General features: G+C 36.2%; 10 protein-coding genes and 1 non-coding gene across 19 annotated transcripts; 8 read left to right on the top strand and 3 right to left on the bottom strand.

Annotated features, from left to right (window-relative positions):
* Positions 1-12,940: 12,940 nt before the first annotated feature.
* On the top strand, positions 12,941-18,657 carry LOC114353437 (pro-resilin). The gene is made up of 8 exons (XM_028305457.1): positions 12,941-13,004; positions 13,383-13,422; positions 13,691-13,749; positions 14,215-14,331; positions 15,100-15,650; positions 15,897-16,021; positions 16,611-16,745; positions 17,371-18,657. The coding sequence occupies exons 2-8, from the start codon at positions 13,417-13,419 to the stop codon at positions 17,497-17,499; spliced, it is 1,122 nt and encodes a 373-aa protein (XP_028161258.1). The 5' UTR covers positions 12,941-13,004; positions 13,383-13,416; the 3' UTR covers positions 17,500-18,657.
* A 4,017-nt stretch (positions 18,658-22,674) lies between these two features.
* LOC114353432 (uncharacterized) lies at positions 22,675-53,455 on the bottom strand. 4 transcript variants are annotated; one of them, XM_028305446.1, is made up of 17 exons: positions 53,234-53,455; positions 50,903-51,042; positions 46,170-46,241; positions 42,960-42,974; positions 42,229-42,382; positions 40,910-41,103; positions 39,087-39,284; positions 36,472-36,627; positions 35,824-35,853; positions 35,479-35,638; positions 34,480-34,655; positions 33,091-33,343; positions 25,943-26,094; positions 25,347-25,431; positions 24,468-24,542; positions 23,443-23,546; positions 22,675-22,939 (listed from the first exon to the last, which is right to left on the bottom strand). In XM_028305446.1, the coding sequence occupies exons 2-17, from the start codon at positions 51,040-51,042 to the stop codon at positions 22,852-22,854; spliced, it is 2,052 nt and encodes a 683-aa protein (XP_028161247.1). In that variant the 5' UTR covers positions 53,234-53,455; the 3' UTR covers positions 22,675-22,851. The 4 variants fall into 4 exon arrangements, with proteins under 4 accessions (XP_028161247.1, XP_028161246.1, XP_028161248.1 ...); XM_028305445.1 differs by lacking the exon at positions 35,824-35,853 and having other exon boundaries at positions 35,479-35,668; XM_028305447.1 differs by lacking the exons at positions 35,824-35,853; positions 46,170-46,241 and having other exon boundaries at positions 35,479-35,668.
* A 755-nt stretch (positions 53,456-54,210) lies between these two features.
* On the top strand, positions 54,211-56,537 carry LOC114353461 (ommochrome-binding protein). 2 transcript variants are annotated; one of them, XM_028305489.1, is made up of 2 exons: positions 54,211-54,297; positions 55,609-56,537. In XM_028305489.1, the coding sequence occupies exon 2, from the start codon at positions 55,614-55,616 to the stop codon at positions 56,430-56,432; it is 819 nt and encodes a 272-aa protein (XP_028161290.1). In that variant the 5' UTR covers positions 54,211-54,297; positions 55,609-55,613; the 3' UTR covers positions 56,433-56,537. The 2 variants fall into 2 exon arrangements, with proteins under 2 accessions (XP_028161290.1, XP_028161289.1); XM_028305488.1 differs by lacking the exon at positions 54,211-54,297 and adding an exon at positions 55,001-55,142.
* Positions 56,538-56,802: 265 nt separating this feature from the next.
* LOC114353442 (pro-resilin) lies at positions 56,803-78,393 on the bottom strand. Its single transcript, XM_028305466.1, has 7 exons — positions 78,279-78,393; positions 77,205-77,250; positions 66,307-66,436; positions 65,463-65,638; positions 59,271-59,406; positions 58,031-58,129; positions 56,803-57,721 (listed from the first exon to the last, which is right to left on the bottom strand). The coding sequence occupies exons 2-7, from the start codon at positions 77,217-77,219 to the stop codon at positions 57,600-57,602; spliced, it is 678 nt and encodes a 225-aa protein (XP_028161267.1). The 5' UTR covers positions 77,220-77,250; positions 78,279-78,393; the 3' UTR covers positions 56,803-57,599.
* Positions 60,826-62,270, top strand: LOC114353441 (ommochrome-binding protein-like). Of its 3 annotated transcripts, none has more exons than XM_028305462.1 (2): positions 60,826-60,886; positions 61,388-62,270. In XM_028305462.1, exon 2 carries the CDS (start codon positions 61,394-61,396, stop codon positions 62,234-62,236), a length of 843 nt encoding a protein of 280 aa, XP_028161263.1. In that variant the 5' UTR covers positions 60,826-60,886; positions 61,388-61,393; the 3' UTR covers positions 62,237-62,270. The 3 variants fall into 3 exon arrangements, with proteins under 3 accessions (XP_028161263.1, XP_028161264.1, XP_028161265.1); XM_028305463.1 differs by lacking the exon at positions 60,826-60,886 and adding an exon at positions 61,036-61,083; XM_028305464.1 differs by lacking the exon at positions 60,826-60,886 and adding an exon at positions 61,057-61,079.
* Positions 62,725-64,267, top strand: LOC114353440 (uncharacterized). The gene has a single exon (XM_028305461.1). The coding sequence runs from the start codon at positions 63,101-63,103 to the stop codon at positions 64,070-64,072; it is 972 nt and encodes a 323-aa protein (XP_028161262.1). The 5' UTR covers positions 62,725-63,100; the 3' UTR covers positions 64,073-64,267.
* A 19,243-nt stretch (positions 78,394-97,636) lies between the features above and the next one.
* LOC114353447 (uncharacterized) lies at positions 97,637-99,948 on the top strand. The gene is made up of 4 exons (XM_028305471.1): positions 97,637-97,713; positions 98,249-98,328; positions 98,551-99,343; positions 99,719-99,948. Exons 2-4 carry the CDS (start codon positions 98,256-98,258, stop codon positions 99,825-99,827), a joined length of 975 nt encoding a protein of 324 aa, XP_028161272.1. The 5' UTR covers positions 97,637-97,713; positions 98,249-98,255; the 3' UTR covers positions 99,828-99,948.
* Positions 99,949-102,936: 2,988 nt separating this feature from the next.
* On the top strand, positions 102,937-122,835 carry LOC114353445 (protein-glutamate O-methyltransferase). Of its 2 annotated transcripts, none has more exons than XM_028305470.1 (14): positions 102,937-103,132; positions 105,015-105,120; positions 105,767-105,984; positions 108,289-108,445; positions 109,829-109,996; positions 111,371-111,448; positions 113,445-113,562; positions 115,797-115,882; positions 117,360-117,421; positions 117,506-117,570; positions 118,233-118,354; positions 119,235-119,412; positions 120,073-120,199; positions 121,918-122,835. In XM_028305470.1, exons 1-14 carry the CDS (start codon positions 103,038-103,040, stop codon positions 122,027-122,029), a joined length of 1,692 nt encoding a protein of 563 aa, XP_028161271.1. In that variant the 5' UTR covers positions 102,937-103,037; the 3' UTR covers positions 122,030-122,835. The 2 variants fall into 2 exon arrangements, with proteins under 2 accessions (XP_028161271.1, XP_028161270.1); XM_028305469.1 differs by lacking the exon at positions 102,937-103,132 and adding an exon at positions 103,499-103,792.
* TRNAK-UUU (transfer RNA lysine (anticodon UUU)) lies at positions 104,851-104,923 on the top strand. The gene has a single exon. It is a non-coding gene; the product is annotated as a tRNA-Lys (tRNA).
* Positions 122,836-123,233: 398 nt separating the features above from the next.
* Fdx1 (Adrenodoxin-like protein 1, mitochondrial Ferredoxin 1) lies at positions 123,234-126,462 on the top strand. 2 transcript variants are annotated; one of them, XM_028305482.1, is made up of 6 exons: positions 123,234-123,431; positions 123,502-123,553; positions 123,627-123,733; positions 123,825-123,965; positions 124,703-124,877; positions 125,613-126,462. In XM_028305482.1, the coding sequence occupies exons 1-5, from the start codon at positions 123,332-123,334 to the stop codon at positions 124,804-124,806; spliced, it is 504 nt and encodes a 167-aa protein (XP_028161283.1). In that variant the 5' UTR covers positions 123,234-123,331; the 3' UTR covers positions 124,807-124,877; positions 125,613-126,462. The 2 variants fall into 2 exon arrangements, with proteins under 2 accessions (XP_028161283.1, XP_028161284.1); XM_028305483.1 differs by having other exon boundaries at positions 123,491-123,553; positions 125,613-126,047.
* On the bottom strand, positions 126,037-128,177 carry LOC114353456 (zinc finger protein 708-like). Its single transcript, XM_028305481.1, has 4 exons — positions 128,021-128,177; positions 127,507-127,635; positions 127,358-127,420; positions 126,037-126,830 (listed from the first exon to the last, which is right to left on the bottom strand). The coding sequence occupies exons 1-4, from the start codon at positions 128,108-128,110 to the stop codon at positions 126,096-126,098; spliced, it is 1,017 nt and encodes a 338-aa protein (XP_028161282.1). The 5' UTR covers positions 128,111-128,177; the 3' UTR covers positions 126,037-126,095.
* Between the last annotated feature and the right edge of the window lie 16,002 nt (positions 128,178-144,179).

Here is a 144,179-nt window from a genome sequence, read left to right on the forward strand (position 1 = left end):
TTTATACTCCGCTGAAACCATACTGAAACAAACATACAGTGTGAGTCACGTTAAAGTGTACATATGAAAATAGATGAAACTAAACCTATATTTATCGACAAAAAAGAGGTCAAAAAATTTTTGAGATATTTTTTTAATTTTTTATAGAATTTTTTTTCTTCCAATTACTTATTGTAAAGAAAACGTAATAACTTTTAAACTAAGCGGTATATCCTGATAAAATAAAAACAGTAATAATGCTAAATAACAGGCGATACTAAAAAAATACATAAAATACACAAAAAAGGCCAACAAATAATAAAAAATGATACTTTTTGAAAAAAATCTGCTTAAAAATTAGTGTTTTTTTGGTTATTTGATAAATTTCTCCAAAAAATGCCCCTATAACCGGTAGTTTTTATTACTTTGTATTATTCTCTATCGTATTACCTTCGTAAAACCAAAAATCGCATGTCTCTATCCCTATCACAACGTTTGCAATGATCGTTTGAACTAAGCCTCTCCGGGCGCGCCATTCAACGCTTCGTTAACAACAAAACTGAAAATGGCTCTAGATTTGTAATTTTGATAAAGACAAGTTAGATTTCAAATAAAAACAAAAGATTTCGAAGTAAAATAAGCATTTTAGTTAAAATTAAAATTGTCTCTACCTGTAGCGGAGAATAATGTTGTGGCAGGCCTTTGTTCAAACGATCATAGCAAATGTTGTGATAGGGATAGAGACATGCGATTTTTGGTTTTACAAAGATAATACGATAGAGAATAATAGAAAGTAATAAAAACCACCGGTTATAGGGGCATTTTTTGGAGAAATTTATCAAATAACCAAAAAAACACGAATTTTTAAGGAGATTTTTTTTCAAAAAGTTTCATTTTTTATTATTTGTTGGCATTTTTTGTGTATTTTATGTATTATTTTAGTATTGCCTGTTATTTAGCATTATTACTGTTTTTATTTTATCAGGATATACCGCTTAGTTTAAAAGTTATTACGTTTTCTTTACAACAAGTAATTGGAAGAAAAAAAATTCTATAAAAAATTAAAATAAAATCTCAAAAATTTTTTGACCTCTTTTTTGTCGATAAAAATAGGTCTAGTTTCATCTATTTTCATATGTACACTTTAACGTGACTCACACTGTATATTTTGAGTAAAAATTAACTTACTAAAGGAAAGTTCTTGAGTAGTAACCACGAGCCGGACGTGGCGTGGGCAGGCCTCCCACTAGGTGGACCGACGATCTGGTGAAGGTCGCGGGAGGTACCTGAATGCGAGCGGCGCTGGACCGGTCTTTGTGGAAATCCTTGGGGGAGACCTTTGTCCAGCAGTGGACGTCTTTCGGCTGGAACGAACGAACGAACGATCGAAAAAATTAACTATTACAACTAACAAAATAAATTTTAATCTTTACGTGAATTCAATTATCCCAAAAAATGGTCTGATTTCTCTGAATCCTACTTCTTTCTGCTTCTCTTTTGAATGATGTCCTGTGTTGTCAAATATCTTGGTCGCCCTACCCAAAGGTGCATGTCACACATCAGTGTCAGCTTGAGATCGGATTCTGAACCGTCTATTATTTTATTTTATTTTTTTATTTTTTTTTTATTTGTGGCAATTAAACCTCTCTGGGAGGTTTATTTCTGCCAATGTCGAGTGAAAAATATTGACATAGTTATCAATAGAACGTGGGTGTTTCAGTTCTATTGATTTTTCATGGATTCCGTGGGGTTAAGTATGCCCGTAAGCAGGTTTCGAGACGCCACCGGGTCCAAAGCGGGTTGTTCATACGACAACCCACTCGACACTCGATGCGCGCTCAAATTCGAAGTATTTCAATGTTTTTTATAATTTATCACTTCACTGCACTTTAGAACACAAAATAACACCAAATTTGTACACTAAAGTCCATTAAATAATAAATTGAAACCATTAAAACAGATCGACCATGCTTCCCGTTCAACTACCCTCCACGGAATCCAACCGTCTATTAACTGGATCCCAACCAATTTGGCATTAATTAATATGTGGTAACCTGGTAACTGACTTAGTTTCGGTTCAAAACGTGACTTGTAAAAAATATTGGCTCTTGAACTGTTGTAGATATTGTGGCATCTGTCTTGTAAAAGGTGATACTTTACCACAAAATGTCTGTAAAATAGGCTGATGTACCTACTGTACCTAAATATTTATTGACAAGACGTAAAGTACTTGTCTTAAATAGGGATGATGACTGGGTAATTAAATCGAAATTATATTTAGTCCGTCAGATAATTAGAAAATATTAGACTCATTTTTTTAATTTTTTCCATAATCCAATAATTACAGTATTATATTGAGTTGAAATGTCGCGTGACGTCACTTTTGAGTAAAAATTCTACTCAAGCTCATCAATTTGGTTACAAACAAATAGATATGTATTTTTTTTAATATTATGTTTTTATACGAGGTCTGTCTGCTTTTTGCTTTGGCGATCTGTCGACATATTCTCTCCTTTGTTTTTTTGTGAAGTTTCGTGATCAATAACCGATTGATTTGTGTTGACCCGTGCTAGTAATTGGACTGTTTGATTGCCTTTTTATTGACCTCCGCTCGATTACTGAACCATGCCTCTCAAAATAATTCTTATATTTACTTACAAACTTATCTACATTGTTAACTGTTTAAGTATTATTTAGTTTGAAGTTTAATTGTTATTGATTTAAGACCTTGTGTAAAGACACTTAATGTGCAATAAAAAATTGAATTTGAAATAAAACTAACTGAATATTATAATATTTACGATAACCAATTACCTGGATGTGAGATGTTCCGTTTTAAAGATAAGTTTTTCTTTAAAACGGAAAACAAAATATGCATTAAAAATAAATAGAAACCTATNATAAATTGAAACCATTAAAACAGATCGACCATGCTTCCCGTTCAACTACCCTCCACGGAATCCAACCGTCTATTAACTGGATCCCAACCAATTTGGCATTAATTAATATGTGGTAACCTGGTAACTGACTTAGTTTCGGTTCAAAACGTGACTTGTAAAAAATATTGGCTCTTGAACTGTTGTAGATATTGTGGCATCTGTCTTGTAAAAGGTGATACTTTACCACAAAATGTCTGTAAAATAGGCTGATGTACCTACTGTACCTAAATATTTATTGACAAGACGTAAAGTACTTGTCTTAAATAGGGATGATGACTGGGTAATTAAATCGAAATTATATTTAGTCCGTCAGATAATTAGAAAATATTAGACTCATTTTTTTAATTTTTTCCATAATCCAATAATTACAGTATTATATTGAGTTGAAATGTCGCGTGACGTCACTTTTGAGTAAAAATTCTACTCAAGCTCATCAATTTGGTTACAAACAAATAGATATGTATTTTTTTTAATATTATGTTTTTATACGAGGTCTGTCTGCTTTTTGCTTTGGCGATCTGTCGACATATTCTCTCCTTTGTTTTTTTGTGAAGTTTCGTGATCAATAACCGATTGATTTGTGTTGACCCGTGCTAGTAATTGGACTGTTTGATTGCCTTTTTATTGACCTCCGCTCGATTACTGAACCATGCCTCTCAAAATAATTCTTATATTTACTTACAAACTTATCTACATTGTTAACTGTTTAAGTATTATTTAGTTTGAAGTTTAATTGTTATTGATTTAAGACCTTGTGTAAAGACACTTAATGTGCAATAAAAAATTGAATTTGAAATAAAACTAACTGAATATTATAATATTTACGATAACCAATTACCTGGATGTGAGATGTTCCGTTTTAAAGATAAGTTTTTCTTTAAAACGGAAAACAAAATATGCATTAAAAATAAATAGAAACCTATTTTCTTTAAAACGGAAAACAAAATATGCATTAAAAATAAATAGAAACCTATTATAAGTTTTTATTTACATTCAAGGATTAAAGAAAGTTATAGCCAGATCTTACAATAATTGTTTTAAGCCACAAATATTCCTTAACTCTTTGCTAATTAATTCAATAACATATTGTTTAAATAAGTTCCGAATAAATTAAATACCTATTAAATAAGTAAAATTCGAAAGCAACTGTATGATTTTGTATTTCTCGCCCTAACTAGCTAAACTAATATCATGAGATTTACACTCATAATATCAACAATAATTGTAGAAAGGGCTACTTTTTTCTCGGGAAATTGCATAGTTACCTCGGAATGTGCGATAGCAATTTTGTTACCCGAGCGGGCAATCGCTAGTTCAAATTTTACACGAAGCCTCATATAATATTTTGTAGCGATTCTTTAGTGGGTTTCAAATTGACTAAAATGCGACGTTGCCAAACGAGCGCTACGAATGCTGGTAATAAGCAATACTCAATCCTAATTGCTTTACATAGAGCTTGGTTTGCTAGGGCAAACATCTACAGTGGTGCGCCGACGCTGCTTAGACCCGAAATATGAATGAACGGGGGCGGAGCAAAATCGAGCGTGTGTGTGCAAACAATTTAGGCCCTTAAGGTGTCAAGGCGTTCGAGTCCCCGATAGTACATACTATTAATATTTCATCATATGTAGGTATAGATCGTTTCATCCACGAAGACGCGCCCCACCATTCTTCCGCTAATGTTTGAGTGTTATCGGTAAACGCTAAATCATCCATGAGTGCACACGCACACTACAATAATGACGCTCGGATTGCTCGGATCAAATCAAACTCCCCGCACCCCGCGCTTTCCTCGACTAAAAAATTGGTGGGGCGCGTCTTCGTGGATGAAACGATCTATATCATCATCATCATTTCAGCCATATGACATTCAATGCTGAATATATGCCTCGTCCGATGATTTCCAGACTGTAAGTAATGTTGCATCGAAGAAATTCTTTATCGTTTAATTTGGCTCAGCTGAATTATTAGCATCATAGAGTCATCGAGTCATCATCATGTCTGTCTACTAGACAAAAAACTGATTTTACATTTTTAGATTAGAGAAATGAGCTACAGGTAAAAAAACTGAAGGAAGAGGGAGTTGATATAGAGAGTGAAAAAATCGTTGGCATCCTTTATAATAAAACTTTACTGAATGATACTTTCTCAAAATATGAGACAAAATATCCAATGAGTTATCAATACTAATACCAGCTCGCACTAAGCGTTTCGATGACTCTTTTATTATTCGAACAGCTAGGGACTGGAATTCGCTGCTTGCTGGTGTCTTTCTCGAAGACTATAATCCGGGCCTTTTCAAGGCGAGAGTGAATAGGCACTTACAGGGCAGACATACCATCCTAGACTGCATCCCACTTAACACCAGGTGCGTTTGTGGTCAAATACCTGCCTTTTATGTATAAAAAAGATTAAAACCTTGTACAAACGACAGCACATCAAGCAACACTGCGTCCATTTTCGATCCACATAAGCTTGCTATGGCGCCAAATATGTAGCAAACATAGTAATATAATCGTGACCCGCGGTCAGAACCGCCAATTCATTAAAGCCCATGGATTAAAGAGTAAAATTGCATGACCTCGTGATCATAACCTTGATTACTTAATTATTTGGATTACATACGGCTTTATCAATAACATAATTGGATGCTTTCAACTGCGCATCGTAAAGGTGCTGTTTAACTTGAGCATTTGGAGCGAACGTATCTAATACGTGGATGCCGTAAAAAACATGGCGCGGGTGAAAATCGCTCCGTGAGTTAAAATAAAATGTGAATGCAGATGTGAATGACATTAGTCAGACTTATGAAGTTTTCAATAAAATTAATCTGGGGGCACGGCAGTGCCCCCGCCAAGTCGAGCGCGAAGCAAACACTGCCGTACCATCCTTTACTGGAACCATTTCGCCGCATTTTCAGGCCCCTATTTGAGAACCTCTGGATAAGACCAGAACGCAGAAATTTTCGTCATCTAGTAAGCTATAATCACATACTTAAAATCCAAAATTTCAAGTCTGTAGGTCATTTAGTTACAAAGTTAAGCGAAAGCAAAGTTTCGCATTTACGACACTCACTCACTCACTGATGATCATCAAAATAGAACTAGTACTTCCCATAAACTCAGAGAGCTGAAATTTGGTACAGAGTTAGGGTTTAATGGCCACATAAAGGGAAAACTATAAAAACTAGGAAAATCGAAGATTTATTATATTGTAAGGTTCGCTAAGGTTATGTTATTAAAACAATTCTGATTCGTTGTCCATTTTAAAGGTCGTTGAGTTTATTTGTGTTTAATATCGTAAAAAAATGTCGATAAAACGACGACGTTAAATAATTTTGCCACGTTCTACAAAAAGAAGTGAAATCCCACTAAAAACATTCTGTAAAAATCTAGCCAAGTCTCGATGGATCTGGAAAAAGTAATGAAATCTAGACAAAGTCGTGCCAAGTCTATGGTTCCTTACTGCGATTTCTTTATTATTATAGTGAATGTTGTGTGACTTGGCCGTTGAACAATCTTTATTAAGATAATCATACATAAGTATTATAAATACGCAGCTTTACTGAACCTACAATTGAATGGTTATTGTTGAATCAACGTTTTCCAAGTGGCAATTTTCCATCGTCAATGGGTAGCGGTTCTGGCGACAGATTGGTGCAATGGTGTCATGGAGCACCTGGTTTTGTCACCCTTCAACGGCCAAGTCACACAACATTAACTATAATAATAAAGAAATCGCAGTAAGGAACCATAGACTTGGCACGACTTTGTCTAGATTTCATTACTTTTTCCAGATCCATCGAGACTTGGCTAGATTTTTACAGAATGTTTTTAGTGGGATGCAGATTGTGGCTACGTAGTTCATTTTTGAATAAAATTACAACTATCATACTAATTTATCATAAAATACGGTAAGTTATAGGAAACATTATCCATACTTTTTGACTTCTTTCAATAAGATAGGTACTATGCCACCTCCACAAGGTATGCCACACTCTAACCTAGTATATGGGCAGGTTTATTTCTATCATAAAGATTCTCCAAAGATCCTCAGGTCATAATTAGTAGGTAGTTAACCATTTTGCAATCGCAAACGAAATTATAACATTTAAATTATTGGATCATCTCATGGACGCTATGGATTAGTGGTAATAATTTACAATAAAGTAGTTCAATACCTTGTTAGGGTAATGAATTGATGAATTTGTAGTACAAAATGAAATGTGTAAATAAAATGCTAATAAGTAATTTACCTAAAACCTATCAATGTAGAGTTGTGTTAATTTCTAAGCATATCTTTCTCTATCAACCTGAAAATTATTAGGGGAGGCCTATGTTCAGCAGTGGACGTCCTATGGCTAAAATACATAGACCTATCCTGCTAAAATTATAAAAGTTTGTGATGATGCAAGAGATAGATGGTGACTTGTATGCCACTCTTTCACACTTAAACCACTGAACAGATTCAAATTAAATTTAGAATAGAAATAGCTTGAGATCCAGGGAAAAACATGGGACAGTTTTTATCCCGGTTATTTTAAAAGACGCGTTGTAACAACGTGTATTCGTAACGTGTGTTCAAGCGGGTGAATCCGCGGGTAAAAGCAAATTAAAGATTTAGTTTGTCTAACTCAATCAAACTAATTCAAACTAAACCAGACCTTGGCCTTGCCTTTCAACACTTTTGTTAAAGCATAATAGCCGACTGGAGGCTGCGTGGAGTCTTCAAGACAGACAACTCATTTATTCATTGTTACGAGTACATTGAAGAAAGTCGTGCTCTAGCAATATTTGTCTACTAAGATGACTGTAGAGTGTAGAGCCAATGGTTGATCGAATTTTGGCGGCCGCCAGACTTTTTTTTATGCAGGACAAAGCAGGTATTTGACCGTAATCGCATCTGGTATTTAGAAAGATGCAGTCTAGGATGGTACATATCTGCCCTGTAAGTGCCTATTCACTCTCGCCTTGAAAAGGCCCGGATTATAGTGTCCAGGAAAGACAACAGCAGGCAGTGAATTCCAGTCTCTAGCTGTTCGCATTATAAAAAAGTCACTTTGTTATAGTATTAACCATAGAGGTCCTGAGATTCCTAAATTGTCTATTTCCCCATCATATAAAATTCCCATCTTATTCCTAACCAATGTATAAGAATTTGGTCGCTTATTACGGGCCTCATAAGAAGGCCCAAGGTCACTCAAAGGGCGATGGAGCGGGCTATGCTTGGAGTTTCCCTTCGTGACCGCATCAGAAATGAGGAGATCTGCAGGAAAACCAAATTGACTGATAAAGCCCGCAGTTCTTAAAATAAAGTGGCAGTGGGCGGGGCACATAGCTCGTAGAGCTGATGGCCGTTGGGGCAGAAAAGTTCTCGAGTGGCGACCACGGGTATAGCGTGGGCAGGGTGGACCTACACTAGGTGAACCAACGATCTGGTGAAGATCGCTAGAAGAACCTGGATACGGGCAGCGCAGGGCCGGTCGTTATAGAAATGCTTACGGGAAGCCTTTATCCAGCAGTGGACGTCATTTAGCTGAAACGAACGAACGTATACAGGGTGTTAGGTAAATGGGTATATGAGCCGACACTAGCCCATGTTAACATGGTCATATAAATGGTATGGCGAAGTCAGAAAATTTATAACTTCGTTTTAATTATTTTATTTTTCATACAAATCGGATTTTATAAAATTAATTTTGTATGAAAATTAAAAAAATTAAAATGATGATATCAAGTTTCTTTACCATTTATATGACCATGTTAACATGGGCTAGTGTCGGCTCATATACCCATTTACCTAACACCCTGTATAATTTGACTATTGATGAATTTTAGCATCAAATCTTGTCTTTTTTACGTTGATTTATATGACAATCAGTGCGTTGTCTGCCTCCAATTTGTTAGTACATCACATTGTTGATGCAATTTCACTTCTATTCCGACTACATAACGTGCTTGTAAAATATACATGATCCTGTAGCTGGATTTATAAGTTAGTAAGGCCCGTTTTCCACCAAGGCGCAGCGGAGAAGTGTTTTGAAGATCCAATCAGATTTCATTACTTTCACATCTCCACTCCGCTCCGCTTCGATGGAAATGGATCTAGCGGAGAAGTGTCAGGCGGACGCTCCGCTTTGTTTTTTTGTTCCGGCGTTTCTTCTTAGCACTTGCCATATGTTTGTCTCGAAGCGCTGGTAGGGCTCAAAAGATAAGGAGACATGTAAAGTGCCCCTTAAGGGCTATTTTTTTTTTACTGTATTTTGACGTTCATAGGTGCCACATTGGACATTTGTCGGCCGTTTGGTGTTGGTTCGGAACGGACTACTATGCCGAGAGGTCCCTGGTTCGATTCCCGGGTGGGTAAAAATTTAAATGATGAATTTTAATTTCTGTGGTGGGTCTGGGTGTTACTAGGTATGTATAATATGTATGTATTTATAAAAAAAAAGTATTTAAGTATGTTTATATCCGTTGTCTAGTACACATAGTACAAGCTTTGCTTAGTTTGGGACTAGAAGCGTAGTGTAAAATGTTCAAGGATATTTATTATTATTTATTATTACTATAGTCGTGTAAATTGAATAAAATATGTTTGATTTTGATTTGATTTTGGTGGAAACAGGGCCTAATAAGCGCGTGCGCTGGCTGCGTGTAGATTGTGACGGTGGATGTTCTACTTTGGATCCTTTCTAGTATCACGGATTAAATACTACATTATGTATACAAGATAGGTGACAGGTTGATAGACGTTTGATTTTGCGTGTACCTTTAAAATATGGTGGAAGATGAGGGTAATGTGCTAATCTTGAGAAAATTGTTTTGTATTACTTAACACTGTTTTTATTAAATTATACTCGTTTTAAGTACGGATGTAGAGTTCTACAGTTTCTAAAAGAAATTACTTTTCACAACATTTATTTAGAATCACTGTCTCTTTCAGACTAATGTCACAATACCACATTTTAAAATCAAAATCAAAAATATTTATTCAGTTTAGATCACAAGTGGCACTTATGAATATGTCAAAATATAGTCAATAATAAAAAAGAAAAGGTAGCCCTTATGGGGCACTTTACATGTCTTAACTAAACTTAGTATAGTGAGTAAACCTTATTAAAATTTATATTATTAGGTTCCTTAAATACCTTGAGTTCTATGGAGTTAATTTTTATTACTTGCGTCTTTTTTTTAAATTATCCTTCATTTGCCTTCGGGTCATGGTCTTGCAATAGAGACTAAATGATGATGATGATGAAATTAAATTATTAGAACTGCGAAAACTACTATACAATATTTGAAATGTATATCTTCTAAATATATAACTCAAAGATGACTGACTGACTGACTGACTGACATAGTGATCTATCAACACACAGCCCAAACCACTGGGCGGATCGGGCTGAAATTTGGCATGCAGGTAGATATTATGACGTAGGCATCCGCTAAGAAAGGATTTTACGAAACTCCACCCCTAAAGGGGTAAAACGGGATCCACGCGTACGAAGTCGCGGGCGGTCGCTAGTCCGTTAGTCTAGTATTAATAGAAGGGTGACTCAACAGTAGCATTTGTGGTTTTAGCAAACCCAATTTATTTTACTGTCATTTTAATTGCTTTTGATTTGTGTGTTAACTTGTTTATTTATATAATGGCGCCGCCTTTCATTTGCCTACAATAGATTAGCGCCATCAATTAACTTATATTAGTCATCAACTCTAATTATATTGTAAAGATTTACGGAGTAGTAAACAGTTACAAAATGCATCTTTACTGAATCCTATCCTCTTCTATTATTACTACTACAGAAATAATATGATTGTGAGAATGGATACGGGACTATTCCCACCTCTCGTTCCCACCGCTGCAACTCCTGTGTAGCCAGGATCTACAGCTTGACCGCCAATAAAAACCCAACCAGTGAAGGTCAAGTTTGTCATTGTGAGAATGGATGTAAGTATGTCATACTCTTTCAGGTCTTTACTTCATGTTTTACACTTTTCAGAACTGAAATTTACGAAGAAAGTCGTGGGCAAAAGCTACAGCTATATAAATAAGATATTTAAATGTTTTCTACTTTACAATTTTAATTGTTTATGAATCTTAGAGGCGACGGAGCGGGTTAGGCGGGAATGCGGTTACATACAAAAGGGGAATTTTATTTGTGTAGTTAGTTTATTAGTGCTATTTTTTAATAAAAAAAGAAGCTTGATGTGCTCGCGCTGTAATAGATAATTAATTTAAATTTCAGCTGATACGGCTATCAAAACATTTTTTAATTAATGTCGGTGAACTGCGTAATTGGATATGACGTATAAGAACCATTGTTAACATCCAGACCCGTCACAGAAATTAAAATTCATCATTTCAATTTCTGCCCGGCCGGGAATCGAACCCGTGTCCTCTCGGCATAGCAGTCCGTTTCGAACCACCAAACGGCCTACAAACTCATATTTTATTACAACCACCAGGCACGAGGGCAGATGGTCCGTTATGTGGGACTCTCCTTGTCAAACGGGCAGGGCCTATTCACTAGAACCCTGATCGTATTCTATAAAAGCCATAGAATGAGTCGGAAACTTCGAACTCCTCCTATGTTCTTCTGATGAATTTCGTTGCGGGTCTAATGACAGTTTGACTTTCCCCCGGGACAAACTTGACTTTATCTGGTTGGGTTTCTGGCGGTCAAGCTGTAGATCCTGGCTATAGAGGAGTTGCAGCGGTGAGAACGAGAGGTGGGAATAATCCCGTGTGAGTCGGAAATGGGAGATGACTGAATTTTTTTATAGTTTTCCCTACACTGAAAGGTTATGTTTTACAAAAGACTGATGATATTTTTAGTTAAAATCAAAGACTCAAGCACAGTATATTTTATTTATTTTTAAAATCAACTGTAATTGTAACACTTTTACCGAAAATCTTCGCATCTAAGTAGCCGAATTTGATCGTGACTCAGATGCCCATTACTCACTTATTTTAATACGGATTATCGAAACCACCAATTACTAATAAATTAGTGTTATCAATGAAAGGAAAGAGGGCAAAAACTGCAACGGATTACAGTTATCAAAAGATTTTTGACTAACCCAAACATTACAGCCAGTATGGGCAATAAAATAGGTTGAGCATTAATACGTAACTATAGCAACTACGTGTAACGAATTATAATACTAGCTTTCCGCCCGCGGCTTCGCCCGCGTGGAATTTTGTCTGTCACAGAAAAACTTTATCGCGCGCGTCCCTGTTTCAAAAACCGGGATAAAAACTATCCTATGTCCTTTCTCGGGACTCAAACTATATCTATGCCAAATTTCATCAAAATCGGTTCAGTGGCTTAAGCGTGAAAGAAAAACAGACAGACAGACAGAGGTACCTACTTTCGCATTTATAATATTAGTATAGATAGTATAGATTCGGATATTAATTTTCGGATCCAGTTTATTCTGTAATATATTATTGATACCGTTTCATAGAGCACTATTTATTAGTCTAAACAAATAAAGAAATTTTGACTTTTTTTGACTTTGACTTTGAGCTCATGAAGCACTTTCAGGATCAGTAACAATATTTTTGATAACTTGTATGTTTAGAAATAATCGAGTGACATCACTTATCGTTTCCTGTATAGGTTCAAAAAGACGAGCCAGAAGATTTATAGGTATAAAACATGCATATTTTAGAAGAGAAAAGCCGCTAGTTTATAAAAAAAAAACAAATACATTAGTAGATTTCTTGTTAGACTCTAAAAAGGTTTATTCATAACTCTTTAGCCCTCAGCAGGGCAGAAGCCCTATTTAGTAAACACGGGTATTAGTTTTACTTAGCAAATTCAACAAACTTGAAATCCATTTTATTATAATATCATTTAAATCGTGTTTCATCCCATAAATCGATTTGTCACAAACCAAACACCTCACGAGCGATTCGCCCCATGCTCCTTTCTCAAGGTAGTAACTCTACGAGGATGAGCAAATACTGCACTACATACACACACAGACAGACCGTTAATCGTTCAGCTATATAAAGTAAGGGCAATGGGAAGTCATCACAGTCGAACCATCTTCTTTGGAGATAGGTCTTGTAAATAAGGTACACGTGCGAATTTTAGCGCTTCAATTTAAATATTAATTTTGAGACGAAACTAAATTAAAAATGTTACGTTTAGTGATAGACATATTCTGAAAATAGGATGTAAACATTGTTTCAGAATTTCATAGTTTTCAAAAGTTTTTATTAACTGTCCTGTCCCTAAGTTTCTGAATCGCTTTCTGGCGATAAGACCGCCTAAATTGTGCCGTTTTGTAAATAAATGTTTGTTTTGTGTGGTTTACAATAAAGTATCTACGAGTACTTATATTAAGTTAAATGTCTAAATTTTTTAAATGTCTAAATTGTGTTAAAAACTTGAGTGACTTAATTTTAATTAGAACATTTCGATAAAGTTAATAAGTGAGTGGTTATTTACAGGTTTAAAATAATTTAACAAGAAAAAGACATCACAATGAAGGTAAGAATTTAATTGTATAATTTAAGTAAAAAAGTAAACTTGATTTAAGAATTTTTGACGCTATACTAAAAATCCGAACCCTAGACCACTAACTTTACATACATTCTATACCGTAAATTATTTTATTAAAAAAGCTATTTACTACGCGAATTAAACTTCATTAACCGCAAAAGATAGACTTAACGCCTTGTGGCAGTCTCTACCAGGCAACATCGTCCAACTTGAAAATGTAGTTTTTCTCAAGTTTACATACTTATTGTATTTTCAGATCCTCATACTATGCACAGCGGTGATCGCAGCGCTCGCAGAACCTCCCGTAAATAACAGGTTGGTACATAAAAACACACTGGCATCTTATACATAGATTTTTTATCGAACTTCAAAAAAAGGGAGAAGGTTTTCAATTCGAGTGTATGTTTGTTTATATATTAAGTGGTTCTGTCAGCTGTAGTACCTACTTACGTAAATGCGATGATTTTGCAAAAAAATGTGTAGTCTGCTATATTATGTGTGTATTAATGTTTCTGTGATTCTGTGTGTAGTACTTACAAGAGTGGTTCTTAGGTAAGAGGTCTAACATATTTCACACAAACTGTTTACTCTATACTTCTTTTGAAGAGATTTTAGCGATAAATCCCGTGTCTAGAATTCTATGGCTTTTTAACCTCTCAGGCCGACATGGTAATGACCAAATCCTCCATTTTCATCTGGTACATAAATTGGAGAGTCATGTTCCAGCACAAACAAAATAACCTTGATGACTGATTTTATCTATTAATTTGTCCTTTTCAGATACCTACCTCCGCAGCAAGGGTTTGGAGGTAACAGCTTTGGGGCACCCTCTAACACGTACGGACCCCCTGGGGGCTCAGGGTTTGGACCTCAGAGACAGACTGATGCTGTCTTCACGTGAGTTGGAAACCACTTTCAGTACCTATCAATAGTTAAAATAAATAGATGTTAGTTACACCAATTTTATTAAAATCAAACATTTTTCCAACTTACCGGCGGCATAACTAAATTACATTAAAGATCTGAAATAACGAATTTTCTGAAACCACAGGATTAAACGTCAAAAAATGTCTAAGGCTGAGTTGCTTGCACTACCAACTAACTTTAACCGTAAGCCTAGGCGCAATTCACCGATTTTTAGTCGGCCGATAGTTAGACCTGATTCTAATTTGTACGAAGAATCAATCGGTGTAATGCGCGCACTTCCATACATGCCCATACTGATTAACTGCCCGACTAAACTATCGGCCGATAAAAAATCGGTGGTTTGCGCCTAGGCTAAATATAACAGTAGGTAACCGATGCTTTTGTTCGGAGTTTGACAGATTTTTGACGTTTGTTAGAGTAGGCGCACACCGTTGATTTTTAGTTGGCCGATAGTTGTGCCCGATTTTAAATTGTATGAAGAATCGGTCAAATCGAATCGGCGTAGTGTGCGCACTCCCATACATGCCCATACTGATCAACTGCCCGACTAAACTATCGGCCGACGAAAAATCAACGGTGTGCGCCTACTCTTAAAGTTAAAGTAAGATGCAAGTCAGCCTTAGGTTTACCAAAACAGAATAGCTGTCGGCATAACCGCCACGGTTCTCTGAAACTATAATTTTGTTGCAAGCCCATTATTTTTAATATCAAGGTCTAATATTCAAACGTCTTTTTCAGAAGCCGTCCCTCATCCTCCTACGGGGCCCCCTCATTCAACTCAGGAAGCAACCGCCCCTCGTCCCAATACGGGGCTCCCAACGCCTTCAGAGCCCAAACTCCCTCCTCCCAATACCTCCCCGCTAACCAAGGCCAGGGCAGGCTTGGTGCCCCTTCCTCTCAGTACGGCGCCCCAGCACAGACCCGAATTAATTCTCCATCGACCCAATATGGCGCCCCTGGTGCCCAAGGTCTTAACGCTCCATCGTCGCAGTACGGTGCCCCTGGTGCCCAAAACCTTAATGCCCCATCATCCCAATACGGCGCTCCTAACTCTCAATCTGGATTCGGTGCCCCATCTTCTCAATACGGGGCCCCTAACGCTCAAGGTCTTAACGCCCCATCATCTCGTTACGGCGCGCCCGGTGCCCAGAACGTCCCTTCGACCCAATATGGCGCCCCTGGAGCCCAGGGTAGTTTTGGCGCTCCATCGACGCAGTACGGCGCCCCTAATGGATTCGCTCGTCAGCCTTCTCAGCAGTATGGAGCTCCAGGATTTGGTGGTCTTGGAGGTGAGTCAATGAGTTTTATTAAGTTAAAAATTAACGATCATATTCACAAACAACGCTTGCTTAAGTGAAGCAGCAAATCGAACGCGAACAGTGTTGAATAGAGCTCTGTGATTGGTTTGTGTGTTACCCTGCGCACTGTGTAGGTACTGTAATGTAGCAAAAGTCCAGCTTCCACTGCGTAGACTGACACGGGACTATTCCCACCTCTCGTTCCCACCGTACCGTACCTTGTTCCCTTTTTTCCAGGTGGTCAGCAATACTCCCAGAACGGTTTCAACTCCAACGGCTTCAGGGGTGAACAGAGCAGGCAGTACCTTCCCCCAGGCGGCAGAGGCGCTGGAGGATACAATGGAGATGATGGTAGCAATGGAGTGAGTACTGTTCCTACTTCTCATTTCAGAAGTCTTATGGTAATTTTCCTGAAGAGGTTGTGTAGCATACCAGGACAAACTTGGCCTTCACTTGTTGAGTTTTTATTGGCTACACAGGAGTTGCGGCAGTGGGAACAAGAGTTCGGTTTAGCTTACCGTATATCAAAGCTTAGTGTAAATTGGTAGACTAAAAATATGATAAAGAGGTCATTGCTTCAGTAATATTCTTCTCTGACCCACACACTGATAAGCACAACCGTCTATAAGTAACCAGATGTGAATGGAGCTGGCCAGACAGGCCTGTTAGGCTAGTGCTGCTTTTACACTGCGCGGCAATTAGCCAAGTCAAGTCAATGTGAACACACACCGAACAGTGGGGTGGGGATGAAAAATGAATGACTTGCAAAAGCAAGCAGCATAGGATGCGCGTCATTTCAACGTTTAACTGAGGCATTTTATCTATTTTAGACGATAAACATACATTTGTCGTTTAAAATCATCGATAAAATTATATCATGGCGTGAGTCCTAGACCAGCTAATGTTCAATTGTTAGATGCCCAAGCTATATGTATTCTATTTTTTTTCCAGGAGCCAGCGAACTACAGCTTCGAATACATGGTGAAGGATGAGCCTTCTGGCAACGACTTCGGGCACCGCGAGTCGAGGCAAGGCGACCGCGCTGAAGGCCAGTACTACGTGCTGTTGCCTGATGGTAGGAAACAGGTGAGAATACCTACTGGTAGTAGATTCGTTTGTTCGTTCGTTCGTTTCAGCCGAAAGACGTCCACTGCTGGACAAATCTAACTCGGCTGGGCAGCGTTCGGGAAGCTTCGCGATATTCTCACGTACGAAATACCGCAGTGTCTCAAGTCAAAAGTATTTGACCAGTGTGTGTTGCCAGTGATGGTATACGGATCTGAGACGTGATCGCTTAGTAGGTAGTACATGATAATATACTACTGCTAACACACTCCCATATCTTCGGGAACTTCTGGAAAATCTAAGAAAACACCAACTGGCAGTTTCCCCGTTTCCACTTGCTCCTACTCTGTTCTCCTACTGGTAGGAGTACGAGGACCAATATGTCCTTATGCTCCTATCGGAACCTTAAAATACGCAATAGTACACTTAAGCACATAATAAAAAATGTTGTACAATCAAAATTTTATATTAAATGTATTTAATTGTATGTAAAATTTTATACCTACTTTTGTTGGCTGTGCTGTAGCATTTCGAAGAATGTTCAGCACACGAAGCAAAGTAACATTTCTTTGGACTTTTTTGTTCAGGGCTGAGCTCCAGCTTTCGGATACGTTGTTGGTTATTTAAATATTAATATCCCTTTCAGACCGTGGAATACGAAGCTGACCAAGACGGCTACAAGCCCAGGATATCCTACGAAGACACCGGCCTCGGCCTCGGAGGCTACGACAGAAACGGCCAAGGCCAAGGCTACAACCAGAGCGGGCCTTACTAGACGACTGACAAACTGACAAATGCCTGGTGTGTTCAAGTCAACGGATTGGTCCAGCAATTGCTTGTAATATCATAGTTTAGAGACTTTTCAGTAAGTTAATCAAAGGCTGAGTTTATTCCGCCACTTCTACATTTGCACAAGTACTCGAAGGCAATTAAGTTCACAACTTTTCAAGCCAGCTAAGGAAGACTTAGGAGTGCCGGGACAGTAGGTCGAAGATCCGATGAGTCCTCTTTACTAGCCGGCTATCGGGTTTTTCGCATCCCGCATTCCCATTTTATGGTCCTTCGAGCCAGATGTTCTGTCGAAGTGGTGGTAGATCAAGCTATATTGGGACGTGTCTAAGTGCCCTGAAAAGGGTCTACAACTCATAAATAATTGTAAAGAATTGATCTGTATTTGAAAACTGAACATGGCAGATAGAGGCTATTTTTCTGTCACTACAAGCGATCGTTGAATTGATATGTTTTATGTAATTTTGTATTGTAAATTATTTTTAAGGTGTTTCAAACGACGACATACAGCAATATCAAGGATTTTGGCCATATATTATGTATTTAGCAAATGTAACGCTTATGTAGTTAAGTATTTCCATATTTAAGGTCAATCTGTCAAGTTTATACTTAAATAACTACTACTATAATATCTTAGAAATGATGATGATGACCTATATCTATTTTTTATCTAATTATTCTTATGTACCATATTTATTATATTACTCGTATATTTCATGTCACACAACCCACCTATTAATAGTGTAAGGTGTGATGCTATATTATTATTTATTATTATTTTATTGTATTATTTTTGTATTACAACTCTCATTTATTTTTAGTTAGGTCAAAAATTGTAAATAAAGGACTTTTTTTATGAAATAATTCTTATTTCTCAAAGACAGACTAAAATATTTCAGATTTATAAGTTTCAGGGGTTCTCAAATAATCGTATTATACAAATAATAATACTCTAAAGATAATAATTATGATTTAAAGATGTATGAATGAAAAACAGAATTATTCTTTACAATATCATTTATTTTAATATCACGCACCAAACTTATCATATACAGACAAATAACTCGGCTTCATTCAAACGTATCTTATCACAAAAACAAAAGTACACTCGCTAGCTTATCAACCTACCACAAATAGGCAATTTCAACTTTAAACCTTAAACCAAACACACGTTCAAAGTCCATAGAACTATTTGTGGCTAGTTAAATGTACTATTAGGTACAGTCAGCGTTAAATAATTCGTGACACCCAAAGTAGCCAAAAAGTTCGCAATACGTCTTTGTTACAATTGGAATAAGGTTGTGTTAAATTTTTTTGGCCACTTTGGGTGTCACGAATTATTTGACGCCGACTGTACTGACCATATTAAAAATAAAGTCCTTAAATTAATAAATAAACATAAAATGTCGAGCACACAAGAGATTCGTCAATATAAAAATAAAAAATCAACACCTACAATTTAAGCCAATAATAGGCTAGTTGCCTAAAAAAATTTTTTTTGTCCGTAATGTTTAATATCAAAAAATATTGGACACATATATTTTTATTTGTCAATCTAACAAATAATTACATAGTTATGGTGCGTTGAAGTTGCGCACGACGTCACAACGTGCGGCATTTTTAAGCAAGCGTTGACGTCACGGGCCTCTTCTTATGAACTTTGGGGCGCTTTATCTCTCTTTAAATTTTCATTAGTTTGAAAAAGTGAAAAATACGTGTAGAGTATTTTTTGATAAGTTAACTGACGGACTAATTAAAACTCTTGCAACTTTTTTTATTTAACAGTACAAGAAATAAAACTATAGCAAATAAGTATTAAGTAATTTAAAAATAACTTTTTAGTCGCAAGTGGACCCAAATCAGTTTTCAATATTTATTAGAAAGCATATTATTATTATTACCATCTCTTTCTATCTTCACTCGACAGAAAGAGAAAAGTATGTCATTTAACGAAATATAACATCTATTACATATTTATTTATTTTAACTAGAATTTGGAGTAACTTATTTACACATTTGTTGTACCTTTAAAATAGCTAATGACTGTTTAAATATATGAAATAAACATAAAACCTCAACTGATACCTAAATGCTACACATCAACTTTTAAATGACTTGTCTGTTTACACAATAACTAATCCTTCGATGGAAAAGTTAGATTTTCTATAATATCTGGACCTTAAGACAATGGAATGAGGTAAAAAAAATATGGTGGCAAAAATATTACCTCTACCTTATAAAAGGTTTAAATTAAAATTGACTGATAGACGGCCCACATTTTCTCTTTAAGTACCAAAATTTGGCAAACAATTTAGTAAATATTACAAAGAAGTATTCTATCTTATTCATTTGTTTATGCTACTAAAGCCTGGTCCGTGAGCACGTCGAATTTTGTCCAATGACCCCAAGCTACCCATCCTTATCGCTCGCGCGTAATTATATTGCTGTCGCGACTGTGCGACGGGCGCCCGCAGTGAGTGTGCGAGCGCGACAGCAATATAATTACGGGCGTGCGATAAGGATGGGTAGCTTGGGGTCAAAATTCTACGTGCTCACGGACCAGGCTTTACAAGAATTTAGAAAAAAATATTTCTGTAATATTAATCAAGGCAAACTTAAAAAAAGTACAAAATTAAATTTATTTTATGCAGCCACTAAAAGTCGATTTAATTCTTCTTTAACGATTTTAAAGTATAAATAATACATATTTTATATTTACCTACTAAGTATCATAGAAGACTTCTTTGTGCGTCATATTAAGTACAGTATATTTATTAAAATGTATTTGTTTATGTATACGAGTATAATATTAACAGAACCGGATTCTATGCACCATGAACTATTATTTTTATTAGTTTTACTTACATTTATCAAACGTAAGAGATCATAAATTCCCTATATCAACAAAAATACTTAATACACATTATAATTACAAAGTAATTATCATGGAATATGAAAATATATATTATTATCTCCACAACATACAATTGTACCTAACCTATTTGAATTATAAATAAAATATTTACATATTTAGTTATAGTATTTAATTAATATTAAATAATAGAACCTTTAGTTATGTAATAACTTATAACAATAAAAATGCTATGGTTTAAGGTATTTCTATAGGGTATTTCTAAATTTGATCATTTGAATACAGCAAAGATAGCTCAACGTATTTTTTAAAGTACGTTTATTTTTTATCGTCTATAGATAAAAACTGCTTGCATTAAAAACTTTACTAGGATAAGTAATTTTCATATTATGTATTCACTGGAATTCCATAAATGCTTTAACTTTATTATAATAACGCAAAACCTAAAATACTTTTACATAATCATGAGTATAATCGATTACAATATTAGTAGCTACTACTTTAATACTAAATAATATAGCTTTTTGCCGAAAATATATTTTTTATATCATGCCAAGTTATATGAAGCGCTCAGCGCAAAGCAGAAAATACACATTCACTTACATAAAATGAATGAACTACTAATCTATGACAATAGACACGAAAATAAATAAGATATTATATCTTTAACGATCATAGGGCTCTTTCAAATAAGACGTTTTGAGCCGTAAGTTAGTCGTCCGTTTGGACCGCACACTGAATACTGTGACAACTGCGTTTTAATTAAAAAAAATCAATTACTAATTAATAGTAATTGCAAACACAAAACCTCTAATTTAAAAGAGCACGTAATCTAATCTAATATAATACAAATTATTTAAGGTATCGAGTTTTTGAATGCAAAAAATATCAATTAAAATTTGTAACGTTAACATTATTTTAGATCTATTGGAATAAATAAACTTACCATACATTGTGAGTGTATCTAATATGAGGTTTTGGAATTGACTATCACCGAATGTTAGTTGCTAGACTTTAAAGCCCTTAACACTTTTAAAACTAGAGAAGAAATTTCTTATCCACCATAAATTAAAAATATAAAATGCCCTTTTTACCAAGAAGCCACGAAATAAACGGGATCGTAACCACGATCGTTGTAAGCCGGTCGTAACTGCTATTAAAAGTCAACATAATCTATTAAGCACTGTCGTGCAATTTGTTGTCTGCAAAACCATATTAGACTTTATTATCTATAATGCAAATGAAACATCAGTTTCAACCAACATTTTCTTTGGTCATTCTCTTCCCTTCCTTTCCAATATTTTTCAGTCAATCAAATCTTACTCCCTTTTCTTATCACCTCTTAATCCCATTGTAAGATAATTAGGATTTTAGTTACCACTTTTTGAGTATTTTTATAATTTTGAGTTGTTGCATTATTACATTAAAAGTGTAACTTTTACCAGCACAAACACAATTTGGCAGATAAAAATAAATTTTGTGATGAGTGAGTATTGAACTTTAGTGTTTACATCATTTATTTTGACGATGTAATTTTAATAAAGTAATAATATGGCTATTAACTATTTTGCTGACCACAGTAAAATTAGCGTCACGAATCACATGTGACTCATTTTTTTTCTCCATAAAATCCTTTCATTTACAATATACAAGACTTTGGAAACATTTAAATGCTATACGTAAGACTGGGATGAACGTTTATTCAAAAATACAATTTAGCACTAAGTGGAAACCACTTACCATAACGTCTCAAAATCTTTATAAATTGTTTTTCTTACGTCATTTTAATCGTTTGACAAATAGTTTTGGTAAATTTTATGACGTAGGAAACCATTCAAGCAATAATATTTAATGCTGGTGCCTGGTTCAAACATGACCTTCAGTTTGGGTTTTTATTGGCGGTCAAGCTGTAGATCCTGGCTACACAGGAGTTGCAGCGGTGGGAACGAGAGGTGGGAATAGTCCCGTTTTAGTGCCTGATTGGATGACACAAATAAAATCTACTTTTACAAGTCACCTTTAAAATGGGAAATTGTAGATCTCTTCAAAAAAGAGATCTCTCGAGATTAAATCCCCGCTATTTGAGAAATCCTCAAAAATTTCACGTCGAAAATAATAAATTTTGGAGGCAACAATATTGTTATCTAAAGCCCGGTCTGTGAGCACGTAGACTTTTGTCCAATGACCCCAAGCTACCCATCCTTATCGCTCGCGCGTAATTATATTGCTGTCGCGCTCGCACACTCACTGCGGGCGCGCGTCGCACAGTCGCGACAGCAATATAATTACGCGCGAGCGATAAGGATGGGTAGCTTGGGGTCATTGGACCAAATACTACGTGCTTACAGACCAGACTATACTTACAACAAATATCTTCGCTTGGAGACTGCTATATTGCTCCAATATTGTATCCACTTAAAACACATATTATCTTCATTTTGCTTTGAATTAATTGCACGGTTAAAGTTAATGGCTTTTCACTTGATTTTTGCAATAACAGAACATGTTGAGATGCGGATGTGTGAGATGTATGCAGTCGGGCTCGTGGTGATACCTGAAAATAACAGTGAAATATGTTGTTACTTGTTAGTAACGTTTCTCGCTACACATAAGCATTATAGCTATGTTACATGTTTTGTTCCACACACTACTTAATTTTAATAAAATACTACTAGAAAAACAAATTTTAATACATCTCATGGTACCCATCCATAGGAACATAAAACATCAGGGTTCGAAATTATCAAGATAATTACGTTTCATGATAATTATCGGATAAAATTACCAACATTATGATACATTTGTCATATTGTTTCATAAGAAATTCTGATTGCGAATGTTGCTTTATGTTTTTGGTTGCTAATTGTAGTCAATACTCGTATTAAACATTAGTATGAGGTCTCACAGTCCGCGTGGACGCACAGGGACACACGCAAACTAATCACAGAGCTCTATTCAACGCTGTGCGTTCGATTTGCTGCTTCACATAAGCAAGTATCGTTTGTGAATACGGGCTTTATTCTCGAGTGTATTCCTGAATTATATTTTTATACTTACATATTAGTTCTGGATATATCTCGAACGTCAACAGTAAACTTTTCCTCAGCCGTTCTATGTGTCAGCGTGGCTTCATACACACCAGTTCCAGGGCCCACTGTTATCTGTAATCGAAGAAACAATCATCAATATTAGGTCATTTTCTACACAACATACGTGTTACACACACTAGGAACCGATTTGAAAAATAACGTTATTATTATGTTCTTTAACGGTTTTTGTATTTTCGTTTCAAGCGAAAACGATACTCATTTCATTTTTGAACACAAAAAAAACCAGTTAATTGTGGTAAAGTACGATAACGTAAGCGAAAACTTGGTTCTGAAAAATAACGTTATGAATACCGGTTTCGAGTCACCGGGAGTAGATGTTTTTGATTTTTTTTAAATGCCTATTATTTTTAAAATATGTCACATAGATTTTTTTTTATATTTTTCTGACTAGCGGCCGCCCGCGACTTCGTACGCGTAGACCCCTTTTTACCCCCTTCATCTATCTTACACGGTTAAGATTTTTTCATACAAATGTTTTTTCCCGCTAACTCCCGTTCCCGTGGGAATTTTGCAATATCCTGTTGTAACTAAGCTTTAAGTTTACTAAAGTACCTGCATGCCAAATTTCAAGCGTCTAACTTAAGCAGTTTAGATTTTTCATACAAAAAGATTTTCCCGCTAATTCCCGGTCCCGTGGGAATTCCTAAGTATCCTATAACCTGCCCAGGAGTATGAAGAATAATTGTACCAAGTTTCGTTAAAATCCGTCGAGTAGTTTTTGTTTCTATAAGGAACATACAGACAGACAGACAGACAGAGAGACAAAAATTTTACTGATTGCATTTTTGGCATCAGTATCGATCACTAATCACCCCCTGATAGTTATTTTGAAAATATATTTCATGTACAGAATTGACCTCTCTACAGATTTATTATAAGTATAGATAGATAACCAACACAACTTGCCTCAACACCCAGTTTCGGCTTGACGTTGATTTACGGGACACCCTGTATAAACCTCTTCGCACTCACCTTGACTTGGTAATTCTCCGTTATTGGTTTTATCGAAGGCCCAAATGCACCTACGTAGCCATCGGCATCTTTCGACTGGAACGAAATAAAAAAATTATTGACTTTAGTTATTAACTAGCAAATCCTTACTTTTTTATTGAATATGATTCTTTTTGCTTTTTTTTTAGTAAAATAATCCACCGTATTTGATTTTTTAGCAAAATGACCATGGTTTTTAGTAAAATATTGTTTGAGTCATAATATTATACATAATATATGATTCATGGCGCCGTAAAAAAACATCAATAATAAATAAAATAAATATATAAATCATTTATTTGCTCAGAAACATGGTAACAAAATGGTCGATAGAAAATGTCAAGTCAATACTCAATATGTTTATTGCTTCCTTAATAGTACAAGAGTACTTATTATTATTCTGTGGTACAAGTCCAACATGTTTTGTCCGGGATAGGCATGCCACAAACAATGACACAAAATTTGAATCTATTAATAACAATAATAAATTAATTAAGAAATAAAATCAATGTCATTATAGGTACATAAATCAATCAGTCAGAAATTCTTTGACAGTATAAAAACATTTGTCAACTAGCCATTCATAAAAACATTTTTTAAATTGGTTTACATGCAAGTCAGTGATAGAGTCTGGAATTTTATTAAATACTTTAATGGCCATTATAAAACAGTTCTTACTGTAAAAAGTAGACTTTATAGCCGGCAATTTAAGCCTGTTAGGATGTCTTCTACTTTACTGGTTATTATGTCTATATTATGTCGTGAAAAATATGAATATTTTTTCACAAAATAAATAATCCCAATTCATAAATGTATAGGCATGGCAAAGTTAAAAGGTTCAGCTTTCTGATTTCAATTTACCTCTTTAAACTCCATGACGCCCTTGTTAGGTTGTTGCTTCATAACCCACGATATGCTCGTCAAAGTTCGAGGAACACATTGATCTCTGAAATTAATAAATCATTTAAATAAAATAGATATAAAAAAGAGCGATAAATCAATCAACAAACTAAATTAGTGGTGAAACAGGGCTAAAGCCCGGTTTCTGAGCACGTAGAATTTTGTCCAATGACCCGAATGATATTGCTGTCGCGAATGTGCGACTGGCACCCGCAGTGAGTGTGCGAGCGCGACAGCAACATAATTACGCGCGAGCGATAAGGATGGGTAGCTTGGGGTCATTGGACAAAATTCTACGTGCTCGGCGACCAGACTATGGTAAATAACACAATATGTAGGTATCCAAGTACACCAATAATAATTCAACTTTTCCTTGGTATAAGCTTGGCCTTCACTGGTTGGGTTTTTAGTGACGGTCAAGCTGTAGATCCTGGCTACACAGGAGTTGCAGCTGTGGGAATTTTTTCGTAAGGCAGGACAAAAAGAAGAAGAGGAATTTTGATAAAAAGAAAAAGAAAAGAAAAAGAAAAAAAAAGAAAAACAAAAAGTTATATTACCTGACTGGCAGAGTAAGTTCGTTGATGAAGTCGACCAACGCGTTGGCCACTCGGTCGTGCATGGGGTCGCCGACGGTCACGTTTTTCCACGAGACGCACGCGCACCAATGCGGTTCAATACCTGCCTCGCTGCAGGAACGGTTCTTGGGTATCTGGAACAGAGATATGATAGTTTAATTATAGGTCAGTCAGGGGAATGGGAGTGGCACGGGAGGGTGTTTTTGTAACGTCCAACATTAGCAAAACTTCAAATGGGCTTCAGTAGCCTTATTCACGTAACAAAACTTCAACAACAAAACACTTAGTCCAGTCAATAAAGCATTATAGATGGAAAACTGTAGAACACAATTTCTGACTTCAGGACTTTATTTAGACTAGTTAGGAGGTGAACATAGCAAAAGTCCCCGCCCTTAGCCCTTGAGCCGGCGGGGAGAGGGGGGTTTAAAGTTGCCACTTTTCGGTTTTTCGCTTAATCCTCGGAAACTATGCGTCCTAGTGACATGACTACTTTGAACCAAAAAAAGCATATTCAATTTGCTACAGATGAGATAGACAAGTTTTTCTATAAATTGTATAGTTTTCGCGGCATCTGCTCTAGAAGGTCTGTAATATTGGAAATTTTATTTTTGTCTTACATGTTCCCATCAGGAGAAAATCGACTAAATCAACATTGAGCAATCATTCTAGACATGCGGGAGCATGTTAAGCCTAGTTCCAGCGAGGGGACTACACCGTGCGTATATTTAGACGAATCACTTTGAGCCACTTTTGACTCCTCATCACTCAAAAACTACTGTGCATTAACACTTCAAATTTGGCTCATGTGTTGAGACTTGCAAGATATACATCAGTTTCAAATTTCATAAATATGCCTCAAACGGTTCTTTAGATATTGACGTCCAAAAATCTACATGTCTGACCTATAGACCAAATTCTAACCACTTCCAGATGACCTCGAAGGTTCAAATTTGGCATCCAGAAAGGTAGTTATGTAAATACAAAGGAACAAATAAAAAACCAGTAAATTTTAACATTTCACATGTGATAGATAGATTTTAGTGCTCTAAATATCGATTTTTGAACGTCAATACCTAAATAACCGTTTGAGGTATATTTATGAAATTTGAAGCTGATGTATATCTTGCAAGTCTCAATACATGAGCCAAATTTGAAGTGTTAATGCACAGTAGTTTTTGAATGATGAGGAGTCAATGGTGGCTCTAATTGGTTCGTCTAAATATACGCACGGTGCAGTCCCCTCCATGGAACTAGGCTTAACATGCTCCCGCATGTCTATAGTGTTTGCTCAATGTTGATTTAGTCGATTTTCTCCTGAAAGGAACATGTAAGACAACAATAAAATTTCCAATTTTACAGACCTTCTAGAGCAGATGCCGCAAAAACTATACAAGATATAGAAAAACTTGACGGTCTCACCTGTAGCAAATTGAATAAGCTTTTTTTGGTTCATAGTAGTCATGTCACTAGGACGCATAGTTTCCGAGGATTAAGCGAAAAACCGAAAAGTGGTACCTTTAAACCCCCCTCTCCCCGCCGGCTCAAGGGCTAAGGGCGGGGACTTTTGCTATGTTCACCACCTAACTAGGCTAAATAAAGTTCCGAGGTCAGAAATTGTGTTCCACGGATTTCTCTCTACACCGTCGTTAAGGCATTCATTGACTGGACTAACTGAGTTGCGATCCTATCGAGTAATCGTTCTATTAAAATGACCCTTGTGAATACTGATTTAGAACTGTTTTTCAATGGGACGACTTCTGAACGTCAGCGAGATCTTGACTGTCAAAATACGTGAATTAGGCCACAGATTTGTATGGTCTGTCACGTCATATTATGACAATGTCACCCAACGCTCCCATACCCCAGGCGCTGACTGAGTTACACGTTATGAGTTTACGTTATTTTTGACAAAAAATATCACATACAAAATAAACAGATAGCTAAGAAACTTTTCTAGAAATATAGTGGGACCAATTTGACCCAGCTAATTATAATAACTCAAAGGTGACTGACTGACTGACATAGTGATCTATCAACGCACAGCCCAAACCACTGGACGAATCGGGCTGAAAGGACAATGGGCAAAATGGTACCCGGCTCCAATAGATATGCTTCTAGTGTCATTTGAAAGGTCTTACCAAGACGAACAACTTTTACTATGACCACCAGCCTCAGATCTGGTTGTGTTCGAAGATAAACATACTTTTTTGCAGAATGGTACCCGGCTCCAATAGTTATGTTTGTAGTGTCATTTGAAAGGTCTTACCAAGACGAACAACATTTACTATGGCCACCAGCCTCAGATCTGGTTGCGTTCGAAGATAAACATACTTTTTGTGTAGTCGAAGTATCACACGTGTCTATCGTATGGTACTTAGGTTATGCGAGGCATGAAGGGTTTACTGCTCCAGCATCCTTCCTTAACTCTGTAATTATTTATAGGGATAATTGTGAAATAAATATTTTTATTTGAAGAACTACTACCCCTTATTAATAAAAAGTTATACCTAGGATGAACCAAGGATTAAAATGACATTTCCATACCAAGCCAGAGTTCAACTAGGGTGTAACTTAATTTTATTAATAAAGGGGTTAGAATTTTATTACTTCTTAAGGATTTAATTATGGGTTGCTGTTAGCTATACTAAATTTTCAAACAAACGGCGAACAAACCTCTTTTCCACAGTGCCAGCCGCGTGCTCAGCCGGGCCCGGCGTATCTCCGAAATGCAGTTTGCTTGTGAAGTATTAGCACATATTGATGAAAAAGACCATAGTTCCATAGGGGCTGGATCCCGCACTCATTAGATTCACTTGATTTTGGAAATTGACAAACGCTTAGGTGGTTGCCGAATTAAAGAACACACCGCTGTTGCGCACGGGCGTCCTTCCGAACTCAAAACTCTTGCGTCACTGGGGGGCGTCGCAATCGCAATCGCGAGCCTCGCTCCATAGGATTGGAAAGAATGTTGCCAGTTTGTGATTAAAAAATGCAATTAAGAAAAGAGCAAATTCCTTCCAGTTTGTGTTGTTTTATCTTAAACTAAAATTAAGAAACTAATAAATTTATTTCGGTACGAAACATACCGCTCACCTTAAAAGTACCGAGTATCTTTTAACAAGACAAAACCTACGATAAGAAACTTACAAGTATCTAAGCTATTTGTAGAGTGAAACCTAACTATAAACCTAAAACTACTCTAGCTTTACTTAGATGCAAAACGTACCTACTCCCTACTCAACAGGAAGAGGACAAATCTTAACAACAGCTCGTTTGAAGAACGACTGTCCAATTTGTAAAGTAACGACCCGACAGATCCCGTCAGGACCTGGGTGTAAGGCGTGAACACGCGCAAGTCTCCACTGCAAGGGAGGAACGTTGTCTTCGCGTAACACCACAATCATGCCCTCACGAATCGGGGCACCGCGATTACTAAACCACTTGGTTGCTTGTTGAATATGATGTAAATACTCAAGACTCCATCTCTTCCAAAAATGTTGAGTGGACTGTTGGATGAGACGCCATCTTGCTAAGCGGCTAGGATTCTCATCCACTAAAGAAATGTCAGGAATTGACGTTAAGGGCTCACCTATTAAAAAATGTGATGGAGTCAAAGGGAGAGGATCCCTTGAGTCTGCACTTAAAACACAAAGTGGGCGCGAATTGAGAATCGCCTCTATTTGACATAAGAGCGTATGCATCTCGTCATATGTCAAAGTTCGTGTGCCGACCACACGATGAAAATGATGCTTAAAGCTTTTAACACCCGCTTCGAATAGTCCACCAAAATGACTAGCGTATGGGGGTTGAAAATGCCAAGTGATGCCTGTTAGCTATACTAAATTTTCAAACAAACGGCGAACAAACCTCTTTTCCACAGTGCCAGCCGCGTGCTCAGCCGGGCCCGGCGTATCTCCGAAATGCAGTTTGCTTGTGAAGTATTAGCACATATTGATGAAAAAGACCATAGTTCCATAGGGGCTGGATCCCGCACTCATTAGATTCACTTGATTTTGGAAATTGACAAACGCTTAGGTGGTTGCCGAATTAAAGAACACACCGCTGTTGCGCACGGGCGTCCTTCCGAACTCAAAACTCTTGCGTCACTGGGGGGCGTCGCAATCGCAATCGCGAGCCTCGCTCCATAGGATTGGAAAGAATGTTGCCAGTTTGTGATTAAAAAATGCAATTAAGAAAAGAGCAAATTCCTTCCAGTTTGTGTTGTTTTATCTTAAACTAAAATTAAGAAACTAATAAATTTATTTCGGTACGAAACAGTTGCTAAAGGACCGACGACCTCATAAAGGTAACGGGAATACGCTGGATGCAGGCTGCAACCAACCGGCCATTGTGGAAATCATTGGGGGAGGCCTATGTTCAACTGGATGTGCTATGGCTAAAATGATCATGATGATGATGATGAAAGAGAATCAAGGGCTAATAGCTTGGGTAGTTCGTCGTAGGTATAATCCTTTCCCTTTCAATGCTTCTTTTAGTTATATTAATAGATTGTAGTCATAGTACATACTCGTATACATGGATGATTGTGTTATACTTTCTTATAATACTTAGTGGAATTACTGCTTTCAAAACGTGAATTAGAACTGGCCCCATAGCAGATATTTTCCTACATCTAAAGGCCTTTTGAAATATATATTGGTTATGGCTATTGGAGCGGGTACTACTTTCCATACATTTGTGCCCATCATCCTTTGGCATGCAGGTAGATGCTATGACGTAGGGATCCGCTAAGAAAGAATTTTACGAAACTCCACCCCTAAGGGGGTAAAACGGGATCCACGCGTACGAAGACGCGGGCGGCCGCTAGTAAAAGATTATAGTGTTTAGAGTTATTTTCATGTAATATATTATTGATTGCCTTATTTTTTATCAATATTATTCAATCTCCCGTCGTTTTTAATGAAGTATCTTTTTCAAGTCGACAATCCACCTAACAGGGGGTCTTGATTGTAACTAATCAGTTAATTTAAGTGCTACTTAAACCGCTACCTTATCAGTCAATCGAGTAAGCATCATTATGAGTGAGTGGCCACTCGCAGTTCAATGATACATTAACAATAATCAAGATAAGATTCTACTTCCTTCCTGCTAATATTCTACTAATGATATAAATGTAAACGTTGTAGGAATGGATGGATATTTGTTACTTTTTCACGCAAAAACTACTAAACGGATTTTGGTGAAACTAATCCCGAAGTAGTGGCAGGGTAAGCCATATTTGGGACTGAAATGGGCCTACATAATAAATGAGTGCGTGATGAGTGAGTGAGTGATTGATGAGTGAGTGAGTGAATGATGACTGTGCAAGTGAGTGAAAAAGTGATGAATGGGTGAATAAGTGAGTGATGAGTGCATGAGTGGATGAGTGAGTGAAGTGATGAGTGACTGAGTGTTAATGAGTGAGTGAGGACTACGTGAGTGAGTGAGGAGTGATTGATGAATGAGTGAGGAGTGATTGAGTGATGAATGAGTGAGTGAATGATGAGTGAGTGAAGAGTAAGTGATGAGTGAGTGAATGAGTAAGTGAGTGATGTTTTCGTGCGTGTATGGGACGGTGTTTTTGTGACAGTCAAACTTCACTGAAACTTCAGATACCTATAATTAAACAAATCATAGTAACTCTTACCGGCTCCAGCAGCGACATGGCCCGCGGCAAGTCCGCGCCCGCCACTCTATAGTCGCGCGTCTGCTCGCTCAGCCCCAAAGCGTCCAGTGATAAGTGAATGAATGAAGAGTGACTGAATGAATGATCAGTGAGTGAGTAAATGTTGAGTGAGTGAATGTTGAGTGAGTGAATGATGAAGGAGTGAATGACGAGGGGGGAGTGATAAGTGTGTAAATGATAAGTGAGTGATGAGTGAAGTGAGTGAGTGATGAGTGAAGTGAGTGAGTGAGTGAGTGAGTGATTAAGTAATGATTGAGTGAGTGAGTGAATGATAAGTAAGTGAAAGAGTGAGTGCTGTGTGTGAGTGATAGTGACGAGTGAGTGAGGTGAGTAAGTAAAGAGTGAGTGAGTGAAGAGTGAGTGAGTGAGTAAAGAGTGAGTAAATGAATGATGAGGGAGTGAGTGATTAGTGAGTGAGTCAGTGAATGAGTGATGAGTGAGGAGTGAATGAGTGATTGATGAATATGTGAGTGATGAATGAGTGAAGTGAGTGAGTGTGTGATGAGTGAGTAAGAGATGAGTGAGTGAGTAAAGAGTGAGTGAGTGAGTAAAGAGTGAGTGAGTGACGAGTGAATGAATGACGAGTGAGTGCAAGACGAATGAATGACGAGTGAGTGAATGTCGACTGAGTGAATGACGAGTGAGTTAATGACGACTGAGTGAATGACACGTGAGTGAATGACGAGTGAGTGAAAGACAAGTGAGTGAATGACGAGTGAGTCAGCGAAGCTTCAGATCCCTATAATGAAACAAATCCTATCTTCTCACCGGCTCCAGCAGCGACATGGCCCGCGGCAAGTCCGCGCCCGCCACTCTATAGTCGCGCGTCTGCTCGCTCAGCCCCAAAGCGTCCAGGATCATGGCGTGCACGTCGTGCGGGGTCGTCAGTACACCAGCGTTGTGTTCCAAGGCTTTCGAAGCTGAAGGCCGCTTCTTAACTACGTTCTCAGCGATGAACGACTTGTAGTGAGGCGAGTGAGTGATGAGTGAGTGAATGACAAGTGAATGAATGATGAGTGAGTGAATGGTGAAAGAGTGAATGACAAGTGGGGAGTGATAAGTGAGTGGATGATGAGTGAGTAAGTGAGTGAGTGATAGTGACGAGTGAGTGAGGTGAGTAAGTAAAGAGTGAGTGAGTGAAGAGTGAGTGAGTGAGTGAGTAAAGAGTGAGTGAATGAGTGAAGAGGGAGTGAGTGAGTGAGTGAATTAAAATGGAGTGAGTGATAAATGAGTAATGAGTGAGAGATGAGGGAGTGAGTGAGTGATGAGTAAGTGACGAGTAAGTGACGAGTGAGTGAATGATGAGTGAATGAGTGATGAGTGAGTGAGTGATGTTTTCGTGCATGTATGGGATGGTGTTTTTGTGACAGTCAAACGTTAGTAAAACCATAGATCTCCGTAAGATACCTATAATAAAAACCATGAACAAATCCTATCTTCTCACCGGCTCCAGCAGCGACATGGCCCGCGGCAAGTCCGCGCCCGCCACTCTATAGTCGCGCGTCTGCTCGCTCAGCCCCAAAGCGTCCAGGATCATGGCGTGCACGTCGTGCGGGGTCGTCAGTACACCAGCGTTGTGTTCCAAGGCTTTCGAAGCTGAAGGACGCTTCTTAACTAAGTTCTCGGGGAGTAGGATGGCCATAACTGGTAACCGTTCTTCTAGACGCCCTTGGAGGGTCTTTCTGACGTTGGCGTATCTGCGAAAGAATTTTGGAATTCGTTTAATAATTATTTATTTGGATAATAGTAAAAAAATATTAGACACGTTATTTTCACTTTTACAAACTAATGAAAATTTAAAGAGATAAAGCGCGCCAAAGTTCAAAAGAAGAGGCCGGTGACGTCAAGGAGTGCTTAAAAATGTAGCACTCTGTGACGTCACATGGAACTTTAATGCACCATAAGTTTATAATTACTTGTTTGATTGACAAATAAAAATATACGTGTCCAATATTTTTGATAATATAATTGAAGAACTATTTTGTTGTTAGAAAACTATCCAATAGAATGATTTACTTAAAAATTCTCCTCTTTCTGTCTGTCTCTCTCTTATACTCTTAAGATGTCTTGTTCAAGTCTCATTTTTGTGGCCAACCAGTGCTTCGAGACAAACATGGGAATTGCTGAGAAGAAGCGGCGCAACAAATGAAGGCACCACTAAAATTGTGGTCACGAATTTGTGTGCATAGTGAATTAGTGAGTGAGTTAGTGCTGAGTGAATAAGTTAGTGAGTGAGTGGGTGAGTGAGTGAGTTTTCTCACCTAGTCCCATGGTCTCCCATGAACAATAACAGCGTGTCCTTATGGCGACCCATTCTTTTGAAATTAGTTAAGAAGTCCACAGTCGCGTCTTCAGCCCAGAATATACAGAATAAAGTGAGTGAGAGAGTGAGTTAGTGTGAGAGAGAGAGAGAAAGAGTGAGTGGATGAACTTGAATGATGAGTGACTTGAGTGCCAATGAGTGACTGAGTGAGTTTTATCTCACCTAGTCCCATGGTCTCCCATGAACAACAGCAGCGTGTCCTTATGACGGCCCATTCTTTTGAAGTTGGTTAAGAAGTCCACAGTCGCGTCATCAGCCCAGGATATCATGTTGATGTTGTCATGCGACACGTGTGTAGAGTGAGTGAGTGAGTGAATAAGAGAGAGAGAGAGAGAGTGAGACAATTAGTGAGTGAGTGACAGGGTTAGGAAGTGAGTGATGATTGAGTGACTGACTGACAGTGAGTGATGAGTGAATAATGTGTAAATGAATGAGTTAGTGAGCGAGTGATGAGTGTGTGATGATTGAGTGACTTGAATCCAATGAGTGAGCGAGTGAGTGTTTTCTCACCTAGTCCCATGGTCTCCCATGAACAATAACAGCGTGTCCTTATGGCGGCCCATTCTTTTGAAGTTGGTTAAGAAGTCCACAGTCGCGTCATCAGCCCAGGATATCATATTGATGTTGTCATGCGTGACGTCAGCAATGAACGTGAATATGAACTTTGGATCCGGTTGGTGAAGAAACTAGAAGAAAACGGGTTAATTTATTTATTTCTTGAGCATATACAGTACGGGAGACCGAGGTAAATTGTAACAGAGGAGAGTTGTGACATTGACGATTTCTGGAAACTTATTAAAAACTATCTAGCTCGCAACAGCGCGTATTTGTTAGCTCGAGACTTTTAACTAAAAAACGAGCACTGTTACGAGCTCGCTGGTAGTTAAAAAAAACCGGCCAAGTGCGTGTCGGACTCACGCACAAAGGGTTCCGTACCATTGATTTATGAAATTAATATTTTTTTTTAATTTAAGTTATTTGTATGAACGATTACGCGGTAATAAGCGGTTTACGATTTACGAGGTATTAAAAAAAAACTACTTACTAGATCTCGTTCAAAACAATTTTCGTTGGTAATTTTTATAGTAATGTACATCATAATGTTTTTTTAGATTTTTCATTTTCTTATTTTAGAAGTTAGAGGGGGGGGGACCAACTTTTTTCCACTTTGGAAGCATCTGTCACGCAAACTATTCGGGTTAGAAAAAAAGTATTTTAGAAACCTCGATATCATTTTTGAAGACCTGTCCATAGATACCCCACGGAATTTTTTGTATGGTCGAAAGGGGGCGCGTCTCAAACCCGATTTGGGAACCAATACTTTAGATAGATAGACTAACTAACCCGGCGAACTTCGCACCACCTATATTCATCAGAAATAATGTAAGATTCTAATGCAGAATGAGTTTTTCAAATCGATCCTAGTTTCAGAGCCCTTAGTGTATAACAAAAAGAAAATGAAATAATGAAAGAAAAGACAACAAAGTTAATTTTAAAGACCATAAATACCTGTTCAGTAATGTTCATCATTATTCTATGCCTAGGCGTGTCCCCCACACAGTACGTCTGGAATGACGTCTTAGCGTCCTCCTGGAAGAACGCGCGGAGATAATGATCCGCCGGCTGCCCGTTGAAGCCGTTGAAACGGTACTGAAACGTGCCGATCCAGGGACTGTCCTCGTAGTAGGCCGTACGGTAACTGTGTAAGGAAATAGTTTATTAATAACGCTTTTAAAAGCCTATTTGCAAAAAAAATCTTTGGACAATTTCACACAGTGCCATCTAGCCCCAAAGTAAGCAATTAATATGCTTGTGTTGAAGCCATTGAAACGGTACTGAAACGTGCCGATCCAGGGACTGTCCTCGTAGTAGGCTGTGCGGTAACTGTGTAAGGAAATAGTTTATTGTAAGCGCTTTTAAAAGCCAATTCTCAAAAAAAATCTTTATAAATATCTTTGGACAGTTTCACACAGTGCCATCTAGCCCCAAAGTAAGCAACTTATATGCTTGTGTTATGGGTGCTAGCTTAACGGATATACTACTTATATACTTTTTAAATACCTCGTACATAATATACATAGTAATACCCAGACCCGTCACAGAAATTAAAATAGTCGGCCGTTCGGTGTAATGGTTCGAAACGGACTACTATTCCGGAGGTAGCGGGTTCGATTCCCGCACAGTACAAACATTTGTGTGCATGAACATATTTGTTTGTATTGGACTGGGTGTTTTCTATGTATAATATGTATATGTATTTACAAAAAAAAAAGTATTTAAGTATGTTTATATCCGTTGTCTAGTACCCATATAGTACAAGCTTTGCTTAGTTTAGGACTAGAAGCGCAGTATAAAATGTTGAAAGATATTTTATTTATTTACTTATAACACAAGCATATAAGTTGCTTACTTTGGGGCTAGCTGGCGCTTTGTGAAATTGACCAGATTGTTTATTTATTTAATGAACTGATGATGATGAAATAAATAGAAAATACTTCTCACCCATGCTGCTTCACTCTGTGGAAGATAAACTTTTTGATGTCCAAGGTATGGTTGTTGTTCTTCACCTTCTTCCTTACATCTGGCATCTCCAGCTCCGTATAACCACTAAGGATTGGGAAAAGTGCCGCCGGGGTACCGTCTCCTACGATGTTATAGCTGGTGAAGGTAAACGCTTGTTAGGTCGGCAATACACGGACCGCTTGAAGCAGTCAGGGTCGACAGCTTCAAGCTGCGACTGCACAGTCCCCCTGTCATTGAGTTTGGTGGGACAGTTCAGCGTGGGTCAACTATACGTGGCTGGTGGACGTGGCAAAACTGGCAAATGTTAACTTGACAAGTGTCATTTTTTTTTTTAGTTGTATTTTTTTTTTCTCTCTGTCTGTAGCATTGGTTTTTGTTTTTGACATGTGTATGTATGTATTATTAATAATATTGTTATGTTTTAATTTAATGAATGATGTATTTTGTTATTATTTAATTTTAATTTTTTGAATGATTAATTTATGGTTTTTATTATTTTTTTTTTTCTTCTAATTTCTTTTTTTTTTTTTGTATAGCGCTGCAAAAGGCACCCACTGAAAATCAGTGTCTTGGCAGTCACACTGTCAAGATATTACTGAGTGGGTGACCTTTTTTGGCAACTTAGTTATTATTTTTTTGCGTATGTCTATGTTGCCTGAATTTGTTGTTGCCAAAATAAAGTTATTTTCTTTCTTTCTTTCTTCTTTCACAGTGAACTGCAGAGTTCTATGGACGCACATACACGAACCGCTCGAGCAGTTGCAACTGATTCGGGCGGTCGACAGCAATTACGGTGAATTTTCATCGTGCGGTCAAGCAGTCGCCAGCCACACACTGACTGCTCGAGCTGTCGACAGCTCTCGCGCAGTTACCTCCGCCCACTTTCTTCATTCCACGGCGCGCGCGCTTGTGATTTGTTGAGCAGTTCATACCAACTGCTCGAGCAGTTACCACTGGCAGCTTCAAGCTGTTGACTCTTGACTATAAGAGTGGTCCGTGTATGTTGATCACTGACTAACTGCTCGAGCTGTCCGTGTTTGGCGGGCCTTAGTGTGATATTTTTAAGCATTATAACCACAGATCACAGACACTAAAGGGAGATGTGACAAGGGGGCGGGGCCGGTGTCGCAGCAATATGCCCAAAAACAGAACACATTGCTCGCGACAGCAATGATGACAGCAGCGATGTCATACAGCGTGTTAGGTAAATGGGTATATGAGCCGACACTAGCCCATGTTAACATAATATGCATATAAATGGTATGGTGAAGTCAGAAAACTGATATCATCATTTTATTATTTTACTTTTCATACATATCTGATTTTATAAATTTTATTTTTCTCTAGATCTGTATATTGACGGATTCGTTAATTACCCTAAAATTTAAAGTTACCCATGTTGACCGTCGGTAAATCCCATAACAAAGTTTTTACCAACTTGTAACCTACATTATCCTCTCATGTTTAATACATTTGTATACAAATACTCGAATATTTGCGTATAAAATTACGATTATTATGATTCACCAAATAATAATTTCCTGTGGTAATACTTCTGATAACAGTAAATTAACGGATTTAGTACTTGATTGATATTAAAGAATAGATACAAGTCATATCAGTTTGACAAGATTAACTGGTTAAATTGAATTGTGTCGTAATCTTTGTGATAAGGAATTGATGTATCTATTCTACTAATATTATAAGGCAAAAGTTTGGCTGTCTGGATGTTTGTTGTTACTCTTTCACGCAAAAACCACTGAACGGATTTTGTTAAAACTTTACAGTATTATTGTTTATAACCCAGAATAACATATTCATATAGGCTATAATTTATGACGATATCATTTCAGCCACAGGACGTCCACTGCTGAACATAGGTAACCTCCCCCAATGACTTCCACATCGCACATATGACGATATGTGACAAATAAACTTCAATAAATAAAAAAGACGTGTCTAAAAAGCGCCATCTATCGTCATTGGTTAAAATCTACAGCGCTGGACAAACTACTGTTTTTGACGTTCGTAAATATTCATGCGGGGGAAGCCGTGAAACGCCATCTATCAACATGATATCTAACGGGGGTAAAACGAGGTCCACGCGTACGAAGTCGCGGGCAGCCGCTAGTACTAATATAGTACCTTTTTCCTGTAACTGATATTTTTGTTTTTATTTATTTGTTTCCGAAATTTGATCTAAAAATTGCTAAACTTTTTTTTCTTGCATTATTTCCACCGATTTTTTTATTTAGTATTAATATCGATTAATGTCTTTAGTCTAATGAAATAAATTTCAGATCCAGATAATGTTTAGATAGCTAGTTACGAGCCGCCAAAGTTTAACAAGTCACGATAAAAATTCAACTTAGAATTCGATTTATATAAAATAGTGGTAATAATGGATTGCCAATGATCTTAAAAACATCTATAGCTTCTCTTTTTCCCAATGATATATCACATGTAGTAATGAGATATTGAAATTCGTCAAAAATTCAAAGTTTAGAGAACAAAAGGGAATAATAATACAAAAATATCCTTTCTAGATTAATGGTCCTTCGAGCCGGATAACATTGAAGAAAATTATGACTTACCCGTGCAATATCGTAGCCTCCATCTGCTCCACGATATACTTGTGTGTCTTCGGCATTCGACGAATGAACCCGTTCTTCGACAACGAATCGTAGCCGAAGATCAGCACACTTATGGGATCTGGATTCTTTGGAGGCGGGATAGATGGGAGGTCTTTTCTGTAACCCACTGCGACTCCGTTCCATTTTGAGGGTAGTATTCTGAGAAAAAAAAATCAACTACACTCGGCATCAAATAAATCGCACCTCCCGCGACAAGCACTTATCAAACGTATGCATCCCCACTTCCCACCAACATTGGTACCATTTGAAAGCCTAGTTCTAAACTTCATTTCATTAAAGGAAAGGTTTTTACCCCAAAAATGTGTCTTTACAAGGATCCAGAGTCCCTTCTTCAAAAAATAGGTAGTTACGCTATAGCCATTTTTTATGACTATAAAACTGTTAAGTTGGGATTCATCGCTATCCATCTGTTAAAGAGGACACGTGAGATCTTTATTTGGTTTTATAACCATTAAAATTGGTCTAATTGATCCCAGAGGTGAGCCTAAAGTGGGGTCTATTTTCAAGTTACATTTATGGTAAATGTTAATCATTTATTTAGAAATGAATTGTATTTTTCTTTAAGGAGATTTATTGGGCTTACTTAACACCAATATTGTTGGGGTACCATGATTGTGTCAGAAGAAAATCTTTAAAGTTCGCGTCGCGGCAGGTGCGGTTTATTTGATGTTGAGTGTATATTTCTAACAGGACTTTCTGGTAGAAAAAAGTATTGTGAGTACATCGAGAAAGTTTGTAAGGATGGATATTTATCCATTTATATGGACCACCATACATTTGTATGGTGCTCTTTCAGGGAATAGGTAATTTCATTGGACGGATTTCGATGAAACTTGACAATGTTGTAGCTCATACATCGAAATTATATAGGGTGGAATTTTGTTTAATTTTTTTTTCTATCTGCAGTATTAAGAGTACTTCCCCTCCAGGTGGCATTACAAAAATTCCACCCTGAATATACTTGGCGTCACGTAAAAAGAGCGGTGTTCTTTTGAACTATCATTTTCTGTTTTGTGTTTTCTCTCTGTCTCTTTTTATTTGTCAAATATTATAGTTGAAACTTAAGAGAACGAAGATACAAACAGAAGCTAGTAACTATTGAAGTGCCCTATGTCGTGTAACTAGCTAACATTTTCGTCTTGTTTCTGTATTTGATTTCAAATCAATATTCATTTAGTCAGTTGACAGAGAACAAACTCTATGGCGAAACACCGTTTTGACAACTCATACTAATTTCACTGGTAGTGACCGACCTCATGTTTTTCAAAATAGGATCAACATGCAAAAAAGGTGTAAAAACGGTATATGTAGTGTGAATACTTTCATGCGACTGTCAGTTTATCGAACTTACGGAGACCGATGAGCTACTGTGTCCTTTTTATCAGTAGATAAGATAAATATGATAGTAATTCACGGAATCCACGATTCTTTTATCGTTATCAATGTTCCAATTTAATGTATTTTGTCTTTTTCAATCTTTATTGTACGTAGGTCTCTCACTCGGTGGACCGACGACCTGATTGAAGGTCGCGGGAAGCGCCTGGATGGGGAAGCGTAGAACCGGACCTTGTGGAAATCCTTAGAGCAATTTTTTGTTCCAGTTTTACCAACTCAGCGGTTTTCCCCACAAAGGGGGAAAAAATTAATGGGTTGGGATTTTTCTCACAATCTGGGGGTAAATAAGTGGGATGAAATACTTTTGGACAAAAATTGACCAGCAATGGACATCTTTTAGTTGGAAGGAATATACAAAATACACTTACGAGTTCAAATGTGTACCCACACACTTGATCTTGACATGGTCACTCTTGGTCAGGGTGTATGGATCGGTCATATACACGTCGACTGGAGAACCCAAGTAGTACTTCTGATCGCTCTCATATATTATGTCCCTGTACGTGCACACTATATCTCGCGTCGTGTCCAAGATTTCTTGCACTACCCTGCATTCTGAGAACTGAAAAAAAAATACGATTTTTTAATTTGATGTGCTCTGGGTTCAAGCCGTTTTAACGCCCGTTTCCCATATTCAATCCTTGTCCAAATCCGGATTTCAACTACATACCTACTGCCCTGGATTATAAATAGCATGCCACCTGAGTTCGTGAAAGAAATCACTGAGAATCCTAATGTAACCGTCTCTTAGTTCTTTGTTAAAATAAATGAAAAAAAACTGTCAATTTTAATTCAGTTTTAGATGGAATATCCACAATTTTCAATGCGTTTCATGCAATATTGTTTGAATAGTCTTAATATAAACATTATAAAAATGTATAAACATCGTAACCGCAGATATTTTGACCAACAACATAACCTATAGAAAAGCATTAGGCCATAGAAAGGTAAAGACAGATATTATCACAGATAAGGAATTAGTTATTTAGGGAAAGTACATACTATCAGTTGCGTTTTCACGATGAAACCGCAAAATATGTAGATAATCTTTGGAATTTGAAGATTAATCGTTTCGTATTAAATAATTTAATCGTGACAGGTAGATAATTAATTATGACTTGATTACTCATACCCTTAGATAAGTCATTGGAATCTTTTTTTAGAACTAGCTTTCGGCCCGCGGCTTCGACCGCGTGGAATTTTGTCTGTCACAGTAAAACTTTATCGCGCGCGTCCCTGTTTCAAAAACCGGGATAAAAACTATCCTATATCCTTTCCCGGGACTCAAACTATCTCTGTGAAGCACCAAATCGAACGCACAGCGTTGAATAGAGCTCTGTGATTGGTTCGTGTGTCACCCTGTGCGTCCGCGCGCACTGGGAGACCTCATAGTAATGTTAGACAGTGACGCCAACTGATGAGCGCTGAAGCGGTAGGAGGGCGCCACTGTGGCACACCAGTGGTGCCAACTGTTAGTATAAAATGATAATCATTTTTTGGGCTGGAAGACGTAGCTTGGGCAGGCCTCCTACTAGGCGGACCGACGATCTGGTGAAGGTCGCGGGAAGAGCCCGGATGCGGGCAGCGCAGGACCATTCATTGTGGAAAACCTTGGAGGAGGCCTTTGTCCAGCAGCGGACGTCATTTGGCTGAAACGAACGAACGAAGCATTTTTTATCAGACTTACATAGCATTTCACCCAATCTTGGCCTTTGCATGTCACCTTCTTTGGTTCCTTAAGGAACTGGGTCACCTCCTTGTTGAAAGGGTCTAGAACTGGTATCTCACAGCCCGTACCTTTATCGTACTTTAATGCCTCTTGTAGTTTCTTTTCTATGAACCTGCCACCAAAAAAATAATAATTTAAACCTTTTTTAATAAAAAAAATAGTTTAAATAAAAAGTAGTGTTTTTAACATGCGTTTCAAAAATTATAGCTAGGTAAATATATAAGCGATTAACAATCAAAATGGTCGATTCACACATATCAGAGAAGCCACAGTTCCGTCCAACATGTTCGATCAGTTCAAATGGGACCATTCCCACCTCTCGTTCCCACCGCTGGAACTCCTGTGTAGCCAGGATCTACAGCTTGATCGCTAATAACCCAACCAGTGAAGGTCAAGTTTCTTCCGGAGGAATGTTAAATTTTCGCTAAATTCCGTATCAGTGCTTTAGTGTTGCATCAGTGATTCGCATTTGCGTACTACTGACACTCAGTTCACGGAGCTTCAGTGATACGTCCGTGATTGCCGATGTCAGAAGTGACACTGAGAGCATTGTGTCGTCACTGACACTGGTGTGAATGGAATGTATAAAGGAATTAAAAAATATTTCGCATTGTGCCAGAGACCAGAACTGAGACTTTACGGAATATGGAATCGACCCTAAAAACTAATAAAGTATCAAGACTACTTACTCAACAATAGAACTTCTGCAATAAAAAAAGCAAAAAATACTTTAATTTCATTCAACATGCTTAAATCAATCAACACAAAAAAACAATCAGAAAAAAATATGCAAGAAAAATTAAAAATTAATGGCCAAAAATATAGAATACCCTAAATACAGATTTTTAACTGGGTAGCCAGCTAAATAATTTTATGCGTACATACATACTATAGATTTAGATAGATAATAATGGTACTTAATTAACATAAGAGATAATTATTAATAATAAAACTATCTAACTACTACCACCGCAACTACTTTCTAATTACACTACTACTACTACTAATGTAAATCAAATTTTAATGGCAAAAAGTAATTTTATTTTACGATCTGAAAAATATATAGAGTTGTCAAGCAAGCGGTCCTTGAAAAAGTCTTGCTAGACATACAATACCATAGAGTAGATAGATAATCGAACAAGAAGGGCTATTTATGGGTTATTTTTTCCATTTCATAATATGTATAGAAACCCTAAAAATGGAATCATAAAGCTTTTAAGTGTAATTTTTTCTCGGCGATAAAATTAGCAATAAAGTATATAATTAAGAAGAATCATTAAGATTGTTATGGGCTCTTAGTTCATTAAATCTCACTACTATAAACTTTATCAACCGTTAAATGAACTATAGGGTTTAAAAAAATGCATTAAAACCGAAGGATAGGCTATCTGTAAAATCAAATACGTTGTGAAGTTGAATCATTTTTTTAATCATCTATATTAAATGACTATAATTATAACATAACTCCATGTTTATTTTAGAAACATTAAAACTTATTTTTATGCAAAATTATTTAAAAAATGTAGTTCGAAAAAGGTTGCAAAAAAAAGAAGAAAATTTTCTATCACAGATTTCTAGAAGCTTTAGGCTTTCAGAGCACTTATTAACGCGCAAAATACAGTTGACTCTACGCAATTTTTATAAAACATTCCCTAGTGTTTAAATGGTTATAAAATAATAACCTACAACACGCAATCAGTGGGTACTATAACCGTATTCCTGTTGGTTTACGTTATGATAACGCGTTACAACTGCTAAAAGGCTATAAAAACTCTTATCAGAGCAAAATACAACGTTATAGGGCTTTCCTCATTTGTAATGCAGAATCTTTAGCATGATTTTAAGATATCTTTCCCTGCAGCCACTCTTTTTTCTTCTTCAGTCATTCTGAGAATAAATAGTGTTTAAATTCCTTTCAATTATTCATCTTGACCTATGTTACTGTCTCCTGAAGTACGAGACCTGTATGACTGCTTTTTAAGTATAAATCGGAATAAAATATTTTATGATCTATATTCCCACCAATGCAATCCCTATATACTTAGGTAGTCTACTACATATTTGCTGGTCAATAATACATAATTACCTAACTATTTAGCTAAGACTAAGTTAATCCCTGAAAAGTTTAGAAAACATGGTTTGTTATAATACTCTTAACGGAGACTGAAATAAGAATTATCTAACTCCATTTCTTGATACATTAGAAATGTTTAATAAACTAACGCGCTATATGAAATCATAAAGTATCAACAACAATAAACTTCTGCATTTACAGCTGCGTATGACAATACTAATGCAGCATAAGACCTTGAAACTGCAATAAACTAACACAATAATTAATTAAGAAATCTTTTGGTATTCAAAATGTGGTGTTATATTGACCATTACATCAAGGTTAAAAGCCTACAAGGATTTAGCGACAGATATAGCAAAGGAGTGCTACAAGGATCAATACTGGGTACACTACTATTTAATATGGTAGAATTTAATAATAAGCTTGATATTATTATGAAACTTGGAAAAAAGTATGACGGCATATAAAGAAAAAGCGCCACAGAGTAAAGAAAGAGGATAAATGTTAAATAGCCTACAATTCATTAGTATTATCAACTTCCAACCAAAAAAGTAAACACGTTAAGTGTTAGTAGGTTAGTCTCAAGGTGATTGTGATTCTGACACACTCCGACTCTGTGACTAATTTAATTTGCGTGTAGACTGTGACGCTTTGTTCAACAAAACGTACTAGAGTCGGAGTTCATAGCTCGATTTTTTCAACCGACGAACTAAAATGGCTTATGGACGAATAGTCGCCTACGATAATAAGTCATTTTTTTAGTAGGGTATTTGACGAACTTTTTAAGAACTGTCAAAAAGAGACTTTCCCATAGATTTTGTCGGGCAATACACGCCGATGACGTCACTATTTTACCAACTCAATTGGCTAACTTTAATCAATTACAAAGCCACCATCTTCATTTAAAGTTAATTTAAAATTAATTAAGACCAGAATTAAGTGTTTTAAAGAAGTTGTGCTTTAGAATTACTTTGAATGGAGTTAAATACCAAATTGAAATGTCTAACTCAAACTTAAGTTAATATTAAAACTCTTGATAAAAAGTAAAAACAGGAAAAAATACCGATATAATAAAATATAAACCACGCGATCGCCTGACGGTAAACAATAAACAAATATCGATCGTGAGCATAGTCTGCATTTTAATTAATTAATTTGCTTGTTACTAGCTAGAATCATCTATGGTATATAAATAAATGGCTTTTGTTCCATATACATTTTGGGACAAATAAATCGAACCACTGTGTTCTCTACGTTTTGTCTATTAGTGAAAACCGTATGAAAATCATTTCAATAATTTTTGAGCTTATCGCGTATAAAAAACAGACAGATGCTACAAATGACTTTGTTAATTAATATCGGGACTATTCCCACCTCTAGTTCCCAGCACCGCTGCAACTCCTGTATAGCCAGGATCTACAGCTTGACCGCCAATAACCCAACCAGTGAAGGTCAAGTTTGTCCCGGGGGAAAGTTAAACTGTCATTGGACTCGCAACGAATTTAATCAGAAGACCATAGGAGGAGTTGGAAGTTAAGGTTCGACTTATATAATAATGTTTTGTAAAATAATGGTTGCGTTAGACTAAATGTATCTTAGGCTCGAACAGACGGTGAAACGCAACTGCAACGAAACTGCAACTTCTAGTTACTTTTGAGTTGCATCTAAGTTTGAAAGATTCAAACTGGTCGCGTCATGTGTGGTCTCTCAACGGACGCTATGGCAGAAACTTAGATGCAACTCAAAAGTAACTAGAAGTTGCAGTTTCGTTGCAGTTGCGTTTCACCGTCTGTTCTGGGCCTTAAAGTTATTAATAATGCATTACCTTTTTAGGCCAGCCAAAACCACAGTGCCATTGTAGTCGGCAACTATTCTACCATGAAACTTCTCTACGGTACTAAAAACAAAAGGTGCGAGTGAAAGATGTAGCACAAGTCCTTGTTATTTAAGAGTTCTTGGCATGTCCATGCATGAAAGCCATGCGTTCATGCAAAATCAAATATTGCATGATCATGCAAACATAAATACATTCGCAAACAAAATACATCTTCTGCAAATAGGTTTCAAAAAGCGCGTACGAGTGTACGCAAAGGTGCCAACACATTATAGCATTTACTTGTAACAGAACATCGAATCGCATTTTAAAGGTAGACGTAAAAACTCCTGTGTTAAAGAGTCATTGGTATTAATTTTAGTTCTCAAGCTGTTTGTGTGGGACCAGCACTGAAATCTCAAAAAAATCCGTGTGATCGGACTAAGAAGTACTTTCTTTTTGGCCCTATACAAAAGTTATTGAGCTTTAGGAACAGACCTTTTTACAGCTTATAAAAGTTTTAAAATGACGTCACTTTTTATGAAGAACCTATTTATTTTGATGTTGATAACACTAATCCTGTAATGAATTATATCATTTGTCATAAAGTACCGAATTTTTTGCAAAATTGATAAGCAGATAACCCCCGGATAATAACGGTGCTTCGGTGCATTCTTATCGTTATGTTTGATTATTTAAAGTGTGCCACTTTTGGGACTTTAACAGAAAAAAGTATGCGGATCACATATTATAAACATAATAGATAAAGAATATTTTATCTGAGAGTGAACGTTGTAACCGTTAACTGATTTTAACGGACTTTGATTTTTATATTAAATAAACAATTTACCCAAGCTTGTACAGATAACAGATAGCTAAAGTACGGCCATCGAGAAACGATACCAAATGTAAACAAACCCAATATCATGGTCATTTGAAATAGCAGGGGTGCATAATTTTTTAATAGTTAGATTACATATTTTTGTAGACAATAATATAGTTTTAAAAAATATCTGTCAAAATGTCTGAATTATTGTATAATGTAGATTTAAATTAATAACAAGAATAATAATAACATTTCTGCCTCACAATATGCCCGGTGTATGGCAACAGGCCTACCCCTTTTTCATAGAGACTTAAATATATCGGAACTAGCTTTCCGCCCGCGGCTTCGCCCGCGTGGAATTTTGTCTGTCACAGAAAAACTTTATCGCGCGCGTCCCTGTTTCAAAAACCGGGATAAAAACTATCCTATGTTCTTTCCCGGGACTCAAACTATCTCTATGCCAAATTTCATCAAAATCGGTTGCGAGGTTTAAGCGGGAAAGCGTAACAGACAGACAGACAGACAGACAGACAGACAGACAGACAGACAGAGTTACTTTCGCATTTATAATATTAGTTGGGATAATAAAATAAGAACCGACAAGTAACAGTTTCACCCTCGTGAATTGCAACAACTATGTATACTAAAATGGATGTCCGAATGTTGACGAACCCGTCTAACTTTGACATATTTTGGCGGGAGAACGAGACATTACGACAAATACACAAGATGGGAAGAGACAGAATAGATTGTCAATTCGAAAGTCGAATCGACCTTTTGTATCGCTTCTCGTTGGCCGTACTTTAGGAGTCGAACTGTTCGCCAGTAATCGGCCGTAATCGGTCGGATTTTTCATTATCATTATCATCACAGACGATAGCAATAACATTATATATTTTTGTTCCAAAATCGGCCTTATCAGAAGAACATAAGATAGTACGGTGATTTAACGGATAAACAAACTTAACGTTTGAACTAATTGATCTCTTAAGCTAGTCATCATTACGCTAATATTTGTCTCTGGAGGGATTCGAATGCGCTTTAGACGTAGTAATCGTGGTCTGGATTAAATTATTAACGGGGCGTGCGACATTCCCATACAAAAATGTCACGCCCCGTGCACGCCCCGTAGTTGTGTGAATGCACCTTTAAATGTTGAAAAGAGCACTGTTTGAATGTTGCTAGAATTCATTATGATTATAATGCTGTCCAAAAACGTATTGTTTGGTACAGCAAACAAGGATACCCATTGTTATTATACGAACCTTGAAATGTATGCAAACACGTTGATATTATGATTATGAAAGAATTTCATCAGTGTTAAGTTTGACGAAGTTGTTCTTAAAATTACGTATTTTTAAACATTATGGGCCTTATTACAAAAAGTTAAACGCGCGTTGAACACTTGTTTAAATTGAGCTTTAGTATGGAAGTGTCATTTCACTGTCACTAAGACAGTGGCGCCGACTGTGACCGCTGAACCATATGCAATCACCAGTTTGGCGCCACTTTATTAGGGCTGTCGACAAGGGAGGATATTGTAATACTGTAATAATAGAGTGGGCCAACTGTTTACTGGCAATTAGTGGTGACTGAGTTTGTTCCGGCGTTTCTTTTCAGCACTTGCCATATGTTTGTCTCGAAGCGCTGGTAGGGCCCAAAAGATAAGGAGACATGTAAAGTGCCCCATAAGGGCTACCTTTTCTTTTTTTATTATTTACTATATTTTGACGTTCATAAGAGCCACTTGCGGTCTAAACTGAATAAATATTTTTGATTTATATTGATTTTGATTTTTAAAACTAAATAGATGCGAGCCATTCAGCCATCTAAGGAGTGCCTAAGAGCCTCCTACCACCACGTATGTTGTAACGAATGTGCGTCAGAAATGATATGAATATCACGAACACACTTTATCATAATTAAAATAGCCATGAAGTTAACGGCGTTATGGCAGCAAGGCCAATTATTAAATGGATGCCTACACCAATTCAATTGACTTTAAATTGAATTAATTTCGTTGCGAATTAGGTACCGACCAAATGAACATTTATGTGAAAGCAAAATAGTTTGTTTTGATCGCCATTAATTAACGAATAGTGTATAAAAACGATTGAATAAAATTATGAAAGCAAACTTAAAGGCGATTTGTACTATACTGTACTATTCGCTCTCATGCGGCATTTTCATAGACATGCGAGCATTCACAAACGCTTCAAAATATACTAAAAAAATAAACATGCTGTCTGTACAGTCACAGATTTTGATACAGCAGGAATAAAGCTCAAGTCAGCATCCTCCTTTACACTAAAGCCTTGTATTCACTAGGACAAATGTCCCGCAGTGTTACGAAAATACGCAAGAAAGAAGAAACGGGGACGTCCATTAATTACGTTAAGACAATTTTTGCAATTTTTTAACATTCCCGCTCCCTTGGTGAGATTTTTCCAATTTTTCTCGCAATTTTACCCTGTTATTTACAGAAAAAAATTACGTGATATTTATCGAGACCCCCCCTACTCCCCTACATGAGATTTAGTAAGGTTTTTCTTAAACCCCTCTCCCCCCTAAACATCTAACATAGTAATTAATGGACGCCCCCAAAATGACTAGCGGCGATTCGCCCGTCTTTGCTTGACATTCTGAACGACACACGTGCAGGATGTTTGTCTCTTATTGATAACCTTATTATTTCTTTTTGATAACAGTCAGCATTTTAAACTTGATTCCTTAACCATTTGCATACAATTTTTAGCCATAATATCTTGGCATAATTTAATTACGCATAATATTTTGTATTTAAAAAAATAATATACCACCGCTTAGGGATGGCCCAAGACACCTTAGCCTATTTGTCACTATATCAACAGAGTTAGTTAGATAGATAGATATCAGTTAATTTAATATTATGCGAAAAAAAATGCCAGTCTTTATGCCACATTATAGTAGTAGTAAAAACATGCGAATGGAAGGGATCCCTTTAAGCTTGTAGGCTTTAACAGGGGTTCCCAAAGGGAAGGCCCCAGGGGAGGCGCAAAGACCTTCAAAGGGGGCCGCAGGCCATCTGTGTAGTTAAGTATTATAAAACCCGCGACCGCTGAGAAAATGCATTCCAGACTGCTCGATACGACCAATAAATAATCTGAACTGGAGGATGGGGGCGCGGATAGGGTTGCCAGGTGTCCAGCTTAGCCGGACATGTTTGGCTTTTCACGGTTTTGTCCGGCCAAATATTGGCTTGTCCGGCTTTTGTTAGGCTTTTATGTGGCTGCCGCGCCAGGCGAAAGTCGAGCTACAGAATAATATCAAACTCACGCATCAGGATGTTAGGCAACCGATGATAGTAGATATGATATAGTTGATAACCGATGATAGTAGGTAGATAGTACTCACTAATTGCACAGGGGGCCCCCGTGACATGTCCGGCTTTTTGGGTAAATAAATCTTTGGACAATCTTTGGACAATTTCACACAGCGCCAGCTAGCCCCAAAGTAAGCAACTTAATGCTTGTGTTATGGGTGCTAGCTTAACGGATATACTACTTATATACTTTTTTTTTTTAAATACATAAATATTATACATAGTCACACCCAGACCCGTCACATTAATTAAAATTCATCATTTGAATTTCTGCCCGGCCGGGAATCGAACCCGGGACCTCTCGGCATAGTAGTCCGTTCTGAACCACTACACCAAATGTCCGGTCAAATGATGCACAGAGTCCGGTTTTTGTGTTTTTGGACCTGGCAACCCTAGGCGCGGATTGCTGTATTTTGAAAGGGGGCGCGTATCAAATAAGTTTGGGAACCCCTGCTTTAAACAAACGCTTTTGGAATTTAGCCAAAGAAGTTTTTAAAATATAGAGAGTAAAAACAACATAAAAGGCACAAAAACATAATCAAAATCTGCTTAACTTACCTTCTTGTGAGATCAAGGTTTGGTTCCTGAGGCAGACTGTTGCTGATCATTACGTAGTAAATCAAACAACCCATGAGTATGATGAACATCACGACTTGGTTTCTCCGTGAACGGTACCATCGTTTAATCATCACTGTCATCTACAAATATTAAAAAGGAATAGAATAGGTTTATTAACACCATAAAAAAGACACAATATAGAAGAAAAAAACAACAAAAAACACAATATGTATGTAGGCTATTAAAACTGTTGATGAGCACCTTCATGCTGTATAACGTAGAGCTGGCTAGCTGGAACCGCTATGATAGAACTGTCATTTATATTCAAATGTGATGTTGTCTTTAGCTGTGTAATGGCTGTGCCGAACTCTCTATTGTAAATATTCTACGTGTGCTTTGATACCAATATATTTATTATGTTACTACCAACCACTGTGTTTATTGCTCTGTAGCGGACTTAATATATCCCTAACAAAAACAAAGAGGTAAAGGTGAGAAAAAACTGTGCCAATAGGCACCCACTCAGCATTTATCATGACATGCTCAAAAGGGCAAGTCATGAAGCTGGTCTTCCGTGGACAACCTTAATTACTGCTAAATTCAAAACTATATGTAGCCTACTTTAGGAAATTGTTGGAGAGACAACTGTAGTGGAGTGTGTAATATTTTTTTCTTACAAGATAGGTATTATTTTAGAATCACAACTGTAGTGTTTTTTCTTTGAATATTTTCTTTCTTTTGAGGAGTGTAGAGTGCCAAATTGTAATCTTGACTACAAATATTTCATGCATTTAATAATTCTTCACAATAATCTTTTTATGTCCAATTTATCACAAACTAGATAATACTGCAAGAAACCTGGGCTATCAAATTATGCAAATATACCTACTGCATGTTAAAAAAAACATATTATCTGCTGATGCTTCATTAGGTACATGTGCTTAATTAATGAAAGTTTTATTTGCTGATACTATGTTGATACAAATTTTTATGATATTCATAATGAACATAATAATATCTGGACTCAAACAGGAACTGGGCTGATAGTATTCGCCATAGAAAACTATACTCTATTGAAATACTTTTAAATAAAGGGTCATTGATAAATAATGAACGATAAAGCTGGAACTAGTGGATTGTTTAACTATTATTTCAAATAGTAACTACAAAAAATACATTCAAATTGGGACAGGCAGTATTAACATAACATAACAGTTAAATATTAAGTTATTGGTGCATTAAGATACCGTTTATTGAGTTATAGGTAGTTGTAGCAGAGCTGTTCGATTTCAACAAAGGTTCACATTTACAAAAATTTCTCGTTGTATTTGCAAAACCTGGTCACTGTTTACGAGCCTACAGCCTGAGTAAACGCTGCAATCTTATCAAGTTCGTCTACATCTCTCTGGTACATTTATCTTATGCTCACAAACCTAAGTTTGTTTACGCAATGATTCTGTTAGCTATATAGCTACTGCTAAAAGTAGGTCTATAAATTTTGCAGGAGGAAAACTACTATTTCTTTACTAATGAGGGTTTTCGCGAATAAAAGATTCGCTAGATGGCGGGACGTGGATGTGGGGTCTTACTGCTGCGTGATTAGTGGATTTTGACATATCTGTCAATGTCATGTCAAAAATAACCAATCATGCAGCATTTGGACCTCTTGTCTACGTATTGCCATCTGGCGGGTTTTTCATTCGCGAAAACCCTCATTAAAATACTGTTATGTCTAAAAACCCAAGATTACGTTCATTTTGCCTACTTCTCTCTGTTATAATACATGTTTAATTTCAAATTGTAAAGTCCTAAAGGAATACAATGATTGTAATGTAATGTTAATAATACGTAATGTGACTGTGAGAAAATAATTAATTTTATTCTAGGCTTAGATTTCTTAGTGAGCAAAATAATGACTGTTGACTGTTGCTATATCTGAATACATGAATGCAATTAAAATTAATATTATTTAATTTTCTGACTGTATAAACTCCGATCCACTTACAATTTTATAAAAATAAAAAGGCAGCAACTTTAAAATTGCGAGTAGCTCCATATTTATGGAAAAATAACACCAATCACAAATAAATATTAATATTTTTTCACAAGTAGACTGCTGCATTATTCTGTAAACCATGTTATAATAATAATATTACGAAACGATCAAATCTCGCACCAGTTATTGCAGATTACGCCTAAACAATTTATGAAAACTAGTTATACACCACGGTTTTTTTGAAAATTATTTATATAAAATTGTTCCTTTAAATAGTAAAATATGTAATTATATTTAATAGGCTAAATATGGACAAATAATAATATAAAGCTTACCAGTAAATTAGCTAAACAGGAAAATCACTGGACAAATCTGCACCAGTGATATTTTTGCAAAAAGTATCGATTTTTTACGAACCAGTGCGCTACGAAAAGTTCACGAGCTTCACACAAAACACACGAGCACTCCTACGCCCACTAACGCCTAATAATACACTCAAAATGATATTAATGCGATAAAAACTGATAAAAACACGAAAATCATCTGCTCACTTGCAGGCTGACAGACAGTTTGACAAATGACATTAATGACAAATGAAATGAACAGTGCATAGTTCACTCATTCAGTCGTTCTTTTCGTGTGCTTACCTAAAAAAAACTGAATAACGTTAGTTATTATTAATAACATTTGAAAATATTGATTATTTTTTTATCATTATGCTAAAGATAACGACGCAACGGGTGTCTGTTTATATGCCATGTGTTTCAATCATGCGTCCTGCTATCAAACTTTTTTTCTCTAACTTATTTATTTACGCCACATAAAGCTTGGTCGAAAAGAATAAAATAACATAATCTACTGTGTAATCATTACAAAGTAGGTAATGCAGGGGAAACCCCCTTTTTAAACTAATAAAGGTCAAAAATTGAGAACAAAGTAAAGTTTATTTATGATAACTGTAAATATTCTTAAAGCTTACCAAGCGATCTCTTTGTTTGTCGACGATGGATTTGTAACAGCTGCGAGTAGCGGGTGGAGTCCCAGGTTCTGGGTCAGATCAATTTAATAATATTATTATATTAATTATACTTATATACCTACTTTACTGATGAGAGGCTGGGAACTTTATTGTAACATCAGAATGTATTTTTATTTCAAGATTATGCATGGCAATTGACGTGCATTTAGTCTCAGTAAACCCATACCTTGTTCCTTGTACCTAGAGCAAACTATTTTAGATATCTATCTACAACTAAAAGTAAGTCTCGAAAAGTAGATTCGTTGCAAAGTTTCATCAATACTGCCATGACGACGGTAACGCGAAACAGCTGTCTCTAAATTTAGTTCAATTTGATTCATTTTTTAATCGATCTCGGTCACAACTGGATTTGATTTTAAGGTATGTACTAGTTTGTTTTATTCATGCACTTAAGCCCATCGTACGCTCATTTTTTTGTATTAAATATTATTTTACGGTTGGAAATGCTTGGTTCTGTTTGCTTTAACCATATTAAGCACCTAGATGAGTTTAGCGACATAGTTATCTCCATAAGTAAGTATTTACAGTGTCCGCGTTTGTGTTTGGAATGATGGTCATCATCATTATCAGTCTTAGTCTTAGAACGTCCATTGCCTAATCATAGACTTCCAGTTTGACTGGTTCCAAGTGAACAGTCTATTAGAGTAAGTAAACGTCTCGTTTGATACAAAGAACTAAATGTAGACAGCCCAGAGTAAAATAAAATGGCAAGACTGTGTCCAGCAGTGAACTTCTAGAGTCCTTCCGATGATGACGAACTTTAGGGCTACCTTTTTGCTTAAAATAGAATAGAACAAGCCCAGCCAATGAAAATGCTTCACTTTCACTCATGTGTGCTCTAACTCCGTCTGTAGTTAGAAGGGGGGCATGACCGCAAATTAAGCTTCTTCGGCTAACTAACGCGTTAAACTTTATCAAAATACAAATATGGGCCAAATCAGACACATCTTTGAAGACCAGGATTGTGGTCCAGAAACAAATGACGACAAAAACACTATGACCGAATAACCGCCATTCCTCAAATGTTTCGCAACTCGAAAGTCACGTCACTACCTCCATACTAATCACTATGAGATAACTATTGTATAATAAACCAGTACCCTTCACTGACTCACCGGTGAACGATGTGTTGTGGCTGTGTATTATTGATTCACAAAATAAACACGCAGTTGTTTGTGAAAACATTGCCAAAGTGGTAGACTATGGTGAGTCTTTTGTTTAGTTTTAAGAAAAGTAATTCATCATTGTCTGATTGTCAGTCTGTTACTTATCCATTATTTCATTGCTTTTTGTGAATCACTAGGGGAATATTTACCAAAGTAATCATTATACTGGGTGACCTTGGATTGAACTATGAGTAGGTACACTGCTGCCTGCTCAACAAAAAATATGTTTACTTCTCGAATGAAAACTTATAAAAATAAACGCTGTGCTTTATGTATAAATCCTTGGGATTATCTATTAAAAGTAGTTATTATGGGGTATTAGGGACTTTCCACCTACTAAATTTGTAGCATGACTGTATCTCTTAGATAATAATATTGTATAATAAAGTATACATATAAGCATAGTAACTATTTTGAGAAACTATTCACACATCCCTAATCCTTATGTCCTTAGTTTCCTTCAGTATTGCCAGTGCCAATAACATATTTCTTTTTTTAATTCCAGAAAAAATGAAGCTGCTATACCCTTTTCTGCTCTCCATCATTCTCACTCTGTCAACTGCCGATAGAAGATGTCGAGGAGTGAACTTCAATGGCAAATACTACGATATAGAGATGATAAAAGAAGGAATCAACAAAATCCACCAAATGGCTCTGAACCGAAACGATAATACTGTCTACTTCACTTACGATCAACTCACAGACGTTCCTATGAGAAGCCTAGGGTATGTCAAGTTGGATACGCGAGAGGCTGGTCTCATCGGTGGTATAAGAAATGCTTCTGGTGTAGCCATAGACCATGTTAGGAATAAGGTCTACGTCGGCGGAATGGATGGTCTATACGTCCTCAACAAGGAAGGTATGCCTGAGAAGTATCCAGTATATGACAGCATAGAGAAGCTGTTCTTTAAAGATGTACTGTTCTTCGTCAATTCCAAAAAGGAGGCCCATGTTTTCGATAACGGTATTTTGAAACCGATGATTGAGTTGCAGCATGAGGATGTCGATGATCTGATTATTGATGATGATGACAACGTGTTCTTCTTACAAAATGGTACACTATTCCGAGTTCGCCTAGGTACCAGAGCTATCAATATACATGAAAGGTATAAAGTTAATGTGCTCTCTGTAGACCCATATTATAGGGCATTTATAGGCACAAGTGAAGGTGTATTTGTGTATAATAAGTATAAGTTTGCTTTGGACAAAGTGTCAAATATAAGAGACTTGAGATCACTCACGTTCAACAAAAATCTCGAACCAGTGTACGCAGTTGTAGACGTATTAATAAAACTTAATGTAAATCCATTGAAATGTGTAGAGTTTTAATCGTTTCTAATTAATGTGATGTAAAGTAGTAATTTATTTTTTATTGTTAGTAATTCTCTGGCTGTTTATTATTGTGTTTAAAACAAGTGGAAGATAACAAGTAAACTGTGTTTTATTGACACCTTATTTACTTCTAGCAATTAAGAACTGGCCAGTGCATACAAAACTGATTTAATTAAAAATACACTTTCGATTATTTAATTAAGTAGGTGGATTTTTCAGAGTCAAAGTTAATTAAGATTACATTATTAACATTGCTATAAAAAAACAACATCGTCATTAAATGATACTTTTATTTAGTAAAAAATAATAATACTGGTAAAAAACTTACAACTAAACAGTTAACTTAGCATTAAGTTTTTACATTTCGGTAACTTCTTAACAAAAAATAATCTCTATTTTGTCATGACCTGCTTTCCTTTGATCAATATCAACAATGGTAACCTTTTCTTTTTTATAAACTAAGTCATTGGTTATTAAATACAAAAAAAGACGTGTGAAATCACGAAACTTCCTAAATTAAAATGTTGTACATAAAAAGTAAAAATATTTTCGTTCTGACGGTTAATACAGTTAATGAATTTATTTTTGTCAATTATATTTCAAATTCAAAACATTGGATCTCAAAAAATAGAGATCAACCAAAACTATTTGCACATCAACCTTTAGAAGCACCCCTATTTTATAGTGCATTAGCGCCATCTAGAATCAAGTTTCTGTACTAAACATATCGTAGAATTAACAACGCCATCTATATTTTAGAATTTGAAAAAGGTTTATAATAGTTTAGGAGCGAAATTCAATTATTTACAGAGATGGATGTTAAATATTAAGCTAATATTGTTGCAACTTATAAATTATATGATCATAAAATAATGTTAGACCGTGTATTTACTTTGTTAATACAAAAAATATACATAATAACCGTAATAATTTGCTATAGGTAGGTGTAGTAGTAGGTGGAAGGTAACAAATGCGCTCGTAAGATAGAGTAGCGAGTAAAAATATTAATACAAATTGTAATTAGTAAATAAAGCATTAGGCAATACCTATTTTAAAATATTACAGCGTTGGCTACAATCATCAGGGTATCTATACTATATAAAGCTCGTTTCTTTCTAAAGGTTGATGTAGGTATGTATCTTTAACTACCATCAATGGAATGCTTCAGTGGTATCCAGGGGGTCCGTAGGCAGTTGAGGGTTTGTATCCTGAATTCCTGTTGCCATGGAAACCAGTAAGGGACCCTTGGAAGTCGTTAGAAGATGGAGCATTGTAGTTGTAACCGCCTGGAAGAATGGTATTATGATTTATGAGGTTGTGAGATTTTGCTATTATTTTCTTGCAGGTTGCTAAGAAAACAATAAAAACACACTTGGCTTGCACGGCCAGACATAGATAGAACTCCGTCCCACTCTTCCCATGGATATCATTAGAGATGACAAAGGGAGAAATACGCGAACATCAGGCCTCATTAACCCGTTTGGGCAGCTTGGGGAGTGTAGGTCAAATCCTCCAATTTTCTCTGGTAAATTAGAGTGTGTTGTACTCCTGCATTGGAAACTAAATGACCTGATAATGGAATTAAAGAACGTTACCTTGCTGGTGCACATTCTGGGTAGGCTCAGGGTATCTCGCTTCACCTTCGTACCTCACGTCAGCATGGAAACCGGTCTTCCAGTCAGCGTGGTAAGTCACTGAAAGAAAATAAGTAGGTAAGTGCATCTTCATCTATATGACATAGCCATAGCTTACACAACTAACACTGTATTATTGTTATATGTAAAGTTATATGTCGTTGGTGTATCTTTTTCAATAAATAAATAAATAGCTTGAGAGGAAGAGGTGTGCTGTACCCCAGTTCCTAATGATGAAGGTATTGTCTTTTTTACACTAACAGTTGGCACCACTGGCGATTGATATCCCCATACTATACAATGTCACCATACTGCTACTACTGCTTCAGCGCTCACCAGCTGAAGCTACTATCTCCGCCACTAGTTAGGTGACAGTGATCTTACTCTCGAGAAAGAGGTCAATCGTCGAATCCAACTCGGATGGGCAGCGTTCGGGAAGCTTCGCCATATACTCATGTCCGAAATACCGCAGTGTCTCAAGACGAAAGTCTTCGAGCAGTGTGTGTTGCCAGTGTTGACATATGGATCCGAAACGTGGTCGCTTACTATGGGCCTCATAAGAAGGCTCAAGGTCACCCAAAGGGCGATGGAGCGGGCTATGCTCGGAGTTTCCCTGCGTGATCGAATCAGAAATGAGGAGATCCGTAGGAGAACCAAAGTAACCGACATAGCTCGCAGAATTGCTAAAATCAAGTGGCAGTGGGCGGGGCACATAGCTCGTAGAGACGATGGCCGTTGGGGCAGGAAAGTTCTCGAGTGGCGACCACGGGCTGGAAAACGTAGCGTGGGCAGGCCTCCTACTAGGTGGACCGACGATCTGGTAAAGGTCGCGGGAAGAGCCTGGATGCGGGCAGCGCAGGACCGTTCATTGTGGAAAACCTTGGGGGAGGCCTTTGTCCAGCAGTGGACGTCATTTGGCTGAAACGAACGATCTTACTCTATATGAGCGCTAAAACGATAATTCCTTCATAATAACAGAAAATACCATAATTGCAAATAACACATTTTACCATTGTTTCTTTAGTTTTTACTAAGATCTGTAGATAAACGACATCACAAAACAACGCCAAGAGCTAATGATGATGAAGCGAGGGACAGATCGTACTTCATGACTTTTCTATAAAGCAGTGGACCCATAGGCTTAAATGAGACGATGATAATGATTTCCAATAATAAAATTATCAATAGGATAGATTCTTACCGATCTGCGTGCGTCCATCGGGCAGCTGTACCCTGTATTCTCCCCGCACCACGTTGCCGTCCGAAGTCTCTCGCCTGTCGTAGTCGTTGCCAGATTCTGCATCCTTCACTGCGTATCCGAACTCGTACGACTTTGGCTGTTGGAAGAGAATACACACTTATTATATTACTTTAGATACATCTGAGTACACTAGCAATATCATTAGCAGAAACCTTGTACCCAGTGAAGATACGTGATAGCCGTTGGAACAGAAACCTTATTTAAATAAAAGAAATCTAAAAATTATAACTCAAAGGTGACTGACTGACTGACTGACATAGTAATCTATCAACGCACAGCCCAAACCACTGGACGGATCGGGCTGTTTGGTATGCAGGTAGATGTTATGACGTAGGCATCAGCTAAGAAAGGATTTTACGAAACTCCACCCCTAAGGGGGTAAAACGGGGTTCACGCGTACGAAGTCGCGGGCGGCCGCTAGTTACTTTTAATATTAGCCATGCTAGGTACAGAATCATTTGAGTTTAGATATAAAAGACCTAAAAGATTTGAGTGTCACTGAAATTGCACTTCCAAGAGTTTGCGTTTCACTTTCATTCAGGCGTTAACAACACGTTGAATCGAAAATGTTTGAAAATTCCATTTAATTTGAGAAGAACTAGCAAAAAGGTTCTTATTTAAATATATTTTAACTATCTGTAGTGTATTTTTTGGTGAAATTAAGAGTTGAAGACTAGTTTGCTTTATAAAATTTATAAGATTTAGAACCCGGAATCAAACACACAAGGATAAATCCACACATATTTTTTTACTTAATATCAAATCTGTAACTATAATTAACATTGACTTATTGTTTTAATAAAACATCTTCTCGTGATACGAGATAACCCGCGACCTGACATTGCATAATCAGTGGAACAGGGACTGCCAGGAGTCGACTTTGAAGGTCTCCTTCAAGGCAATTTAAAATGGATTAGATGGACAAATTCATCATCATCATTTCAGCCATAGGACGTCCGCTGCTGAACATAGGCCTCCCCGAATGATTTGCATGTTGCTCGATTGGTAGCGGCCTGCATCCAGCGCCTTCCTGCCACCTTTATGATGTCGTCGGTACACCTTGTGCGTGGACGTCCTACGTCTATTCCAGACCTTGCTGCCCCATGGACCGTCAGTTCTGCGTATTATGTGCCCTGCCTATTGCCACTTCAGCGTGCTAATCCGTCGGGCTATGTCAGCGACTTGATCGTTTACGGATCTCCTCATTTATGATTCGATCTCGTAAAGAAACACCGAACATAGGCCTCTCCATAGCATGCTGTGCTGTGCAATTTTAAGCTTCTTTAAGTATAAGGCCTATATTGAGAGGCCATGTTTCCGAGACAAATTGTAATAGAAGAATCACCCATTTCCAGAATATGATATGATTATAGTACATGTAAGTACGTTTTCTTAAGACATACTTACAAAGGAGATTCAATTAAACATGTTTTCGGGATTATAAAGAAAATTTATTGTTTTGCGACTCTACAGTTTTTTAGTCTGAAAAATATTATAAACATCTCGCCTAAGGTTTGTTCGTTTCGCCAGTTATCTGTGGGCTATCAGTAGACTCGGTGAGCGAATTATTTATTCAATTACACTAATTTAATTCTAGAAAACAAGTAAAAACTCTGCTAAGTTACCTACCCCTATTTAAAAATAAAATATTTATAGTGCAATTTAACTGGTGAAGTGTCTACAATTAGGTACCTACTCTGCTGTCAGAATGTTTTAACTGAACGTATATAAAAAATCCCGTTATTCAGAGTAGGTAATTAATTTAACGTTAACATTTCGCGATTTAAATGTAATTTTGATAAGAGAGGTTAACTATAGATGACATTTTTTACACAAGTCTTAGGCTGAGTGATCCACCTAACTTTAACCGTAACTATAGCGATAACCGGTGTATTTTGTATGAAGTTTGAGTTATGACGTTTGTTATAGTTAAGGTAAGATGGTGAAACTCAGCCTTATTCTAAACACTACTCATAATGATTTAATTTACTTAGTAGCTTTATACCGCAAAAAAACTTGTAACCTGCCATACTATAATCATACCTTTTATTTTCCAGATCAGCATGAAACTGGCACTAGTTCTAGCCATACTAACCATCGCAAAAGCAGGAGTCATCAAAGAAGAAACCACAGAAAAACCATGCGATGGTGTTCTGGTCAACGGTGTTTACCATGAAAAAGACGTCATCAAGGAAGACCTGGATAGACCCTACATGCTGGCTATAGACAACAAAACCGGTACTCTGTACTTCAGTTACAGTGTAAAAGAAAACGACGATGTTTTCAAATCCGCAAGAATCAACCTTGAAACCAAAGAATTCAACGATATAGACATTGTCAACGGTTTTGCCCAGACCATAGATGCAGCGAATCACATTGTTTACATTGGCTCTAACAATGGCATATACCAGTACTATCCCAACACAGACACTGCTGAGTATTTTGGACAGAGAGGAGCTGATATTTGGGCAATATACTTCAAAGACGCTCTATACTTCTCGGAGTTCCCATCGCAGTTTTTGTACACTTTCATCAACGGAACTGCTGTAAGATTTAGAGATTTAGAAGACACTAAAGTGGACCACTTCATTATAGATAAAGATGATGATATGTTCTACACTAATGCTACAGGATTGTATGCTCAGAAGAAAGGAACCAAAGATGCTGTGTTATATGAAGAATTTCCTCACGTTGGGCCTAGAGGCGTAGCAACAGATGTGAATGGAAATGTCTATGTTTGTTTACGTGACGGCATTTTTGCTGTAGATAAGACAGAACACAGTTTGAAGAAAGCTGTTGATGTGCACGAATGTTTTGGAATCGCTTTCGATGTTGACAATAACATAGTTTACGCCGATTATAGAAGCATTGTCAGACTGAAACCTAATAAAGAGAAATCTTGTTGATGTGGTCTTGTTAATGGTTGCTAGTCAATTATTTGCGTTTTTTTGTAAACTGCATGAAACTTATTAGAAAGGCGCGAGCTGAGGTTTGGTGGTTTGACCTGATTATTATAGTGTTTAAATTTTAAAACTGTCTTTTTATCCCTCTTTATTTTTATTCTGATTCGTAATAGCTGCTCTAATATCGAATGCTTCCAGTTGTTTATATTTTATACGTTTATCTTCAAAGTAAGTTATACAAGGTTATTTTTAGTATATACGAAACCTTAAAACTATTTGTTCAGAATCAGTAATAGAATCCATCGCAATATTTTATATCATGTTACATTTTGACTTAATAATATTTACAAATCCATAATTTACGGACACCTTACTAAAATGCTCTGCGCGTATGGAAATTGCGTTGTCAACAACGAAAGTGCCGCGCGCTGTACGATGTCTACACTCGCGTGCAGATAATGGGACAACAAATAAAGCTTGGAACTTCGTTAGTTTTTAAGGTATCATTTTTTAATACTGATTCTAAAGATTAAAATACGTGACACGTGTTTCGGCTTTCGTATATACAAAAAATAACCTTGTAGATTTGGTAAAGTACCTTTTTAATTAAAAAGGGTTATAAGGTTACATCAATACAAAACATTTGTGTAGATTAAACGGAGCTTATCAACAAATAGCAGTTTATGGAAACCCCTGTTTCGTATAACGACGCGCACTAAACGACCTTTGAAGCTATTTATTACAATTTCTCGTTAGTCAGTCTCATTCCCAGCGTTTTAGTGAATCAACGCGAGTTGCATCCTATTACGAGCAGAGTTTAACCTCTAATCCCAGATAATACGGTGCAAAGTGCAACAATAACACCAAATGTGCCTGAAAAAAAACAAAATTGTAGAGATAAACGATCAAAACATTGACAATAATAACAAAGCCAACAGTTTAAAGAGTGCAACAGTGCGAAACGGACGCTTCTTCGGAAATATGACGAATTACATAAAATACATTGTGTTTCTGTTGATCAGTGTCAAAGCAGAGTTACGGATATACATATCCGACTCTCCGATACAACGGATAGGCGCCAGGATTTATAAGAAAGAACTGCTAACCGATAAATATTCGAGCCCCAAAGAATTGGCGTACGATTCGTCCAGCAGAAATCTCTTCTTCATGTACATGGATGATGTCATACAAGACTCTGGAAGAGCTTATGTGAATGTAGTAACAAAACAGACAGGAAAAATCAAAGGCATCACTAAGAATAAAGCGACAGCAGTCGACCTAGATTCTGGTGATGTGTACTTCGGATCTGAAGATGGCCTTTACAAGTATGATGCAATTAATAAAGAAGCTAACAGCATTGGGCTATATAACTTAAATATAATGAAACTTGTAGTGAAAAACAACGAAATGTATCTCCTAGATGGGAATGACCATATGATTTACAAAGTCTTCAATCAAGGGACGACCGCAGTTAAGATTGGAGGTGTGACAACAGTGATGGAGTTCGATGTAGATTATCAAAGAAATGTTCATTTTGTGACCATGTGTGGACTGTTTTGTGCGGTAAAGGGACAAGAAGTTGTTAAGAACACTGTTTTATCATTGGTTTATAATTTCATTATAGATGAGGGGAAGACTTTTGGCTTGAACGATGAGGGGCTACATGAAATTAATTGTGTGAATGGAACAGCTAGAAAGGTAGCTGAATTGGATTTTGTGCCTCGAAGCATTGTTTTTGGTGATTATGGAGACATATTTTACGCAGTTGACGATAGTATCTATAGGTTAAGGCCAGTACACTCTTATCAAGTGTACAAGTTACATCGAAAAACAACGTAGGTAACTGTGATTTTAGTGCTATTTAAATTCAAAACAAAAGCTAAGCGGTGTTGCCCTTGTGGAATGTGTAGTGTGATTATTGTATCAGGGTTGTCAAGCGTCCGGATCAACTAAACCTGGAATTATTTCTCCAAATGGTTTTAAATAATAAACAGAAATTTTTAAAACTAACGCAAACTTAACTCTAAAAATAAATAGTTTATTTCAATCTGTTACCCTGTATACTCAAATAATTTCTCTTCAATATAATTGTTTTCATCGTTGTTTCGATTAGATTTTTCCAATTAATAGAAATCCTTTTATAACTTCTTTCCAAAATACAATTAGTTTCATCTAAATTCCCAAAGATAGGGATTTGGCTATTGGAAAAGTTACCAGGTTTACTCCAAAGACGTTGTCGATCCAGTAAAAAAGAAGATGTGGCACTGGGTTCGTGGGTTCAATTCCCGCCTTAGACAGTTCCATTTTTTCAAGTTATTTATAATTTTCAAAAAAAGATGTGGAACTATTTTTAATAAATTTACGCATTTTATCTAGCTGTTAGACTCTACAGATTCTGATAATGCCTTCGATTACCGAGGTGTATACTAAAGAGCGATATTTTTTATGTGAATTAGACTGGCCAGAATACTAGAGGAATGATTTTAATAAACGTTTTTCCATTATTATATTGTTTTCAAGTATTTAATTCCATATAAACATCAGCTTCTTACAATCCTGTTGCTCATTAAGCTATCGCAAATATCTAGGTTCATAATTTAGCTCTAACCACAGACCACACGGAGACATTTATGAAGATTATAATCTCATAATCTCAGCGTCCGGACCGGACATAGCGTGTCCGGGAACGTCGACAACCCTAATTACAATTGAGACCAATTTCGTTCTAATGAAGTATAATGAGAAGTCATGAGACCCTGTTGCTGTCTCACTGACGCATGCGCGAGGATTTTCCTTACTTTTTAACCGACTTCAAAAAGAAGGAGGTTCTCAATCCGGTTGGTATGATTTTCGAATCATTTAATTTGCGAGCATGAAAAAGATTTTGATTTAAAAAATAGTAGTATTTAGAAATGATTTGTTATTGTTACTTAAATTACATAATTATTTAAGTTCGTTAGTTTTTTTTTATTATGGACAAATAAATTCAAGAACTTTAGTTCCATCAAATTAATGTGATACTGGATTCTCAGATTAGTATACTCAAGTGGTTATGTAGAGTTTAATATTTCTTGGTTATTTTAAATGCAGAATTATGTAGAAAGTTGGTCGATCTATTCTTGTAAAGGAATTGGCAGGGCTTATTTATTAAAAAAAACACACAAATCACCAGAAATCACCATGTTATGAATAATAAACTTAATAAGGAAACCATAAATATAAGACTCACCACTTCATGCTCATCCCCATGGCCATGGCCATGACCATGACCATCGTCATGACCATGATCATGACCTCCAGAGTACCCGCCAGAGCCGGAGTAGCCAGTTCCAGCGTAGTTCGACCCTGAAGAGTAGGAGCCGAAGTTCGAGGGAGGCAGGTAGTTGTTGCTGGGTGCTGTGTAGCCTGGAATATGGTTTAAAACAATGTTTTAGGGTGAGTGTTACACCTTGTAATATTTGACTTGACCCAGACTCATGCTAGACCCCGCATTCTGATTGTCAAAATGTCAAATCTACGACCAACCACCCGAAGTTTCACAAGTCACAACAACGCCCTAAGAGTAAAAGTAAACAATAATAGCAAACAAGTCATTTTGAAAGAAACTAAACATCTACATATTTAATTCAAATTCGATTAAACGAGCGGGACAGTTTTAATTTCGAAAATCACTTTACACATAGAAAACTTGTATGTGTTTTAAGCGATTTTAAATTATTTCAAATTTAACTTACGTAAAATAACGCCAACGGTACTTTGTCTAGGGGAGCTGATGAAGTCAATGTAGGTACTTTCTCTCAGAATAGTTCCAAATCGAAAGTCTATTAATGTTAATAAAATCCCTCCCCCTGTTTCTTCACAATAATTCTATGTAGGAACGCGAAGATACTGAAAAACTAGTGGACCCCACCACAACACATAAATTTTTGAGAGCTCCACACCCAATACATGTCTTTTTTCTGTATACGTTCTGTCCTTAACTAAGTGATTTTCATCGTAATAAATGTTTCTTTCTTTGTTTGTTTCTTTCTTTCCTTTTTTTTATTTCTTTCTAAATAAACTTAAATATTCACCTGTGCTAGGAGGTAAGTAGCTATTGCTAGCAGCGTAGTTGTTGTAGTTATTCTTAGGGGCCTGGTAGTTGTAGCCGGGCGCTGGCGGCTCGCAGCTGGCGAAGGCAGCTAGGAGCGTGATGGAGAGGACCTGGAATGAAGAAGAGGTAGTGATTTATCTACGAGTATATCTATAAAAGCGATAGGTCACTGACTGACTCATTCACTCATCACGAAATCTCAAAAACTAGAATATACTACCTAGAATAGTAGTCTCACATTTTGCATGGGGGTTCTTTTTAGAACGTAGGTGCTCACTAAGACGGGATTTTGCAAAATTCAACTCCTAAGGGAGTAAAACGGACTCCATGCGTACGAAATCGCGGACGGCCGCTAGTAATAACTAAAGGTTTTACACACAACATCAATAAAATCAAACTGAACAAAGGCCTTTATGTAGATTTAACGGCTAATTAACAGTGTATTATCCGGGCCGGGACCTTATCATTGGGAGAGGCTTATGTTCAGCAGTGGACGTCCTATGGCTGAAATGATGATGATAATGATGATTCGAAAGAAAGATGTTAGATATCTCTATTCTGAATCATAATCATTATTTCAGCTAAAGAACGTCCACGGCTGGGCTGAAAAAAGGCGTCCCCCAAGATCTCCATAATGATCGGTCTTGCACTGTCCACTCCAAGTGCTTTTCATGCATGACTAGATCAACTGGTTGTTTCAATCTTATTTGTCAAATTCAAAGGAGTTCAATGATAGAAACTGCTGTAATTTTCTCAAAAGAGACTCATACGACATGCGTCCATACTCTAACCCATTATTTCCTTATCTACGACAATCTAGACCTCATTGCGACAGTCCAGCCTATATGGCCTACCGTGAGAACGGCTATACACGTACTGACTTCAGAACAAGAGTTTAAAACTGTTCTTTAAATCTATCAGCTTAGAGACTAAAAAAGGCTCGTTTACTCTGCTGATGACGTGCGTACAGTTAGCAGAAAAAGTTGTGTAAAGATAAATCTCTATGTAAATGATTATAGACACTAAAATTGCATCTTATTCTGAGTCCGAGATTGCATCAAAATAAATCTATTAACGTAAATGGTAATGGATGTTAGTAATTTAGATCTATTGTGCGATTAAAATATCGTTTTCACATAGAAAAATCTATGGGTTTTTATTGCCTTTGGAATATTATTCCCACACACAAATCCACCAATGCCTCTGGCATTATGATTACATAGAAAATCTGAGTATGAAGAATCTCACATAGCATTGGTCCGTTGGTCCATTACACTACCGTCACATGGGCGTATGGTAAAAACTTGTTCCATGTTCCTTACAAAATAGTTCTTGTACTCGTAGTAATGAAACGCTCAAGCCACATATTTTGATTAACATAGAATTTACCGGTACTCCAGAACCTTGCTGCCCCATCGGCCGTAGGAAAGACTGGATGCAGACCGCTACTAACCGGGCAACTTGGAAAGCATTGGGGGAGGCCTATGTTCAGCAGTGGACGTACCTACGTCCTATGGCTGAGATGATGATGATGATGTATAGAGTTTGTGAGGTTAGGCCTTCAAGAGTTAGAGCGAGTAGAGACCTGAGAATAACTTTTTAACATTTCTAGCCAAATGATCTCATTTTTTGGCAACATTTTTCATGAGAAAACCTTTTTCGTGAGAGTCACAATAAATTCGAACTGTCTTCGAAATTTGAATTTGAATTTGAATCGTTTGCGTATTCGATAAAAATTGATATTCAGCCTTTGAATTCAACGATAACGTAACAATTTTGACTGTCAAAATTAGTTACATGCTACCATTTCTCGTACTGAGTTCACTTTACGTCACTTTCAGAGGGGCTCTGTTTTAGTTTTCATAGTAAATTTTTTGATGGCGATTCGAATACGCAAACGATTCAAAGTCAAAAGTTTTTCGTCCTAGAGGCACTGAACTAAACTACGGCCAACGAGAAGCGATACCAAATGTAAACAAACCCAATGTCATGGGTGAACCCGTCTGACTTTGACATATTTTGGTGGGAGAACGAAACTTTACGACAAATACACAAGATGGGAAGAGACAGAATATATTGTCAACTCGACAGTCGTATCGACCTTTTGTATCGCTGCTAGTTGGCCGTACTTTAGGTAGGAACGAGGATGTTTGTTGCGGCGCTTCTTCTCAGCACTTGCCAAATGTTGGTCTCGAAGCGCTGGTAGGGTAAAAAGATTATGAGACATGTAGAGGCTCCTTAAGAGCAAAATGACGATTTGTAAGAACTATTTATTAGTCCAAACAAATAAAGAAATTTTGACTTTTTTTTTTTTTTGATGGAAGAACTTTTTCTTCCGACTGTACTCAATTAAAATTCAGCCAATTTATTTTAAAGCATTATCTAAAACAAATAAAATTAACTTTCACTTATTTTAATTGTTACCCGCAGCTTTGTTCGTGCTCACCCACAGTGATCATAGTTTAATTCAATTAATGCATCTTTTGTACTCCCATTTGGTAATGCCTTTTATTATGGTAATTTGTGTAATAGATTTAGGCATCCGTTTCCGTGGTTGTTATGAAATCATAAAGGTATTTCACGTATCTCTACTCTATCGCCCTTAATAATAAAAGTTACACCCTAGTTGAATTCTGGTTTTGTGTGGAAATGTCATTATGATCCAGTGTTCATCCCTGGTGTAACTTTTTATTATTTATTTTTATTTTTATTATTAATAAAAAGTTACACACAGGTAGGTACCTGCTTACTTACATTAAAATTTTAGCTATATCGGGACTATTCTCACCTCTCTTTCCCACCACTGCAACTTCTGTGTAGCCAGGATCTACAGCTTGACCGCCAATAAAAACCCAACCAATCAAGGTCAACTTTGTCCCGGGAGAAACTGTCATTGGACCCGCAACGAAATTAATCAGAAGAACATAGGAGGAGTTCGTTCGAAGTTATGGTTCGACTTCCCTCCGTTGCAAAGCGGATGATAGGTGACAAACAATTTTAGCTATGTAGGTATATGTTATTTATTTTTATTTTACAAAACAATGCTTATTCTTTCAGAATACAACGTTGTATTCTGGGTTGTACCTTATAGAAGAAAACACACGCTAGCTAATGGTTGCCATTTTAGTTCTAACGCTAGTAATATTTTTTCCTAATTAATACAAAACTGTGCGATTGTGTGTACCAAAACAAATTTTCTTTCTTTCTAGATTTTTGATACAAGCACGAACTTAACTTAAGCCTTAATACAGTGTGAGTCACGTTAAAGTGTACATATGAAAATAGATGAAAATAGATCTATTTATTTATCGACAAAAAAGAGGTCAAATTTTTTTATAGATTTTTATTTTTTATTTTTTATAGATTTTTTTTTCTTCCAATTACTTATTGTAAAGAAAACGTAATAACTTTTAAACTAAGCGGTATATCCTGATAAAATAAAAACAGTAATAATGCTAAATAACAGGTGATACTAAAAATATACATAAAATATACAAAAAATGCCAAAAAATAATAAAAAAATACACTTTTTGAAAAAAATCTGCTTTTAAATTCGTGTTTTTTTGGTTATTTGATAAAGGACAGTGCCAATCCATGTATGGAAGTTGGACCAAGTGCTGCCCAGAATGAAACTATAGTGCATTTTGTTCCTCAGGCCAATACTAATTTGTAAACCGGAGCGCACTGAAATCTATCCCTGGAGTTAAGAGAAAAAAAGAGTTTTGTTTGGAATTATTTACGGGTCATTCCATAAAAATCTGTATATTTTCGACGTCATTTTGTCCGTAACTTTTTTAAGATGCTTTTGAATACTTTATTAGTGTAAATTATAGTTTATTAATTAATTATGTTATGTCTAAAAGGGCCAGTCATTTTATGCTTTATTTTAGGAGAAATTATAATTTTCAATTTTTTCATACTACATTACTCCTATATGACTTCTAATAAAGTATAAAACTTATAACCTTAACATTTATAGATAAGTTAATATACATAATGTAGTTGTTTTGTTATTATCACTATATAAAAAACATCATTCCCTAACTAGTAATATAGTCCCAAGTGCCGTTTAAAGCTAGGGCCTGACGCTCTAGGGACTGACGATTTGGAGTAAAACTTAACACAAATGCAGATTAACTTTATATTATAAGATGCTTAATACGATGTGCCGAAAATAGCCAAAAAACCACACGTAAATACTAATTAAATTATATACAATTTCTTATTGTAATCAATAAAGCTACTCAACTAGGGACTGACGAAGTGACTGGATTAACACATGTTTCCGCAACAACTGGCACGTTTGCACTAATTCAAAAAACGGCTACCGCAAAGCAAGTATGGTCTGAAGATAACTTCGTATCGTACTTTAAACTCAACTAAATGGCATTCACTCTAAATACATAATAAAGCGCAAAATTATAAAACCAGTGCGTGGCGAGGGAATGACGCTAAAAGCTGTAGACTCTTTTTCAACTAAAGAAAATCAAATTATTGTTTATTGCAACCGCAAAATATTAATAGAATTTGGTGTAATATACATTTATATAGAATATTCGTTAATTAAAACAAAGGATAAAGTTGATGTTTTTATAACTGTGGGTCCCAAAACACAAACTTTTGGAGTACGGACATGCCTAGGGAATGACGTTTTGGGTCATTCAAAAGGAATTTAAGATGTTTTAAAAATAGTTTCAAAAAATATAAATGGGTGATGAATAAAGCATATTGCGAGCTGTTATTTAACAATTTTGGAATAAAATATTAACAAATATTTCATGTGAAATGTGGCGCGGACTAAGAGTTGACATATTTTTGTGGAATGACCCTTACATACAAAATATCATCGATGTATACCTACTACGCATAAGATTTCGCGTTTTTGGCATTAAATAACACTCGCTATGTTGAACTTAACCATACTGCATCCGTACACCTTACTTTAGTACGACTCCGACATTATTTATAAGCGATCAAGCGCTGTTGCAGTAGTTTGGTTAGTTGACCGAAATTAATTATTTCCAAAATAGAGCAAGAAGTTTTAGCTTACAATAACTTCAATAATCGATTGTAATACACCAATAAATTGATTTTTCCCAAGGATAGATAACTAAAACTTTAAATTTCTCTATCCCTATCACAACATTTGCATGATCGTTTGAACTAAGCCTCTCCGGGCGCGCCATTCAAGAGTAATCTTAAAGCAGCTCTTAACAAAAAAGGGCCCTTATCTTTTGCAATATTAAATTAAAAAGACATTTATAGTAAAGCCGACCTTGACCACAATCTGAGATGCTGTGGTTGATGGTTGACAAAAAAAAATTACTCTTGCTTGTGGTTTAGGGACTTTTACCTTGACTTGACCATAGTTTGAAAGGGTTACAGAACTAGTAGTATAAAAAGATTTCGTTGCAATAAATCCCGTGAAGTGATAATTTTATAGTAGTATGAGATTACTAGTTTTCGAAGGAGTCTATTCGCACGCGATTTTAAAGCATCCGGGCGAAACGCCTACTAAAACTTATTATTATTGAAAGGGGGACGATGTTTCACACATTCGTGCGAACGAATTTCGTACGAAACGACTACGTTTGAAAAAGTCTTTCGACTCTACATTGACACAATGATTTTTTTAATGTTATTTTTTATTAATAGTAACAAATTACACCCTGTATAAACTAGCTCGTCTAGAACGCGGAATCATTATGTATTCTGTGAAATTACGATATTATAGTAATTAAGGCTAACTCGTTATACGATAGAGATGGATCAAGCCGGTCTGGTTGATAGAGGCATTAGAAATCTAAATGTTTTCAATAGAGTAAGAAGTTTTAATCATACGGAAGATGGCCACTTTCTTCTCATCTCATTACTAAATGCAGGTAGAGCATGGTGATACCTTATTTTTGTTAGGAATGCTAGGATAAGCATATACAATACATTTCATCATCAGCTCATTCACACCCGTATTCTCGCTTAAGTGAAGCAGCAAATCGAACGCACAGCGTTGAAAAGAGCTCTGTGATTGGTTCGTGTGTGACCCAGTGCGTCCACGCGTACTGTGAGACATCCATGTGAATACGGGCTAATATCTCCTGTAGGAGCCCAATCCTCTATAATTTACCTTTTTTTTTAATTTTATATATTATTTATATTTATAGGTAAATGGAAAATTTGGCCTACACTCCCCACGCTGACGAGACCTGATTTTCTCCTACTTATTTGCCCCCTAGTCGCCTCGGGAAGAGTGGGATCCTATTCTACTCTTTCGGAACCACAGGCTTTTAACCTTAAGAGGCTCTATTACGTTATACAAACAATAAGAATTAAGGAAAACATTAATAAATATGTAATTGATTTTATTATGTGATGAATTATTTTTGACAGTTCGCATTTTATTGAAAGGCCTTTGATGGGTTTCCATCTGACCAACGTGGAGTGTAGATAAACCCTCTATTTGGCTCGGGTTTATCTGTCAAACTCCATACAAAATAAAATAAAATAACTATTATTATTACAACTTTAACATTAAATTACATTGCATTGTACATAATAATCGATTGGTAGCGGCCTGCGTCCAGCGCTTCCCCGCTACCTTTACGATGTCGTCGGTCCACCTTGTAGGTGGACGTCCCACACTGCGTTTTCCGGTACGCGGCCTCCATTCCAGAACCTTTCTGCCCCATCGGCCGTCAGTTCTGCGCAGGCTACCAATCGATCAACATGGAAAGCATTGGGGGAGGCCTATGTTCAGCACTGGACGTCCTATGGCTGAAATGATGATGATGATGTACATAATAATATATTTCTTTACTTAAAAAAGTATTGGTTATCGTTATAGTTACCGTTAAAGTTAGGTGGTACAACCTGATTATTTTATTTTATTTTACATTGACATTTTCATAATTATTTGACATTTATATTATTGAATCCTGTAATTTTTGCACGTCTGCGAGCAGACTAAACACATGATCCTATTTTAATATTGTCACACTGTATTACTATGTTTTTGGCAAATAAACGTTTTGAATTTGAATTTGAAGATGATAATTTAAAGTGACACCCTATTGGTATGCAAGTACGCAAACCCTATCCATTTGTTACACACGTGAGAAGTCTGACACCAAGGTAGTAATTAGGCACCCTAGCGCCCTAGTTATGAAGCAACAAATTTACATACACACGGACAATTGTATTTTAATGTAACCATACATAACCACAGCATAGAGTTGTTCTCAGTAGGTTTGCAAAGCACACTGTGAAACTATGATTTGTATAGTAGCAAATAGAAGACGTAGCGTGGGCTTGCCTCTCACTAGGTGGACCGACGACCTGGTGAAGGTCGCGGGAAGAGCCTAAATGAGGGGAGGCCTTTGTCCAGCAGTGGACGTCATTTGATTGAAACGAACGAACGAAATTGTTTATAGAGCCAATGCCTTTATTAAGAACCGGCCAGTATACGACTTGTTGTACTTGGGAACCTTCTGATTAATTTATATTTGCGGATCCGATGACGGTTTATATCTTCTTCTTATAAAGGCAAACTTTGATTTCAAGAAAGTTCAATTTAAAAGAAAGAAAGAAAAATATTGATTTGGTACTAAATGATACACATTGACACTTTCACTGCTGGATTTTATATTTGCGGTCAAGCTGTAGATCCTGGCTACATAAGAGTTGTAGCAGTGGGAACTAGCGGGCGTATAGTCCATTCAGCATTTATCCAATCCAACACACAAAAGTGTTACCTTTCAACACTTCTTACTTCATAGCACCTTTCAACACTTCTTGTTGATTTGGAACGTATTAGTCCACTTATAGCACTCGCCTTAGTCCCAGTCCCAAGTTGCTGTTCGTGGACTCGGCCAGGTGCTATTCGTGCAGGTGCTCTAGGTGGTCTACATCTTTTATTTGGAATTGATCTACCATTTGTGTGTGCTCATTTGCATACCACCTTCCAACACTTAAATGAGACATATTCCACTTATAGCACCCACCCTAGTCCAGTCCCAGGTGCTATTCGTGGACTAGTCTAGGCCAGGTGCGTTTCATGCAGGTCCTATTCGGGTGCTAGGTGGTTTACATCTTTTCTTTGGACTTGATCTACTGCTTGTTTTTACACTGTGCCATTCATAAGCGTACATCAAGGGGCATTGTGTGTTGTCACAGATGAGCAGGCAAGGGGTTATGCTTCTGTGGCCACTGAGGATATGTGGGCCATCTACCATCGGAGGTCGTGTGGATTAATTAGAGAAATCATTAATGGTGGCAATAAGAAGTCATAGTCGAGAGACGATCTTAAAGGTGGTTAAGTTTTAAAGTGAGTTTTTTGCTTATATTTTTCTACAACTCATTTGTCGTTAGACTAAGTCCTCCATTTTATTTTCGGTGTCATTTTTAAAAGACCTTAGATTTTTTTTTTCGTATTTTCTACTTCAACTCAACAATGGTAGAATCGAGAGGTAGTAAATAGTCGATCATCTACGTCGTCAAATCATTCATTATTTGTAGACAACAGATATCTGACTAATATTATAGTTATTGGACAGATTTGAAAAATTCTTTCACCATTACAATCCTACATTATTTCTAATGAACATAGGCGGTACGAAGTTCGCCGGGTCAGCTAGTATTTAGAAAAAATATAACAATATTTGACACTGGCTATGCACGTATTATGAAAATCACACAAAGCCACAGTAAAAATGTGGTACTTGGCTCCAAAATAAAAAAACGCATTCCTTTCGAATATTGCATGGTGTATCAAAGTTCCTATGTGTCACATGACATTGATAGTATTACCCAACTATTACAAGCCATCATTATTATGTTGGTACACATATAATTGGATGTTGGTAGAAATGGGAGCAGTTGGGTAATAAAATACCACCGATTTTGGATTTGATACGGTAATCAGCTCTTTATTTATGGTATTATGTAGGGTAATTTTAGCCATATGAAAAATATTCACGTTTTAAGTCCTACATTTAAAAGGAACAGCAGTGAACGGCCTATGACTGAAATGATGATGATGATGATGTGGACTAGGCCTCCAAGGGACACCACGAAAAAAACACGCCACAAACTTACTCTGCCTCTAGGTGGTGTGGAAATGAGTTCTTTGTGAAAACGCATATTAAAGCATACTTTGTGGCGCTCCCACGACAAATATTGATAAATAAAATAATTACGTAAAATAGGAATTTTTCTCTAGTTTTAGTTTCTCTAAGCATGTTTTAACATAAAATAATCCGAAAGGAAATATTTAAAAAAATGGTACTAGGCAACATTTTCGCAAAGTTGAATTTCGAAATCTATATAAATATAAATTTTCATTACTCCCGGAAAACTTTCCAGGTAAGCCCGTTATTTTGTACCAAATGACTGGACTATTATAAGTGGAAATTACGAACTGTTTAGAACAGATATAGATAAGTTAGAAGATAGACTAACTTTTAACTTGGTTATATTCAATTTATAAAAAGTACTAGCTGTGCCCGCGACTTCGTACACGTGAAAACCTTTTTCATTGTTGCTCTGCACCTATTACTCGTAGCGTGATGGTATATAGCCTTCCTCGATAAATGGGCTATATAACACTGAAATAATTTTTCAAATCGGACCGGTAGTTCCTGAGATTAGCGCGTCCAAGTAAACAAACAAACTCTTCAGCTTTATAATATTAGTATAGATTTAAATCGTAAAATATGCCCATTGACATAGGTAACAAATTAGGAGTATTTTAGGTTACTAGTTACCTTCAAAGTAAATTAAAGTATCCCTTGGTTATTTGATTACTATAATGACCAAATAATTTTCAAATAGGACTACCTGCACGTAAATTAGTGTATGTACTCTCTAATGTTTCTCTGTGGGTATCAATTACTTACCTTGTTACCATTACGAGTAAATATACAGGGTGACTTTGTAATCAGTATCCAAACTTTTAGGAATGACTCAGAATCAGTAACTTAATCGATTTACGTAAAGAAAACATTTTGTTTTTCCTATTTCATTATTTTTATCCTCTACGCGCGGTTTCAAAATTGGCACAAGTGGATAATTAGCTTTGTACATAGAAAAATACGTACACAGCTAGCTACAAAGCTTAATAGACATAATGGTACGCGAAAATAAGCCTTAACCTTTAAAAATTAAAAAATGGGAATTCGATTTTCAATATTTTTTCGCGAAAAATACCACGACTAAAAACGATTTAGATAAAGTTTATTGTTAAATTTTATTAAAAAATTTTGGATACTGATTACAAAATCACCCTGTATAGTAACTTACTGTTGTGAACAGACAATTTGACAGTATTTTATGTAATTCTGTTATTTCTAAAAGTGACTCAATTTGTACCACATTACGTGTCATCAAATACGAATCTTTTTCAAATAAGACTCTTTACTGGACCGAGACAAATGATTTTGTAGTCATCATTTTTGTTGCAAGACAGCTCATATTAAAACTGAATACACATAGTACTTAGCTATATGTGCAGTCGTCATTAGAATTTAAATATGTAAACTTTTTGAATACTACGTCAAAAGCAGTATCAACATAACGTTCTTTAACGTTTAACGATTTTAAAAATATTCAGATCGAGAGGAGACTCTTAACGCTAGATTTTTTTAAATAACTAACGTTCTTAATATTAAAGAATTCTCTATTTTATTACGAAGAAATTTGAAAGTCATAAAGAAGAAAATATTTTAGTAAGCATTGGGGTCCTTTAGAAGTAGATATACCTACTTCAATTGTTTCTTGCAATTCAACCCTGTATATTTTAATCAAGGACAAAGAAACGAAATCAATAATCTTTAATGGACCTAAAGTTATTAAAAAGGGAATTTTAAGCGTGCATTTTATATTTACCTTATAGTGCGACATTATTTTGTGTTGATATAGACAGCTAGATAACCTGTAACAAAAAGACAAAGTGTAAATCATGTAAGATAAGTAAATCATCACGGTGATTTAAATTTTAATATTTTTGGGCTACAGTTATAATAACTTTTCAAGTTTTTTCAAAAATATTTTTCATTAAACATCATTAAGGAAAGTTTTGGAAGTCATTTTTTTCTACAAATATAGGCTTTTTTGAAAGCGCTTTTACACGTGTATTACTTTAAATAACCCTACCACTGCTTCGGGCAATAAACGGGCCAGAACTAAGAAGAAGCAGTAAAATCTAGTTTCTAGAGATTTATTTAATCTGAAACTAGAATACGAACAATTCTAAACAAGGAAAAGCCGTTATCTATGTCCACATCTTTGTCTTTGGTCTACAATGACCATAGAGCTTCCCACGAGAGGAAAGTAAGATAGCATCTGTGTTGCAAGATAGGAAAATTATGCGATACATTTAATTAATTTGTTGAATTTTCATGGGTAATTTTGTGTTTCAAAAGGTTGTGAGTTGCGACAGTTCAATATAAAATACAAAAAACTATAGCTTCGTAAATGCACAAAATTAAATAAACTTGCAAAATACTTAGTATTAATTAAATGAGAATCGTTAAAAAGGTGCATTGAGGATCGAGAAAAGTTTAGTAGTTGATCACTGGATTTAAACTACCCTTAATGGGTTAGAATAAGGGGAGGATCCATGTTTTTATTTCTAGTAACAGTTTCATTTTGTTTACTATAAGGATATTTTATTTAAATAGATTTGAACATTACCAAAAAATTTACGCCTTGAATACGTGATTAATACCTACACCACGTTAAAATTGCAAAACTTTTACCCGTAACAAATATTTAATATTTTAGAAAGTTATGTCATTTAGGTATATTTTTATATTTGAAAACACAATTAAATCTTTTGATTCCAAAAATACTAAAACACTGAATAATTAAAACAAAATCATCTAAACTAAATAATATTTTTAATCTGAAACCTTATTAAACTAAACTTTAAAAACAAATCCACATAGGTATTATACCAACCTCCTTCTCGAAAAATCACTCAAAACAGAAAAAAAAAAAACAAAAAAACACACTGTCAAAACTGACGTAAGTTTTGGCGCGAAAACTTCGTTCAGAAACGTACGCACTGCTCCAGTTTTCGTGACGCACTGTGTTACAATTTAGAGAAATGATGTTTTTATACCGCAATCATGTGGGGCTTCTTCTATCGGCTTTGTTGATTTTTAAGCCGATAGTGACCTTAGCTTACAAAATGTTTTTAACTTTTTATGCTTAATGACCTGTAGGATCATAGCTTAATAATACGTTTTTTACGGATTACAAATTGGAGGTCTAATTTAAACTAATCACGCAATCTTTGACCGCGTATGAAAGAAAAAGAAAATAGATAATTATATATAGTTGAAATAACTTATCAGTAAACTGTGGTTGAATTGATTTTTTTCTCTTACTTATTTATTTACATTCCTACTAGTCATTTCATTTTAATCGATCACATAAAACTTATCGCAAATCGAGAATATTAGATGTTTTGCGATTACACCTTTTTTAATTTCTAAAATATGTTGAAAGAAAATGTATTTTGGAAATTTACTTCGTTTCTCGGTCAATCAATGAAGTCAATTTAGAAAACTATGTTCTCTAGTATTTCTGTTCTAGAGCACAACTAGCAAAGAATACCAACTGTTTGTTTCGTGCACTGTTTCTTTAGCACTTTCTTTCATCTAAAATAAAATCTTAAGGTTACATAATGTAAAATAACAATTTTTTCTCGAAATTCTAAAGTGCCCATCAAAAGACTTCAACGCGCTAGAAACAAGAGCATTCGAAAATTTTCGTACGAAGTCGTGGGCCCAGCTAGTATTCAAGTTGTAAGATATTTATAACGAGAGCTTCCCTCTATTTGAATAAATTAAGCTTTTAGAAGATAGTAAGGATGAGTTGCACCACCTAATTTTAACCGTAGCTATAAAGATGGTGTGTTTTTTTTAAATCATTTATTCAGTTTAGACCACAAGTGGCACTTCTTTCTTTTCAGCCAAATGACGTCCACTGCTGGACAAAGGCCTCCCCCAAAAGTGGCACTTATGAAGTCAAAAAATAAAACGTAGCCCTTATAGGGCACTTTACATGTCTCCTTATCTTTTGGGCCCTACCAGCGCTTCGAGACAAACATAATGGCAAGTGCTGAGAAGAAACGCCGGAACAAACTCAGTCACCACACACCACCACAGTGTTTTGTATGGAGTTTGACAGATTTCCGACGTTTGTTAAAGTTAAAGTAAGATGGTGCAACCCAGCCTAAGTTTTTTAACCTAATCAACCTCATAAAGAAAACACACTCTTTCTCCTCTAAAAACACCTATAACTTGTTACCGCTAACAAACAACAAACAGTGTCATATCATCAGTACAATGACCTTAAACTTCTCAAAAGCAATTACATAAGTATTGTCACGTTATGTTCACTGTCATGAGGTTATTGTCTCCGGGTCATAATGGATCATGATGGATCCAGTTTGCATCCGTATTTTGAAGGCTTCCTTTGAAGACTGGTTTTCAGATACAATGAGTTCAAAAAGTACCGCAATGTAGGGTTCCGTAGGCAATCACTGGTAAAAGTGTTGTTTCGACAGTTGGAGGTAAGATAGCCAGTTTGAAGTTTCTCTGTGGTTGAGGATTTCGGATGAAGCTCGCTTCCACCTTCGGCCTGATCATCTTTTCCATCTGGTGAGATACAGGCCAAGGATTTCACTGATAAGAGTTAAAAATGTATCACTCCCAGGAAAATTCGAATTTGAAGGCCTATTTAGTAGTAATACTAAGATGTTACTAATAATGTACTAGAATACTATAAAATATGACGTTCTGGCTGAGTTTTTGATGGACGATAAGTGACCCAATATTTGATTTGTTTTTAAATAATTAGTAATTTAAAAGAAAGAATATTAATTAGTAAGCACAAGTTCAAGTTCCTGAAACTCCCGTTAACCTCTCGTAGTATACTTGTTATAAGTTGGATCATCGCAATAATCCAGCGGGTGGGGATCGAACCCGCGTTCCTCGGAACTCGATTCGGCCATTCCAACACCATTGGGTTTTTGTTGCTTCACGAAGACGAAGCCGCGGGCAAAAGCTAGTACCTATTATACCTACCAATATACAGGGTGGCCAGGGAGTTGACGTTCAAAGCTAAAATTTAGGTTCCTTACATCAAGGTGTATCTAAATGACCCCCATGTATGTTCTACGATTTTGGTTAGTTTAGGACTTTAGGAGATAGAGTTTATTTTGTGATTTATCCTTAACTATCATGTATGGTTGGTTTTTATTTTTTTTCTCACTCTGTAAGCTTCTCTAGCGTAAGTAAGTAAAAACAAACTACAAGTGCTCGCCAGAGTGAGAAAAAAAAATTAAAAACCAACCTTAAGTGATGGTTAAGGATAAATCACAGTTAAATCTATCTCCAAAACTAAGCAACATCGTAGAACATACATGAGTGTGATTTAGATACACCTTGATGTAAGGAATCTAAATTTAAGCTTTGAACGTCAACTCTCTGGACAACCCTGTATACAACTTTACTTTGGCTCAATCAAACCATTCTCATGCTTCATACTCCAATTAAACTTTGAGATATTGAAAAGAATGATTGCTAAAACCTTCAAATACACACAAGGACGTGATAACCTATTGTACAGGTGATAAATTGATATAAATGCTCGTTTTTACCATCATTAGTAAGATATAAATTATATTAGTAGTTAACCTATGTTTAGAAATAATTATTTTAGTTCAGTTTAGTTAATGGTATTATATTTTATCTGGAAAATTTGTTTAAGTGATACAATTAACATGTTTTATCTTATGTTTATTCATAGGCAAGTCAATTATTTTCTATAATAAAATAAATAAAATAAAATAAAAATAAAAATCATTTATTTTCAGTCAAAAGCAGTCCATAGTTTGGTTAGTAACAATTTAATAATAAAACTGCAAAAAATCTTTAAGGCCAATGTAATTGATATTTATTTATAGATATTTTAAGCATTATTTTTCCAAAATAAATATTGTAGTGCACACAAACCTATATCAATCTGTAAATGATGGAAGACTCTCACTTGATAGCACTTGGTGCTTGGAGATTTTGATTATTTGTGATAAGTAGGTAGTTAACATTTAAGCATTTGTAAACTTAGAGTTGTTAAAACAATGATGTTGTTTAAGCATAATATAAGAAATCATAAAATTCAACTGTAGGTTCAAATTTTATTGCGTAACTCTAATTTTGATTTCAAGTTCAAATACAATTACAAATTGAACTAAAGCTTTTTGTGTTATCTTCACGGTAAGATGAGACGTTGGTAAATTGGTTTTATCCATTAATTCTGCAAAGATAAATGGATCCGATGTTAATCACGTTGTGAAAAATAACATAAACATAAAAAGGTTTATGTAGTTTGTAATCAATTAGCGGAATTGCTCTAATTAAGAATTACAAGTGGAGTCTTTATAAAAAAACGTACACCTATTTTTTTTTCTTTCTTTCTTTTTTTCTTACACCTCAAAAAGGCAGTTAAAAGAACAGTTCTTCTGGTGCTCACTTACAATTAGACGACGGTCTCATCATTTCAGCCACAGGACGTCCACTGCTGAACATAGGCCTCCCCCAATGATTTCCACAATGGCCGGTTGGTGGCAGCCTGCATCCAGCGCCTTCCTGCTACCTTTATGAGGTCGTCGGTCCACCTTGTGGGTGAACGTTTACTGTTTAGTTAACTAATTTGGGTTTCAATATGTCACATAAAATCCTGCATTCTAATCAACTCAAACTTTATAAAAGCTATATTAATAGCATTAGTTAAGAAATAAGTAGGCTTATAGTTACCTACATATTTTTTACTGAAAAAAAATAATTAAAAAACATTGTTGAATGCTCTTCATTTTGAGCTAAGCTGAAGAGAACTCAAGTGAGCATATTATACAATAATTATGATAATTCATTCCAATCTCAAGCAAAATCGTGATTAGTACATACTAAACGCATTCTCATTCTCACTAACATCAGACTTTTATAATAATAACTTGATAATGAACGAATAATTGTAATTACAAGCTTTTTATTACTTTCACATGTCTGGTGTCTGTCGTCAAATCTTGCAACTTAAAATTGACCCACTTCCCGGTTTCCTATTGAGCTGAAATTTTGCATACATGTGTAAGTCCGATGACAATGCAATATTATGGTACCATTGAGCTGGTCTGATGATGGAGTCGGGAGGTGGCCATAGGAACTCCAAAACAAAACGGCGGAAACTCATCGAGTTTGGGTTCGTTGGATTTGTCTTTTCGAGCACTTTAGTGTTAGATAACGTCCAGGGTCCTGAGATTAAGATATAACTAAAAAGTGTAAAATAAAATTATAATAAAAATAAACTTTTTTAAAAACAAGCTTTTATTCTGAATTTCGAAAGCTTGTAGCGCAAACAGAGAAAAAGAGGAATAAATTCCATGCGCGATACAAACTTTCGAAATTCAGAATAAAAGCTTGTTTTAAAAAAAGTTTATTTTTTTTATAATTTGCATACTACGGAAGGAACAACGATAGACTTCCACTGAGCGTGTTCATACTTTTGGTATGGTAACCTCAAAAAGCGCTGGACCGTATTCGGTGTAATTCATCTCATTCTTATGTCACATAAATAATATTATGTATGAAAAGGCCTCATTGTTTAGCTAATAGTAGTACTAGTCAAGTTAAAAAACTCACTAATTAACGACAAAAGGTGACATTTATTTTTCTATAAAAAGGTAGCAAGAAGGCGCTGGACGCAGGCCGCTACCAACTGGTCATTATGGAAAACATTGGAGGGGGCCTATGTTCAGCAGTGGACGTCCTATGGCTTTCCAGCCCCGTACAACCAAAACCAAACTGTGGAATGGACTGTCGTCTGCGGTGTTTCCGGACCGATACGACCTGCAAGCTTTCAAGAAGAGAGCGTATCTTCACCTTAAATGCCTCCTGCCACCTAAAAAAAAGATAATGATGATGACACATTTAGTGCTTTCGATGGTACGTGAATCTATGTCAGAACAACCGTAGAGTGACAACATAAAACCTAAACTGTAGAGAATAGATTACCTATGAGGGCGAGTTAACCTTAACTCTACCACGACCTTAATCAAAATCTGAAACTTTTACCAGCCCGGTTCTTAACAATCAATTAGGCAACAATAAAAACAGTTAGCGAGAATTTATGCGCTAGTTAAAGTTAAACTACGGTTAGTTTAACGGCGTTTAGGGCGTATTGCACGTGAGAGCGGCCTTCATGCTTTCGTTTTCTATACAATTTGCATACACCATGGTGTGTATAGTGCAAATTGGAGCAGTATGTTATGTTAATACAATACAGTCATGTGTTATGCTAAAGATTTTAGACGAAATTGATACCAAAATACAACTCTGTCTCGGGTCAAAACCGATCATTTTGTCAAAAACGTTGTATTTTAAAACATGGTAAAAGTGAAAAACCAAAAAAATATAGATAGTCTGTTTTTCCGCTAACCAAATCGTCATTTTTAAACGGCTTTCATTGCTTTTTTCAAGTTTTTTTAAAATTACATTGCTTGATGTTTAAAAGTATTTAAGACTTGCTCATCTCTTTTTTTTTCAGGAGTTTTTAAATAGATTTAGGTTCAGAAGAAGACCAAGTTTTTATTTGTTTTCAATTTGTAACTTAAACATAGTTTTTGAAAAAAGTTTTACTGTTCGTCCTGCACTGTGTCACATTTTGTAATTTTTAAATGCAAGTTGGCCTATTGTGGGAGTCCGAATAATACTGTGTTAACAGCTTGATGAAGCTTTTAATTGCTTTATTATTGTGCTTATTAAGTTGCGATGACTTTATTACCTGTCTAGGAAGAAAAATGAGGGTCATAGACAATGGAAGTTTTGTTTCTTAATTATTTTAACAAGTGCATTGTTTTGTACTGTTAAAGCACATCAAAGTTGTATATTTTTGTCGCACAATCAACACTATTACAACTGCTTAAGATACAATAATGTTTAACGTGATGTGTCTTCGTCCGTTAGATATTGTAAGATGTTTATTGAAATAAAATCAATGTCAATTGGTCATTAATATTATTAAATATGCCTTAATAATCAATTTGGAAGCTTTGACCAAATGACGTTGAATTTTTATGAATTCGTGCCTACAGAAATTGATAGCCCAAATGAACCAAACTACGTTTCTTCAAATATTTTTAATTAAGGAGAATCAGGAATTCCGGCCGCTTGTTTAAAAAGAAAATTCGGCTTCAACAAAAAGGTCGTAAACTCGACGATTAATGTTGCCATAGTTTTTCAAAGTTCCCAAATCAATCAATACCATAGCCAAAACGCAACAAAAAAAGCAAATCATCCATCATTACTCGAATTTCGAAATTTCGAACGCATTCGCCAGCCATTGTTCGAAATTCAAACTCGTGTCTCACTAGTCCTTGGCGGCAAACGGCCAGTACTTCGCTTTGTTCTCGATTGCCGTGTAGGGAAATGTGATGATAATAAAAAAACCTTTTCGAACCAGTATAGATTGAACTCCTTCGCCTCATCTTTTTTAATCTGTTACTTTATTTTACCAGCTGTTTCATGCGCGGGAAAAAAGTTTGTGTAACATTTTTCTTTACTGCTCCGCTCCATAACTGCCTAAAGCAGTGTTTTTCAACAATTTAAACCTTTTTCATGACACCTCTTATGAAATCCGGCGCGGTTCGCTTTTTTTCATGCATTTTATAATGTTAGAAAAATGTTGTTATTATTAGTAGTATTAACTGAGGTATTTTGAAAATCGGACCAACAGTTCCTGAGATTAGCGCGTTAAAACAAACTCTTCAGCTTTTTATTATTAGTAAAGATTTGTTTGGGGTCCAACTATATTGGCCATGAGGTCAAAATAAAAAAGATGCATAGTTTTCATTGCTCTAATTGGGGCAAATTAATGAGAGATTTGAACTACAGTGGTTTGGATGGTTAAATTGTTATAGTTTAAATTTTAATAGTAGAAGATTACACGTTGCGGCTTCCTTGCGTAATTGAATTACACAATGAGATGAGCATTAACGAGCTAGTTTGAGATTCTAGGTCATCATTGAAGGGCTTTTCGATTTTTATTACAATTACGTTTTCACCATCAATCCCTAATTTTAAGTGACCCCTATGAAGACATAATTCCTGTTGTGTTACTATACGGGTCACTTAAACATTAGGGATTGATGATGAAAACGGGCATTAAACAACCTAATTTTATGGAGTGTAGTTTAAAGATAAATTCTTTTGAACTATCAATAAGTTTCAGGTATAAAATTAAATTAGTGTCAAGGACAGGAATTAAAAAGAATTTAAAAAACAAAATAAATATGTCAGTTTCGAACAAACGCAAAACGGCTTTTAATAAAAAGCTTTGCTCTCTTCGTAAGAAATCTATGAATGAATGAATGAATTTATGAAGAGAATCAATTAGGTACTCTACTTACTTCGAGTAGACGCTGATTGACCCAGTAAGGAGAAACATAAAATACTTACATACAAAGGTGAAAAGTAAACTGTATTCGTTAAGTAGTCGTTCCTCATAAGGGCTCTCTCGAGTCAGAGATTCTGAGTTTAATTCCCATGGGACACACAAAATAAATGTAACTAAAATATATGTGTTACCAATTTGATTACGCGATAATGGGGAAGCTCTTGGCCTGCATCTCACCTGATGGAAAATGATGACCAGGTGGAAGCTTGAGCTGCTACCACAGAGGAAATGGCGAACAAAGGTAAGATTTCAGCTTTTTCGGCAATCGTACTTATCGAAAAAACGCAGCGTGGGACGTACAAGGTGGACCAACGACCTCATAAAGGTAGCAGGAAGGCGCTGGATGAAGACCGCTATCAACCGAGCTATGTGGAAATCATTGGTGGAGGCCTATGTTCAGCAGCGGACGTCCTGTGGCTGAAATTATGATGATGAAAGATCCAATGTACGAGTATGATCTCAGATGCTACAACCTACACGATTGATAATAAAGCAATATTGGATCATAAAGCCAACTGTCAAAAGTATAACCCACACAGATTATTAAGGTCATCTGTGTTATAATAACCTAGATTTCTTACTCAAAATAGTATCAAAAAAGAACGTCGCGGTCAAATCTTTTTTATCCATAGACTAGCTGTGCCTGCGACTTCGTACGAGTGAAAATAGTTTGAATAATATTTTCCGTCGATGCAACATTTTTCTTTAGTGCTCCGCCCCTATTGACTGTAGGATTCGTTCATTCGTTCGTTTCAGCCAAATGACGTCCACTGCTGGACAAAGGCCTCCTCCAAGGTTTTCCACAATGCACTGTAGGGTGATGTTATAATATAGCCTAAAGCCTTCCTCGATAAATTAGGCTATCCAACACAAAATCGGACCAGTACTAGTTCCTGAGATTAGCGCGTCCAAGCAAACAAACAAACATACTCTTCAGCTTTTTATTATTAGTATTAGTATAGATGATGATGATGACGTAACGAAAAAGGTTCTAACACGATCATGTTACGTAGAGCGGTTTAATTAATTTATTAGTGGGTAATAAATACTGATCTTAATACCGCAGTTAATGTACTGGATCTTATTAGATTAGGTGATTATTTTACTGTGAATATGTTAATTATTGTGATACTTAGTGAATAGGTCTCATAGCTTTGTTCCTGAAAATGCAGCGTGGGACCGACGACATCATAAAGGTAGCAGGAAAGCGCTGGACGCAGGCCGCTACCAATCGATCAACATGGAAAGCATTGGGGTAGGTCTATGTTCAGCAGTGGACGTCCTATAGCTAAAATGATGATGATGATGAGCTTTGTTCCTGAAAGTTTCAGATAGAAATATCATTAAAGTCTAACAAATAGAGGTTGCTATTTTCGGTGCCTGATTAATTTATTAAGCCTTGTCTACAATAATATCTCTATCAATCAAAAGGGAGAGTCTAACCGCGGAAGCCAAAAAACAAAAAGGTTGAGTCTGCCAAAGTGCTTTTAAAAGCCTACTTACAAAAATAAATGAGTTTTATTAGTTTTTGAGAGTTTTTTATCAGGAATTTTATCGAAAGTGACGAAACATAATTAGTTTTCATTTGACTGTAAAACTTAATCGGTGTAGTTTAATCAATAAAGAAATAGATAAGTTTATTCATTTCGTGAACAAGTGATAAAGGTAATTTTTATTTACGTTATCTAACACATATCGCTTTGAATTTCTATTAATTCCCACGACTTTATTCTTTCCTCCCAATAGAAGTACTCGTAAATACATAGTTAAACTATTATACAATAAGTACTTAACATAACAGTTAAACCAATTTCGCCACTGAGGAGTTATTGGCGTTGCAATAGCAATAATTTGTATTAATCGTGAGTTTTATTAGTACGTCGATTGAACATCGTCTTGCGCGTGAGTGCGTTTGGGTATTGCGTAGTTTTTGAGGTTCGTCTATGGTTTCATTACCATTGATTGACAGATATTTGACCGCAATCGCACCTGATGTTAAGGGGATGCAGTCTAGGGTGGTACATACTTGCCCAGTAAATGCCTATTCACTCTTGCCTTGAAAAGGCCTGGATTTTATATAGAGATCGGGGAGACAACATAAGGCAGCGAATTCTGTTCCTTGACTTGGTTCGTAAAAAACGGCTTTTCTGTTTCATCGTGTGGGGAAAAATTACAGGTCAACGGCATAGTAGGCGTGTGACATGGCCTAATCGGCGGCTAAGCCATCAAATCCTTTCCTTTCAAATTCAAATTCCTAATTAGTATACATGGTATACATGTATTTTTCAGGGCACTTATACATATACAATAGACATGTTGCCACCACCAATCAAATGACGTACTTTTTAAAACTGTCAAAACGAAACTCTGTCTGTCTGTCCCATAGATTTTGTATGGCACTACAAGCAAGTGACGTCACTATTTTATCAACTCAATTAAACTACTTTTTTTAATTACAATGCGAACAAAAATCGTAATTTACAGGTAATTTAAAATTAATTAAGTTTTTAACCCCTGAATGAAGGGTCTTTTTAAAAAAGTTGTGGTTTCGAATTATTGGGGTATGGTGTCAAACTGTCTATTTATACCCTCAGCATCCCCACGCTGCATGGCCATTGCATTGGCTTAGGAGGCCTGATTTTTGGATATTGAAGAGTAGGAGTGCGCCTATTCTACTCTGGTAGAACCACAAGGCAGAAAAAGGATCAAAAGCTTCAACCAAACAAGCCGCAGCCATTCACCAATTTCTTTGATTACATCCTTACAATGCAACGACATGGTTCAGACAAATACAGCTATCTACTACGCAATAGTCCTTGGGTTGAAAAGGAAGCGTGCTTTATTTCTGACCACAGCAAGACGATTAAGGCTTAATGGATACTTGCAGATGGAGATAGCACATTAAAGATGGCCGATGAGATGAGATAGCGAGCGAGATTGCAGTAATGTTTTTAACTCTGACTACGTAAAAAGCGAGATAGGATGCTAAATACAACATTGAGGGCGGCAGATCCAAAAATAGGTGCATAAATCTTTCGTTCTAAAAAAAAAATAGATACAGTCGAACCTCCACCTTTTTTTAGTGGGTTTTAAACGCGACCACTGCTTGACAAAGGCCTCTCCCCCCAAGTATTTCTACAACGACCGGTCCTGTGCTGTCACATCCAGGGTGCTTCCCGTGACTTTCAGCAGATTGTTGGTGCACCTAGTGGGCGACTTGCTACTATAGTTCTATAAATAAGTCGTCTGCTGGACAAACTGCCTCCCCCAAGGATTTCTACAAAGACCGGTCCTGCGCTACCCGTATCCAGGTGCTTCCCGTGACTTTCAGCAGATCGTCGGTTCACCTACTGGAAACCTGCTTAGAATACGTCTTTCGTGGTCGCCACTTGAGAACTTTTTCGCCCCAACGGCCATTAGTTCTTGGAGCTATGTGCCATTAAAGTTTGGCAATTCGCTGAATATCACTTTGGATCATGTGCATCAGTCAATCTAATTAATAAATTAACAATGCGTTTCCTCTAACCTTAGGCCTGTCCCTTTGTAACCGTCTTAAGTCTTGCTGCAGCCTTGGTGTAAGAATAACACATGTTGGTTCATCAAACGGACGATAAAAACAATAAACAAAACCTTTTTGTATGTTTTTTTAATATCGGTGTGGAACAAGGTAGAAACTTAGAGCGGTTTTTTTAATTAATTTATTCTCGTGCATAACTTGTGAAATTATAAACACATACATGTGTAAATATTAATCATTTACAAAGTAATTTATTAAATCTAAATCATATTGAACTGACATAAATATGGCCTTATCTATCATCTACAAAACATAGCCTAACTAGCTATAGCAGAGAAAATTCAATTTCAAGATTTCTAAAACAATTAGGTTCAAAAATAAAGTTACAGTATGAAATTAAGTTACTCTTTGCGTTATAGAGTAAAAAGTATGCCTGAAATAAAATTAATAAATCTAACTGCCGGTTGTGTTCCAGTAAGAGTCAGTCAGTCCCTCTGTGGTTGAGGATTCCGTGTGAAGCTCGCTTCCCTTCGGCCTGATCATCCCTTTCAATCAGGTGAGCTCTTGGCCTGCAGCCAGCTTTTTCGTTGTAAATAAAAAAAATGCTATGTATTTCTTACAACTTGCGCCAGTCCGGATGATCTTCGGCACAATCGGCTTATAATTGCAGCGACCTTGCTCTACATCTGGACCGATGGCATATGGGTGCCATAGACTACATTGTTGCAGACAGGTCGTTTTGTTTATTGAACTGAACGACTTACGGGTAGAGAATACCACACGGCACTAAGTTCGCCTTTTTTTACCTCAATTTGTGTTTTAAAAGATTTTAAATACTTTTAAAATGTAGTTTTTAGTAGAGTATTTATTGTATAACACTTACACATTATTGCCAACTCTGTTCTTCTATTCAATAAATAAAAACAAAACTCAATATTTACTCTACAAAACTTAAAAAAAAACGGTATAGGCTCGCAAAACACACTGACGTGAACGCTTCTTTACATAAAAATCGAAAGCTTGTAAAATCATAAGGAACTTGTAAGCTCATATTGAGGCAAGTTCATCTGCTTTCCATTTCCTTGGCTTTTCGCATATAAATAACGCAAAACCTATAAGCAGCATATCCAGTAATAATTAGAATTAAACTAGTATATCCAGAAGGTCTGATCGTTGAACCTAGAAAAGGAATGGACGGAAACGTGGCTGGTTTCTCTTTTATTGAATCAAAACTTGTATTTGTGATGTATCAACGAACTCTATGGGGTTTTTACTCTAACGCAGTTTTCTTATTTCTGTTCTCTTTTGCTCAAAGTGTGTGGCGATTCGGATGAGAGAGACAGACGCGAAAAATAGAGTGATGGGTGGTAGAGTTGCTTCCCCTAGTATTTCCATCATTTTATTCAACCAACGTCAAACCAATTTTGATGAATTTTTACATAATCATAGATGGACCTTCATTGCAGAAGGCAAATATCATTACCAAAGCAAATTGACAAAATTAGCTCTAAGTTAGGTTCTAGGAGTTATTTTAAAATAAAAAGATTTTTAGAAAAGTTCCATGGAAAATGATACTATGTATTATGTATGCAATAGCATAGTCGTCATTTTCTACATAATCTGTACGAGTACTTACTAAGAACATTATCTATGGTAACAAAAACAAAGAACAAATATCGCACCTTCGGTAGAACAAGGGCACAATTGTCAAAAATTGCAAAAATGAGTTAAGTATGCAGAAATACTTTAAAAATGTGTAGCTAATAATTAATAGCTCTCCTGTAAAATTGCAAAAAGTGCAATTGTGCCCTTGTTCTACCGAAGGTGCGATATGTCGTTCTACATTTTTATCAGATGCCATTATAAAACTGGCTCTCAATAAGCGACAACGTATGATCGATCTTATAATGTTATAGCAATAAAGATGTACTTTGAAATAATGTTAGGGTTCCGTAGAACGTGTTTAACTGAAATAATAATTAAGTTACCTAGGAGGTAGTACCTATGTCATCAGATTCGCGAATCGCGAAGGTCGCGCCTCGCGGGAAGAGTCTGGATGCGGGCAGCGCAGGCGCAGGACCGTTCGTTACGGAAATCCTTGGGGGAGGCCTTTGTCCAGCAGTGGACGTCATTTGGCTGAAACCAACGATGTAGAAACTAGTGTATTTAAATATCTGCAATATCTGAAAACGATTGATACCAAGTAGGTATCAAAAATTTTACAGAGTTACCCTTTTATCAATGTTTTGTTAAAGTGAATGGCAAGTACCAACTACCAATTGAAAATTGACAACTTGAGGAACCCTAATATTTGACGCCACTACTTCATGACGCCATAAACCTCAAGTTCAATTAAGATGTTGAAATAGAATACGATGAGCACACAAAACACTTAAGTAAGTATTGTTACTCGAGTAAAAGGCTAATAACTTAATTTGAGAGTTTGAAAACAAAATCACTGTTATTTCGGACTTAATAGCATTAATTTCAAACCAAAAACGTAACAAGGTTTGAACCAGTTGTTAGATGTGTCAACATGTGGTTTGTTACAATATTATCAACTAGCTTTTGCCTCTAGCTCTACTTTATTTAGCAAGAAATATTGTTCGGTACAGTGTTCCAGCAACGGGACTATTCCCACCTCTCGTTCCCATCGCTGCAACTCCTGTGTATCCAGAATCTACAGCTTGACCGCCAATAAAAACCTTACCAGTCTTCTTCCGTCAGAGTAGAGAATGGATTACTTTTCACATGGAAGTCGTAAGAGGCGGCCAAGGGACAAACATGCGAACATCAGGCCTTCCCAACCCGTCTGGCCAGCGTGAGAAGTTTTGGCCAAATCCTCCATCCGCCTCTAGTAAATTAGACTAAGGAACAACATGCCAACTTCAGGGCTCCCCAACCCGTCTGGCCAGCGTGGGGAGTGTTGGCCAAATCCTCCATTCGCCTCTGGTAAATTAGAGAGGGTCGTGAATAACCTGGTGATTATGATACTAATCCCTTCGGATCCTACCTGTTCCAATGGCCCGATACTACTCAACCTTCACTGGTTGGGTTTCATTGGAAACCAAGCTAGATCCTGGCTATACAGGATTTGCAGTGGTGGGAAACGGCGGTTATAAGTCCTGCTTGCTCCTGTATACTTTATTTTATTTATTTCTAGTACTTGTCAGAACCATTCAAAAGAGACTCGAACCTACAACCGTTTGCAACGTCCCAACCACAGTCCCAACTACAAAACTAAAGGCTGATTTACACGTATTAAATAGTTAAGTAGGTAGCTTGTCACTTGACACGTTTTGAGAAGCACTTTCATAGTAAAGAAGAGCTTGACTACTTAAATACGTTTGGACATAGACTTAAAATTAAGTTGAAATTTAGTTACCTACTTAAATACTTAATATGTGTATAAATTATAAAGCTGGAGAGTTTGTTTGTTTGTTTACTTGAACGCGCTAATCTCAGGAACTACTGGTCCGATTTGAAAAATTCTTTCAGTGTTAGATAGCCCATTTATCGAGGAAGGCTATAGGCTATATACCATCACGCTTCGAGTAATAGGTGCAGAGCAAAAATGATTTTCACGCGTACGAAATCGCTGGCACTGCTAGTACTTAATATGTGTAAATCAGCCTTAAGATACTGACAGCTTAAGCAATTTGGTGCACAAGAAAACCAGAGGAAATTGCGAAAGCCATGATAGATATCGCGTCCCATGGGAATAAAGAGTTAAACGTTAGCAAATCCTCATCTCTTCCGTGTTCGCTAGTTCTTAACGTAATTAAAAGATTGTGTTTAATTGTTGAATGTAGAGCTAAGTAGGTTAATTCCTAGTAAGTAAGTACCTACCTAAATCTAATTCATTTCAACTTAATATGAAGTCCACTGCTGGACAAAGGCCTTCGGTTCTGCGCTGCCCGCATCAAGATGCCTTCCGCGACCTTCACCAAATCGTCGGTCCACCTAGTGGGAGTAGACCCACTCCTTTTTTGTCCCGGAGGAAATGCTTTGCGCACCGTCATCACTGCCGGGGGACAGGGCGATGTGTGTGTGTGGGACTCCCGGCGCCCTGAAAAGGGCGCTGCTCCGTCCTGAAAAGGACGAAGCATACCCACTAAAAGCTCCGCGGCGTTCCGTCATCGCCCGAGTGGCATCGCCGAGCCGTAGCCTGGGACTTCCTTGTACTTCTGCCACAAGTCGACCCACTTCTAAGCAAGGCTTTTAGGAACTTATTAATATACTATACCTAAGTACAACCAAACTGTGGAATGGACTGTCGTCTGCGGTGTTTCCGGACGGATACGACCTGCAAGCTTTCAAGAGGAGAGCGACATCTTTATCCTAAAGCTAACGCTCCTGGGTCTGCGGGTGTCTATGGGCGACGGTAATCACTTACCATCAGGTGATCCGTCTGCTTGTTTGCCTCCTATCACATAAAAAAAAAAGTGTTTCTGTTTATATCATCAATCGTACCATTTGCCCTCTCATCCAGAAAATCAAATCCATGTGTGCCATCTTCAGCGTAACTGGCGTAATACCAAGCAATCGAGGCTACAACTTAACATATTATTTAACCCAACAATGGACACTGAGATCTTATCACACTTGCATAAACCGCATTGTGGTGGGATCTGAAACATGTGTTCTGTTATCTTATGGTGATGGCTTTGTAAGGTGTCTGAATATGCATAAGTTAGGTGCTTCGAGGAACATCATCCGCATCATCATTATGTATCTCTTGTCGAAAGTCAAATAATCAAAGTTTATCGACGAGTCCAACTTTGCACAGATGTAAAGCACTCTCAAGAAAAGGTTGTATAGTTTTCACTTCATAATAACAACATTATTCATTCCATAGAGAAAAGTAATACAGATTCATTCTTCAAAAACGCCTAGCGCCATCTATGAACATTAAACACCTTAGACACTTTTTTCCCACCAAACTCAATGACAGGGGGCGCTACCATCGTTCAACTATATGGTTTCCAACATGGCAAAAATCGGAACCAGCAATCCGGTATTGACGGTGGCGCCCCCCTGTCAATGTCATGGATAGGACAGTTCATTATTTTGGAACTATACCCCCATTGACATCTGTTTTTTTTAATAAGAACACCGCGGCAGCACCGTGTGGAAACTTATTACATTATATATATTAAACTTCTACATAAAATTGGTTTTATAAAAATCTTCATTAAATTAAATTAATATTCGATACACCTTTTGAGATTTTTAACCTTAGATTAATCTAAGTTTTTAACACAGTATTATTGTACAAATTTCATTAAAACTGATTGTTTCGTTTTGTGTTTTAATATAACGCCATCTAGTTTAGAATAGAAACATCAGAAGCACGTCATCAAGCCACAATAAAACACCTATGTTTAGACACGGTAATAATATCATACAGAGCCCCGATTACGGTAACTTTTAACGTCAACAATCCAGACACGCTTCTCGATTCTGCGATACGATTGGTCGTTCAACAGCGTACGTCAGCTGTTTTGACCAATCGTATCGCAGAATCGAGAAGCGTGTCTGGATTGTTGACGTTAAAAGTTACCGTAATCGGGGCTCAGTATTGTAACTTCATATAAACGGACGAAACGCGAGCTTTCCTTCGAAATTCAAATCTCGGTATGCGCTCGATATGCAAAAGTCAGGGTTGTCGCGAATGTGCCATAGTAATAAACGGACGATGTGTTGTTTTATAAACAGTAAGCGCTTTTTTTTTATAAAAATAATTACAAGTACATATTTATACAGGGTGTTAGATAAATAGGTTTATAAGCCGACACTAGACGTTAACATAGGTACCTACGCAATTACGCATATAAATGTTATGGTGAAGTCAGTGATATCATCATTTTATTTTTTTTAATTTTCATACAAAATAAAATTTATAAAATCAGATTTGTATGAATATTAAAATTATTAAAATCATTCATACCATTGATATACCATGGGCTAGTGTCGGCTTATAAACCCATTTACCTAAACAACCTGTATAATAATCAAGCATTTTACTGTCGTAAATTTATAAGATTTGTTACTAAATTTTAACACTAATATGTATATTTTTTTTATTAAATCTACTAATCACAAAACAACATGTTGTTTTGTGATTAGTAGGTGGAAATATTTTGTGAATGAAATAGGATAAAAATGCATGCATTTTTATCCTATTTCATTCACAAAATATTTTGTTTGTCAAAATAAAATAAAAATTACAATCACAAAATACATTCACAATACTAGCCTCGTAAGACCGAAGAGTAAATTTTGTCAACTTCTAAGTATCGCCGAATGTGCTTTCAGAAGAACGAATAATTTGAAGTCGTAAACGCCGAGCACTTCGAGTAAAAAAATTTCTATGTTAGAGATTTTCTTTTGCACCCATATTTTCAGGGACCCTATATAATAGTGCATAGAGCTTATTTTAGGTAAAAAATAATAAAAAAATGTTTTCTCTTAAAAGAACATTCGGTATTACAGACTTTAAAAAGAAAAAGTAAATAAATTGTATATTATACTTTAAAGTAAAACATAAATGTAACCTCCTTAATAAATTAACACTACATAAAGATACAATAATGATATTAATAAATGCAACTGAAAAGGCACAAGTATTTTAATTTTATTTAATGTTCCATAATTAGTACTTTTAAAAAAACTATCGGTTTTATAACATACAATAATGATAGATTAGAATGTATAAGAAGTAAAGTCAATATTCATGTTAATTATAATATTTATTAAACTAAAAATCAGATCGTTCTCATAGTAAATTTTCTCAATCATATCATAATTTTAAAAGTCCAATACTCAATTCATCTCAATAGAAAAAATATACAAAAATAAAACTTTCACCATCAAGACCGAATGTTCCTTGCAAAGAACTATTATTTTCAAACGAAAAAAAATCATACAAAACTTCTTCGAATTGGTAAAAATATTTTTTTTGCTTGTTTAGCAGTATTTTAACTTTAATTACACTGGTTAGTTTTTCAATTAAACTACGTTTACGTGAAGAAAAAAAATTAATCGTAAATCACGTCCGAAGAACCACCTTGTCAAAGAAAAATGATAATTTGACAGTGACATTTTGTTTTTTTTACATTAATAAGTTCGGATACCTGATTTTGAATACTTTGAGCCATAGACTATCACTCGTTTTTTTCGATAGGCGCGAATTTTTGAACTTAAAATTATCGCTAAAGTTTTAGTTCCTCTGAAGGCACATCCGGCGATACTTACAATTCACCTCCGAAAATGTCTCGGCATTACCGACTACAAAGTTTCAGTTCCTTCTGAGGCACATCCGGGCTTACGAGGCTAGATAAAAATTCTAAGTAGGCAGATGTAATGAAAATAGGGTCTGCAAGTGGGCAGCCCTATCGCATGTTGTCATACGGTGACGTTCCGCGCGGCTGTTGACATTTATTTCAAAAATATGGCCGAGTTGGAATACTGTATAGATAGTATTACCGTGGTTTAGACTAGCAACGCCATCTACCGGCGAGTAGCGGACTCATTCGGACACGTGCCGCGGCATCCTTTGACAAAGTGCGAAAGGAGCGGCTTTCTCTTTCACTTATTTGTAGCTTCACTTATTTATATTTTCATAAATATTATTTTTTTATGTTAGTTTCTAATAATTTAACGATCTTATTTTTATCCCCTTGCAAAGAAAGTTTGAAGAAATAGTCATTTATTGTGTAATTTATTTTGTAACAGTCATATTTCTAAAAGTTTAAATTAACACTACTTTACATTACTTGAATTCATTAAAACTAATAAATACCCAAGCTTAAAAATTACCTACTTACTTACGTAACCTAGGGTAGGTAGGTGTAAGTATGTTAGTAAGATGAAAACTAAACTTTAGGAAAACTGTCCGATAAAATAAAAAGATTATAAAACATCATTATTATTATCTTTTCATCGCAATACAATTATTATACTGTTATAAACGGTCTAAAAATGTTAACTGGGTTATAAACGTGGTGCCTCGCTTTTCTAATAAGCCGTTATAATAAATAATACAACTAAATAAACAACTCTCCATAATTTATTATTGATTAAAAATTGAAACAAAATTAAAAAAAACGCAATTTACTTACTTCACCGATGATCTGTATAAAAAAAACCCTGGTCCGAAATCGAACTTGGTTCCCCGTAATGACCAACCACTCATCTATTTGGTAGTGCGGCGCGGCATCACAAGACAAGGCGGCACCCTTTGATCCTGCCGAAAGCAAAAAAACAAAACAATTTTTGTTTTAGTTCGCCGCGAGTTATTGGAGGGAGAGGTTGTGCAAGTGCTACGTCCGCGTACGAAATTTGCCGTTGTAATTGGTAAGCTGTTGTAATTTATATCATTTTAATTGTAAATAATATTTAAAGGGACAACGCACATGATTAGAAAGTTATGTTCTTAAAAAACAGTTGTAACTATTCAATTGTGGGACCTTTTCTTTAGCCAATTGGGATTTAAAATCTAAAATGGTAGGTTTTCAACAATATCAATAAGTAAGTTGTTGAAAAGCAATACTGAAGGGATCATGAACTTCAAAATTACCGCTGTACATGGCTGTTTAGGTACTTCTTCTGTCTTCTTTTGTTTGTATTATTTATTAATTGTAAACCAGCTATTGTGATGTTTTAAAATACTTTATTTAATTTATCATAAACAAAATAATTGAAACAATTGAAAACTACTAAGCTGTGGTAAATTAGAATTTCAAAAGTCACTCAAATGAAACTTACTGAATTTTCATTTCCGGCAAAACTTTGACCATAATGACGTCGTAAACTCGTGAAAAATATTGCAATGAAATTGTAAATAGACCCGATTTTATGTTTTATCAATGAAATTACACTGATATTTCAGGTTGAAAATGTTCCCGTCCAGAAACATGCTTGATTACATGACAGAACTAAATAGACTGTTCCCCAGATCCACGGAAAATGGTAAGTTGTACCGATTCTTCTCTCAATCTCCATTTTACATTAGTTTTAAAACAAAATCTAACTTATTTTCAGTGATAATGATTGACATTCTTCTGTTTTATTTACAAAGTAATTAGAAAACAAATGTTTGTTGACAAACTAGTAATGACATTCTTGCTATTTCCACGACCTATTTTTGCCACAAGTTCAATGAAACTCATATTTATTTCGTATACCTTCCAGATCTACTGTTGCCAAGCATGTACACGCCAAACTTCATGCAGTCTCCGTTCAACGTATCGGCGGCTAACAGGTCATCCAGTTCCGCCGATTCCACGTCACCGGAATCCTTTCCTGACATTCCACCACAGTTCAGGCCTAGATGCAGACCTGTCCTTGAACATCCAATCGTAGACACCCCTCCGATTAGACGACAGCGCCCAATAATGGGAAGAAAACTCATGGACACCCCAGAGCATACAGTCCCAAATTACTTCCCACCCCTGCAAATGTCACCTCTTAAAAGTTTCGAGTCCGACATAGAACTGAAAGCGCTCTGGCAAGACCATTCCTACCCTCACACTCCACCGAAGCCGACCAGATTCTCTATGGAACAGAGTTATTCGCCAAACACCTACGAGCTCTTCCCTGCTGAAAGCAGAGGCTACGAGTTCCGAACCCCAGTCAAGAATATGTCCCTATCTCAAACGTCTGGGTTCAATTCGAATGTGTCTCCAAGATCGACTGTGAGTGTGTCGCCTATATCGCCTATGCGTCAGCGATTCACCACTCCACCACCTCCGTTCCGAAGAAGCTTCCATTCAAATGTACCTTCACCATCACAGTCAAGCGAGGATAGTCGTATTCAAGCTGGAAAAGTATGTTCCTTCTGCCGTAAGAATGGGGAGACACCAATGGTGTATATGACACATGCCGTGAGGGAGATGAGAAACAATAAGCAAGTGGTGACGTGCCCGATTTTGAGGTCCCATGTGTGCTCCACATGTGGCTCTACAGGAGATGATGCTCATACAATGTGAGTAACTAAAAACACCTTTTTATAAATGTAGTTTTTTTGCTAATTTCATTATTTATACTGAGCCACAAAAATTAGTACACACGGCAAACTTAATGCCATTGGGCATTCTCTACCAGTTAATGCTGTTTTTCTAATGTAACTATTTTTACATGTCTGCCTAGATTTCTATAAAAAGTAGCCTCAACTTCTATGAAATAATATCCTCAGAAACTAATAGAAATGATTTAATTTCTGAGGAATAGTAAATGTTTTGAAACTTTCAGTGTTTCATGTTAATGCTTATTCATTTTTCTTTTGTAAGAAGTAATTAAATATCTTGTTGATGTAATGTGGAGATGACAAGTTGTAAATAATATTTTTTATCAATTTCAGAACCTACTGTCCGATCCTGCGAATCAATAACAATGGTAGACCACTTCAATCTACGACCATCACACTAAAAAACACCAGGGTCAAGAGCAACGGTAGAAAGAGATATTAATTTTTACAATTACGGTATATTTTTTATATTTTTACTTAGTTTTAAGGACTGACCAAATTATGAAGGAATGCAGATTTTTGACTGAAATTATTTTTATAACTTGACCATTGAAAATATTGTGTGACTTTTATATTGTACATTTTTTACTTGTTTTTGAACTTAAAAGCCTACTGTACAACAAAAAACAATTATTTTTCATAATATTTTTATCAGTCAAAAAAATTATTCATAGAGTCAATTGATAGAGTAGCCATTCAGTTCACTGATTCCTATTATTCTGTGAACTCTAGAACTTGAAATGAATGCATGCATGTTATAATAATATAAGTATTTTTTAGAACCTACAGTTTGAAAAAGAAACTCACTGTTAGAGTATATTAATTTTTGTGTTCAGTTAGTTTAAAATTGCGCTTAGAACACATAAACGTATGTAGATCTTTATTTAAATGTAATTATATTGATCTCTACTGCCAAAGGCATAATAATTTATGAAAGAAATACGTAAGGTAGGCTCAAGTATTCATTTTTAATGTTTTTACATGATGTTTGACATCTTTTATTTGCAATTATGGTTTTAAAAGTAACAAATTGAATTACAAAAAGAACAAATTCAATTGATTTGAAAAAGTATTATGACTGATTTATAAAAAACTAATGTTTTTGTTTTCATAAAAAATAGTGATTTAAAATTTTGACCACCAGCAATTTTTTTTTTAAATTTTCTTTGTCTGTATGTCAAAAATGTTTTGTTTAGATATTATTAAATACTTTTAATAATATTGATGATGTATGGCTTAGATTATTAAAGCCTTATTAATCTAAGATGTATGGTTGCAATAATAATAATAATTATGATCTCTTGAACAAAGCTCAATTAATGTAGTCTTTTGAAGACTCGTCTAGATTTAAGATTTTTAACATGACAATGTGCTGGTCTTCATTATAATTCTAATGTTTTTAAAACTCAATAGATATTATACTCAAAATAATTGTGACTATGACATAAAGATTGATCTCATTTAATTTATAAGTACACACAGCAGAAAATCAGAAGTCATGTTGGTTTTGTAATCGCCTTTATTCTTGGAGAAATAAGAGCTACTATTAGACTTAACTTTCGCTGTTGAGTAGGTACGAAATTTGACATGATTGTTTTTATCATTATTCATTCTTAATTTTACAATACCTACTGTGTGTTAGTTTCTAGACTAAAGTAAGATAATTATTATTATTGTGAACAGTAGAAAATGTAAGTATCATTGCAATTATGACTCAAACTGTTTTTAAATTTTTCATTATTATAATCATGTTTTTAATTTTTTGCTGCTGTTTCCAATTTTTACTGAAACTACTTTTCTATATTTTTGACTGCCAAGTGCATTTTACACTGTATTTGACGAAATGAAAATTATGCATAATAATTACATTTTGTAGTAACTAATATTTCAATAATTTTATATATTTTTACATTATTTACTGTTTTGACCTGTGGTTTTGACAATAATTTCCTTGACTATAGCAATCGTGTACTTCTTTTTTTAGTTTTTCTAATTTCTTGACTAAAAAATATCTGTGTTCCTGACTAAAATTCTACAAAAAACACTCAAGTTCGTGTTTTTCTTATAATAATTGTGTGTACTGTACTTATTTTGATGATTTTAGCTGTAAATAATATTTTTACATGGCATGTATGTATGTACAAATTTCAAATTAATTATGTTTGCTTTCTTGCATGAGTTGCATGATGATATTTTTAAAATACGACATTGTCAACTAAATTAACTGAAAATACAACAGTTGAAAAGTTCTTTGAATTTGTAATTTTGTTTTTTAATAAAAAAATGTATGAGTTCGGAAAATAGTGCTGTAATATTACCCATGCCATGTATAAAGTTTGTATGAATGAAATGATTATTATGAATGCTTTTTATGAAATGTGCCATAGATAGTAATTAATATAACGTACTGTGGGTACTTATATTCTTAGACTAAGGTTGATTTTGTTGAATGAATAATTAAATTTGAGAATTTATGTTTTGTTTGCAGCAATGTGTTAATTTTATAGAGTTCGTATTTATACGACCCAAATGTACACTGAGTACTTGTTTATAATAATGTTTTAATTCGTGTAACGAATTTCAGAATTTTTAATATACGTAAGGAATGATTTTCTTAAAACTATCTTTTATTCACTTTCTCCCTCATTGTACAGGCAACAGCACATTCTTTCAATTTTGCTTGATTTGTGTTTGAATCTGTTTGAATTATTTAGCTTGATTATGCTCATGTCAGTACATATTGATAGCTTATTATCAGAACTAGCTCAATACAGGGTTTAGCTAGCTAGCTTTAGTGCTGTTGTCTGTATATGTAGATCGTTCTATCCACGAAGACGCGCCCCACCAATTTATGGTCGAGAGGGAAGCGCGTTAGGGTTTGGGGAGTTTGATCCGAGCAATCAAATATTATTGTAGTGTGCGACGCATAAATCCATGGATTTATTTAGCGTGTACCGATAACACTCAAACAGCGGAAAATAGTGGGGCGCGTCTTCGTGGACGATACGATTTTTACGTTATGTTCCTGTCGTTTTCTACTAGTCGAAGTAGGCTCCCACTAAAGTGGAGACGAGAGTTGTTAAGCATTTTGAATAACCAATCAGATTTCGTTATTTCCACATTCACATTCTATCTCGAAATAGAAGATTTCCGAGCCGTAGCTGAGCGAAGAGTTGTGTGAAGATTTCTCTCTCTCTTATTATCTCCTTCGTTATTCATCAGCTCAGCTTTGGTGGAAACCAGGCCTAATTCATAAAGAGAATTATCTTTACCTACACGTTAACAGCAGTGCCATGCATTGCCTGCATGGAAAGATTTATTATGGCCCACATCACTGATTGGAATATTATCTTCGCATGCAGCAGGCAGAGTCACAGGCTTTGATTAGTCTAGCTAGACACCTGACTAATAGTGCTCATTGTTAATTGGCATGTGTGTTATTAATTAGAAAGGTGTTCATATACAATTTACTATTTCGGAAGCTAACAGAAATTGGGTCGTATCTTTTTCTATAATTAGACCTAACTCATGGTCATCGCAACAGACGCAGATTCAGTTTGTGAAAAACATTCGTCTAACTACGCCGTTCTTTGTTCAGTGCTGGAATAAAAAATTTGGACAGTCAGTACAGCAGGAGGCTTGAATAGTCAAAATGGCGGCCTACGATTGGCCTGTGGATACCGAAAATCTGCCTGTAATGCGAATAGTGACACCAAGAAATGTAATAATGTGTGGGATATATGGCATGTGAGTACCTTTATTAACCTAACTTTTGTCAACATTAATTATTGCGTGGTTAGTTAGGCAGGTATTCCTTTGTTTTAATTTTAATTTATTTCAAGTAAACCATGAAATTCCATAATTTGAAATTTTGTATTTTCCCGGTACAATAGATTTACAGGGGTTGTTTAAATTAAAAACTAATTTCATTTTTGTTATTTTTTTTATACTAGTTTTCCTACAACATATTTTTCACGTTTAAAAAACAATAAAACACTGATTGAAAGTGTCGAATGAAACTCGAATCTCTTATTTCTCAAATAAAACACGAACCTAGCAATCAAGCTACAAAAATGAAACTTGCTTCGTAAATATATCGAAATGTCAATAAATGCTTCAATGTCAATTTAATGTCATGTCAATTCAAAAAAACTAAAAAAACACCAAAAATGTTTTAAATTCCGGCATAATCTCTATGTACATACTGTAAATAAATAAATAATTCAAACAAAAAATGAGTAAGATATCAGTCAAGGGCGGTAGTGAAACAGAGGTGAAAAGTTTCGAAGACGACTCTACAACACCGGATTTTATATATGGGGGGCCTTTTGTGAAGTTGGAGAAGGCATGCCCACTGCTGGACACGGCTACTCCCATAAATTTGCAATTACAAGGCACCTTTAAAAAGTACGTATCATCTTTATTTAATTTAAAAACTTAGGTTACCTGCTACAAGAATCTTGGTCAATCTTGGTAGTTTCCAATAAGATTTTAAAATAATGTTTTTAATTAAAATTCCTCTGACCACAGAGGATAGTTTTAGTGTTTTATCTTTTAGTCTATACACTGTTAATTCCTTAGAAAATTACTAAAAAGGCACCCAAATATTCTGTAAAAGTTATAGGGTCGCAGAATTAATGTTATTAACCTTTGTAATTATGTAACTTCTGGCCTCTGCATACTTATTGAAACTTACTATTATAGGTACTTAACTATGCCTTTTACCATCAGAAGTAAACATATTTAGGGACAAATTTACTTGTTGTATAAAAATAACACCTGTTTATAAACCCAGAACCTGAATCACCACTTGGTATTGTTGTCAGGAATGCAAATGTTTTGGCCAGGAGGCAGGAAGATATCCATGTAACTTTGTATTAACCCATCCCCAGGCGGTTGAGTATATGTCCTGTCCACATAACAATTGATTTCTATTGTCTCGATTTGAAGGGTTAAACTATCTTCCTCATGATTCATGAATATACGTATTGGTGAAAACCTTATGAAAAGATAAATAAGACAACTTAAGCACAAAATGACGAACAAGTGAAAAATTATAAATCACAAAAAAGTACAAAACTCGACTGCATCTCACTTAACTGTGATTGCAGTGAAATAAAATAACTTTGTTCTGCTTTAAAAACAATAATTTAATAACTCATTTTTTTTCAGTTGTAAGATTTCTCATTTCTCTTTTTTCTACATTATTTTTTTCATAATGATTGAATTATTTTAATTTACAAAAAACCACAAAAAAAACAAAAACCAACTTTATCTCCTAAGTAATACAGCCTATTATTTTTCAATTTCATCCAACTTGATTAAAATTTCTTATTACTATGGTGTTAAAGTTCATTTTGGGCTAACCAAAATCGGGCGTGAGTTTAGCAGTCGCCGTGATTACGTCACCATTCATTTTTTGACTGCTAAAGTAAATGTACGATAATTTCGGCCGACCTTTCGAAGCCCGGATAGCTCAGTCGGTAGAGCATTGGACTTTTAATCCAAGGGTCCAGGGTTCAAGTCCCTGTTCGGGCGGCCATCTTTTTTTATTTTATTTTTGTTTTTCTAAATCATTTCTTCGTTTTTTTTTTCAAATTACTTAATTTTTCTTGTTTTTTTTTTACAGGAGTTTTGCGTATTATTCTCTGAAGGAAAGATTGCCGATTATCTTGACGAAAGTCATAGATTATTGCTCGAGGGAAGGACAGAAAATCCGCTCTGCGAATAGTGCCGTAAGTAAAAGATGTTTTTATTTCATTAAATTGCGTAAATAATTTTGAAGTACTTTAGGTAAATAGAAGATGTATTTTTGTAAATACTGAAAACGCCGTGAATGACGCGTAGTCCACACAAATGTTAATGTAGTATTATGTAAAATTAGATATTTTTACTTGACTCCGCCCGCGGTTTTGCCCGCATAAATCAGCGCAAGAAAAATATATAGCTTGCTTCCCTCTTTCAAAAATCGCAATAAAACCATCAACCTCTTCTTGAATCAATTTATTTCTTGGTGAAAAAGACTAAAAATCCTTTTTGTGGTTTTTGAGTTTTATGTGAATAAACCAGACAAACGCAGTGGGGAGGACTTTGATTCATAATGATATTATACTAGCATGGGCGCGCGGGTTCGCCCGCGTAAATTTTTGTCTGTAACAGAAAACTTTATCGCGCGCGTCCTAGTTTCAAAATCCTATTGTTTCTGCAATTTTTAGTTTTTTGTGTGGATAAAAATGCTTGATACAGGTTGGTTTACTATTTTTAAGAGCTCAAGATCGAGGAGCGTGTACCTACTTACTGAGATGTTAACCGCACGGGCGGTGTTCGCGTCGTCAGTGTAATAGTAATAGGTAAATGTTTCTTTCTCTCTTTCTATTTCAGTCAGACGAAGACGTCCGAAACTTCATCCAATACGTAACCAAGCTGAAAAACGACCTAATGACCAACAAGAAGTATGACCTCCTCACAGTTGACACGCCTGAAGCTAAGCGCTGGAACGAATGGATACTGAACGCTGATAACTCGTACTACTTCACTAATACTTGGGTGTTCACTGAATGCTATGTGTACCGGAGGCTAAGGGAAGGATGTGAGCTACAGTAAGTACATTTTTTATGTTTGATCGGCCGTTTGGTGTAGTGGTTCGAAACGGACTACTATTCCGAAGGTAGCGGGTTCGATTCCCGCACAGTACAAACATTTGTGTGCATGAACATATTTGTTTGTATTGGACTGGGTGTTTTCTATGTATAATAAGTATGTATTTACGAAAAAAAAAAAAGTATTTAAGTATGTTTATATCCGTTGTCTAGTACCCATAGTACAAGCTTTGCTTAGTTTGGGATTAGAAGCGCAGTGTAAAATGTCCAAGGATATTTATTTATTATTTATTATTATTTATGTATAACAAGGCAGGTATTTGACTGCATCGCACCTGGTGTTAAGTGAGATGCAGTCTAGGATGGTACATATCTGCCCTGTAAGTGCCTATTCTCGCCTTGAAAAAGCCCGAATTATAACGTTCAGGAAAGACAGCAGGCAGCGAATTCTAGGCCCAAGCTGTTCGCATTATATAAGAGTATATCAGTTAATTTGTTATAGCCAAAGACTGTTTTATAAACAGCGTTGGAAAGAGTGGATACTGAAGGCATAACTCGTACTACTTCACTAATACTTGGGTGTTCACTCAGTGCTATGTACCGGAGGCTAAGAGAGGTGTGTGAACTGCAGTAGCCAGTAAGTATATCAATGGGACTACTCCCACCTCTCGTTCCCACCGCTGCAACTGCTGTGTAGCCAGGATCTACAGCTTGACCGCCAATGAAAACCCAACCAGTGAAGGTCAAGTTTGTCCCGGGGGAAAGTTAACTGTCATTGGACCCGCAACGAAATTATTATTAATCAGAAGAACATAGGAGGAGTTCGAAGGCGACGTCTACTGGTAAACAAAAGCCTCCCCCAAATGATTTCCGCATGGGTCCACCGAGTGGCAGGCCTGCCTAGACTATAGAATAGATACTAGGTCTATTCTATTTTGATCACCTGGCTTTGATCACCCATGTGATCAAAGTGGACTCCAAGCGACAATTTGGTGTCCTTTGATCACCCATGAATAAGATGACCTGGGTGATCAAAGTGTACTCCAGTTCAATTATTGTATTAGTTAGTTTAGTTTATTTCAACCTCAGGACGTCCACTGCTGAACATAGGCCTCCCCAATGTTTTCCAGATTGGCAGCATGCATCCAGCGCCTTCCTGCCACCTTTATGAGAGTGACACAATTCATGGGCGAAATCTTCCCCTAGGAGAAAGTTTTTCCTGAATTCTTTAACCATCATACTTTCGACGACCTTATAAAGGTAGCAGGAAAGCGCTGGATGCAGGCCGCTACCAACCGTGCGATGTGGAAGTCATTGGGGGAGGCCTATGTTCAGCAGTGGACGTCCTATGGCTGAAATGATGATGATGATACTTATTCATACCTGTGTCACAGGTTTCTTTGAAACCTACTTCAGGCACCAGTCTCTCACAAGTGATAGGAATTAAGCTAAGACTACTAGTATAAGACCTTGTATTTAAGTACGCATGTTTCCTACTTTTTGAAGAGAGAAATAAACAATTTATAGCCTGACCAGGAACATAAAAACCCTGGCATAGAGGCGCGTCAATTGCATTTTATAGTGCAACACTGAGTACAGTCGTACCTGTGTTAAATTAATAGGCTAACTTTATGTATCAGGATTCAGGATTACGGGCTAATTTGATATTTTCATAAATTAACAAAAAAATATTATTATAGGTAACCTGGTTTAAATAAATTAAATGAAACCATCAATCGAGCTAGTAGGATTTTTATTATTCATCAATAATCAAATTCAGAACTTGAATATTCAACTGCATTGTCTGCTCATGAACGCATCAAACTTGGTACTTCTTTCCCAAATCCATAAAATTCAACACTTAGAAAGTGACAAAAAAATTTTAAAATTGGTAGTTGATACAAACCACACCTAATTTTCATAGTGGACTGTACTATACGATAAACATGCCAGTAAATTTGACAACCTTTGTCGGAAACATTATTCAATGAAAATATTGTCCGAACCCTTAGTATTTCTCTTCGACAAATACTTTAACACATTGTGAACCACTTTTCTTTCACGACTATAAAAAGATTTTAGCAATTTAATTCACAAAATCAATTGCGCACAATTAAATTAAAGTTTGTTTACACTTTGACAGCAATAGACTGACATGCAAGGTGACATGTCAATGAAGTTTTCAGTTACTGTTGCCATTAAAAGAAATTAGTACCATTAGTTTTCCGCAATATGGCGAGGGTTTTTATGTTCCTGGTCAGGCTATATTTATTTATTTTATTTACCTATATTTTATTCTTACAGGAAAGGCCTCCAGAACTTCGATCCCTTCGACGAGCAGAAGGAAAAGGCTTTTGCTGGAGGAATGGAACCCATGTGCATAGTGGCCGAGAAACTGGTCACCATGCTGCCTGAGAGCGACAAGGACAAAAGGAAGGCTGACTTCATCACGCTGCTCAAGGTATGCTGTATAGGAGACGCTTCATTTTGTTGCAAAAATATCAGAATCTATCGTAAAAGTACATAAGGTGCATAATAAAGTGCATGAGAGCGGCAATGACAGGACATCTACAGGACTACAAGGTATAAAAAATGGGACAATTTTCACACCTCGTTCTCACCGCCCTGTCGTGCCCTGACTGCCCAAGCAACCGCACTCAGGAGGATTTGATGAGCGCTGCTGACAACGCCACTTTTGTGGCGGAGTTTTGAGAAGAAGAAGACCGCTGCAATGGGTAGCCAGGATCTACAGCTTGACCGCCACAAAAACCCAACCAATGAAGGTCAAGTTTGTCCCGGGGGAAAATTAAACTGTCATTGGACCCGCACCGAAATTAATCAGAACAACATAGGAGTTCGAAGTTAAGGTATGCTGTATAAGTGTAGGTATAGACGTCATATCGTTTCAACCAAAGTACGTCCACTGCTGGACAAAAGTCTCCCTCAAGGATTTCCACAATGACCGATCCTGCGCTGATGCATTTAGGTGTTATCCTCGACTTCACTAGATATAGTCCGCTAAGTGGAAAGGTCAGGATATGAGAGTGATTAAGATGGTGAACAAGGTGTGCTAAGTGTGTGAACCCATGTGCATAGTGGCCGAGAAACTGGTCACCATGCTGCCTGAGAGCGACAAGGACAAAAGGAAGGCTGACTTCATCACGCTACTCAAGGTATGCTGTATAGGAGACTGACTGACTGACATAGTGACTGACTGACTGACAAGGTATTTATCAACGCACAGCCCAAACCACTGGACGATTCGGGCTGTAATTTGGCATGCAGGTAGATGTTATGACGTAGGCATCCGCTAAGAAAGGATTTTACGATACTCCACCCCTAAGGGGGTAAAACGGGGTCCACGCGTACGAAATCGCGGGCGGCCGCTATAGTAATGGACAAAGTTATAGATAGAGATATAGAGAGATACCAACTAATGCCAGAGCATTTCTAATGCGACACTGAGTTTCGAACTCAGAAGTTCGAAATTCACACACACAAAATAATCAAAATATTTTATTTTTTATTTTTCTTTATTAAGGAAACAAACAGCATGAGTTTATACATGTGAACTTAAAAGATAAAAACAGTACAGTAGCCGTAGTCAGTTTCCACAGATAAACTTTACAAGTTAATCGAAAGTTATGCAGAGTGCGAGCAATTTATGTTTACAACGTTCGAATAATCTTTAGTACCTACTACGCAAGCAATGTAAGCTGTTTACATTATGACGTCGCTGCTGTCATCATTGCTGTCACCACCACTTCATTTTGGTGGAATTCGAATCGTCAAAACACTGTTATCCTTATTATTGCAAAATTCTCAAAATTTGCCTTGTCCCCAGATTTGTCTATGGGCGAACAAGTGCGACCTCTCGTTGTCTATGGGCGAGCAAGTCAACCTGAAAGGCGAGGCCAAGACCGAAGCCGGTAGCCCCGACAAGTCTAAAACGTCTGTGGTCGATACCGCTGTGATGGACCCGTTCCAGATGATCATAGACTATAAGGATAAGGTGAGAGAAGGTTTTTACAAGTCCTGCTGGTAAATTATGCAAACGCTATTTATAAGGAAACTCAAAATAAAGCCAAAAACGGAGTATATGGCACAACTACTTCAAAAGTATTATTACTTTTTATGTAATGTGGTTGGTATACCTCAATAAATAAAATAAAATAAAGAAGTAAAAAAAAATCAATAAAAAAAGTAAAAAAAAAGATATCAAAAAGGATTGCTAGCAAAACTGCCAGCAACACCATGATTTATTTATTTTTTGTCTTCTATCGATTGACAGTTTTTATTAAACATGCGAAACTGTATCTTACTCATGTGATAACAAGGTTTTATTCCGTTAAAATATTCTCTGGTGCCAATCTTACTTGTACAGTCAGCGTCAGATTGATAGCGAAAATTATCTGATATTCAATATTTCATATAAATGTAACCAGTCAAAGCAGGCCTGTTCATCTCCGCGAGTTTACATCGAAAACAAAACACGCACGATTGCCCCCTACAGGAGTACTATTCGACAAGGCCTCACATACGAGCGAACATTGACTCACGCACGCGTATTCTTGTGTATGATGGAAAAAAAAAGAGAAAATGGTGTACTAAATACTGTGCAGTATTTAACTGCCTAAATAATAATAAAAACACAGAATGTACTTTTTTAAGTTGCCTGAAGACACTGAGAGGTAAATAAGTAGTTAATATTATTCATGATAATTCATGCTAAATCATGTATTTCCTCCGCCATTTTCTGCAGTTTGGCACCTCACGTCACATCATTTTACCGAAGTCAGCCCTATAGCTTCGGCGCAGTGCCGATCACTGACGTTTGTCAACAAAACTTTTGACAAACTTGCCTGACTCTTGAGACAAGCTAAATTACACCATATAGTTAATGACATTGAGCATACATTTTTTTAAATACCTTCGCGAAGTAAAACTTCTGTACGTAGTACTTATTATTATTCTGTGGTCAAAGTAAGCATATTGTTTGGGGCACCAAAAGTAGTCAATGTTATGTTAGCAACACTGTTTTCAATTTTATATGAGCTGTATGCAATACTGGCTTGCTGACTGTACTTACTTATTTTTTGGATAATGTGTTATTAATGAAACAGACATTCTGTTTACTTCGTCGAACAGAAGGGCTAAAGTGCTACGCTACAACGCCATCTTTTGAGAATCTTCATAACTAAATTACAAACGTATGTATTGTGTCCTTGTAAACTCATAAAATACTTCACTATCGCGATGTTAAGTAATACAGCGCCATCTAGTGACGTTTCTTAGAACTAATTAATACAGATGTGTTGAAAATAAATATTAGACACGTATGTTTTCTTTTTTTTAGTATGTAAGCGTCATTCTATACTTATTTCAGATATTGGTGGATGATTCTGGCAAAGCAGTCGACCAAGTGATAGCAAAGGCAGAGGCTATCGCAAAAGCAATTGAAGGGGTAAGAATATAATTACTTTATTTTAAAATAATATTAATATTAGATGATTCTTCTCAGCACCAGCCCGTATGTTGTCCCGAAGTGGTGGTAGGACAAGCTATAGGACGTGTATAAGTGCCTTTTTTTGGGGAAAAATGCATGTAATAGGCTAGATGACAAAATTTCAATTATTTGTCCGTCAGACAGATAGTTAGAAAACATTAGACTCATTTTTTTTTCTTTCATAATAAATAATGACAGTGCTACATCGAGTTGAAATGGCGCGTTACGTCACGCTTCAGTAGATTTTTTACTCAAAAGTGACGTCACGCGACATTTCAACTCAATTTAATACTGTAATTATTCGATTATGAAAAAAATTTAATTTATTTAATTATTTAATTTGTGTTCAAATTGTTTTATTACCTGTCTGACGGACTAAATAGAATTTCGATTTCATTACCCAGTCATCATCCCTATTGCATACCTACCCTGTGGGCAAATGGTAGGTTATGTAAGGCTCCCTTCATCAGAAGGATTGGTGACTAAAATAACCCCGTTGCTCCGTCGATCGCCTTAGTGGGGAGAACTATGGGAATTTTCATCTAAGGCATATTTTATTCAATTGAAAAATAATTTATTTTGCAATTTAATTATTGCAGAACACAACATTCAAATTCCAATGCAGTTGTCACAGGCTGGCCACTTTGTATGGCATGCCGCTGTGCAAAGAAGAGGTTAATGTTTTTTTTGCAATAAAGTAGAATTATTTGGCCAAAAGAAGTAGACATTTTGACAGTATTGATAAATGCAGTATACAAGTTTTCATACCAAGTAGTATAGTCATAGACAAGTATAGTGATTAGTGAATAGTATTGTTAAAAAAAAATAGTATAAAAGAAGTAGCTAGCGAAAAGTTAGAGTTCATAATTCAAATACTAAAAATATTTTGGAGTGTTGAAATAAATTGATAAATATAACTGTATTTCTTTGTTCGTTTCCAAGTAGTCTCGGGATTCGAACTACCGACCAATAAATTAGCATTTCGACACCGAAAAATAGCATCGATTAAATAGAAACACGATATTTTTCAAAATGTATAAACTTTACAGTACTTACAGACAATTAAAGTTTGTTTTTGTCGGTAAATCCTAAAGTGACACATGCGATATCTAGTGTGTTTTATGTGAATTTTGAATACTGTCTTTTATCCATTTAAAAATTTATAAAATAGACCTAGTTTACTTAAAAATCGACTTTTGTCAACGTGACTGCTGTGTGTCAAAGAGACAGATATAGTTCCAAAATACTGAACTGTCCTATGCATGACATTGACAGTGGGGCGCCACCGTCAATACCGGATCGCTGGTTCCGATTTTTGTCATGTTGGAAACCATATAGTTGAACGATGGTAGCGCCCCCCTGTCATTGAGTTTGGTGGGACAGTTCAGCGTGGGTCATCTATAATGTACTGTCGCGGTGACGAAAAGTCAGCCGGGCATGCCTTGCCTGAGTATAATACAATACAGGGTGGAATTTTGTAATGCCACCTGGAGGGAAAGTACTCTTAATATTGTAGATAGAAAAAAAATCTCAAAGAAAACATTCCTTTATTTTTGAAAAGAAACATTCAAAGATTTGCAAAAATTTGCTTGCCACACCCGGGAATCGAACCAACTAAAATCTGTTAAAAATTACACCCTGTATTTTATTGCATCGATCGTTAGGGTCAAGCATAAGGATGAAATCTCTCTAACAAACTTGATAAATCAAATGAAAGGAAATCCATAAAATCTTAAATTATTTTAATTATGTATAGAAAATTATATGGTATGGTAGAGAATTTTCTAAAAATTTCCGAAAATCTATGAAAGCAGTTCTCTTTCTTTTAAAAAATAAAATAATGTTTTCTTTCAGTGAATTTTTCTATCTGCAGTATTAAGAGTACTTTCCCTCCAGGTGGCATTACAAAATTCCACCCTGTATACTTACTTATAATTTCCTATCCATTCTTCAGCCCAAGCCAGCTGAAGCGTCCCCGTCCAAAGCGGCCGTGGCGGAGCCCGAGGGCGAAGACGAAGCGCCGAAGATACCCTGCCCCGCCAAGATGGTCATACCGCAGTCGGTTATGTTCGGTGAGCTTGACTGGCAACACTGTGACGTCATTTCAGCCTAATCGCCACCTGCACTAAATAAGTCAGTCCACCGAGTTGGGAGTTCGTGTCGGTTACTTTGGTTTTCCTTGGAAGCCTCGAAGGTGCCTTTTGTCTTGCCAAGATGGTCATACCGCAGTCGGTTATGTTCGGTGAGCTTGACTGACACACAACACTATATGACGTCTACTGCTGGAAAAGGTTTCCCCCAAGGATATTTCTACTACCAGTTCTGCGCTGGTAAAGTCCGGTCGCCGAGCAGATAGAATTTCGTCCAATGACCCCAAGCTACCCGTCCTTATCGCTCGCGCGTAATTATATTGCTGTCGCGACTGTGCGACGGGCGCCCGCAGTGAGTGTGCGAGCGCGACAGCAACATAATAACGCGCGAGTGATAAGGATGGGTAGCTTGGGGTCATTGGACAAAATTCTACGTGCTCACGGACCAGGCTTTACCAGTACTGCGCTGCTAAAGTCCGGTCGCCGAGCAGAGAGAATTTCGTCCAATGACCCCAGGCTACCCATCCTTATCGCTCGCACACTCACTGCGGCCGCCCGTCGCACAGTCGCGACAGCAATTACGCGCGAGTGATAAGGATGGGTAGCTTGGGGTCATTGGACAAAATTCTACGTGCTCACGGACCAGACTATACCTGTCTAGTTCTAGTCCTGCGCTGCTAAAGTCCGGTCGCCGAGCAGATAGAATTTCGTCCAATGACCCCAAGCTACCCATCCTTATCGCTCGCGCGTGATTATGTTGCTGTCACGCTCGCACACTCACTGCGGGCGCCCGTCGCACAGTCGCGATCTGTGGATCACAGAAACTAAATGGAGATATGACAAGGGGGCGGGGCCGGTGTTGTAGCAATATGCCCAAAAACAGAACACATTGCTCGTGACAGCAATGCTAATGGGACGTTAATTCTCCTATGGGTCTCCTCATTTCACTCACGTCCACTGATGGACAAAGGCTCAAAGATTTCCATAATGCCCAGTCCTGCACTGACTTTCAGTAGATCATCGGTCCACGTAGTCCACACTACGTCTTCCGGCCCATGGTCGCCATTCGAAAACTAGAACAGTTCTCGAATGGCGACCATGCATGCCCATTTAATAGCCCATAATCATAGGCATGCGAAAATATGCCTTACCCTTTACAACGTAAAGTATAGGCACCCTTACACTACTTTTTAGAGTAATCTAGCTGACCCGGCGAACTTTGTTCCGCCTTAATGTCAATAAATAAGCAGACTTTTTTTTTCGAACGGGATAAAAAGTATCCTATGTCCTTCTCCTGGCTCTAAACTACCTCCCTGACAATTTTCAGCTAAATCGGTTCAGCCGTTCTTGAGTTATAAGTGGTGTAACTAACACGACTTTCTTTTATATATACAGGGTAACTGGAACTGAACCCGCCATAGCTAATACGCGTATAGAGGAGGTCATTTGCTAATTATTGAACCTTACTTTTTATAGTTTAGGAAATATGTCAATTTTTAAACTTTTTTCAGATTTTTCCGAAATTTTACCTAAAAACTGCTTAAAATTTTTTCTCGCATGATTTTAACCGATTTTTTTATTTGATACTAATATCGAATAAACTTTTAGTTAAATAAAATAAATTTCAGATCCAGATAATGATTGAATAACTAGCCACGAGCCGCCAAAGTTCAACAAAAGTACAAACCACGATAAAAAATTAAAGTTCGAATTCGATTTAAAAAAAAGCTAATGGTGATAATGGATTGCCAATGATCTTCGGAAAAATCTAAAAAAAGTATAAAAATTGACATATCTCCTAAACTATAAAACTTTAGTCATAGAAAGTAGGGTTCAATAATTAGCAAATGACCTCCTCTATACGCGTATTAACTATGGCGGGTTCAGTTCCAGTCACCCTGTATAGATAACTAGATTTCCGCCCGCGGCTTCGCCCGCGTGGAATTTTGTCTGTCACAGAAAAACTTTATCGCGCGCGTCCCTGTTTCAAAAACCGGGATAAAAACTATCCTATGTTCTTTCCCGGGACTCAAACTATCTCTATGCCAAATTTCATCAAAATCGGTTGCGAGGTTTAAGCGGGAAAGCGTAACAGACAGACAGACAGACAGAGTTACTTTCGCATTTATAATATTAGTTGGGATTAATAAAGACTTATTGTTACATTTTTCTTATATGGCAACACCTTGCAATATCAACCGTTATTTTTCTTTCAGATATCGTCTGTGACAACGCTGGGTACGAGTTATTTGCAGACCTATGCCTGGCGCACTTTTTGGTGTCGCAGAAAATAGTTCAGAAGGTAATGTCCTTTACATTTTTTTTTTCAAGTTCCTGAAAGTCGTATGATTTTTTTTTACCATACAATATTAAATCTTCTATACAGTGTGAGTCACATTAAAGTGTACATATGAAAATAGATGAAACTAGACCTATTTTTATCGACAAAAAAGAGGTCAAAAAATTTTTGAGATTTTTTTAATTTTTTATAGATTTTTTTTTCTTCCAATTACTTATTGTAAAGAAAATGTAATAACTTCTAAACTAAGCGGTATATCCTGATAAAATAAAAACAGTAATAATGCAAAATAATAGGCGATACTAAAAAAATACATAAAATACACAAAAAATGCCAACAAATAATAAAAAATGATACTTTTTGAAAAAAATCTGCTTTTAAATTCGTGTTTTTTTGGTTATTTGATAAATTTTTCCAAAAAATGTCCCTATAACAGGTGGTTTTTATTGCTTTGTATTATTCTCTATCGTATTATCTTTGTAAAACCAAAAATTGTATGTCTCTATCCCTATCACAACATTTGCTATGATCGTTTGAACAAAGGCCTGCCACAACATTATTCTCCGGTACAGGTAGAGACAATTTTAATTTTTAACTAAAATGCTTATTTTTCTTCGAAATCTTTTGTTTTTATTTGAAATCTAACTTGTCTTTATCAAAATTACAAATCTAGAGCCATTTTCAGTTTCGTTGTTAACGAAGCGTTGAATGACGCGCCCGGAGAGGTTTAGTTCAAACGATCATTTCAAACGTTGTGATAGGGATAGAGACATGCGATTTTTGGTTTTACGAAGGTAATACGATAGAGAATAATACAAAGTGATAAAGACCACCGGTTATAGGAGCATTTTTTGGAGAAATTTATCAAATAACCAAAAAACCACGAATTTAAAAGCAATTTTTTTTTCAAAAAGTATCATTTTTTATTATTTGTTGGCCTTTTTTGTGTATTTTATGTATTTTTTTAGTATTGCCTGTTATTTAGCATTATTACTGTTTTTATTTTATCAGGATATACCGCTTAGTTTAAAAGTTATTACGTTTTCTTTACAATAAGTAATTCGAAGAAAAAAAATTCTATAAAAAATTAAAAAAAAGTCTCAAAAAATTTTTGACCTCTTTTTTGTCGATAAAAATAGGTCCAGTTTCATCTATTTTCATATGTACACTTTAACGTGACTCACACTGTTATAAAAGAAAGTCGTGTTAGTTACACCACTTATAACTCAAGAACGGCTGAACCGATTTAGCTGAAAATTGTCAGGGAGGTAGTTTAGAGCCAGGAGAAGGACATAGGATACTTTTTATCCCGTTCGAAATTAAAAAAAAAGTCTGCTTATTTATTGCCATTAAGGCGGAACAAAGTTCGCCGGGTCAGCTAGTTGTTTATAAAGATTACATACAAATAGAAGTAGAAAACTACTGGTAAGGTTTAGTAAAACTGATAATTTTCATATATTTTTGATATTTCTTTTTTCAGGTCCGATTCCACGTCAAAAAAATACCTTGGTTCGTCTCTGACGTCACTCCAAGAGATTTCAAGTAAGTGTTTGTATTTGTTATGGTTTTAACATCATTCATGATAAAAGTTTCTGTTCCCGATATTCAAATGTTTTTTTATTACAGGAACACCATAGAGAAATGTAGATCGGCTAGTTATAAAAGAGAAGTGCAACAGGAAACAAAAGCAGGTTAGTTTATTGATATATTAACTTTAACAAACGTCAGAAATCTGTCAAATTCCATACAAAAAACACCGCGTGATCGATAAGTTACGGTTAAAGTTAGGTGGTGCAACTCAGCCTAAGAAAGTTTTTGGGGAGAGTAAATTTCATTTATTTTAATCAATTTCCTTCTTCAAAGTGACGTTTTAAATAGATGACATTTTTAGCACAAATTTTATGACAGTGATAATCGAATCGAAATCGAATTATATGCCTACTTACTACCTGGTTGGTAGTAAGTACTTCACTTACTACCTACCATAAGCGAAGGAAACCTGTTTAAAAAAATACTGGCTTCCCTGACCCAAAACCTGACTCAAAACTTACACGTTACTCGAACCGTACAATTTTGCCAAAAAGTTTCTTCAAAACATGCTCTTACGGTGTCCCTTACTAATGATGGCTATCGTTTTTATACTTAACAGTTGGCACCCCTGGCGATTGACAGGACCTTACTCTACAGTGGCGCCATCTTGATGAGTGCAAATGCGATAGTCCTCCTACCACTTTAGCGCTCACCAGTTGATGCCACTGTCTTCGCTACTAGCAAGTGACAGGACCTTACTCTACAGTGGCGCTAACTGGTGAGCGCTAAAACGATAGCCCTCATTGTACCTATTTGTCTACAGAGCCTACCGCGGAGGGCGAAGCCCCGCCACCGGAGCCTCCGCGGGTCATAGCGGCCGACAGCCTCCATACCATAGCCGACCAGTGGGCGGCTTACGTCGACGACGGGACTTTTGTGGTCTTGGTGAGTACGAGACTATTCCCACCTCTCGTTCCCACCGCTGCAACTCCTGTGCAGCCAGGATCTACAGCTTGACCGCCAATAACCCAACCAGTGAAGTTTGTCCCGGGGGAAAGTTAAACTGTTATAGGACCCGCAACGAACTTTATCAGAAGAACAAAGGAGTCTTGGTAAGTAATAGTTACTGCTACAGCATGTAGCCTAGCCTTACTAAACAGAGAAGCACATTATTGGCAGATGAATTAATAAAAAAAACATATTATTGCCTTTGCTTCTTCCTACAAAAGGAAAAAACTAACAAAAAAATGATACAATGTTGCTACATACAATACCGTTAATCGTTATTTTTTAATGAAACTTTTATTATCTGTGCCCGCGTCTTCATTTAAATGTCAGTTGGTGGTGCCACTAAAGATAGAGTAACTTGTTAGTGGCCAAGACAGTATCGCCAACTGGTGAGCTCTGAAGCGGTAGGAAGACTATTGCATTTGGACTCACCAAGATGGCGCCACTGTAGAGTAACGTCTTGGCAACCAGTGCTGACGGCAGAGTAGAATACATTTGTCACCAAGCCCCATTTTTCTCGCGGGTGTCGTAAGAGGTGACTTAGGGACTACACATCAAACAGAGAACGGGCAGCGCTCTCTGAAAAACATCAAACTTTTATACTGCGATCTCCAACCCGCCTGCCAAGCGTGGGGATTATGGCAAAACCCTCCACTATAGTAGAGGAGGCTCATAGTCCAACTGTGGACTGTAAAGCGCTGTTGATGATGATGATGATGAACCAGTGGCGCCAACCGTTATGTATAAAAACGATAGCCCTCATTAAATAGGAATATACTATCTTCATCCATTAAAATACTAAACTATTTCTCTCCAGAGTGACGACTTCTGGACATCCCCTCACACGTACAAAGACATGAAAAAGTACGACTACAACTTGTACCGGAAGCTGCAGTACGCGGCGGCCATTTTGTTCAAAGGCGACCTCAACTACCGGAAGTTGCTGGGCGAGAGGAACTGCAACCCAGTGCTGGGATTCGAACCTTCGTTGCAAGGTAATTTTCTTATTAATTTTTGATCGTATACTCTATTGAATGAAGTTCAAAATCCATTGGAAAAGTTTTACATTTAGCTGTGCAACACTTCAGTGTCCCAGATATGACATTGACAGGATGGCTCTACTATCGTACTGGGTTTCAATTCTGATTTTTGCCACGTTGGACAACACTGAAGTGTCCCGTATACAGGAGGGCGCTACTATCAATATTAGTTCCGATTTTTGCCTCTTGACGTTTCAATATCTTTGGATTTTATGATGTTTTTTTTTTTTAATTTTTGATCTAATCTGATAAATAAAATAATAATAATAATAATAAATACTCTTTATTGCACACCACATTGTAAAAAGAAACAGAAAGAAAAGGAACACATAAGGTACAATTAGGCGGTCTTATCGCTATGAAGCGATCTCTTCCAGACAACCTATAGAGAGGACAGTTACTTAAAACAGATGAAGGGGAAGGCGGTGTCGACACTAATGAAATAAATAATAATAAACAAAAGTGTAAAATTTAACCCAAAATAATACATACAAATAACATAAAAGTTTATTTTATGTTATGTTATAATAAGCTGTATGTATTTTTTAATAAAAAAATTAAATTATTTTTTTAAAACGTTATAACCTAAATGAATACAACAAATATTTCTTGCAGGCTTCATCCCAGCGCCAATCATAGCAGTGCGCACAGTGAAAGCGGACCTCATCTGTGGCCTGCCCAAAGGCAGGTGGGAGCAACTCAACAAGATCGACGAGCAATGGATGCAGAAAGGCGATTACGGGTCAGTGTTGCTAGAAACAATAATTAACTTGAAAATTATAAATAACTTGAAAAAAAGGGTAGGTATACTCAACATTGATGAAACAAACGCTGGCCATAACAGCGTATTACACTTGAAAATTTCGACGGGTTCATCCAGTGTCTAAGTAGCTCAGTTGGAAGAGCAGTCGCCCGGCAAGCGGAAGGTCGTGGGTTCAATTCCCGCCTTAGGCAGTTCGATTTTTTCAAGTTATTTATAATTTTCAAATTAGTTTGAGATGCGACTCTTAACGCTAAAAATTAAATAACAACAATAATTAACGGTTCAGTGTTGCTAGATCACTGACCTCTAATAAACACTGGACAGGCTGTCTCATACAAATTATACCTAATTTTGTGTGCCAATTTGAAGCGCCACTACGATTGTCCCGAGTACTAATTATGACGTACATTGTATGGAGTAACCATAGGAGTAAGCGAGAAAGAACATTACTAATTAATTTTATTTCCATTGTCAATCGTATCTGCCTACATTATGGCTTACAGCGCCAAAATGTCGAAACTCAAATAGGCACAAAAATATTATAACAGCACCCAGTCCAGTGTAAATACTACAGGTCAGTGTGCTAGATGTAAAAACATTTTTACGGTTCAGTGTTGCTAGATATAAAACTTTTATGGTTCAGTGCTGCTAGATGTAAAAACTAATGATTATGACGTGTAGGTAGAAAGAAAATCTATTATGATTTATGTTATACAAACGACAGCACATAAAGTTACCTATTCGCTGGGTGCGAAGTACTAGGTGGGGGGGGACATAATCTATCGCAGCGCTCATGGTGGTCAAAAGTAGAAATAATGTAAGCTCTGTCATCAGATGTATCTGTCAATGGCAAAGCGATTCTACATAATACATTTTAATATCATTAATTAATCGCATGAAAAGGGTCCTACTGGGAACTTAAATAAAAGAGTGGACTGTATTTCGATAGGGCTGTTTTAATAGCCGTTTACAATTTGGAAATAACTAAACTATACAACGTGGTAGTACAAAAATGAGTCACAGTAGTTGTTGTGCACAGATGTTTGCCTTATGATGAGAGCGTGAATTATTGAACTCTGCCCTTGTTTTGTTCTTAATTCTTCTACATCTCGGACTTGTCCAGCCAATACCAACAACTTTCCTTTAAATACGGTTTGTGGTTGGAATTTGATATTGTAACTCTCACAAACCCGGTCTTCAAAACGATACTCATTTCGATCTGAAAACGATATTTAATTTATTACTAGCGATACAGAAACATTTAAATATATTTACTGTTATATAATGAAACCGTTAAAGTAGCTTTTTCTTTTTGTTTTACTGTAAAACTACAACTATAAATGAAGTAAACAAACCCTGACACAATCAAAATTAAACACACTTTTTGGACTTACCTCATTTGATTTGAATGACCAAAATGATTTCAAAACCTTTTTTCCACCCAAATCGTGGTATAACAACAATTTATTAGTTGAAAATATTTGTTATTTTTTCATTTCGATATTTTTTCACAAATATACGACCTAAATGTCAATGTGACAGAGCCCACAAAGTTGTGGACGCTAGTTGGCGCTGTAATCGTGCACGGAGCCAATACACTGTGAGATCTTACATAGGTGTTTCGTAATTGTTATAAGAGCGATTTTGCAATAAAAAAATCATTTCTTATTTTATATCCCCCTGCTTTTTTCTTTCAGTGTGATCCAATTCTGCGCGAAGGCTGAACCTCTAAAGGTGGCCGACAGACCGTGTCTCGACTACGGAGAAGTTTGCTTCGGCGCCGGCTGCCCGGTCCATACTGATCTATGATCCTAGACTTACCCAGCCATAGACAACAATTATAAACACGGATTTATAATCATAGACAATGTTACAAGGACTGAAAGCCATAGACTAGATTTATTCATCGCGGACAGCCAAGCCGAAAGTGTTTCGCAACCTGCTATCATAGACAACCAGCTGCCTGCTTCTCATTCATCTATGATTGCCTACTAACAACGTACAAACGACCAAAGAACAATGTAAGTCTTCGTCACCCCCATAACAGCCATAGACTACAGTCATATGCCGTCGGTTGCCCAGACAACGCGGATCTATGATAATAGATAATACAAAACGTTCGTAGAACACTATTCATTATAAGTACGACGCCATTCTTGTCATAGTCAATTTAGATAGAATAATGTTTTTTAAAGATTTCACACTATTGCCTTGTGATTTGAAATTCACATTAAAACTTGCATTTTCTATTTGTAATTTAATATAATAATCTAATATTGGTGTATTCGGCGGTTTTCTTACAATTTAGGGTTTGTGCAATCCTTAAAGGTATTCAACTTTACTTCCCATAGGTCCTAAGTATACCTTTATTCCGTTGATTGAAGTCATAAAGTTGGAAATAAGTTAAATTATTATTACTGAATTTAAACCATAGTTGTGATAAGATATAGTTACCCTAATTACTTACTCATTTTTTGTTATGAATTTTTAAACGAACGTTAACTATTTCTTGATAAAAAATGAAAGCAACTGCGTTTGCACAATCAATCCATAGTTTATACAAATCTAACCCATACCATTTTTTTTACTGTTACGCAATAAAGTTTTCAAAATAAGTCGTCTTTCTCTTTGCCTATTTTCGTTATTATTTGTAAAAAAACAAGTTGACCAAAACTCATGCACTAAAATAAATATTTTTTCTTTCTTTCTTTCAAAGAAAACTGTCTTGAAGCAAATCTCAAACTAAAGTACATAAAAGTACTAAACTAGACTTCCTTGATTCATATTGAGATTTTGGAAACGTCATTATGGTGAGTGGAAATACAATAGGATAGTCTTCCTACCACTTCAGCTGACTTCAGCGCTCACCAGTTAGCGCCACTGTCTTCGCCGCTAGCAAGTAACGTTATTTTTATAGACGAGTATTGCCAGGAACAAAAAAAGACGATAACGTTATTTTTATAATAGTAATCTGTGGAATCATGTGTCACAAATTCACAATGACAGAATTGACATTGACAACCAGAGGTTCGGTATTTTGTTGCTCGTAATTTCCTAACCAAACAATTGGTTTTTCATGTTATTTCATGGACAAATACATATAGTTACACAATGTTTCCCTCCGCCTTGCGATGTGTTTCCACTTTACACAATTTGAGGCGTATCAAATCGTTAATTCCAACAAAAATACGGACTATCCACACAACTGCAGGTTAGAAAAACTTTGCCGATATTTATTTGTGTTTGTACTTCAATTTAAGGCTAATTTAGTATAATTTTAGGCTTACGGCATGGAGAATACGAGTGGCAGGATCCCAAGTCAGAAGATGAGGTGTAAGTTATAATATTAACCTAAAACTTTGATCCAAAAAACTTCGCTACATTTCGTCATACATTTTATTTACAGTGTAAATATTATATACGTGGATAAAGAAGGGAACAAAACTAAAGTAAGAGGCAAAGTTGGAGACAATGTCTTGTATTTGGCTCATAGATATGGAGTTACTATGGAAGGTTAGTATTATGTATTTCTAATTTTGACCTTTACTTTTTAGTTTGTTGTTGTCAATTTAGATGATAAATATGGTTATTTTCTTAATTACAGGAGCATGTGAAGCTTCATTAGCATGTACAACGTGCCATGTATATGTGGATTATAATTATTTTGACAAGTTACCTCCGTCAGAAGAAAAGGAAGACGATTTGTTGGACATGGCACCTTTTTTGAAAGAAAACTCTAGATTAGGTGAGTGAAAAATACACTGAGTGATGTTATTTGATTGAAAAGATGATATAAAATATATGAATGAAGTCAATACTAAAAATCATCCATTTGCGACGACAGTGTGACATCTCCTATATTAATCTAATTGAAGATGTCACACTGTCGTCGCAAATGGACGAAATGTAGTCTATTTATGTTGTTCTAAAATTGGACCACAATTTAAGTCATACCATTTTATAAAACACAAATCAGGAATTTTAACCTAAGGTGATGCAATGCAATTTATATTATCACTAGCTGACCCGGCGAACTTCGTACCGCCTTAGCGTAGAGATTTTCTTAATATTTTTTTCCGTAAGAACCATCCTTGGACTTCCACAAACATTTAAAAAAAAGAATTATCGAAATCGGTTCAGCCGTTCACACGTGATGCCGTGACAACGCGAAACGGGTTTCATTTTTATATATATAGATAACTGAATCAGTTTATTTATGTTGTAAATATTATCAGATAAAAATATGAAACTATTCCAAGATAGTTACATTGTCTTATGCCAGTTGCAAACCAAGATCTAAGCTAAGTTAGTTTAACTTGCATAGCTGATACAGTTTTCCATAGTTGTAGACAGCAAACTATACAATCACCATGGGAAACATCAGCTATATGAGCAAAGCTAAACTAACTTAGCTCAGTTCTTGGTCTGCAACCCACATTAACCCTTAAGGGTTAAGTTATAGTTGTAACGTTTTACTTTCAGGTTGCCAAATAGTGCTAACCAAAGAACTCGAAGGGATGGAGCTAAGACTACCCAAGGCTACTAGGAATTTCTATGTTGACGGACACACACCTACACCACATTAATAGTGTTAAGAGTTAATTAGATAACAGGAGGTAGCGATTTCTCACTTCGTTGTAACTTCAAGCAAAAATATATAGCCTGACCAGGAACATAAAAACCCTGGCATAGAGGCGCGTCAATCGCATTTGATAGTGCAACACTGAGTACAGTCGTACCTGTGTTAAATTAATAGGCTAACTTTATGTATCAGGATTCAGGATTACGGGCTAATTTGATATTTTCATAAATTAACCAAAAAATATTATTATAGGTAACCTGGTTTAAATAAATTAAATGAAACCATCAATCGAGCTAGTAGGATTTATTTTATTATTCATCAATAATCAAATTCAGAACTTGAATATTCAACTGCAATGTTTGGTCATGAACGCTTCAAACTCGGTACTTCTTTCCCAATTCCATAAAATTCAACACTTAGAAAGTGACAGAAAATTTTAAAATAGGTAGTTGAAACAAACCACAGCTAATTTTCATAGTGGACTGTACTATACGATAAACATGACAGTCAATTTGACAACCTTTGTCGGAAACATTATTCAATGAAAATATTGTCCGAACCCTTAGTATTTCTCTTCGACAAATACTTTAACACATTGTGAACCACTTTTCTTTCACGACTATAAAAAGATTTTAGCAATTTAATTCACAAAATCAATTGCGCACATTTAAAATAAAGTTTGTTTACACTTTGACAGCAATAGACTGACATGCAAAGTGACATGTCAATGAAGTTTTCAGTTACTGTTGAAATTAGTACCATTAGTTTTCCGCAACATGGCGAGGGTTTTTATGTTCCTGGTCAGGCTATACTTTGGTATATTGCACTAGATGTGACTTTGTAAATTCTTCATTGAAGCAGCCACCCTAGACACGTTGCACTTTTTGATAGAATCGAAAAGCAGATCTGTCAAAACACCATACAAAGAAAAGCCTTTCGATCATTTTTCGACTGGTTTGCGATTATAATGTGCACTTTATCCAGACCCACAGGTCACTTTGAAGTCTAGCTATCTTATTTTCATCACAAATAAAAAATCTTTTATCCAGTGAATAAGTAAAATAAATTTTATTTTATAAATCTTATCAAAATTTTGAGTAGTGCTTAGATATAAATTATTACTGAAGAGAATATAAATAGATTAAGGTAAATCAAAGAAGTTAAAGCAGTTGTAAATATTGTATATTAATTGATATTGTTAATACAATAGGTGCTGTAGAGTTGTATAGATTGATTACAATAAATGGCAGTTTTTCTGTAAGAAGAAAATAATAATTGTTTTCTTTGATTTTTCTATATTTCATCCGGATTTCTTATAAATGTAGTTTTTATGGTATCCCTAGCATGAGAATCTAAGTGTTTCGTCATTGATTGCTTATAGACAGTCTTATAGGTACATTTATCACAGTATATAAAATTATCCTCCTTATTATGTATTAATTTATGTGTATATAATGCTGACAGAGATGCCGTAGAATATCTGCAGGACTCCTGTTCGCATTTGTACGGTTTATTAGATTTTTCATGAATCCGTTTATGTATTTTGAAGTTGGACGCGTTGTTTGTAGCATAACTACACAATTCACATTTATGCATTTTGATTTCTGAATGATTCTTTTGGTGTTGATTGTAATGAGAAAGTTTATGAGTTTTGTAACCACACATCAAACAAGAGTAGAGCTTGGAACCAACCAATTTGTGTACAATTTTCAAATGCTGCACTAAACTTTCGTTGTCAACAAATACTACTTGACACTTGTGGCAGAATGTATTCTCCTCGATGAGATGATTAGTTTTCATGTGACGTTGTAATTCTTCTAATGATCCGAATGTATTTTGGCAGATGTAACATTTTTGGAATGAGTGATTAGTTTTTGCTATTTTCTCTTTTAATTCTTTACCTTCAATGGGGTGTTTGTTTTGAACATGGTATCTGAGAGTTGTAACAGTCGAATATGAGTGGTTACAGAATTTACACACATATTTCCCTGAACTGTCAATTGATTTGTACCAGTATTCTTTTTCTACCTGAAATAGAATAAGAATACTTTATTCAGCATAGAAAAATAAAATAAAAATACAGTACATATAACATTAAACTACAAGCTATGCTGAAGAGGCGTCCGCTCAGCTATATTCGCGACATAACAAGCGCCATGTCGAGAAGCTGGTTTTCAGCGGGAACCAACACGATGAAGATTGCGGATTGCGCGCCCTCTTGACTGGGACCATATTGAGGCTACCAGTCAAGAAGGCGCGCAACGGGGGGCGTTATGGACGGTGATCACAAAAAAGAGACAGACAACAAAAAACAAAAAAAGAAAACAATATTAACACAAAACTAGACAGAATCAAAAACCAAAAACTAAACTAACTAAAAACTAATGTAACATAAAATGCCCCACCCGAGACACTAACAGGGGGGCGCCACCGTCAATACCGAATCGCATGTTCCGCTATTCGCCACGTTAATAGTTAAAATAGAACAATTAACATTAAATTATATTGATACATCTAAAGTATTATAATTAAATGTCATTTTAATATTTACTAACCACTTTGGTATTATTAGTTCTATCAACACTGGAGCTTATGATATGGAATTCATTTAGTTCAATCTGTAAGTGAATAAGAAAATCTTTTATTAGTCATCATTCAGAATACAAAATGGACTCAAACAAAAATGCATTTTAAGCGAACTTACTAAAGTTCGATTTCCCTGCTTATTAGGAACACTTTCTACATTCTCTGTAATTTCTGCACTCTCATTGTCAACGTTGACTATGTAGTTATCCCCACTGATTGTGATTAAACTTGGTTCTTTACGAGTGACCTGTAAGGAAATATAATTTTAGTTAATTAACATTTAGAACTAGTTTGTTTTGTTTAATCCAGTGACTCCTAACCAGGTGGGTAATCTGGATGTTTATGAGACAGTCATTTTAGTTTCTGTTTAGAAATGTTAGAGAAAATGTATTCAAAAACTAATCTGAAAAATCTCAACTGAGTTCGCAATGTAGTTTGGATGACTCCAGGCGAGTTGGTTTTCGTTATCTGAACTTTTGGAAAGCATTTAGTTTCTTTAAAATAGACTTCTGGATAGTTATTGGGTGTGAAGTAAGAAGTTATTGGAGAATCTAAATCTGTTAAGTAGATGTATCACTTTTGATTTATTTATTTACTAAACAACTCATATAATGTAAACAAACCACTCTTACCTTATTGATTAAAATTTGTGAATTGGCTTCCTGAGATAATGGGTCCTGTTCCTCAATTTCATAGTATTCTATTTTTATTTCTTCTTCCATTCTGTACAAAAACTAATAAAATACATACTCAGTTATTCAGTATTTTGAGATTTTTCTGTTAAATTATTATTTTCCGAAATCCGAAGATCTCAACAAAATTCAATAATATAACACTGACAGTGACAGATTAAAAGGGTAGTTTTTCGTTACGTATTTTTTTCGGTATAATGGTTGATTAATTTTGAAAGAAACAATAACTACATCGATTAACAGTTTTGAATTGATTTCGTAAAAACAACATAGAAAAGCTAACTTAAAATTCTTATGAAATAGAGAATGGTTCTCTATTAGGCAATAAAGCACATTTTATTTGTTCGAACTATGTTCAGTAAAGCTACTAAACAACATTTTTTTTAATAATGGTAACACTTAATAACCGTGCATCATTCGTTCATTCGTTCAGTGCCCAAATCACAATCAATCGGTTTCATCATTCAGTCAGTCTGATCGTGTCCGTTGAGGGAGGTGGTACATCATTTCTGTTCCCCGACAAACGCGTTTCGGAGTGATTTGTGTTTTGTTTTGTGGTGCACCATGGCTTACAACGGTAATAGTGGCAAGAGACTGTGTACAGGGACTGACCTCGACGTAAAACTCGATAGGGTGAGTGTAATAATCCTAAGTGCGGCTGTGTGACATCTACCTATCTAGACTACATGAAAATGGCCGTGTTTTGGACCTTTCCTCGCTCATGTTTTGTGTTATTCGCTGGGAACGGTCATGCTATCAGCCACGTAAAGTGTGCCTGCCCGTAGATTGCTATCTGGCAATCATTGTTGTGATAATCCATTGTTTTGATGAACACGGTAAAGTGTTGATTACGCCAATTTTGAGGTTACTTTTTGTTGACACACAGCCGATAAATATTGCAATTTTTATTGCTAAATTGGTTGTGGTGAGTGTCGTTTGCCGTTGAGTGCGACGGCGAGTGAGTTTTTTTGAGAGAGCTAAAATAGGGGAACGTCCGACTGTCAATTATTCTGATTGACAGCATTCGGTCATTAGGATGGGTCGTCGAGACGGCCCCGGCGGGAAATTATGCCGCTTGGCCACTCGCTCAGTCCTGTTACCTAGTTTTTTACCATGTGTAATATATCGGGCTACCTACAGGGGGTAGGCGATATATTAAGTAATTTTTCAATTAGAGCGTGTAAAACACCTGTATAAACAATGTCCAAAATTCTTTACTATCGTACTTATTCTTATCAGAAAAAGTTGAAATGTTTACATTATTACATTGGCGAAAAGTAAACATTGATTTGCATTATTTTGAGAACTGCATTTTATTAATAATACCTACTAAAGTAATACATTTTCTAATAAAAAACCTTTTTATTTGATTAGCAGATAGAAAAAAAATCAAGAATTCAAATCAAAAGAATAGAAGAGCTAAAACATGCACCTGCAGAGTCCTCCAAAACTAATTCAGAAGCTGCCACGTTCATAACAAGCAAATTACAATAAAACACATTTTTTATTACAAACATCCACCATGCCATCAATTTCTCCAAACATACTTTTACAGTACTGCCCTAAAATACAAATGATCATCTTTAAATTATGTAATTATTCAACATCTGCTGTAATAAATTACATTCATTGCCATTTAAAAAAATGTATTGCAGATTGTTCCCTAAATTATTTTGTGTCATTTCTTTCTTCTTCTTTTATTGTAAACTATTAAAAAGTGTTTTATGACTCATAAAATTTATGTGGTTATATTCCAATGAATATAGAATGAAAAAAATGTTTTATCATATAGGAAAAATGTATAAAATAACAGCTTATTAAATAAACAAAACAATAAAATGTGAACAGTAAGCTCTATGCATTAATTTATTGACTGAATTCTCATTAAAAATATCACATAATAACTAACTTTTTTTAAATTCATAGACAAAGCCAATAGTTTTATTTTTTAATCCTCTAATTCATCATAGACAATGACAATAGCATTGTTAATCCTCTTTGGAGCTGTGACATGATTTATTGAAACATGTGATTGCTCTTTCAGAGTTTATTACAGAGTTTTAATTTGGTTTACGGCTAGCAAGTGTGCGCTTAATGATTTGCTTTAATATTAATGTAACATCAAAGCGCTCAATTATACTTTGAAGATCCGAAATTAGTTTTTGATGTGTTACCGATCAATTAGTAAAATTTGTTGTGCTGAGAAATAGGATATTCTAAGAAATCTAATGTTAACTGCTCAGGAATTTCTGGTTTGATATCAAACCAAAAGATAAAATCAAAAGATTTTCTTGGTAATATACTATTTTGATTTTTGTAACTTAATGCAGTCCTACAGTTAGGCAAAATTGTGTAAAAATGCAGCAATAATTTTTCTAAATAAATTTTTGCTTTAATAGCTTTCAATTTATTTTATTTGCTAATTGAATGCCTGTCACCAGCTGAGATGGGAAATTAACTCATTAATTGTCTATTTTATTCATTTTAAAACATAGATTTTTTATCCTATTTACTTGTTACAATAAAAATAAACCTTAATACATTATTGTCTAAGTCTAATTTCAATTGATTGTCTGCCAATCAAAGTCAAAGAGTAAAAAAAGTGCAGACAGTGCAAAACTTTGAACGAGGTTTTACGTAAGATTTAATGCCTTTCGCCATGGAAGTCGGAATCGGAAGCAAGAAATGCAAGCCGCGTCGGAGGAGTTTGAATCGTATTCATTACGTGTACCATCTGTGCGGCTGTAGGGTTACCATGGGTTTTGAGAGTCTAGGAATTACTTTTAGCCAAAAATAATGTATAATTTAAAATAATTATGATATTAAAAGATTGCACAAACGCCAGAATCTAAAGCTAAACACTAAGAAATCTTACTTTAGTTGTAATAAATGCTGTTTTATGTATTTTGTTGACTGTGCAAATGACAAGCAGTAAGCACAAATAAACTTTTAAAATGCGTTAGAGTCTAGAGACGTATTTTTTTGCAGTTACGATTCTAATTCGCGTAATGACACCAATTGTAATCGAATTGGATAATTCTTTAACTGCTTTCAAAGTTTCACATGTTCGAAAAATGATTTTTTTACTGTAAAACCACACACATCGTTAAACTGACTAGAAAAGTGCGATCCACGAAAAAAATACGCGGGTGAATTTGCTTGGGAGATCTTTAAATAAGATTTTAACTTAATACAAATACACATAAATCTAGAAAACCTACTCTTTGTAATTTCTAATGTGAATTAGGCTCGCTAAAGTTTCGATTAGTTTAGAGTAGTTAAACCTAAATTCAAGGCTGTGAAACTTCAATATTTGGTCCAATTACAGGCGTCAATCGATGCTTAAGTTGAATCTAATTTTGAGCACCATTCGTCAAAGTTAATTAGTGTGCCTCGATATTATTACTTCAGAAATGGATGATAACTTTGCCCTTTCCCTTATTACTGCTTTTTCCTGCGATACTATTGAAAATCCAAAATCCAATTTGATACGCATCAAATTGGATTTTGGATTTGTTTGTGATAGGTAATTAAGTGTTCTTTAAAAAAAAAACATCTAATGGTTAAAACGTCAAATAAATACCAATTGTTTTGTCTATTTCAATTAGTTTTCACAATATAATAATAATAGTAATTGATTCACAATTTTGTCCGGTTCAGGAATGTAATATTGGTCAACCTACAAAGAACTCGCATCTGTGCCTATTCGACGCAAATTAGTCTTAGATTGCTCCGTTAATTACTGATTCGATTAATTTCAAAGAGAAAAGGGATCTTTAGGGATCCCGCGTTAGGCACCGTGTGGACATAACTTTGAACAAGCATAATTCATAGATTATTTGACACCATTCCCCAATAATTCGAAATCACAACTTTTTTTTTAAAAAGACTTCTTTCTGGTCTTAAAAACTTTGTTAATTTTTAATTTAGATTTTAATTGCATTGTAATTGAAAAAAGTGCGTCTAGTTTGAGTTCACAAAATAGTGACGTCACTTGCTTGTATTGCCATATACCTAAAATCTATGGGAGAGCCTCGTTTTGACAGTTTTAAAAAGTACGTCAATTGATCGGTGGTATCGGACGGAATCGTTCGCCCCGTAAGTTTTGCTCTTAGTGCTAATGAAGCTATTCGCAGTATATTTTTAGGCAAAGGGGCGAAAGATACGGAGCGAACGGGTGTAAGACCCAAAAATTTAGCAAGCAAAAACCAAGCGCAGCGTAAGATTTCGACAAGGTGGACAGATAACCTCCCTCATAAAGGTAACAAGAAGGCGCTGGATGCAGGCAATGATATAGTAGATAATTATTGACAAAGTAAATACTTGAAGTAGTATTATCAATTAATCAAAACTTTCTATCTAATAATGATAACATATCGTTGTTATAAATTGATATACCTACAAATTAAGTGTGCAATTCTATTCCAAGTGCTCTATCAATAACTAAAATCACAATAATAGATCAAGACCTCTACTACTGAGTCGCCGGAACCGTAAAAAATAAATAATTTTCTTCCGGCAACTGGGACCACTCATAGATAACTTAAAAAAAAAAATTATTCAGGCCAAAATCGGTACAGTCGAAAAAAACTTCTAAATTATTTATATGAATTATCATTGACTCGTTCTAGAGTCATGATTTTATACTATGCGCTTAGCAATAACTAGATTAAGCTAGGCCATTTTTACATACATTAATACAAATACTAATATTGGACTGAATACTTTAAAGCATTTTCTACCAGTAAATTATTATTTACTGAATTTCATTTATGTAGTACAACATATTTTAATGCTTATTATTTTTCCCCTTAGAATCTACTATAAATCTACTATAAGTTAATTTAATTTTTTCCCCAGACACTTATTCATGAATGTACAAATATTTCAAATAATACAATGTATTTTATCTTTTCTTTCAAGCGGTATGAGATGACAAAAGAAAAATAATAAAAGTATTCATGTGGACAGTTAAACCCGCGGTACAATTTTTGAGCAGTATGAGTTGACTAAAGCTTCGTCGATTTAAAGGTCAAGTAGCTCTTTTTAAATAAATATTTTATATTAATAAATGATGTTTTTAAATTAAAAAGGATTTTTCTTCAATTATTTCACCTAAAAAATTTTCGTGTGACTGTACATTTTTTTATTTCAGTTATCATTTACGAGTGGTCCCAGTTGCCGGAAGAATATTATTTAATTTTTAAGGATCCGGCGACTGGGACCGCGGTCCCAGTTAATTGCGGTCCCAGTCGCCGGAAGCCTCCTGCTGAAGAGGATATAGGCCTCCTCTAATGGTTTCAGGATTGGCCAGTCGGAAGTACACAACACAAAAACAAACAAAAATATTTTTAAGACTAGGCAGGTATTTGACCGCAATCCCACCTGGTGTTAAGTGAGATGCAGTCTAGGGTGGTACATATCTGCACTGTAAGTGCCGATTCACTCTCGCCTTGAAAATGCCCGGATTATAGTGTTCAGGAAATATAAATAAATAGTCGCATTTTTCGAAAATTTACCAATTGATAGTAATGTTACTATTTTTATTTAACTGTTTTTGCATGACTCTTACACATCTGTTCCTCAAATCATAGTAAACCGGAGTAATAAACGTAAAAATGTCTGTCTCGCTATTTTTGAATCCTAGACCTAAAGACGAATGTTAGGTAAATTGCGAACTCACACGTGTTCAGCGCACGCGCCGGCCGGCGTTGACAATTGCTAGGGTTACCAGCTAAAGAAATTTAGTAATACTGGCATAACAATTGATTATTACACGCAGTTTACTGATTTTAATGGAGTACATCTATCTATCCTCATGAGATATCTATCTCAGAATAGAATATCACGTCAGTAGTTTTTTTTATGCAGAACAAGGCAATTATTGACCGCTGTACCATATCTGTCCTGTAAGTGGGTATTCACTCTCGCCTTGAAAATAATAGAAGATTTAATAAACTCACGCGTATCAATCACATAATCTACAGGATTAATTGTAAAGCTCCAGGAACCTCGCAGGATTAGGTTGGTCATTTCAGCCAAATGACGTCCATTGCCATTTGGACATAGGCTTCATCCAAGGATTTGGACAACGACCGGTCCTGCGCTGCTCGCATCTCTCGACCATCATCATCATCATCATCATCATCATTTCAGCCACAGGACGTCCACTGCTGAACATAGTCCTCCCCCAATCTCTAGATAGCTGACATTATAAGTAAGCAACAACATATTTTATCGTGTAGCTTTGAAACTTACAATAAAAAGTACACAAGTTCAAAAGTTGTATTTGCTGTAACATAGGAGAGTCGCGCTCTGACAGCTCGGGCTTAAATGCAATCGTTACAAGAAAGAGGAAGTCACCCTAAATAAAGCGTGTCAATTGTCAACCCTACGCCGGTGACTCACGCGCACAGTCGGACGCCAAGGGGCGTGTCCACGGCGCACGCACACGATCCTGCTATTGGCAGATAGACCCTCTGTCAGAAACGCCCTTATGCCTTGTCCAGTTCATACGTCATGGGTTGACGTATGAAATTCTGGGAAATGCCATGACTGTCGTACAGTTTTTGAAAGGTGCGCTACTGAGCTTTTGACCTAGGAGCGATGTTTTGTTTTTATTTTTGCGGTTTACAGATTTAGATTGGTCTGGGGAAAAAGCGAAACGGCATGTTTTTGGAAGACGCGTTTAACTCGAAAGTTAATTTACTGAAAATGATTGTTTTAAACTTTTTCTTTTTGAGACTGATTAAAATTTTAATCAGCCCTTTTGCCAGTGTCATCTCAAATTCGTTCGTTTCATCCAAATAACGTCCACTGCTGGACAAAGACCTCTCCAAGAGTTATGGGACTACTCCCACCTCTCTTTCCCACCCCTGCAACTCCTGTGTAGCCAGTATGAACAGCGTGACTGCCAATAAAAACCCGACCAATGAAAAAAATTCCCGGGGGAAAGTTTCCCAAGGATTCTCATTATTTAAAGTTTTTTCCTTCATTTATATGTCCTAGTTTCTATTACTATCTATCGTGAATGAGTCAGAATAAAATACCTACCACAATAGGCTGCCAAACGTTTTATTTTTGTTGTTTCTCCAAAAAAATCTTTCCGCCATCACACGTCTTTCATTTCTGTCACAATAAACGAATCCCGACACGGTGGCAAAGGCCAAATCTGAATTAGTCACGGGTTTGACAAAAAATGACGCATTTTTGTGTAATTGCCAGCGCGGGCTGTCGCAGCTTGGCTTAAACAAAGATCAGTGTCGCACTGAGATGCTGGCTTATACGATCTATTGGGGTTGATTTTAACTTCTATCCAAGGATTCCAAGGGGTCTCTGCTACTGACAACACCACTCTTGTAGCATAGCTTTGGGCTGACACCTGACACAGTGTAGGTTTGTTGTCGACACGACAAGAAGAAGGGGTCTCTAAAATAAAATGCATAAATACATATGTAAGACGTCATCAAACCCCGTCTTGTTCTTGTCTGAATCTCGACAATTTCTATAAGTAGACTTTTTTGTTCTTTGATTAATTGATCAGAATTCTTGCAACCGATCGATTTGTTATAAAGATAATACATCACCAAAAAATTGCTTATTAATAATAATAATAGTTTTACTGGCACTTGACTGGTCAACAAATCAGAGCACAGATACTGAAAGCCAGGCCAGACCAACCTGGGGAGTGTAAGCCAAATCTTTAGTCTAGTAAATTAGAGAGTCGTGAGCTACTGAAGTGAAAACGAGAGAAGAAATAAAGAAAAATGTTTTTTTGGCACAAACGATTGGAATTCAACCAATCAAAAACGCAAATATTTGCTTGAAATTAAATAGCACGCACCTGAGTGAGACAGCGCCATATTGCGAAATGAGCACTCAACACTACGTAATTAATGATCCTTATAATTGTTTTGATGAGAGCTGTGAATGTTCAATTCAAATAATAATATTAGTAAATATTCTCTATGATATTATGGTATGCGGATCCAGTTGACTTACGATCTGGGATAGTAAAGGTCCACTTTAATATGCGTATTTTATGTCCCAGTAAAGTCATATGCCTTTGATTTGTCAGGTCATTCATCAGATTGTATTATGAAAGCTTTCATGTATTTATATCATCATGGAGTCATTTAGTCTCCAATGCAGGAGCACGACCCTTACTTATTTGAAGTAGTTAATGGAGGATTCATAGAGGTAGCAGCAGTAGCAGAAAGGCGCGGCGCTGGATGCAGGCCGCCACCAACCGGCCATTGTGGAAATAATTGGGGGAGGCCTATCATATGTTCAGCAGTGGACGTTCTATGTATGACTAAAATGATGATGAATGGAGGATTTGACCTACGCGCTGGCCAGACGGGTTGGGGAGACCTGATGTTCGCATGTTTGTCCCTTAGTCACCTTTTACGACATCCACTGGAAGTGTGGAGGTGGTCTTATTCCTCTGCCAGAATCACATGAAATGTGATTTTGGGTATTGCAATGCATAATGCCAAATTAATGTGATATTTGTAGGAATAACGTAATGTTAGAGGGCGTCCATTAATTATGTGAGACAATTTTGACAATTTTTCACTCTACTTTCCCGGACCCTTGGTAAGATTTCGTGAAATTTGGATCCCCTTATTGGGAATCCCACTGAAAACTCGGTATCTTATAAAATGCATTTTAGTTTTCCTAACTTTCCTAAATAAACATCTTGTACATAACTTTGCATTTGTAAACAGACCCATGGCCCATTTTCCGCGTGCAAGCAATATCGCCCCCTTATTTTACCTGCCTGCAGAAATAAGGTTAATGTTTTGCGACTTGATTGCATGCTTATCTTTTAATTAAGTATGATTCCTTGCCTTATCTGGTTGGCTTTATCAATTTAGAATAAGTCTGACACCAATGTTGTGACGTCATGTCATTCGAGGACCTCTCGATAGAAAAATAATTCCATGTAAAATTCATTTGGCATCGTGTTTCCGATGTCCGATTCTAAGTCAGTTTTATGAATGAAGGATCCCCACTAGGTGGACCGACGATCTGGTGAAGGTCGCGGGAAGTACCTGGATGCGGGTAGTGCAGGACCGGTCGTTGTGGAAATCATTGGGGGAGGCCTTTGTCCAGCAGTGGACGTCATTTGGATGAAACGACGAAAATAACCTATTAGCAACAAAGCTTAGACAATATTAATCTGTCGTACCAAAGCACTGTATGGAATTTAATATGATCTAATATCAAATTAATTACAGACGACAATCGAAAATTCTCCTACTACCTAGCGGTTTGAGCCCACTTTGGATATTTCCCCCGATACCTCAGTGTTGGATGCTAATTGATCAGTGCCTGGAATTCGAGGCCGAATGCGGTTCATCTCGAACTGCAGATCACGGATGAACGTTCGGGAACAAATATATCCCGAATTCGGTACGACTAGGGTTGATGGGTAGTAGCGTGCATTGGTATAATTCTCAGGTAGGCAGTTGGTGCTTTTTATGTTTAAAAAATGCAACGAAAGTGAGAAAGTCTGATATGTGCTGTCTAAAATAGATGTTCAAGGCTAAAAAATGCGCTATGAAACAACCCCTCGAAATCTTTGTTAATCAGGCACTAGACACTAAAGTACAGCTTTCTCGTTGTGGATAAAAAAAAAACTATGTATTCGATTGACTATAAAATATGATCCGTGCTCTTCTGTGAAACATTGGTGAATATTTTCTTCTCACTTCAAAAGCATGAATTTCTCCGCCTCGGCCAATTTTGTAATACCTACATTTAATTGTTGTATTCTTTTCATATAATCACCATAGTGTCAGAAACGACTACACAAAAAAGATTGGAATTTCAATTAGTGACAGTTATTTAGTGATTCAAAGGAAATGACACATTCTTTCTATGTAAAATTTTGCAATTCCCCATTTGTTATGAGATTTTCTGGCAATTTCAAAAGTTGCCGAGAAGTTGGGAGTATTCAAAACTTTTACCTGGCAACCCTGCAATGAATCCCGTGATCGCTCAATAACTCGTGTTGCGTCATGCTTTAATCTCTGATATTTGATGCAATCCAGAATCGGTTAGGGCTGCACGGGAATAGATCTTAGGCATTTGGGAGTACGTTCCTGATAAGTCATGATGTATCTTCAGAAGATTGCGGTTACTATCGGAGAGGCCAGTGGCCGAATCGTGGTAGCTGCGTCACGACCTCATACGAGCGGAGGCCATTTTTGTGCTGTCTTAATATTTTTTTAAAGAGTCGCTCGACTATTGTGGTGGACCCTCAGATCATAGAAAGAGAATAGATATGAAGTCGCGCGTAACCACAACGAGAACCAGTGTCCCCACATTTCCCCCACCACAGCTCCCACACACACATTCAACTGTGTAAAAACAAAGCGACTGACAGTCTACGACAACATGTGCAACCGGCTTAAAAGTGCTGTGATTGGCCAGAAGGCATGCCTTATGGCCAATCAATGGCCGCGTGACGTGACGCACACATTGAAAACGCTAGTGAGAGAACAAAGATAAAATGGAGTCGACAAGATATCGATACTTTAAATCGCTAGGGGCAAGGCTCGAAACTAATTTCACAAAATGTTTATGTATGAAAACCTTTTTATTATTATACGTTATTATTAACTACTATCACGCATTTAATTTTTTAATTATGGCGATCTGCGTACCGCATATGTTTATCAAAAATAATGCCTATATTAGGCTTTCAACTAGCTCTTATAGTACCTAATTACATAGTTGACAGTTACTAATTACTTCTACTGTTATTTTTTTTTTGTAAAATCTTATAATCGCAAGTAACACATCATTTTTTTATTTAAAATTACAAAATAGAAAATTATAATTTACTTCTATTTATCGATAATAGGAAACCGCATTAGAACACGAGCACGGCACTATGTTACGACAGGCACATGCGGCCGTACTGTGTATTTTCACACGACAGTGGATATCGGAAGAAATTAAATACATTGCGTAGTAGTAGAGCATGACATAAAGTGATTGCTAACTAAATCGTCAATGTACAAGTGTGTTAGAATTTTTATCACCACTGATTTCGATATCGCAGTAACTGTTACGGCACTGAATTCGTTCGTAAAAATGTTTAGTTTTTTTTATTTATTAGCAAAATACCAATGGATTTGCAATACTTACATGTAGTAAATGACTCCATTGTTCCTGTAGTTCTTCGTTTCACTTGTTTTATTGCACGTAACGACGCATTATCCAAAATATCGGAGAACATTTCCTTAGTACGACTGAATCGCGACTAACCTAGCTACGCGGCCGATGTTCGTTTCTGGGCATATCGCGGAGACACGCGCCACGCCCCCGTTTCACATCTATTCCCTTCTATGATCTGAGGGTGGACCCGAAGTTTGAATCCGCGTTACTCGGATCTCATTTCGGCCTGTCCGACAGCGACATCATTATTCTCTCTCATTATTTTATAAAAAGTTTGGTTTTTAACATCCAATGTACTGTCATTATCAGGTCATTCATGTCCGTTTTCACCATCAATCCCTAATTTTTAAGTGACCCCTATGTAAACAAAATTCCTGTTAATTGATACCATAGGGGTCACTTAAAAATTAGGGATTGATGGTGAAAACGGGCATAAGTCTATTCCGCTTCAAAAAAACAACTCCATTTACCAGAGGCTACTGGATTTGGCTTACAGCACAAAACAGGTGTTCTTTGCCTACAATCCCCCTTTGGCTAGAGGCGTAATAATAAAATCAATTTACATTACACGTCATTTCAACATACCTATAGCACTAAATATGGAAAGGAAAATTGATTTAATTATTCGTTAAAGAGTTTAGGCGGGTTTTACAATCGCGCTGACCGCTCGCTGATCGTCGGCGCTGACAGTTCAATATGTATGTAACTAGCTTTCCGCCCGCGGCTTCGCCCGCATGGAATTTTGTCTATCACAGAAAAACTTTATCGCGCGCGTCCCTGTTTCAAAAACCGGGATAAAAACTATCCTATGTTCTTTCCCGGGACTCAAACTATCTCTATGCCAAATTTCATCAAAATCGGTTGCGAGGTTTAAGCGGGAAAGCGTAACAGACAGACAGACAGACAGACAGACAGACAGAGTTACTTTCGCATTTATAATATTAGTTGGGATGGGATTGAACGGAACGTTCCTGTGTGGCGCTGATCGCTCGGCGCCGACGCTTCGGCTCATACATTTCGGCTGTCAGCGCTGATGGTCAGTCAGCGTGCGTCAGCGTGACTCTAAAACCAGCCATAATAAAGAATCGTTCTAATTGTTGAAACAGCTGAAACGTATCGTGTCATACAAGATTGCGCACAAGTGCCAATGACAGCAATTACATGAAAGAAATCATACGAAAATACACATTACGCACGCATCTTAAGTAGTTGTTTGATCAAGTGTAAGATTTTTCTTTATGAAATTCTTTTTTATTTTTATTGGTTAATTTCTTAATAGTAAACCAAAGTAAACTGTAATAATAACCCTCTGGCGCAGTCGAGTAAAAAGAGAATTAATGTCACCATTTAACTTACTCGAATAAACTGAGTTGATAACTTTTATTATAATGTGTTGCCAGATATAAATGTATTTTCTCCCAAAGTCCTCTAAGACGACAGCACATCAGACTACACATTTTTGTTGAAAAATCGACCCTATCACAACCCCGTAAGATACCACAGTGTTTACCTTGCTTGATGTGCCGTTGTCTCTAATTATTCATCTTTTACCCGATTGCGCCAAAAGGAGGGTTATTTAAAAACAAATTAAAATATTTGCTTCTTGTAAAATTTTAGTTCGGTAATTAAAAAAAAAAATACCAACCGAATTGAAAATCTCCTCCTTTTTGAAGTCGGTCAAAAACACTTAATTCCAAAAAATCATTACTAAATGAACAATGTATGAGCTCACCACAAATAAATTTTCTTACAAAATTATTCTAATATCTATAACTACACATATTTTTGAAATAGCAAAACAATAAAACATTATGATATAATTTATACTGTAATGTGATATCACTGACTGGTTTCACTTTACTATAGTATTCAGTTACATAAATTGACTGAAAATCAAAAAAGAATAAATAAAATACTGAAATTTTAGTCCAGCCATTTTCTCTTATAAGAAGCTGATATTTATATTCAAGAGGTGTCAATTGAAAATGAAATTCAACTCAAGTGTGAAGATATTTTCAATAATTCGTTCGTTTTTATTTTATAAATGAGATAACGCCTTTTTGCTTCAAACAAATGTCTACTCGGCGATTTTTGAATGAGATTGTATTCTAGCGATAAGTCCGCCTGAATTTTACCGTTCTATCTTATTGGATTTTACGTAGGTAATTGATAGTTTTATGTTGCGCGTTAAATATAATCTAAATTATACTCGTATGTATGTAAATTATTACTAAAACTACCTATCTTCTAAACAAATAACCGTAAATAAATACTGGATTGCCGGCTGACCTGGTGGTTTACCGGAGTAAAGCTAGAGTTCCATGAACATAATCTGCTTATTGTAAATTAGCTTTCAGTCACCCATAATACAAGCTTTGTTAAGTTTGGGACAAAATGTCCGAGTATATTGATAGTAAAGGCTTGTTTAGTCAAGGACGCACGTTAATGTCTAAGAATATTAATAATCTATCATATATCACTAGACAACTTTAGCTGTAATTATGGATTCAGATCTCTACAACTCTACGAAACATATTTTCTCATGATACTTGACTCAATGAATGTCAACCCTATACTCTCCACACGGGCCATTGTAAGGCGTCCCTTATTAGTTAACGTGAGCTTTGTCCCGGATCGGCCCGGTTTGACACCACGGCCGGATCTGAACCTATTGTTACTTTGACATGAGTAGGTAATCATCGGTTTGATGCCACTTAACTTTGAAGGATATTTGCTAATATGAGCAATAAAACTCAATTAAACTGTTTTGGGATTTGAACCTATGACCCTTTGATTTACACATTTTATTGTACACCACACAAGATAAGAACAGAAAAAGAAAGAAAATTTTACTCCTGTCTGGTAAAGTTCCTGGTAGTCTAAATATGAGTAGGTACTCATATCTGAGACAGATAAACGACAATATTATTGTTTACATCAGTCGGATAGGGACATCTGAGGGCTTAATGTGAGTTTACATCAAAGGTCGCCACTAGCGAGCTCGTAATAATAATTAAGAAGATTTTAGTTCTTGAAAGTTTCCGCTAGGGGCGCTGTACAATCCGTCATACATTTAATGTCATTTTTTTACGCAGTCGATATCGAATGCGTTTGACGTAAACTCACACTACGCCCCCTGACAGATATAGCCGGTTGTCACATATTCAGCAATCATTATTTGTTAAGAGCGTTAATATGGCAGATAAAAAATTAAAAATCCAACAACAAAGTCGAAAACTGAAAATGCAGAAACAAAATCTACTTATATGCAGTCTTCACATTCAATGCATCCGACGCTGCTCAGTTTTATTAAAATAAACTCGCGATACAGTACAAAGAGCAAATAAAATGCTATGAAACCCGACTCGGTACAGACTGACAGTTTGACAGTGCTTATGTAAAACGCGGACATATTATACAGGTTGTTCTCGATTCGGTAGACTGCAACTTTAAAAATATTTTTATGTGGCATAATACCTATAATATTACTTATATTTTATGTGAATTCGTTTTGTGTAGGTAGTTAAGAAAGGTAGTTAATTAAGCAATGTTTTAGCTTTTGAGTCGCCATTTTCTGTGAAAATTTTATATTTTTTTTTACTGAAAAGAGAAATTAATAGTTTTATACGACTGTGTTAGTTTTTAATTTACTTTCAAGACATCTGTCTTCTACAATTGTACCCTAAAAATATCCTTTCTGAATTTCTGAAGTGAGTAATTTAGGTAATTTAGATATTCAAGCTCTTTACGAAAATGTAACTTTTCTAATTAACCAAAGTGGTAAATTAAGTTATTTCTTTACGTGTACCTACTCTAACTGGCAATCAAACCCAGTAAGTCCCAATTCAAATTATCCAGTAGCTTTTCGCTTAAAAGCAGTTTGTACTTTATCATTTATTTATTTATTTAAACACCAAAATTCATTTTTACAAATCGGATATTATTTAATGTCACCTTGTATTAATACAACACCCTGTATAAAAATAAAACGCATACTATATTAGATTATGCTAAACCAGCCCAGATATCCGATTCAACAAGAAAGTAACTTGATTTCGTTGTTTCTCCACAGATGTCTTTGGAAAGGGCTGTTTGTTACTGAGATAATCGAGTAATACTGCTGTTTATTCGAATACAATCGAATAATATTGTTCTGTTTATTCGAATAACAATCGTTATAGTCAGGCCTCCCACTCGGTGGACTGACGATCCAAGAAAGGTCACGGGAAGCACCTGGATGCGAGGAGCGAAAGATTGTTGTGGGAGGACTTTGACCAGCAGTGGACGTCATTTGGCTACAAGAACTTGTAATTATGTACAAGATTTATTATAATGCATTGTCCTGACCTTGCAACTTTATCAGTTACTAGCGGCCGCCCGCGACTGTACGCGTGGATCCCGTTTTACCCCCTTAGGGGTGGAGTTTCGTAAAATCCTTTCTTAGCGGATGCCTACGTCATAACATCTACCTGCATGCCGAATTTCAGCCCGATCCGCCCAGTGGTTTGGGCTGTGCGTTGATAGATCACTATGTCAGTCGGTCACCTTTGAGAGATACTGAATTGCAATCAATAGTTTTTTTATTCATCATGTATGAAAAATAAATTAATTCGAATTTGAACGAATAAATCTACGATCGATAACGAATAATTCTTTGGGCACTTCGCTTCACTGTCACCTTCACCTGCTAGGGATAAATTCAGTTTCATTCAGTAGATTCTTTTACATCACTTGATCTCCTATTTCTTTTTTCATAATGGAATATTAACTAGCTTTTGTCTGCGGCTTTGCCCGACTTATTTCGGTGTTTCACAGATACACCTAATCGCACTGATAGGGGGACCTTTCAAAATCCGGGATAAAAACTATCCCATATTTGTCTCTGGGTGGTTTGCTGTTGGTACATATT

Source organism: Ostrinia furnacalis, unplaced genomic scaffold (assembly GCF_004193835.3).
Source record: "Ostrinia furnacalis isolate ACB-3 unplaced genomic scaffold, ASM419383v2 OfSCF1657, whole genome shotgun sequence".
Lineage (NCBI taxonomy): Eukaryota > Metazoa > Arthropoda > Insecta > Lepidoptera > Crambidae > Ostrinia > Ostrinia furnacalis.

Coding starts and splice junctions, on each gene's coding strand:
- LOC114353437 (XM_028305457.1), top strand. Junction 14,332..15,099: donor CAGACTGATGCTGTCTTCAC/GTGAGTTGGAAA, acceptor CGTCTTTTTCAG/AAGCCGTCCCTCATCCTCCT. Junction 16,022..16,610: donor GAGATGATGGTAGCAATGGA/GTGAGTACTGTT, acceptor TTTTTTTTCCAG/GAGCCAGCGAACTACAGCTT.
- LOC114353432 (XM_028305445.1), bottom strand. CDS start 51,042: ATGACAGTGATGATTAAACGATGGTACCGTTCACGGAGAAACCAAGTC. Junction 41,104..42,228: donor AAGATTGGGTGAAATGCTAT/GTAAGTCTGATA, acceptor TTTTTTTTTCAG/TTCTCAGAATGCAGGGTAGT. Junction 22,940..23,442: donor GATATATCCAGAACTAATAT/GTAAGTATAAAA, acceptor TGTTATTTTCAG/GTATCACCACGAGCCCGACT.
- LOC114353461 (XM_028305489.1), top strand. CDS start 55,614: ATGAAGCTGCTATACCCTTTTCTGCTCTCCATCATTCTCACTCTGTCA.
- LOC114353441 (XM_028305462.1), top strand. CDS start 61,394: ATGAAACTGGCACTAGTTCTAGCCATACTAACCATCGCAAAAGCAGGA.
- LOC114353440 (XM_028305461.1), top strand. CDS start 63,101: ATGTGCCTGAAAAAAAACAAAATTGTAGAGATAAACGATCAAAACATT.
- LOC114353442 (XM_028305466.1), bottom strand. Junction 65,639..66,306: donor CTACTTACCTCCTAGCACAG/GTGAATATTTAA, acceptor ACCATATTCCAG/GCTACACAGCACCCAGCAAC. Junction 59,407..65,462: donor ATGGGGATGAGCATGAAGTG/GTGAGTCTTATA, acceptor CTCTTCCAACAG/CCAAAGTCGTACGAGTTCGG.
- LOC114353447 (XM_028305471.1), top strand. CDS start 98,256: ATGTTCCCGTCCAGAAACATGCTTGATTACATGACAGAACTAAATAGA. Junction 98,329..98,550: donor CCCCAGATCCACGGAAAATG/GTAAGTTGTACC, acceptor TATACCTTCCAG/ATCTACTGTTGCCAAGCATG. Junction 99,344..99,718: donor GGAGATGATGCTCATACAAT/GTGAGTAACTAA, acceptor TATCAATTTCAG/AACCTACTGTCCGATCCTGC.
- LOC114353445 (XM_028305469.1), top strand. CDS start 103,620: ATGAGTAAGATATCAGTCAAGGGCGGTAGTGAAACAGAGGTGAAAAGT. Junction 105,985..108,288: donor AGGGAAGGATGTGAGCTACA/GTAAGTACATTT, acceptor TTATTCTTACAG/GAAAGGCCTCCAGAACTTCG. Junction 109,997..111,370: donor TCATAGACTATAAGGATAAG/GTGAGAGAAGGT, acceptor TACTTATTTCAG/ATATTGGTGGATGATTCTGG.
- Fdx1 (XM_028305482.1), top strand. CDS start 123,332: ATGTTTCCCTCCGCCTTGCGATGTGTTTCCACTTTACACAATTTGAGG. Junction 123,554..123,626: donor CCCAAGTCAGAAGATGAGGT/GTAAGTTATAAT, acceptor TTTTATTTACAG/TGTAAATATTATATACGTGG. Junction 123,734..123,824: donor ATATGGAGTTACTATGGAAG/GTTAGTATTATG, acceptor TCTTAATTACAG/GAGCATGTGAAGCTTCATTA.
- LOC114353456 (XM_028305481.1), bottom strand. CDS start 128,110: ATGGAAGAAGAAATAAAAATAGAATACTATGAAATTGAGGAACAGGAC. Junction 127,636..128,020: donor CACAAATTTTAATCAATAAG/GTAAGAGTGGTT, acceptor ATTTCCTTACAG/GTCACTCGTAAAGAACCAAG. Junction 127,421..127,506: donor AGCAGGGAAATCGAACTTTA/GTAAGTTCGCTT, acceptor ATTCACTTACAG/ATTGAACTAAATGAATTCCA.